This window comes from Typopeltis vanoorti, chromosome 24 (assembly GCF_054136105.1).
Source record: "Typopeltis vanoorti isolate ZY-2024b chromosome 24, IOZ_Tvanoo_1.0, whole genome shotgun sequence".
NCBI lineage: Eukaryota > Metazoa > Arthropoda > Arachnida > Uropygi > Thelyphonidae > Typopeltis > Typopeltis vanoorti.
In genome coordinates, this window is record NC_143572.1 from 18499327 (window position 1) to 18643505 (window position 144179).

Sequence of the window (144179 nt, forward strand, 5' to 3'; positions counted from 1 at the left end):
AATGGTCACTATCCATACCGGTTTCGACATTTATTGAAGTCTCGTCAGTGGGAGCCATACCTAAAAAATGCCAAGGGTGAAGTAATACGGAGCTTATAAATGTTTTGTCTAAACAAGTTGCCATAAGGTGCTTTGATCTCATTAAATAAAAATCTCAGGATGAAAGTAATATGTAGAAAGTTTTCTTACTTGTCTGTTTGCTTACTTGGGAAAAAGGATTAAAAAACCCAGCTTATAAAATTGCTTGGTATCTTTAACATAATATATATCCAAGGTAAAAAACCTCTCAGACGACAGCGATCTCTTCCTGACGGACTGTCCTAAGCTGTTAAGAAAGGGTTATTTTTGCACTGATTAAACACCCGGGATATCTCACGTTTTAGGAAACCAGTCCGCTGTGCTGTTCTGAAAATAGTGGCTCCAGCCAGATGGCCACCCACAATAAGCCCTTCATCGAACTCCGAAAGATCCTTTGTTATTCCCATTGGGATCAACACTGCTGACGATTACTGACCAGCGGCATGCACGTGATCAATCTTTGCAAATACACTTTGCCAATTTTCTTGACTTTCTGAAAGATGAAAAATCTTTTTTCGTCAGAACATCGAAATAGATAGCAGGCACGATTATTTTCTATCTTACTCGATCCCTTTCTTTTTTTTTTTTTTTCTGTTAATGCATAGCAGATGATTCTAATTTTCTGGTGTGAGGCAAAAGAACTGGATTATCTGATACTCATGTACTATAGGTTTACTTTCGTGGATAGGATTATCATTTAAAACACAAAAGTGCACTCTTTATATATACACGCTACGTTGCAACTTGTGAGGCCATCGGAGTTTTTGAAACCTCAATACACGTTAGCCCACCTTTGACTACCATTCCTCAAGCAAAACCGATTAGCAGTTCTTGCAGTGAATTTGGACGTGTTATCCTAGTTTTTCAAACATTCCAACTCTTCAAGACATTCTGTGGAACTGAGATCGGGACTGTTGGCCAATGGCTATAGATGTGAACGCCATGAACACCTGATTGCAATGAAAGTAACTGATGGTATTCAACCCTTTACTTCAGCAGTTCTTTCCTTTCAGTCGACTAATGTGGTCTGCCTGATTATTCATTTCCGGTAATGTGTGTGTATGTGTATGTGTGTGTGTGTGTGTGTGTGTGTGTGTTCTATTGGATTGGTGAATTAGGATACTCTGCCCTTGTTTCTTATAACTGTCAGAAAATTTTATTAGATTTTATTTTCTTTTGTTTACAAGAACTTTCTCTTCTTTACAAGTTAATTTTCACAGAAGCAGATATATCTGATATTTATGAACATGAGAATTTTTAATCATTCATTATTCGTTATGTTTTATAAATCAACAGACTTTCTTAGATTCTTTCAACAATTTGACGTCAAGTATGCAAAAAAGACGAAGCTCATTGGTCATTCTTCGGTAGTCTCACTTTCATTTACTGAATAAAAGAAATGGTGACCACTGAAATAATAATCTTCGTCACTAGAGATAGCAGCAGAGCGAATAATTAGCAGAAGACAGTCGCAAAAATATCCGATGTGTAGAAATATATGTTAGCACTGAGGCGAAAGGTAGAAGAAGAAATGGCACAAATGGAAGAGGTATCCGGAGAGTTCACCGAAAAGGCAATTAATTGAAAGACAATTCGTCGAAAATGCAATTCATAGAAAAACCAATTCGCCGAAAATTTTAACTTTTCGAAAATGTTCTGATAAAAGTGATCCGTTTAGAACAAAAACTGAACCGTGTAGAGTGAGAAAGCAATGCTACTTTAATAGGGAATAATTGTAGAACAATACGGTTTCTTATTGTCTTTCTTGTCCGATGACTGTTTCGTGTCTGTTCATGGGACTGATTTGCCTGTTTCCGGGAGGAAAAGCTCAGTCTACGCAAGCTCCATTATTCGTAACTCCATATAGTAGTAATAATAATAATAGTAGTAATATGCAACTTCTTCAATACAACAATTATCATGGGTTTTAAAAGTTTCAAATAGCGAATCTGATTCAGATTCGCTATTGAAAAATGTCGAACCGTTCAGTTTTCAGTTCAGCTATATTCGGGGCAACAAAGAAATCACGTGTCCAAATTATGTATTACAATAACTCTCTGACCTAGCGGAATTAGTAGAATTTGTCGGTACAAGAAGCTGTCTACACGGTTCAGTTTTTGTTCTCAATGGATGTCTTTTATCATAACATTATAGAAAAAAAAGTTTCGAAATGATATTAGCAATTCCTCTTTGGCTGGATCAATTTAATGAAATTTTAGTTAAAATCTTCGGTGAATTGTTTTTTCGATGAATTGTCGTTCGATAAATTGTTCATTCGATGAATTGTCTTTCGATTAACTGTTTTTTCGATGAATTTTCACGGAATCAGTGGAAGAACGTCAAGTGTTTGATATATTAAGTAAAGTTCATATAGACCTGGAAACTCCGTAGGTCAGCTAGTATAGACGAAGCTCCTTGGTCGTAAATAGACCTGGGTTCGATTCCCCTCCGTAACGGGAGGAACCTTTATCTGATCTCTTTCGACTAAAGGTGAGTTAACCGGTCTCATACGAAGTTGGGTTTTTTTTTTTCACCCGGCAAATCAGGTTTTTCGTCCCCTAGAACAGGTAAACCGGCCAGGTGAACACACATGAATTAATGTCATGAATACATCTCAGCCGTATGCCGGTCCTGAGTCCGGAAAAAATTGGGGACTTCGTGAAGTACCCTGTAAAAATCTCACCAGGAATACGTTGTGGGCAATGCCCACAGAGTCACGTATGGTCGGAAACGACTGAAAGGGAAAATCAGATATAAACCTGAGGGGAAAAAATATTACCGCTATTTCTTGTAATTGGTCAATAACATAAAAAATCCTCATGCTAATGCAATAGCGGTGCATGTGAGAGAAGAAGGGACCTTAGTAGAGTACCAATACTTAATAATAACAATTTATCATAGTTTGAAATGCAATTTTTTTTTTCGCTGTTGATATTTTATTGCTTTAATTTTGAACTTGAAGAAAATAATAAACAAAGGCTCAAAAAAAAGTTGCAAAACTTGAAATGCAACTAACAATTAGGGAACCAATAATCTGCTGTAACAAAATGCTGTATACAAAATTACATGTCCATTTATGTCATTTACATAAAGGACACGTAACACGTGTACAAAGTTACATGTTCTTTAAATTGACATGTCCTTATGTCAATTCAAAGTGAAATGTCTAGTAATTTGTTTGATAATTCTGATTGGTGTCAGCCGAGTGATTTTATGAAATACTATCTCGTTATACGTACTCTACAGAACTGGTCTGCATTTTTTTAACAACGTCTAGAAGAGGCTCCAGTAACCAGCATAGTGCCGATAGAATACCTATTGTTCCGAGCACTCGAAAAAGGTTGTCGTAGGAGCCGATAGTATCTCGAAAATGACCTGAAATTAAAATGAAAGTTATATTTGCATTTCAATCTTAATAATATTAATTATTACAGCTTTTTCTTTTCTCTCGCATGCACAATCAGAATAATAATAATAATAATAATAATAATAATAAGTTTAAAAAAATTAAACACATTTTTTATTCTCTAAATGGAATAAACAGTACTATTTTAATTTGTGATCACCCTTCACCTTTGCCATCGGTGGAGATGAGGGAGCTAGACAGCGTTAACAGGGGGATATAATAAAAGAGTGCGACAGACAATTGCTGCCATCTGGTGTTCTTAATCATCACTAATATTTACTGTCTATATCAGGAGTCGGCAACGCAGTGCTCGCGGACGCTATGGCGTCCGCAGTGAATTTTTAGTGCGCCCTCAGAGAAATTATTGTAAATTGCTTTGATGTTCACAGCGGTAATTTTGCAGCGTAGATCGCAGTATATCTGAGAGATATATTCATTACTAGTATGTGCTAAAATGCAACAAAACATAAATAAAAAACATTGCAAATATAATACATGATGGTACAAATTAAGGGAATATTGAATCCAACATTATTTCATAGCCGAATATAGAAACTACAAGAGTTTCCTGCCGAATATATAGAAACTAAAAGTTTCGGCGGATGCAAACATAAGTAGTGCCTTATGGGCAGCTTGTAGTAAAGGTGGAGCAAGCTCCAGATCTCTTTCCTTAGTATTTTCCACATAAAATACCATGAAAAATACAAATAAAAAATGAATACAAAAATATAAATTCAATATGTTTGAAACCTGGCCCTGTACGTCATCTGCTACTTTTTTTATAATCAAGCATATAGTTTCAGATCAGATGCGAGCCCCTTGCTTTATCAATCATAATGGCAAATGTATTTGTTTACTATACAATAGTGTGGCTATTTCTAAAAAACGTAATATAGAAAGACATTTCAAAACCATTCATGCCAATTGTAATTTTAAATTTAATTATTTAAATCAGGAGAGTCGGCAACGAAAGCGCCCGCGAGCGTCATGGCACCCGCAGTATTGCGCCCTTCATATTAAAAATGTTGCCGATCACTGGTCTATATTAACGTGAGTTATATGGTTATTTGTTCTAAAATGTGAGGTTAAAAATCCGAATTTCTTTTGTCAAAAAAAAAAAAAAAGTTAAATGAGCCAATAAGCAAGCATTTTCTACGTACTTCCAGAGTAGGAAAAAAGTTTCCAAACTTGGTACATAGATAAAACAAAGTAAATTAATGAAAAAGAGAGCTAAAAGGCTTCACTTCGGCGATGCAAAATTATTCAAATTAAGTGGATATTGAATCCAACATTATTTCAAAGCCGAATAGAGAAACTACAAGAGTTTCATGCCGAATATAGAAACTATAAAAGTTTCGGGGAATCCAAGCGTATGCAAACCTTTCATGACAGGTTTGCATACACAGACCCTTTTTTCACAAGGACAACTCGTAGTAAAGGTGGAGTAAGCCCTGATCACTATCCTTAGTATTTCCCATAATGTAAAACACACCTCCTAGCGGACATCCATGGATGTCCGCTAGGAGGTGTGTCTCCATGGATCCATCGAAACTTTTATAGTTTCTGTATTCGACATAAAACTCTTGTAGTTTCTCTACTCGGCTTTGAAATAATGTTGGATTCAATATCCACTTAATTTTGCATCGCCGAAGTGAAGCCTTTTCGCTCTCTTTTTCAGCAATTCTTGGTGCGTTTTGTGATTCGACACCTTTTTGGCAACTCGTATGGTAAAGTATAACTTCTGCATCACTTCAACCTGAGTATTTACATCTGGGTCTGGCTCCCACTGACGAGACCTCAACAAAGGTCGAAACCGGTTGGAAGCTTGGGTGATGGATGGCAATGCTGTAGCCCATGAAGTTTTAACTGAGGCTCGGCTGTTGCTGTCACCCAAGTCCTGGGTGGGAGGGGATAATGAATGGCAATGCTGTAGCCTGTGAAGTTAACTGAAGCACGGCTGTTGCTGTTCCCCTCGGATGAGATAAGACCAAATGAGCGGCTCTGCTCGGTGGTGGGGTGAGCTTGCCACGGTGTAGAGCCAACCGGTTCTGAGAGCTCTTCTCAGTGACAGGGTGAGCCTGTTACTGAGGGGAACAACGCTGAGTTTTTGGAGTTTGACCTGTACTTGAACATCCGACAAAGTTCGAAACCGGTCTGGCTCCGAGAGGCTTTGCTTGGGGGTAGATTTTTACCTTTCTCTGAGTGGGGCCACCGCTAAGATTATGGCTCTGCTTGGTGGTGGGGTGAGCCTGCCACTGGGTACAGCCAATACTGAAAAGTTCTTCTCGGTGACGGGGTGAGTCTGTCACCGAGTGGAACAACGCTGAGTCGGGGGATCTTTCGGGATCGTCTAATTTTTAGAGCCCAATTCACCTATACAAAGGTCGAAATCGGTCTAGGTTGTGACCCCCCCCCCCGTAATGTATAACATCATACATGACCGCTAGGAGATGTGTTTTACATTATGGAAAATACTGAGGATAGTGATCAGTGCTTACTCCAGCTTTACTAGGAGTTGTCCCTGTCATGAAAGGTTTGTATACGCTTGGATCCACCGAAACTTTTATAGTGTCTATCTATATTCGGCATGAAACTGTTGTCGTTTCTCTATTCGGCTTTGAAATAATATTGGATTCAATATCATATCCACTTAATTTGATAAAGGAAATTAATATTCCGAAAAATACTGAACTTCTGATAAATAGCCATGATAAGCACAGAATATTTGAGACATGAAACGCAATGTGCATATAAGAAACTTGATAACCATTTTTTTTTTTTTTTAGAAAATTGGTCTAAAAATTCTCAGTAGTCAGAAAATAGATAGTTCCCATGGAAAAGAAAGAGAGAGAATAATTGGTTCTAATTACAAAGAGAATGAATTCTTCGGATAAGTTGTTTTGATTCCTTTTAATATACTTTGAACATCGAAGGTGTTCCAGTAGAATTTGCACAGATTTCGCTCGTTCTTTTACGATTCCCAAGTGTGGATGCTACACAGAATAAACAGGAATGCTTGTCAGAAATGGCAATTATGTTGCAGAGAGGAATTTTTTTTTTTTTTTAAAGATAAATAGTCTTACTTTTCAGATTTTTTTTCAAAGAGTTGAGAATTGTATAAGAATCCAAAATCGTATATAATTAAGATAACTTATTTATATTTTCTTAAAGAATTACTTCCCCTATTACTAATTTTCTGTAAGGGGTAATTTTATAGTTATCCCCTTCGAACGAATATTCCATAATAAACCAACTTTGCACTTGACATTTCTCCGAGCGCAGAAAATAGGACACCTTTCCCCCACAAGGTGAAATAGATCGATTTGATTCACACATATCTATCCATCCGTCTGCCACACCTTTTTAGGACACTTCTTGGTGAAAATACAATCTGTAACTCAGATATACACAGTATAAAATATAGTAAGATAAAAAAAAATATTACAACCTCAAAAAGCAGCATGGAGTGAGTCCGTAATATACAAGGGTCCTCCAAATTTGAATAACATACAGTAAAAAAGATTGCATAAATGACACTCAAATAAATTTGTTTCCACTCCTATATTTATATGATTCGCATCTATCACAAAAAGTAATTAAGTTACGTTTTGGAACAAAGAATCGAAGAACCTCCGATGGGAAAGCCTAACATTTACAGCGTCAGATGGCTGGCTGATGGTTGTATACGAGTCTACTCCTACCAGCACAACTTCTCAAAAAAAAAAAATGAAATTTACTTTGATTATCTGAAGCGCGTGGGCGCGCGCATGCACGCACACAGAGTCTTAATTGAATCCAAAGAAAACGCCGACATAGACTCGCTACATAACGAAATCGCTAAAGAATGCAAAGATACGTTGGTAGCGGTAGCAAATCCCAGTAAGAAACATCTTCCAAGGCAAATTATGTATGATATTCCCAGTGAAATTGATACGAACAATGCAACTGACTCAATCCTCATGCAGAACGAAGAGCTCTTCAGTAGCGATACAAAGAGCTGCAATATATACACAGAAATTCACGATGACAGATAAAAAAACGAACAAGAGATACTTAATAATTGAAGTCGATCCAATGGTAAGGACCAAATTGTTGAAAACTGGTGTTAAAAATGGTATGGAGAATTTGCCATTTAGCAGATTAAGTGTTCTGAGGTGCTTTAACTGTAATAAATAATTCCACCATCATACACGTGACTGCAGGGGGAAAACTACCTGTTCATTCTGCTCTAAAGAACATAAGTTGAGCGAGTGCCCACGAAATAAGATGAACTGCATAAATTGCCAAAATCATAACAAGCATGCCAAAACCAAAAACGCCCGACATACAACTACTACCGACAGCTCAAAATATGAAACATAGATTATGGAGAGCAATAATATAGTTAGCAGAAACTTCCCTGGCGTGCCTTCAAAATATTCAACGTTCTATCAAGGCTGTAAATAACTTAACAGAACTCATAAATAGAAAAAATATAGGACTAGCATTGATACAAGAACCCTACAACACGAACAACAAAATATGTGGCTTTCCAACTAAGTATAAGATATTTTCCAAAGGATCAAAAAGAAAGAGAGCTGCAATACTCGTCAACCCTGAAGTCGAGGCAATATTAATTTTTCAGTACAACAACGAGGACTCGGTACTTATGGAAATTATGTACAGAGGAATTAAAACTTTTGCTGCGAGTTTGTATATCGACTATCACACTGACATAAAATACGACTTTGAAAAAAAATGGGCAACATTGTGGATTTTACCATCAATCACGGCTTAATTCTTTGGAATAGATGGTAACACCTCTTCAGTTTTAGTCCGCAAGGATTAAGTGGGGATTAGGCCAACGAGCGCTGAAAACACTATATATACCAGAGCTATACCACCATTGATATCTTATGCTGCATCTGACTAGAAACAAGCAATAAAATCAAAGAAAAACCGACAAAAAACTAAACAGGGTTCAACACAGTATAGCCATACGTATAATTAAAGAATACAGGACAAAATCTTTCGAGTCAGCTTGCGTTATTGCTGGTCTAACACCGATCTGCCTGAAAATTCAAGTATTCTCTCTCTTATATAGGAAGTCTCTTCTGAAGATATAACGAAAATTCCAACATTGATCTAAATTACTACAAACTCCAGCTTCACTACAGTAAGTGACCTCACCCATTAAAAGAACACATACATTAAAGAGAAGGAAAGCTCTGAAAGTGACGATTTCCATACATACACTGGAGGAAGCAAAACCGAAGGGAACGTAAGTTGTTCTTTCATTGCATATAACAGACAGTTCCTTATACAAGAACGCTGCTCTAGACTGCATCCTCTCTGTTCCAACAACCAAGCAGAACAACTTGCTATGGTTCATTCACTTACATATCTCCGAGAATTAGAACTCAACACCTCTCATCAAAAGACAGCAACAATTTACAGTGACAGTAGAAGCACTATAGACGGCATAAAAAATCAGAATCGTATAGCGTTAATAGAACAGACAAGAAATCTGGTTTGGAATCTCCCTCTAGAAAGATGGGAAATCAAGTTCTGCTGGGTGAACGCACATACTGAGATTGCAGGAAACGAGAGAGCGGATTAGTTGGCTAAAGAAGCAGCTAGAAATGAACGGCTAGAAACAAGTTATCAAAAATACTTGAAATCTGCCATAAAACACTTGAAGCTTAAACTTTTGGAAAGAAGAATGGAAAAACATCAAAAAACAGCTCAACAACAAAAGAATTCTTGCCAAGTATCAGAAGCAGACTCAGGCTGAACAAATGCGCCTACTCTCCAGGTTCAACCACGCTACTAATGGGACATAGAAAACTACGAACACTACTTACACAGGTTCCATATCCTGGAATCCCCATCATGCATTTGTTCTCCGGACTTTCAACAATAGATACCAGAGCTATACCACCATTCATATCTTATGCTGCACCTGACTGGAAACAAGCAATAAATTGAAAGAAAACCTTTACATCTCATATCACATACTTTACGACTGTCAACTACTGGACTCCATGCGGATGCACCTGATACAACACGTTATCACTTCAGGAGACAAGTGGCCAGTGTCAAAACAGACTTATAGAAAAGTATTACTCAGAATTAATTACTGATATCGTACGAATTATATAGTTTAAATATATGTATATATAAAAATATGGATGTAAAGGTCGTAATATGTACATATAAATCTCAAAACATAAATGTAAATATGAATATTGATACAAAAATATAATTGTAAATATGAATCGGTACTTATAAGTTACACGTAATATATGCATTGTATGCAATGGGGTAGGAATAAATTACCTCCTGGGATGGTTACTATTGAGAGGAAAACACAAAACACTCGCACAAATTCATAAAGCTATAAAATGACATGATCATCATCATGCTTGTCAAGGATTTAGGCCTAGAGTGGCCTGCTCCGGCCTTAGAAGTCATCGTTGAATCTCTCAAGAGGACGTCCTGGTTTTCTTTTTCCTAATGGTTTGAAATTTAAGGCTTGTTTTGGTAATCTTTCTGTTTCCATTTTTTCAACGTGTTCCATCCATTTATGTTTATATTTTTTAATTTTTTCTATTACTGTTTTCTATATATATTTTATAGAATATTTTCTATAAAATGACACGATGTAGAAATTAATTAATCTAAATAGCGTAGCAAATATAATAAACCACACAAAATCAGGAAGCTAATACATTTCGTGATTCTATCAGTTCTCCATTACGTGCATCCGCAAACTTGACTTACTTGTCTGTTTGCTTACTTGGGAAAAAGGATTGAAAACCTAGCTTATAAAATTGCTTGATATCTTTAACAAGTTCTCCATTTTCTTCATTTTCAAATAAAATTAAATTTTGTCGAAGAATATCTCTTCTCTTCGATATTTTTTTCCCTGGGGTATTGCATGTTATTGGTGTTATTATCCTATTATGCCAATGATATATAAAAGCCTGTTATGATATAACAACCTTATATCAACGATATAACGACCGATTATACCAATGATGTAATGAATGATCTACTCTATCAATGATATAACAGCCTATTATGTGATTAGCATAACAAGATAATAACATATATACCTAACAATGCAGTGCAAAAAAAAATCTTTCCACTATAGACGGCGATGATTCTGGCCCTGTCAAACTAGAAGACCGATGAAGATATATATATATATATATATATATCCTTCCTGCATTCTCTAAGTCCAGTATTTCTGACTGTAGTTCGTGTGTGTTCTGGGAAACGAAAAAAACCTACCTTCGTATGAGGCCGGCAAAATCACCTTTCGTTGAAAGAGACCAGATATAGGTTCCTAAGTATGTAGGCTTATAGTATTTCATGAGTGGGAGTATCAGAAATCATTTTTTGTGATACATTTTTTACGTGGTATTCATTACACCTTCTCTCTATCCCATCCCCACACACAAAGTTAAGAGTGTAATGGAAGTACGAGAATGTTACAAACTTGTGGTGAACAGGCTCGGGTATCCCGAGAAAATTTCATTAATCATTAATTAGTGAGTACGACAATTAAATCTCGAATCTTGTGTCAGAATTAAAAATAAGTTTTTTTATGTCAATCGCGCACACACACACACATCGACAATCCTGTTCATGTGTGTGTTCTACAATAAGGAAGAGCACATATAAGGACCAACAACTGATTGTGTTTGTAGTTCGGAAACACTTCAATAATTTCTGTTGGTGGTGCCGAAACATTACCTGGATCTCAAACGAACGCAGGAGTGTTTTCCTTTCGGAAACTGGGTGTTTCAACCCACAAATTAATAACGATACGCTGACGTCATAAGTCTTAATTTCAAACTAAATCAAATTAATCTTGGTGGAAATACAGGAATAGCCTAAAACGCAACAAACAGAATAGTTCTGCATCACTAAAGGTATTGAACCTGTATTGTCTTTACTGACTTCTATCAAAATCCTACTGACGATGAATTCGCACTGAATTCGTTCAGAGATCATAACCGATCTACGGAACAAAGTATGCTCTACGATTATAACCTTTTCTTTTTTTTTTTCTGGGAGGTTGAATTGACATAAAAAAGTTAGTCCCTAATATTTTCTATTTTCCATCATGAATATAGCTGCATTAAATAACAAGTCCCATTCGTATTATCATCTAGGAAAACTTGGATTAAATTCTCCTCTTCATTACGTAAAACTGAAAGAGTTAAGTAGTCTCGTAAAGAGATAGAGGTTTTGTCCTCCATTTATCCTCCACAAAACAACAAATTAGCCATGGGTCATTCGCGATTTACTTTCAGACTTACACTTAATGGTGGATTGTGTAGTATAATTTAATGTAGTGTGAAGCAACCCTCGTGATGAGTTCCGGGAATCCATGGAATGTCCAGTAATAATAATAACATCTAAACTAAACTTCATAGACTATCTCTGATAGAATAAAAATATTCAAGGACACAACTTTCATGAAAAAAGTTATTTCATATCGAAAGGATATAACATTCAGAAAATCAATCATTACATACGTTAAATACGATTCTCTAAACTGAATTCAAAATCACATATCAAAACATGAAATGAAAATTTAAAGTACCAGAATAATAATTTAAAGCAGTAAATTAAATAACAAACTATTTTTGTTGTTGTAATAACATTATAATAAAATAATAATTATTAGTACTAGTAATTTGTGATTCTCGCAGAGTCACAGGACTCATTGTGGGAGGTCCACGCTAGCCATCACAATTCCTATCATAACTGCTTTAGTGTAATGTGCCAATGGGGAGTGGATGTGTTTAAACATCCACTCCCCATTGGCACATTACACTATCCATCCAAACAATTTACTCTCCTTACTTCTTTATTCACAACATTCTTCTACACATTTACAACCTCTAAAAATGAGTTCTTGTTCTCCTTCCTGTTGTTATCCTGGGAAATCCCCCACGTATCTATTTGGTAGACTGCCCCGCAGGGTGTTCGGGATAAATTTGACATATTTATAATTAATTATATTTTTCCGTAAGTTACATGTATTAACACACTTCTCTTCATTTAAAAGTTTGGACCCTTCTTCATTCATATACAAGATGTCAGAAAGGATGGATAGCTGGAACCCACCTGAATCATGGAAGAGAATAACTTGTATCATGATGATTCGTGCTCGCCATCAAAATAAGGATATTACGACTGCTGCCCAATGCTCCCTGAATACAGTAAAAACAATCAAGCATGAACTAGAGACTTGCAATGGTGACTACGAGGATGTAGCAAGAAGAAAGATCCCTAGCAGACGATCTGATTGCGTTCGTACAGCAGAATTCCTCGCAAATCTGCAGGAACAGGTGTTGAAGAACCCTGGCATTGGAATTCGGGCTTTGTTCGTGGAGTTGCTAACTGTAGTCAAGCCCTGGATAACAAGGGTAGCCAATGGTAGGCCGTATGTATGGCAGCAGGATTCGGCCCCTTGCCACACCTCTGGGAAAAGTCAAAAATGGTTGTCTGAAAATTTCTACGACTTCACCAGTCCAAATGTTTGGCCTCCAAACTCCCCAGACCTTAACCCCATGGATTATTTTGTATGGGGCGCAGTTGAAAAAGACACCAATCGCACTTCCAGTAATACAAAAGCCCAGTTAATGGATAAAATTAAAACAGTTTTTGCGGCCCTTCCCAGGGAGACTGTAGCATCAGCTTGTTCGAGGTTCCGAAGCAGAATTGAAGCTGTGATCGATGCTAATGGTGGTTATTTTGAGTAAATCTTGTTGATAGTATTGTAATTAACTCTGCCTGTAATGTTTTTTTGTCAATTCATTAAATTTAATAGATACAAAGAAGATTTTCTTTTTCCTTACGAAACTCAAATTTATCCCGAACACCCTGTATATATATATATATATATATATATATATATATATATATATATAGATAGATAGATAGATAGATAGATAGATAGATTCATAACTAGGAGCTGCGTTTTACATTATGAGAAAATATTACGGATAGTGATGGAGCTTGCTCCATCTTTGCTCCGAGTTGCCTTAGTGTTGTACTACCAGGCGTTGACTTACGCTTGGACTCGCCGATAGTTCTTCGGCATGAAACTCTTAGATTTCGATCTCCGAGTTTTGTATCCGGCTTTAAAATAATGAGGGATTTTATTTATTTATTTATTTATTCATTTATTTATATTTATATATATTGAAAGAAATTTTGAGGTGTGTAGAGAACTGATCACTTAAACGACCACATCACGCCACCTAGGACTTGCATTTTTTTAAAATATTCTTTGACATTTAATTTTTCATAAAATTAAAATAAAAACTAGATATTAAAAATCATAAACTCATCTAAGCATGCCTCTAATGATAGGTAAAGATTATATGTATACTTACCAATAAAAGCTGGGCGAAAGAATGTAATTAAACCATATAAAAAGTAAGATACTCCAATAGACATACTAACGTTCTCCACGCCAAGATATTCGGAAAATATGATATGGATGGGAGATATTGTGGTCCCTATTATTAATCCCAAGATCAGGGTCATGGTAATAAATGCCATGTAAGTAGTGGCATGAGGAGTGATGAATAAGGCAAGACCGATCATTAAAATACTTATAATGACTAGAAATTTTCTTGTGATGAATTGTCGATCGGTAATCCATCCGGAACACAAACGGCCAACAAGATCGCCTGCGGAAAAGGCTGATATAACAAAAATAGCTTTACTTTCTTCGGTTCCACAGTCAACAGCATAGTCCACGATGACAGTCATATACGTGTAATAGCAAGTGAAGAAACCGCATTGGATGATATACAATAAATAGCATATTGGACGGCCAAAAATTGGGTATGCACTTTTGAGTACGTACAGGCGAAACCTATCGAATGTTGTTTTTTTCAGAGAGAGTTTTAGAGGATCTGAGTGGAATGAAGTATTTCCTCCATTACTTATCTCAAGATTGCATTTCTTATCACTATTTACTGTTTTGTTATGATCCGACGAACTACGTCTCTCACCTAATTTCATTAGACTTTGATTTTCTGTGGGTTCTGAGTGTTTGTTTTCAAGGGCCAAATCCACATTGTTTATTGGCCTCTCTTCCTGATCAGAAGATTCTTGCTGGTTGCTATGAGTCTCATTTTTAACGCAAGTTATCCAATGCGGAGATTTCAACAAGGCACAAGCTGCAATTGCATGCATTGATATTCCTCCCAGGAGTAGAAAACTTCCTCTAAGGCCATAATTTTCCGACATGTATTCCATCAAATATGGGAAGATAAAAGAACCCAAGCTGGAACCAGCAACAGAAATCCCTGCAGCCGTTGACTGATGAACCACAAAATACTGAGTATTGATTAAGAAAAGAAGTGGAACAGTCAGTCCACCCCCAAGTCCTGAAAGAAAAATATTTGCAATTAATACAAGTAATCTCTTCTTGGCTGTAAATAAATATAAATTATTTTATTTTCTCGATTTTTAAGCATTTATTTATTTCGTGGACACACATTATTATAAAATTCAGAGATTTGTTTTCTTTTTCTTTTTTGGCCTGTATGTTTGAACTGAAAAGATGTATAGTCATATATTCTACATCTTTCGAGTACAGAATCAATCAGCTGTTGAGAAGTTCAGTTTTTAAGACATTTCTTATTAAAATCTCAATCATTTAGTTCATCCGAAATACAGGATGATCATAATGTACAATATCAGATTACTATGAAATGGATTAAAAGTAATACTCACCATAAATAATACCTAAAAATACGGTGACGTTACTAATGGACGTGGCAAAGAAGCAAAGGATTATTCCTAATGATGCTATGGATGATCCCACAAGAAGAAGTTTCCGCACTGTGATCCACTGGTTCAGAAAGCCAGCCAATGGCCCTGTAGTTTATACGTTATAAATCATTTTTAATTTTATTATTTTTAACATTAACAGACACTATTGCTATATAAAACTGGAACTTTATATTGGTTTTATTAGTTGATTAGAGATTTTTGTAAAATATATACAATTGTCTACAAGTTTCACCAGCATTTCTGTCTGACTTCTTCAGGACATGTGTAACGGTACAAGGAATTAACGTTTGCTAGTAAAAAAGAAGAATAGAGTAACACAGTCAAATAATTTATTTGACTGTGTTACGTCAAATAAATTACATTATTTTACATTAATTACATTAAACGAGGCTTAAGCTCAGTGTCGTTTTATTACGATTGTTTATTTTAATACTTCAGCACCTCCTTCAGCTTGCATATCCAAAGAGATTATACTACGTGACAAAAAATGCACCAACCATTGCATATTCTCAGTTACCGCCGATTAATTCGCATATTTATGCTGCCTTCTACATATTGTTGTTAGTCCACTTGCACAGCCCTGACAGATGCATTGTCACGTGTTATGCAGTAGCGTAAGATGGGGTTATTTGCTGTTTTAGCTCAAAAGAATAAAATGCACAAATAAACAATAGTTTTAATATGGAGACTTTTATTTTGATCATTATGCCATTCCTCTGTATGATTGCAACTTTCTTCAGCAATAACTTCTCTGGCTTTGGAGTTATCAAAGCCATCCTTTTGGAATTTCATTTGTTTGCGCAATACTAGCCGCATCCCCGCTGTTCTGGCATCGAATAAATCGGTTTTTACCAAATCCGATTCTCACTTATTTCTTTATGCTAAAACACCTTATAATACATCCCACGATGTTTGTGGCACAATCATTAATACACATCACTGACATAAACTTCTACGTGAAAATGAACGTTTCTAACAAAACTATTTTCGTGTATGTACTAACAGAATAACAGAATATATATAGTAGAAAATGTAAACAAAAATATTCATTGAACATTAATGTTTATTCAAAGTCGATTGTAACAAAGCAAAACTGTTCAATAATAAATGAAATTAGATGCAACAGCAGACTCAAAACAATAACAAAAAAAAAAAAAATAGTCTATGAACAACGTATTACGCAATGCTTTTCGAAGAACACTGTATTACAGGAATAAACTTTGAAACAGTGCCAAAAAAAAAGTAGTTTCCTGTAAATGTTGCCAAATCCAGTTCATTCAGTACAAACTCTTTCTGAAGCATTTCCGTTTGTCACTGAGCCGAATACCCACAAATTTCGTGGTTCAATAAGGGCTTTGAAAATTATATAAAAATAAATTATTAAAAAGTTATATCTTTTTAGGCATTTGCAAGTTGGCATTCTTTTTTATGCGATTTATGAACTTATTCAATAATCTAGAGGTCTAAAGATTTTCAGAGGGAATAAGGGAACAGATTCTTTTATTGCTCTGAAACACATACCGTAATAGCGAATTAAAGTAGACTCTACTTAAAATTAAAGTTAATTAAATTAACTTTAATTAAAGTGTCTTTACTTTAATAAACGCTAATGAATAAAAGGTAATAATAAAAATAAATAATAAAAACTGCACTATCGTTTCCGCAGTTTAATGAAAATGAGGACAAATTATAACCGATACTCAGGGGTACCTGCTTAATCTTGTAATGACTTCCTTGAACGCCAGCTCTATAGAATGAAGTGTTGCTTTTTTTCAGCCGATTCCAGTCGATCTTTAGCTCAAGTAAAAAGTTTTAATCCAACAATTCATAAAAATCGAACATAATCAAATTACATATAATACTAGTTAGCATTAGGAACATGAGATGGCAGAAACGTGCATAAAAGTAAATAAATAATCACCTGGAGAAGATAAGCTAGGTTCAGAACTATATAAATACGCAGGAACAAGATTCAAAGGAAGACTCTTATTATTTTTAAATAAAATTTACTCAACTGGTATCCCCCCAATAGAATGGAAAAAAGCAATTGTTATTCCTATCTTTAAGAAAGGTAATAGAGATGACCCTAAAAACTATAGAGGTATCAATATACTAAATTCATGTTACAAAATATATAGCAGAATCTTAAATAACAAACTAATGAAATATTCCGAAAACTTTATTCTAGAGGTACAAAATGGATTTAGAAACGGACGATCATGTATAGACCCAGCCTTCTGCCTAAAATTAATAATAGAGAAAAGAAGAGAATATAATTTAGAAACACATATTGCATTTATTGACTTTGAAAAAGCATTTGACAAAGTTAAAAGAAACATATTATTTAACATATTAAAAGAAAGACAAATACCAAATAATATCCTAAAAGCTGTCACAAGTATATATGAAAATAATCAAATACAAATAAGATTAAATCATGAGCTATCATATACAAGAGAGATAAACCAAGGGGTCCGACAGGGATGTCCCCTCTCAGCAACTCTTTTTAATATCTACTTAAATGAAATAATAATAAAATGGAGTAAAAATTTACATCAAGGAATTAAACTTTCACCTACAGTTAACTTAAACACTCTCCTCTTTGCAGACGACCAAATAATAATTACAAATTCTGAAGATAACTTACAGAAAGCTATTTTAAATCTAAATGAGATATCCAAAGATTATGGTATGATAATATCAACGGAAAAACCAAAAACTATGGCCTTTAAAGGACAAGATCCAGCAAGAACTAAAATAGTATTAGATAACAAGATCTTAGAACAGGTGAATTCATTTAACTACCTAGGATGTATGATCACTTATGAAAATGAAAAAGATATAAACATAAAAATTGCAAAATATTTAAAAATAATAGGAGTAATTAACTCTATATTTAAACCAAACCTAGTTCAAAAACAAACCAGGCTAAAAGTATACAATACATTAGCCCTACCGGTCTTAATGTATGGAAGCGAAATCTGGACAATAAAACAAAAAGACAAACAAAGATTAACAACAGCAGAAATGAAGTTTATGAGAAAAACTGCAAAGTATACCTTATTTGATCACAAAAGAAACGAAGATATTATGAAAGAATTAAACCAAGAACCAGTAATTGAAAAAATTAAAAAATATAAACATAGATGGATGGAACACGTTCAAAGAATGAAAACAGAAAGATTACCAAAACAAGCCTTAAAGTACAAGCCATTAGGGAAAATAAAACCAGGACGTCCTCTTAAACGATTCAACGATGACTTCTAAGGCCGGAACAGGCCATACTAAGCCTAAATCCTTGATACGTATGATGATGATGATGAAATTAAAAATTCAAGATCGAAAATTAAAGTTTTCATAGAAACATTTTCTTAAATATATTGATATACACTAAGTAAAAGTATATTTTATTTTGTCCTGCCGTTTTCTTTTTTGCTTGAATAATGTTAATCATCGAAAATTGATCCGGGCTTATTCTTATCTTCACTTATTTTTATTTTCAAAGAAACTTGACAAACTTATCATTTTCAAAAGGTCTAACTTCGTGAAGAATGATGATGATACCAATAATAATTCATAATCATGTATCGCACAACAGTTAGTGACACCATTATATGTTTTCATCAAATATACAACTGAGAAACTATCTGTACATTCCGTCCATTTTTCTATCCACTAAGGAAAAAAAAAGTATTTGTTTATCTAGAAAGAAAAAAAAATAACAAGAACATCTTATTTCACATGAAAGCGACTGGAATGGTTTGCCTCTGAAGGTGGTGAGTACAAGTAGTGTGAATGAAATGGTTGATGAAGAAGATTGGTTATCATAAGAAGAAGGCGGTCCCATTTCCCCCCCCCCTCTCGTTCTGGATAATTTTTCCAATATTCTATCCCCCAATTCAAGTTCTATCTAGGAAGATTTAGGGCACCTAAAGCTGTTTCTGTCATGTACAATTGTGTTATGGTTTGATTTCCTTTCTTGTTCTAAGGCTGGTTTGTAAGCTTGCGGGATGAAAATTCAAATTATTCGGGGGAGAAAATAATCCTTCTACCTACATATGAGAGCGGCTAATTCGCCTTTGGTAGCAAAAAAAAAAAAAAAAAAAAAAAAGTATTTTTATTCACAAGAAATGTTCCTTATATCAACGACAAGGATCGAGTCAGGTATTTCCCATAGAAAAGATAGGTGTCGCGCCATTTATCCGACTGAGCAGTGGACCGTTATTCAGAGTACTACAATTTAACAAAAAAAAAAAAAAAGTTCTAAAATACTGAACACGAAAATGAAAAAAAAGAAGAAAAGAAAAAATATTTAAACTATAACACAATTGCGAATGCCTGTAAAGAATTTAGTGTTCACAGATATACACAGCCTTTGTAAGTGGTTTAAAATCTTAAATAATTAGCTAGTTATGTTAAATATTTTTTTTATCACTTTTGTATTTAACTATTTAGTAATAGCTAAATGCAAAGGTGGTTAACGATATTACTGATAGAAACTATCATCAGTCTCCTGTCTAATCATCAGTCTCCTGTAAGTAATTTAGCGATATCAACTCACCTATCAGACACATAACCGTGTCGCAAAGTGTCATTGGCCACGCTGCTTCTTCACGGGACACTCCATAAGTACGAATTAGCTCCACGTATATGACTCCGGATGATCGAAGCAGTCCGAACAAAGAGAAGAAAACTACGCTGGTTGCTGCTGAAATAACCCAGCACCACTTTGTGTCGGGACCACTTGGGTATAAGAATGACTCTTTACCCATGATGTTCCTGTAGAATAATGAAAGGACAAGTTAGTTCACATTCCCGGTGTAAGCATAGCCTGTGACGTGTGATATAAACAGCGTATCACTTCTGTTTAAAAAAAAAGTAGGTGCTTAAGAAAAATTTAGTTGAATGACCGAGTTTGATGAAATTTGGTATTTGGGATCTTTTCGAAAAGTTTCAATTTTTTGTTCACATTCGAAATTTTAAATTAAATTTGAACATTATCTACATCTATGTATCGTATCATGCATTTGTTATTACCTATTTTTGTTAATACTTCCATGAAAGGAAATCTCTCAAGCACTAGTACTGTGAGTGGATTAAGGATTAGAGAAATCGAAAATCTGTGCTCTAGGGATCAAAATTGGAACTTTCTTTCGGGCCACTTCAGGTCGCCAGTATGTAGGACGGTGAGCTTCATCTATCACTTTTAAAGATATTCATATAAAAAAATGCCATTCCATTGGGATACAAACCTACGAGAGAGGAAGGGTTATCCAGTCAGCCTGCCAAGCGGCATTTACGTGTAATTATTAAATACGAACAAACCATATTTTCGTAACAACAGTCCGGTGTGTTTCTATTCTTAGGTGAGCACATTAACGATTGTTTTACGATGAGATAAGAATTCATTACTTTGCAGTACTATTAAATTGATACTGATATATATCAGATAGATAACCCATCTGACCATTGACTGTAAGTTCAATATTAGCCAAATGTTGAATTGTGTGGGTGGAGTAATACGCACATATAAGAAAATATTGACATTATCAGCTCTTAATAAATAGGGTAGTACACTGATGTCAAAGATTACGGCTTGTCTTTTCCTCCCCCCCCCCCCCTGATTGAATTACACACCACTTTTGCCTGGATAAGACAAATCAGCTATTTCCTGTATAAACCCACCGAACCGGTTGAACAGTTGCAGACATAATTTCTCTTCTGGTGTCATTTAAGCATAGGTGTTTACGATACGACAAAAGTGTCAACGGTTCACAGCCAGGTGTTTGCCTCTGTAAACCAACATCGGTTTTGTTTTTATTTTGAATAAAATATTATTTTACATTTAGTCTTGACGCTTTTATCTATATTATGAACATCTCCCATCTTTCCTAAAAATCTCTCGGTTACGTCTTTAATAATCATCATTACTATGCACTAAAGCACAATATCGAAAATGCAAACAGCGCCCTCCAATGTCAATTTCAACAGAGAAGTTTTCAATGACCTGTTCATTCGCTAAGAGTTACAAACAACTTTCTTTTTTTTTTAAGAATTTATGTCTTCATGATAATTGTATTTTAATTAATTTTTTCATGTCATAAATAATTACATTTGTTGTGTAGAATAAATTTAAAAAGTAGCTTATTCTTGCTATCCAAAGTCATCTAATTTGGCATCCCACAGCCAAAATAGTCCGAAACATATGCAAATAAAAAAAAAAGGGCAGAAGTTTAAGTTTAGGGGTTTTAAGGCTGACAGCATCGTTCTTGTGCAGTGACTTCGTTACACGGGGCTACTATCAATTGATCCCAGAAAACCACATTAAGCCGAACTCGATACACCAACAAATAGTGGACGATGTCATCTTCCCCACCTTGAAAAACACAAAAAACCAAAATATATTCTCAAGAAGTGATACTGCTTCCGATATGGGGTCAATTTGAGACAAGGTCACGCACCTTTGTTGGAGTTTCAAGAACACAGTCCACTTTGAAATAGTTGCTGACCTCCATTCCATAACAATCCCAGTGAGTGCATCTGTTCAGCGAATTTAAAAAAAAAAAAAAAACTATCCGACATTGGTGAATCCAAACTGCTTGTTTCTGAACAAAGCTAGAGATGGCACAAAAACATTTACGAAATAAATAAAAAATTAAGAATGAGAAGAAGATGTAGAAGACGGAGTACTCCAGATTTGGCCCCATTGGTGAATCCCAACCCATCTGCTAATGACTTAATCCGATCGACTAAAACCTATATACAACGTGAAACCAGTCTTCAATCCTTCGCAGTGGCAGTTAAATATACCATAATGATGATATAAATTATTAATTTCGGAAATTCATGATTTTATGCAGTTGCCACACTAGATGGCCTCAAGTCTCCTGGTAGAACTTCAATAATAATAATAATATATTTATTTAATTATGTATTTATTTGTCTATTTATTTATTTCCTATTTGGACAGAATTTCCACGCCACTAAACGCTCCGTTTAGTGGCGTGGAAATCAATACCGAGTGTAGAGTTTTCCGACGCCACATACCTGAACTGGTATCATAGAGAGGTTCACATGCTTGCAGATGATCATTGTTCAAGGTTAGTTGCGGTAAACTGATATTTTTGTATTGTACGCCCACAGTTCATAGAACCGGGGCTGGCAGATTGCCAAGAATAGTCAATTCATGCTGAAGGAAAGAAAAAGATAAAGGGTGTACGAATTGGTCACCAAAAACGAAATCACGTGCTTTATACGTAAGATTTTCCAACTGTGATACAAGCAAAATAGTTACCACTTTAAAAACTACAATGATCATAAAACAGAAGTTAATTTTCCGACGTATAATAATAAACAACTCATCCCACAAGACAGATTGATTACCCTATTATCGGAATGGATTCTCTTTCTTCTGACATGCGCAGAAGTGTCTCGCATCTGTGGGCATACAGTATCATATACAGTAAAATATTAATAATTTCCTGTCTCCGTTTTTTATTTGTTAAAAACGTGACAATCATAATGTTTCCATGGCAACACTAGGTTCAGACTGCGTGATCGACAATAAAACACACTAGGATCAATTACAAAGTGCTAAAATACTCGCGTGCGTTTACGAGCATTCCAACTTAGTAACGCCACAAAGATTAATTTGAATTCATTATTCATTTATTATTATTATAATGATTAGAATACTCTCATTTAAGTGAAACTTCTCTCCTTTGTGGGATACCTAGAAATATCTATTCTGACTGCATATAGGTGTTTCGAGGGTAATATGGCAGTGCAACCAATAAAAAGAATTTTTATATTATAGCGTTGGTTTTTTCGTTTATCGCGCGAATTATACTCAATACGCGAACGAAAGTGTCCTTCAAACCTGGAACACTTCAAAATTTAACTCATAATAATAATAATTACCAAGAGTACATGAAATCAATTATTTTAAAATAAGATGTATTTTATTTTATATTTATTTACTTTATTTACTTCAATATATATATATATTTTTTTTGCAATATGTATTGCAAAAAAAAAAAAAAAACACCAATGGGAATGATGCGGAGGACACTGACTTGTAGAAGGATGTTATGGTTCCTTTGTATAAGGCCTTGATCGGGTCACATATGGATTACTGTGCACAGATTTGGTCACCTGGTTTTCAAAAAGATGAAGATGTGTTGGAAAAAGTTCAGAGACGATTGACTAAGGTGGTTTTTGGTCCCTGGAATGTAGAGTATGATGACAGATTGATAAAATGCAATTTACAGGAATTGGTGGATAGAAGGAGGAGGAGGAGGCAGATATGATCGAGACATATAAGCTGTTAAGAGGTTATTACCAGATTAATGTCGGGGAGGTTTTGCACAGAATGGGTGAAGATAACAGGAGAACAAGAGGTCATTCCTGGAAGCTGTATTAAGGAGGGTGTGAGCAAGGGAGTGAGGAACAGGTTTTTTGCATGGAGAGTGGTGAGTGATTGGAATGCATTGTCCAAGAGTGTGGTGAGCGCAGCGACAGTGAATATATTTAAGGCGATGTTTATGTGAATATATCCATGGAGGTTTTTATAATAATAATAATAATAATAATAATAATAATAATAATAATAATAATAATAATAATAATATTCATTAATCCTTTATAGAAGAGAAGGTATTAAAACTTCAGGGTCAGACAAAGAACTATACATCTACGGGGTTTGTGACAATTGTCTGGTAGAAGAATAATTTAAAATATCCTTAATCTTATAATCTTACCCAAATAAAAATGTACAACGTCTTAAATTCTATGTTAAAATGTATTGTACTACGAGTCACTCACAGTTAAAAAAATTAAATAATTAATTAAAAGCACTTACAGCGATAATCAAACCGGTCGGTCGTCCGTGATGTAATCACTGGGTAAATGAGATATTCAGTAGCATAAAAAAAATTACGAGTCTTGCTTTGTGCTTCTAATCCGATTGCTTTATTTTGCAGTCGTGTGAGCGTGTATGTACGGGATAACTCCAGAAATGCCACTTCTATAAGTTGTATTTCTGTTGTTATCGCGTACACCGTGGACTAATCTCTTACAAGTTTGTCAAAGCGGATAAAATTGGTTATATCCTAAACTAAAGACACATCTTCAGGATATCCATTTTAAAAAATCGAACAATATGAGAAAATGGTAACTTTTTTTTATAAATAAAATAAAATGGGAATCTCAAGTTGTCAAATCTGAACCAAAAGTAACTCTTGAGTTCACATATTAGTAAGAATCACATGCACCAAGATAGATTAATATCCATCAGGCTCTTTAATAGAGAAATTTGTAATAAGGCAGACAGATAGGGTTGTCACATACCACTCTTCTTTATCATTAGCTTTGCTAGAAAAGAACAGCTAAAAAAAAGCAGTTATGGTTCCAAAATTATTATTGATTAGCATTATTTGGATAATTTTTCTTGCAAAAAAAAAAGCAAATGAGGGGTATTAGCAATTATCAGACATATTTCTTATTGCTATTTACAAGGAAACAACATATAAGGCAAAAATATTAAAATAATTTTCGCTAAATAATTTTGAATAAATATCGCACTTAGCAAGACCGAGTTGTGGCATTTATCATAACATTACAAATATTTCCATAAAATAGTTAAAAGTGTCTTAATAAGATAAATTAATTCCTTTTCAAAAGCAGAGGGATAATTAGGAATAAATTTTGCACTAATAAGAACCTAGCCCCCCCCAAAAAAAAAGAAATAAACGCTGATAAAAGTATTTATTTATCATAACAAATTATTCATGCTGGCGACTGGAAGATGGCCAGGTTCGCCTGGGACAAGAGATCACTGACGCCACGATTCACTAACACCACCAAGTGTCCATTAATAAAAATGAATGTTGGTTCGATTAGTGTTTTTATTTTTATTTCTGTTTATATTGTAATCATTTTCCTTAAAAAGTGTCTTATTGTTCTTTCCTTTGATGAAATCAGTATGTTAGGGGAAAACATACTGATTTCATCAAAATTTGGATTTTTTTTTTTTTGGATATCTTTCTGAAAAACTTAGCCCAGTGAGGCTAAAATGAAGACGGAATAAAAGTACTGTAGTGAAATTTGCTTTTTTACTCTGTAGACATGCAAGTCATCGATCAAACATCTTCCGTGACATTTGCAATATGGTTGTTTCTTACGTTATTTAAGGTGCCCCCCCCCCCCCCACCCTTCCTATAGCTTCATCACGAGAAGCTAGAGGAAGGGTGGGGGGCACTGCATTTTACCAAAATGGTGGACGAGATTGCAACAGAGGAAGAAAGTAAAATGCAGCGAATACAATTACAAATCGCATCCCACAACCGATTCATACACATTACACTTTGCAGCTAAAAAAAATCAGTGAACACTGATATAAACACAAACCGCGACTTGTTTGGAAGATCTGTAGGGTCCCAGGATTTTAAAGAATTCAATAAAGAGAAAAACATAGTGTCACCGACTAGTCTTAAAAAAATCTGATCCTCATAGTCTTACCTAGTATATAAAAAAAAACTTACTATTTACATACCTTGGTTTCCTTGTACAGGATAGTAAACATCAAGTTATAAACTTCCTCATAAGCCACCATATAAAAATTAAGATTAAATTTTTACTGATATTATTCTGGCGCATGGTTACTCGTGAATTTTAATTAAAAAATAACTTCAATAGCAATGCTGTTACTGGGATTTTGACTTCTGCTCTCACACCAGGAGAATGTTCACGTGCGTGTTACGTCATGAACAGCTGGCAGTCGTCGCTACAGGAGGCAGACGAATTTGATCTGTATGATACAGCATGTTACATCTTTAGTCGAACTGATCATAATATCACTCTGAACCTAAAAATAATATGTATCAAATTTTATAGAGATATCTTTAAAATATTTTAAATGCATCTTTATATTTGACATAACGTTTCACCTTCCTCACAAAGATTACTGTAATACTTTAGCGTTAGTCATTCGGAATTATAACCACACTGCCATCTAGAGGATGTATCAAATGAAAAAAAAAAAAGTTCGATATCAGCATATACTGTATTTTAACTGTATTTTTATTCCTAATTATTAATATGTTAATTCTGCAACAATACTTTCAAAAAAACATTTTCTACGAATTGCGAACCAAATGTAAATTTTAAAACTAAATTTCACTTACGTACAAGCAATGCAATTGTGTGCTCGAAGAATAAAAGCCCGAATATTTTATATAGCAGTTAAATCAATATTATTTGTAGTAGAGCGAAGAATGAGTGTGGAAAATTACCAATCGATGCAGGAAAAAATTTTTGTTCAAACAAACGTAAACTGGATGTAATTAGGGTGGCGTTGGCAACTCGTTAATGTGAAAGAAGAAAGTGACATTCTTTTTTTTTTTTCCCCTATATATAACCACCTTCCCTAAGTATTCTGTAAGATCTCAACGGGCAGTAACACTTGTAATTCAGATTGTTGTGTGTGTGTGTGTGTGTGTGTGTGTGTGTGAAAAATTGAATGACTAGAACTGAGATTTAAGTAAAAAGGTTTTAATATAAAAACACTACTAGTTTCGGCCTGTCACACACACATATATATATATATATACACACACACACACAACAGCCTTAGTTTCAATCTCTCTGACGCACACGTTGCCTCTGTTTAGTACTGGCGTACTCGCGACAGCGCGTAGTATACGTTTGTTTGGAACTCAAGCTCGCATTTTGTTTTCAAACACGCTACTGTCTTTTTGTACTTGTTCTGTTATTACAATTTTAAGTCTCTGTAATTCTTTATATATTTCTTTGATTGTGATACCTGAAGATGTTGATCAATTCAACGAAACTAGTGTACTAGTAGTAGTGTCTTTTCAAATATATCATGTCATCTTTTTATCTCTCGGTATCAGTCATTAAAGCAAGCATGTTCATAATAATATACCGAATAAAATGAATTCTGAAAAAAATATATATATATATCTGCGTGTATGTACACACATACACACACACACACACACACACACACACACACGCAAATTGACGTGCTTTGTACAATTTTTAACCTTAAGAGAGTTCGTGGATACTGGATTTATAAGTACTGATTCACAATGATATTTATTTTTTTGCATCACTATTCATATTTACATTTATATTTTTACATCTATATCTATAAGTTTTAGACTATATAATTCATGCAATATCAGTAATTTATGTTACATTACAACGACTATAAGTTGATCTTATTTCCAAATGTAATTAATTCTGAGTAATATTTTTGATTTGTCTCCGGGAGGAGGAGGTGAGTTAGGTATGAGACCGGCTAACTCACTTTGGTAGGATGATGATAAGGCTAAGGATCTTGGAGTATTAATAGATAGGAAGTTGAAGTTGAGGGGCCATGTGGCAAAGATTGCAAATACAACTCAAAAGATAATTGCAATGCTGAAACGAACATTCACATGTAAAATTATGGACGTTATTTTGCCTCTTTGCAAGGCCTTGATAAGAACTCACTTGGACGATTGTGCGCAGGTCTGGTCTCCTGGTTTCCATTGTGATTCTGATATAGCGGAGAGAGAGTACAAAGGAAAGTATTAAAAACGATATCAAGATTGTGGATTACTGATTATGAAGACAGATTGAGAATTTGTAGACTGCAGACACTAGCAAACAGTGAAAAGGGGTGATATGATTGAGACTTACAAACTTCTGAAAGTGTTATACAGGATTTCAGTTCATGGAATTTTCAATTTATGGAGGGTGGGGGGGAAAGGACAAGTTGGCATCATTGGAAGTTGAGAATGAAGACGACGAAGAAAGGTGCGAGGGCTAGATTTTTCTCTCAGAGGGTGGTGCGTGATTGGAACGGATTGCCATTGGATGTTGTGAGTGCAAGCAGTGTGAATGAATTCAAGAATAAGTATGATAGCTGGTGTGAGTAGTAGTGGCCTCCCTCGATAAGTGACTGACTCCCTGGAGGTCTCTCTTAATAATAATAATAATAAAGTCTCTGTTTTAACACTAACCACTTCTCTGGAAGTGGCTAGTGTTAAAATGATCAGGATGCCCCCTAATGCAACACGTCATCACTCTCTGGAAGTGATGACGTGTTGTATTAGGGGCAACCGGATGGAGTCCAGTAGCTGACAGTAGTAAAGTACAGTATATGGTCAACAGTCTGTTGAAGGTGAGGACAACAAATGCATGATGGTGATTCCAGGATATGGAATCTGTGTAAGTAGTGTCTTAGTTTTCCATGTCCCGTTAGTAGCGTGATTAAACCTGAAGAAATGGGATGTCTTTTCAGTCTAAGTCTGCTTCTGATACTTGGCAAGAATTATTTTATTGTTGATCCGTTTTTGATGTTTTCCATTCTTCTTCCCAAAAGTTTAGGCTTCTTTCTTCTGCAAGTGTTTTTATAGCAGATTTCGAGTACTTTTGGTAACTTGTTTCTAGCCGTTCGTTTTTAGCCGCTTCTTTAGCCAGCTGATCTGCTCTCTCTTGTTTCCTGCTATCCTAATATGCGCGTTCACCCAACAGGACTTGATTTCCTATCCCTCTAAAGTGAAATTCCAAACCAGATTTCTTGTATGTTCTATTAATTCAATATGGTTGTTCTGGTTTTTATGTCGTCTATAGTTCTTTTACTATCACTGTAAATTGTTGCTATCTTTTGATGAGAGGTGTTGAGTTCTAATTCCCGGAGATATGTAAGTGTTAAATTGTGAATGAAGAATTTTATGATTATTAATACTTCATTCGTGATTTAACATAATTTGCATATCCTGAGCTAATTTTACTCCTAAGTAAACTCTAATTTAAATACTTACTGTTATAATTTTTATTGAAATAATAATTGCAATTTTTTTAGTTATTTATTCTGTATAAATTCATTATATAATTTGTAAATGTATCCTAAGTGGACTGTAATATGTGCATTTTATTTATTGTAAATGAAAGTGAAAGTAAATTTAAGAAATATTCTGCTAATGAGATTTGATTGGTCACTGTCAAGGAAACGGAGTTAATTTTAGATAGCGCATGCGTGGAGCGTGAGCTATGGTATTGGAAGGGAGAAGGAGTTGATATGAGCTGAACTGGTTAGAACCGGATTTGGGCGGGAAGAATGAAGGTATTTTATTGGAAAACGAAAGTAAACTGGAGAAGCGAAAAAGATGGCGGCTCGCATAGTAGTCTCGCATGATGGTTGTTGTTGCGAAGAATGTTTTTTTTTTTTATTTCCGTGGTGATTAGTGAGTTTTAGATATTGTGAATCTGCTTTGTTTGCGGAATAGAAGGCAAGAATTTAACTTTTGATACAATTTTCTGGCCCTAGCCCGTTCTATTCGCCATCATACCTATCCGAAATATATCTTAATATTTCGTACACAAGAATGGAGAATGTAAACGATATCAAGGACGCCATTCAACAGCTAAACAAAGATATGTCACTTGACATTCTCAAATTCATCCTTAAGAAATTTGATACAGACTATCCTGGTTGCTTGAATCTCTTCACTCAAGTAAATGACACTGAAGATGATGATTTGGACATAGAAGAGGACATTACACCTGTTCTACCTACAAAGATTCCCCGACAGTTCGATTGTTCTCATGAGGAACAATCTAATAAAAGACGCAGAACATCGGGAGGTGAATTGGAAAATAATGTGACAACTCAACAAAATCAGATCTCCCAAGACAGAAAAGAAAAGGTCCCTCCAGTTATCCTTCGAGATAAAGACAAATGGACCTCAGTCTCAAGATCCCTAGGAGAACAAAATATAAATTTTTCCTGGGCAAGAAATACTGAAGAGGGTGTAAAGATCCACCCTACCACTGTCACTGATTATCGCTTGATGACGAAAATGTTTGACAACTCCAAACTGCCCTTCCATACCTTTGCGCTAGCAAGCGAGAACTTAAAGGTAGTTCTAAGAGGAGTGGCTGAAGGCATCACAACTGTTGAGATCACAGCTGACCTCATCAATCAAGGACTGACTCCAACCAAAGTCAGTAGAATGTTGAGGTCAGATAAAACACCAATGCCACTGGTGTTGGTCGAAATCTCCAACACACAAAAAAGCATCTATGAAGTAACGGACATCTGTAAGCTTAAAATCACAAACGAACCTCTAAGAAAGAAGGCATCGGCAGGGCAGTGCCACAGATGCCAGAGGTTTGGGCATGCCCAAAAACTGTGCAGAGCTGCATATAGATGCCTAAAATGTGGTGAGGGTCATCAAACCAACTCCTGCACCAAACCCAGATCGACACCTGCCTGTTGTGCCAACTGTAGAGGACCACACCCCTCTAATTACAAGGGTTGCCTTTTCCATCCAAAAAACCGGGGATCATTAAGAAGTAACCACGCTCCTCCAAGAAATTACACAATGCACATCCAAGCAGTTCGCCCTCCAGATCATATTACTTCACATTCGACAACACAGGAAGGCACTCGACCCTCAACCATGTCCAAATCATATGCGGAAGCGGTAAGAACCCAGACGTCTTCATCGCAAGAGCGAACAAGCTCTAATCTCACATCAGCTTTAACCTCGTCACTTGCAACAATGCTGCATGAATTCAGCAAAGCAAGCACCTCACCATCTTCCAGAAAGAGATTCTATCTAGAAACCCAATCCATATTAATAGCTCTCTATAATGTTTAAAAAATTTAAACCAAATTCTCTCATGATAACAGCATGGAATGCCAATGGCTTAACAAACAAAATTCTCGAGCTGCAAGAATTTGCAAAAAGATACAATCCAAACATAATCTTGATCAGTGAATCCCACCTCAGACCATCAAACAATCCAAAACTAAGAGGTTATAGTTTATATAGGACAGACAGACTTAACTCTAGTGGAGGCGGAACAGCTATTTTTATCAAAAATTATTTAAGCCACAACTCGCTGACCAACCCCCAAACTCTAAATCTTGAGGTGACGGGTGTGGAGGTGCAAACTAATAACGCTGGCAAACTCAAAATCTACGCAGCGTACAATCCACCCAGTATTCCACTATTGACAGCAGACTTAGACTCCATCCTCGGCTCCACGGATTCCATAATTATAGCTGGAGATCTTAACTCCAAACATACGGCCTGGTTCAGTTCGTCAATCAACGCCAAAAGCCGTACCTTATACAACTACACATTACTCAACTCATCAATAGTAGCTGGACCCACTGAGCCCTCCCACTACAGCCCATCAGGAAGTTCTGATGTATTAGACATAGTTATCCTCAGAAACATCAAATATCAATACCAGCTGGAGACAGTAGAAGAGCTTAACTCAGATCATAATCCCATCCTACTCAGGTTAGGACTTCTGCTCTCTCCCCATCATTCTTTCATACCATGGGACAAGCTCTCTAAGGTTCTTCCAATCCACATCGGTCCTCCCCCTGTCATTCGTAAAAAAGAAGAAATAGATCAAGCTGTAAACAATTTAACTAGGCAAATCAACACAACAATAGCATCAGTCACTCAAACCACTGTCTTCCACGCTCCTAACTGGATCCCAGAAGAGATAATGGACCTGATTAGGGCCAAAAACAAGGCCAGAAAGCGATATCACAACACCAGAGCCCCACAGGACAAAGCAACCTTAAACACTTTGAACAGACAGGTTCGAGAAGCCCTCCAGGTCTACAGGAACTCCAAATGGGAAACCAAACTGAAGGAAATCAACCCAGAAAATAACTCCATGTGGAAGTTTATAAAATCTCTTCGTACCAAAAGACAACCACTTCCCCCTTTAAAGACCAATCTTGGAGTTGTACACACAGATGAAGAAAAAGTAGAAGTCCTAATTGACAATCTGGAAAATCAATGCAGCCCATCTTATGCAAACTTAAATATCAATCTTATTTACAAAGTTCATCGTAAAGTTAGAAATGCACTAAGTCAGCCTAAGGATGATTTGGAAACCATCACCCCCACATCTCCAACAGAAATAATAAATATCATTTCCCATCTGAAGAATAAAAAGGCCCCCGGCCCTGACGGCATTACCAATAGAATAATAAAGCTACTCCCACGGAAAGTCATAATTCATCTAGTTAATATTACCAATTCCATTTTAAGATTCCAATACTTTCCCTCTGATTGGAAAGTCGCGGACATTATACCTCTGAAAAAACCTGGTAATAACCCACAACTTCCCCAAAGCTACAGGCCCATCAGTCTTCTTTCCTGTCTTGGCAAAGTAATAGAAAAGGTCATCCTATCAAGACTACAATCAGCAATGGACCAACAGAAAATAATCCCAAATGAGCAATTTGGGTTTCGCAAAGCTCACAACACGGTGCAACAAATTCCGACTAACAGAACATATCACTCATGGCTTTAACTGGCACCTTCATACTGCTGCTGTATTTCTGGATGTTGCCAAGGCCTTTGATAAGGTCTGGCATCAAGGCCTTATCTTCAAACTAATTGAAAACAATATCCCAATTAAACTAGTGAAACTCATATATTCATATATCAATGAAAGATACATGCAAGTAAAACTCAACGGAATTGTTTCTTCAAGGCGCAAAATCCTGGCGGGAGTACCTCAAGGTTCTCTTCTGGCCTCAATACTTTTCACAACTTACATGGCAGATATTCCTCTCAACCCAAAAACAACTACTACGGCTCTTTATGCCGACGACACCGCTATTCTAGCTAGATCGCTCAGCCCTCACCTAGCAATCACTAGACTCCAAGGAAGTATCAATGAGCTAGCAAACTGGTTTACCAACTGGAGAATTCAAGTAAACCCCCTCAAAAGCTCAGCCATGATGTTTTCAAGAAGAAAGATCTGCAACAAAGAAGACATTCTGCTCTCTGGTCAAAAGATCCCATGGCAATCAGAGACCAAATATCTTGGGGTATTGATGGATAAGAAACTCCTTTTCAACAAACACATCAATCTCATTTGCTCCAAATCTTCCAAAGTCATAGCTCAGCTCTACCCATTGATCAACCGCAAGAGCAAATTGAACCTACATAATAAATTGCTTCCTTACCAGATCGTAATACGTCCAGTCATTACCTACGCCTCACCAGCATGGAGTCACACTTCAAGATCAAACATTTCAAAATTACAGAGAATCCAAAACAAATGCCTTAGGATGATCCTGGATGCACCGTGGTTCATCAGAAATTCACAAATTCACCGAGAAACCGGCACTCCATACATCTCCTCCCTTCTTCGTGATCTTGCAGAAAAATTCTTCGTGAAGTCAAGTTCACATTCAAACCCACTAATCGTGCAAGCTGTCAATTACAATGAGACTGATTACTACAAACACAAAAGACCGAAGGCTATTCTTCTCTCAACCGATCATAGCTAACACTACTGCCCTCAGAGGGCGAGCTTAATTGCTCACAAATCTCCCATTCCCAAATAACTCTCATTACAGATAAAGGGGAATATGAAAAGCACTTGTGCTTCACCCATCCTGTCAGTAAAAACTGGAGAAGCATTCAGGACAGCACGGAGTGAAGGAAAGGGGTGGCAGTAATGGGGATTTGGAAATGCCGTAAATAAATTAAGGGACCGGGAAATTAATAGGCAATTTCTAAGGATATTTCTAAGGAATTTTAAAATTACGACGAATTCCAGTTGTTTTGAAGAAGAACAGTGCAAGGCTGAATTTAATGCATAGTAATAAATAAGGAATAAGATTACCTAATACGAGTGCGTCATGACTTATGAAGCTCTATGTTTAACATTTCAGTTATTATAGTCAAGATTTCTTTTGAATAGTGTTGCTTCAGAGTGATAGTTAACTACAGTTTTAAGCCTATTGTGAATCCAATGTGTAAAAGATGTAACCCGGTAAGAGCAGTCCATTTCTTTTTATATTTCAGCGTGAAGATATGAGCTAGCTCCGCCTGATATATCTTAACATTAACTGTGGCGTTCTACTAAAAATAGCCGAAGTATGGAGCTTTGAAGTGTTTCCTCCTTGATAACTGCCTCATAATTAAATTAAGTGTTAGTTGACTAAGAGATAATTAGAGAATTTTACTTTAAGATTAATTACTGTGAGATTCTGTAACATTGAACTGTGTGAACCATTTTTAATTATTCGGTAGAATGTAAAATTGGCAGCTGGATGTCTGATGCCTAATGTTTTATGTTTGTTATGAGTATTTGAACTAAGTTGATTTGCATTATCTTGTTTTCAAAGTTATACTTTATGTACATGTTATGTAACCCTGCATTAAATGTTTATTTTATTGATTCCAGTTTGGTGTTTGCCTGATTCTCTTTCATTGCACCGCTCATAAAGTTTATCGGACCTCGCGGAAGCCTTAAATGATAATGTTAACCTCGGCCTGTAGAAAAGTGAGATTGCTGATGTTAGTTGATGATTGATTCCACTAAATTTTATAGACTAATCTGAATATAGGGTGGCGCAGGATAATATAAATTTATCTATATTTGGATTAGTAATCAACCAACAATTAAGATAATAAAAAACAGATAACTTAAATAAGAACTACGTTCTAACAAGATGGAGGATTCAGAGCCAGGATGTACGATCCAACAAAAGCAAGTTGTTCTGCTTGGTTGTTGGAACAGAGAGGATGCAGTCTAAAGCAGCGTTCTTGTATAATGGACTGTCTGCTATATGCAATTGCTTCCGTCAATGAATATATAGAAATCGTCGCTTTCAGAGCTTTCCTTCTCCTTAATATATGTTTTCTTTACTGGGTGAGGCCACCTACTGTAGTAAAGCGGACGTTCGTGGCAATTTAGATCAGGGTGTGTGTGTGTGTGTGTGTGTGAGAGAGAGAGAGAGAGTGAGAGAGCTCTAATATAATAAGTTGTTGCCACTTAAGTTTGAAATCTGACTCTCCTAAGATGCAACTCAAATCCAACAAAACTCTTTTAATGGCAACAGGAATGGGTTAATTTTAAGTAGATTTTGGTACAATGCTTTGATTGCCTTTTGCTTAAAAATACTGACAGATTGCCCTCAGAATTGCCACTGGTATAAAAAATATCACATTACTAGCATCAAGTTAGCGACTTTGTGTTTCTTAGGGTACCTCCTTTGTTTTCGTTGACGTTTTAACTGAATAGTGCTGCTTCAGTCAGCTAAATGGTCACTTTGTATATTTAGAGTTGTGAATTAAAATTCAGAAATAAAGTATTGCAATTCCATTTTTTAACTATGTTTCGTTTCTTTTTCTTTTCCTGGAAAACTTCGACATGAATTCTACTAACAGTAATGAAAATCTCAATACAGAACTATTGTATTTTTGACTAGTTCATCATGCCTGAGTTTGCTTTCTTGCCTAAATGGAACAGAACTACAAAAGTTAATCGTATCTAGATCGCTCTGATTAATAATGATGAATTAGTAATCATGGATTTTCTGGAGGTGGGATTTTCTGTTTATGGTAATGTTAAGATCTCTATATTTATTCTAAGGTTAGACAAAAGTCATCTGAAATGTGAAAACCTGTTTATGTATACCCCTGGAATGTGTATACATTCATAAATGTGTATACATTCAAAAAACATTTAAAATAATTATCTTTTAATTATTATTATTATTATTATATTCACATAACTGATACACAGTCAAAACAAGATATCGTTTAAACAAAAGTTTCACTGGTGATGCAGAATAATTCAGATCCTACCCACGAATTTAAGAATAGTCCTTGCGTCGTAAAATATGGACTGTTCTAAGCAATGCTGTTTTTTGTAGGTCATATGGGGTCACTTCGTTGATGTTTAATTGCTGTAAATAGTTCAATAGCTTCTTTGAAGTTGCACCAAGTGCACCGATAACTATTGGGATGCCTTTGGTGTGTTTAAGCCACAGCCGGCCAACTTCGATTGCCAGATCTCGATATTTAGTCATTTTTTCCAGTTCTTTGTTGTTAATGTTGTTATCACTGGGTGCTGCGATATCAGTAATCCAAACCTGTCGATGTTCGATTATTATTATTATTAGCAGTAGTAGTACTATACGAGTATTTTGGTAATGGGAGTATATACCAGTGATCCCGAAATATGTACTTTTCTTGATATTTTTTCCTCGACTTATACAGTTATTTCTCAAAATGATCATGTTTACACTCGTTCCATTTTCAGAGAGTTTCGTTAATCCATTGAGAACCGGACTGAGTTTCTTGTTGGAGACAAACCACATCTTCGTTCATAATCATGACTTAATGTGACAATGACGGGCTTAGCAGCTCACTCGATATCCACGATACACATTGGTAGAAAAGATGTGGATTCAAAGCTCAGTTCTTTGCTTATCGACGTTTATTGTGTGTTATCAACATCATGCGAATCAACTGGATTGCGATTTTGTTGTTAAAAACTGAATGGACTACAAAACTACAAATCTTTGCAAATCTAGAAGTAAAGATGCTTTGAAAATTTCCTTAAAATAAATTTTCCATTAAGAATTTTAAGTTTTCCGAAGTGAAGAATTTTTATTACGGCTTTTCAAATGAAAACGAATTAGTCCCTCCCTATTCAAGTGGATGGCAGGATTTTTCTTCTTGTTTTGCATCACATAACACAGACAAACTAGCCAGAAGAATAGACGCAATGAACAACGATAAAATCATAGTCTCTGTCGTAAGTATAAACAATAATAACCACTTGATGATTCTAGTTACATCCTCTCAAATGCTACTTCATTATCTGGACGAGATGAACATCAGTGAAACCAAATTTGGATATGGAGGGTGGCCCAAGTCAGTAAATGTAATCGTTCTTGTGATTGTATGGACACTCGTATTGTCGTGTTGGAAGAAAAGCTTCTTCATCGGCTTATTTTATATTTTATATCGGCCAGTTTCATAAAGGGAAATTGTAGATGTCTTCTTTCTTGAGATAGCAGAAAGAATGCACGATTTGCAGTCAGGGCTGACTAGACTAAACGTGCAAGTCTAAAACGTCGAAACACTTTTAGAACAGCACAATGATACGCTGAACTTCCTTAAATTCCATTCAGTTTTCAACCAAAAATTCTCTACCGCTAAATTCTGTTCACTTTAACTAACCTCTTAATAGACATTGATATATCTTCTAGACGTTAAATCGTTAACCAGAAAACCATCTGGGTTTGGATTCCCCCCCCCCTCCTCAGAGGTAACATCAAAGCACTATAGTAAATGAATTTCATTGCTCAGTCTAATACCAGCAGTTTGGTTACCGGAGACATTTTAAGTGATCAAAAATAATGTTTGAATTGTGGAGAGGTCTGTTTATTTTCCATCTGGAAATGTGGAAAAGCGGTTATTCCACAGACTGTTTATCATGGTATGGACGTGAGTTGTTCTCTAAAATAATAATTAGAATAATTATTAAATAAAGTAAATTTTATATGCCTCTTTATTTCCCAAACAAGACAAAAAAGTAAAGCTGTAGACTCTACCCTCAAAACGTTAATGAATATTTTTTTCCTGTTTTTATCCATATTTACTTGAGTTAAAGCAAAGAGAAGTATTGAAATTATATCAAGAAGATCATGTAATATTCACTGATAAATTCAAAGGGAACAAAAAAAAAAGGAAAACATTAAACTAAAACCCACCAAATGAACCCCCCCCCCCCCGCTCCCGTTCATTAAAGTGAATAAATGAAAAATGTCACACATTTATATTAGTAAATTTTTACATGTTTATTCATAAATTCCATCCATGAAGGCTTATAAACTTAAAGTCTAGAGGTACCGTGGGTGGGCGAGCTAAAGATTACATAAACTTTTAATGTCGTCTAATGGATAAACATGGACCTTCTTGAAGTTACATCATGCCTCAAATATATACCAGGTGGGTTGTTTCACTCTAACTGACGAAATACATTCACAAACATCATGCCACTACCTACTCGGGTAACACTGAGAAATTATTGCAATCAGTGTTAACTGAAAGAAAAATTTTGCACAAATAAAAGCGATACTCTCCTGCTATGAGATTTTTCAAAACACACTTGGTTATGTTCTGTTTCCATCCGGTACTACCATTTCACATTTTGCAAAGGGCGTGTCCAGAATAGCGCTACTTGTGTGAGATGTTATCTTAGCAGGAATATTTATTTTCTTTTCGCATTTCTAATCATCTGTGAATTTATCAACAAGTGTAGTTCCATTCGTAAGTCCTTTGGTCTCGTTGAAATTCTTCAGCCTTCCTGAGGAGACATATCAAGGTAGTTTGTTGCCATAGTAACATTCTGTATTAACACTTCCGTCTCTATCTGAAGTGAAGATAACAAGTGGATATAAATAACTTTCCTATCGTCCTGGATCGAAGGGACTCCTGCTACTAAATGATTGACAATTTTAATATCTAAGATCGTAGTTTCCAAAATGGAAACTACGATCTTAGATGGTAAAATATATTAGCTGAATTTCCACTTTCTTTAGTCTTCACATTGCAATACCCAAAAAAGGGAGGATCAACTTTATTAGTGATGTGGCAAAAAGAGTATTGCACAAATCTTTTACTACAATTGATGCTTCTTTTACTGCTATATTTGCATTTTTCGCATCTTCACAAAGAAAACAAATGCTTGGCGAATGTTGTGAAATATATAAGATTCCTTGCACTTTGTATATTTATTTTGCGATTTAAGTTACATTTTTTCTTTGATGGGTTTGGACATTTTAAAATCAAATAAATCTAAGACAGTTTCTCTTCTTATGCTTAAAATTAATAATATTAGTAACGGATTCATTTTTGAAATAAGATTGGTTTAGAATTAAAATTTTTATTACAAACATTTTACGACTTTTGCAAAATTATTTAGCAAAACTAGTTTGCATTTCATGGTGACGTTTTTGATAAACTGTTTTGAAGTTTTAACTGCCTAAAACGAATTGACTTTTTATTTCACTTCAGTTCTCAAATTTCAATCTAATTTCAAAATCGCTTCACAAATTTTAAAACGTAGAGGCTAAATTAGCAGAATAAAAATATCGAGAAGTACTTTTAGGTAAAAGCACTTCTTTTATCAAAAATGATAAATCTCATTTTCATCTGAAAAGAGAACTTTTTTTTTTTCCAATTTTCAATGGCTTAGTGACATCTCAGATGCAAACTGTGAACGTAGTCGTCGATTATTAGGCTTAGGCGTAAGTATGGCTACTTTGACTGGACAGCTGCTTCAGTGGCCTTTATGCGGATACGTGGTGGATACGTTGGTTATGGTCTGGGAAACACCGCCATACGTATTCCTAGGTTAAATTCGATGGTAATTTCGTCTATAGACAAGGCATGCAACCTACATTTATCATTAACACTTATATTGCAATATTCATTATATTTGCACATAATATAGGAAAGATACTAATATGTTATTTAAATTAAGGGGATATTAGATCCCACATTGTTTTAAACCGAATAAGAAACTCAAAGATTGGAATCAGAGAGTTTCATGCCGAATATAGTATAAAAAACTATAAAAGTATCGGCGAATACTAGCGTGAGCTAATGCAAGTAGTTCTAGAGCGTAGTACAATGTCGGGCAACTCGTTGCAAAGGTGGGTAAAGTTCTGATCGCTATTCTTGGTATTTTCCATAATGTAAAAACACACTTCCTAGGAAATGTATGCTGTTATTACATTATGGTGGGAGGTCACTACCCAGACCGGTTTCAGCCTTTTTTGAGGCTTCATCAGTGAGTAGCTAGACCAAATTAATACCAAAGGGTATAGCGAAAAGAACTTGTATACTCTGCCCACCTTACAACGAGTTGCCTGTGTTTGTACTAGGACTACTTGCATTAGCTCACGCTAGTATTCGCCGATACTTTTATAGTTTTTTATACTATATTCGGCATGAAACTCTCTGATTCCAATCTTTGAGTTTCTTATTCGGTTTTAAAACAATGTGGGATTTAATATCCCCTTAATTTAAATAATGTTTATATCGCCGAAATGAAGCCTGTTGGCTCTTTATATTTAAGTATATTAATATGTATTTATATTTCAAAAATAACTAAAAAGATATTTATTGAATTATTGATAAGATGAAAAAGCCTTTATCTTCCTTAGCAATGTTTAACAATATCAGTATTACATGGGTGAAGGTTCGTCAACCACAATCAAATAGCTATATTTTTAACAATATGGAAGTCAACTAAACGACGAGAGATCTTTGTTTATCATATATGTTGAGTCTACTCTTCGTTGGTAGAGTAGCATGGATATCTGAATACTGCAATGAAATTACTTTAGAATACCTAATATGCAGCTACACGTGAGTCAACTGCATAAATCATGAAATATTTAATTCATTAAAATGAATTCGTGGAGTTGGTACCGTTTTAATCTTAGATGAACTTTAAGCATAGTTCTAGAATAATAATAATAATTCTGCTGCAGTTTAGTGATTTGTGAAGTGTATATAATGCTATATCAACTATACTATCTAGTTAATGTTATATTAATTATGTTGGTATAGCTTCTACAATTCATGTTTTTGTGTTCTGTTTGAGAAATAGTTCCTGAACCAGGTATGCAGTGTTCCTCTTATTCCGATTGAGTATAGTTTGGTCAGCAGTATGTCCTGTTCAAGTGTATCAAGAGCTTTGGTTAAGTCAGCGATATCTTCTAATAAGGTGATGGTGTTTTTTGTTTTCTGGAGGCCATATTGGTTTTGTGAGATAATTTTGTAATTCTGTAAATAGTTCTGTAGTCTAGTGTATGTTATTTTTTCAGGAATGTTGGAGGTGACTGGCTGGTTACCTAATGGTCTGTAGGTCGGTGTATAATTTCTTTTGTCATGTTTGTAAACTGGTGTAATAATCGGTTTTTAGTTGTTGTGTAAAAATACCAGTGTGGAATATCATGTTCACGAATCTCAGAAGTATAAGATTTATTTGTTAAAATGTATTCTGGGAGTTTTATTTTGTCTGTCCCAATAGTGGTCTTTGGTTTTAGCTGGAGCTCTTCCTTCAGTTCCTGTTTTGTTACGGGTGGAAAATATATGGTTTGCTGTTGCCTTTGTGATAGTAATATTTTGTGGATTGTTGGTAGATTATTATTATTTTATTTTATTTTTGAGTAGTGCAATATTATTTGCGAAGACGTATTATTGATTACTACTAATAATAATAATAACACCCCACGCGTTGGGTGTGAATATTTCTACTCAATTTATTAAAATAAAGAGCCAAAAGGCTTCACTTCAGCGATGCAAATTTATAAAAATTAAGTGCATATTAAATCCAGCATTATTTCAAAATTATTATTACAAATAAATAAAGCTGGATTTAATATCCACTTAACTTTTATAAATTTCTACTCAATATTTCAACTATTTACAAATTTGAGAAACATTCAGAAAATGTTTTAAATCCCTTTGCAATCAACCAAACTTGCAACATTGATTTTTTTTAATGCGAATCAAGAGGTGATTGCAGCTGCTGTAGAGGGGTATTTTGCAGATCTTACTGAGAACCACTACAGGGATGGAATAATGGCGCTGGAATAAATGTATTAGTCTTAAGGGAGATTATGTTGAAAATAAATATAATTTTGAAATTATAAATTCATTTTTTCATTGTTAGACCGAGAACTTTTGAGAACCACCCTCGTAATGGCAACATAGTTTTATGGTTTCCCCAAGGTGAAGCGTTTAGAATAGAATTCTTTCTAGATATTTCTTTCAACGAAGCGAATGTATCTTGTAGAGAATTCGGAAAAGAAGCCAACTGGAATAATACAAAAAGAAGCCAACAAACCGTTTTGTAATATATTTCATTTGACGGCCTTCCACAATTAGTGGCGTTGGTGAAGCCTTTCTTTGTTTACTTGTAGCGGCAAAGTTGATTTTAAAAAAACAAGCGATTCGATTTGCATCATCGATGCCATGGAAAAGACGCCATGCTTATTAGCTCATAGATGATTGTTTTCGGCAAGTACGGTATAAAGTTAATTTTTTAAACATTTAGAAATGAATTAAGTTAAAAAAATGACTTCGTGGAAATGGTCTGTGACATTCTTTGAACATGGTCATGCGCTAAAACACACACACACATAAACTAACACTTTTAATAGACATTGATGGGATATAACATGTATTTATTATGATAAATACATCTAACATCCAATACCTTCATAGTCCAATTTTAGTGATTCATTTAAATATTCTGATTATGGTATTACAGACAGTGTCTTAAAAGTGTTCAGAATAGTTTAAATGGATTATAGTTGGGGTTCAACATAGTCACTGCAAAATTATTTATTCTCTCAGAGAAAATTCATAGTAATCATAACTGTGAAGAGAAATAGTTTGCGTTTTCAATAGAATCACGTGACACCGAATCCAAGGTAGGTAACTTATGCGATTGCTGACGCATGGGAGATATTGAGTCTGTAAGATTTAAGGTGATCAATGATGTATCACAGGGATCGGTCCTTGGTGCATTGTTATTCCATACTGTATTAATGACATAAGGAAGGATTTGACAGATGCTTGCTGATGATGATAATCAGGAATGCTTGGTTTGTTTTATTTGAATTTACAGCGGCAGGAACTCAGACTGTGAGACCTAGTGCTATTATGTCTGCTAATTGCGTGTTCTAATGGCCAGTTTGCTTGCTTTGCGGGGTAACTTTCTGCAAGCACTGCTTGCAGAATGTGTGTGTGTGTGTGTGTGTGTGTGTGTGTGTGTGTGTGTGTGTGTGTGTGTGTGTGTGTGTGTGTGTGTGTGTGCGCGCGCGCGCGCGCGATTTCATTACTCAGAATGACCAACTGTTTCGATCGTTTTTTAAAGCGTTGCTGTGGCAATATTTCGATCTTGAAAACAAACAGGTGCTTAACGATCATGCACTTCGAGTCTCCGATCCTTAATGTAAATAAATGATTTAATATCCAGTGTGTGTGTGTTGTGTGTGTGTGTGTGTGTGTGTGTGTGTGTGTGTGTGTGTGTGTGTGTGTGTGTGTGTGTGTGTGTGTGTGTGTGTGTGTGTGTGTGTGTGTGTGTGTGTGTGTGTGTGTGTGTGTGTGTGTGTGTCGATTGTTTAATAACTGGCAATTCAATAACAGGATGTTTTCGATTTAATAGTTTCTAATAAAGTTTTTAATTTTTAAGTTAATAACATAAGTTAGGCGACTAAAGTCAGAAGGAAACGACAACAGAATACACTGATATATTTACATAATTACTAGTTCTGCCCTAATTGTAAAAACATTGCATAATTTTACAAAAAAAAAAAAATAATAATAATAATCAATTTATAGAAGACAGAAATAACGCTAGTGTTACCAGGTACAATTTTAAACAGAATTCTGACAAAATAATTTTGTGCATAGAAAACTGTGGTGCAACAGAATTTCCTTTGATGAATAAACATCGTGATAAGTTCAACGAATTAGGGCAAATTTAAACTCACAAGGTGGACATACATTCAGGAAAGATCAACAGGAACACTGTCACGTAGCCCTGGAGTGGAATTCGCAAGGGAAGAGAAACCCGGATGTACATAGAGGTAATCGGTTTGAATGGAATGCAAGAAGATAACTAAACCAATATAGGAAGGATCTAACCGATGGAAAGTTACACACTGCCAATATTCCCGATGGAATTTTAGAAAGAAGAAACTAATAAGGAGGTTTAATGCTTTAAAAGAAAAATGTTTAAGAAACATGAAGAATAAATTTACGTCATGTCATTCAATCAGAAGGAAACAGCAACAGAAGACACTGATGTACATTTACATAAACATTAGTTCTGTTCTTATTGCAAAAATACTTCAGTTGCATAATTTTACACAACTAAGCTCACTGTAGAAGTCGGAAATAATGCTAGTGTCAGAAAATCACTTTACCGCTACCTAAAATTGTAGTTAATATTAATTATTAATCTAAATACGTGTTATCCTGAGAACAGAAGAATGTTCTTTGCAAAAGTCAACTTCGCGGCTTTTCCCTAGCAAAATTCCTAAAGAACTCATATTAACAAAAAGTAGAAAGAGTGGACATTGGCTCAGGGAGTGGACATTGGCTCAGGAAGCTATACTTAAATCAGCTCATATAAAACGAACCCTTCTAAAGACTCATGACATTACCGGAAAAGTATGCGCTCGAGACTACAGAATGACTCCAAAATGGTTATTTTTCCAGTCAATACAAGGAAGACCTTAGTGTTTCAACAAGTATGTGATTCACAACTCGAAGAAGGAATGATCCAACAAGTAATCGAAGACACATTCTCCATTCTAAATGACAATCCAACAAGAAAATCATAAAACAATCTCTCAGAATAATATATGACGTCCTTAAAGACAACATTAGCTCTTAGATTATTTCATTCTTTTGTTTCTCGTTTTCATGGGGTTCTCAAACTTCACACAGAGAATATCCCTCATGATCGAAAGAAATTAATTCTCGAATTGCAATCTTTCTAAACATTTCGCAAAGTTATTAAAAAGACTAACAAGACGGACATCATCATCGGTCATAAAAGCTATGATTACTTCGTATCCATCATTAATAACATCCACCTCGAAGAAAATACATCATGGCACATATAAATGTCATATATAAGCAGAATTCAGGATAATTCATAGGAAGTCTCCATCTACAGTTCTGGATAGCATATGCAGTTGAAAAGAATGCATTTCTTAAATTATGGGAAGTTTTATTGATGATGTCTTCTAGAAACATGGTTAGCAACTCCTTAAACCGCTTCAAACACCAATAAACTCTCCACCATAAAATTTAACCCTTTATGTTAATTCACACCACTATAAATCTCAGAAATTAGGCATCACTAGAGCTTACAGATTACTAAAAATTACAGGATATATTTATTCTCCCGTGTATTAGCTATATTACAATCACTATGTCCAGACTCCTCAGGGAGCCTGAGTAAAATGAAAACACAACTCTCTCTTGATCAAATTACAGTTATTTCGGTCCGCGAAGTCTAAATGTGATCTATTAAAATACCCTGGAGTTCATCGCTTCAGAGACTTGAGTAACACACTGGAACACAATAAATAGTTCGGAATGCTTTTGAATTTCTAGACTTTTCAAGAAGCCTACAAAGATTATGATAAATCCAAGGTATTTAAATATGCATCCAAACCTTAACCTGTGTGACTGTTACAAATTGATGATTCAACTACTTTTTCAAATAAGACCATGTGACCATGCATGACTATACATATACAGAAAGATGGTTGGCAATTCCAAGATTTCTTATCAAAGTCCTTTCTAATACTGTATTTGGGGGGGGGGGGGGAGGCGATGTTACTTATATATTTTGTAAACAGCTTATTTTGTAACTGTATATTCGAAGAAGTCCTTTGTAATAAGAATGATGCTTCCGGTTTTAGTCAAACCTCCTTAGTGTAGTTGGTATCAATGAAGTTCTTTGGCTGGAAAGAACAGAGTTCTAATACCGTTTACGATGCGAAGAACCTTCATAATGACTTTCCAACTGAAGATAAGTAAGCCCGAAGGTGTTTGTTCTCCCTTCACAGAAATTTGGATTTTTCAGTCCGCAAAACAACCAAACCGACCAGAAGAAGGATTGTATTGTTACAATTCACAACCATAATCCACAGACTTCATAGTCTTCGTTGCTTCAGCCGTAGTTCAAACAGTCTAAACCCAATCCGGTTTGGAATGGAACCGTATGTATGTGTGAACAGTTTTATAATAAACTGAGATGATCAGACAAATTACTCTATTTTTAATGAAGATATTTGACTGCAAATGTTTTGCAATGCATGTGCACGGAAATAAAAAAAAAATGGAGAATATGGTTTCGCATGAACGTAGGCATGATTTCGAAATCGGATGTTAGACCTAATGCAAATAACAGATTGTCATTTTTGTAATTGTCACGATGGTTTTAAGCAGTTAAGTAACAGGTTGGTGTTAGTTAGTCCTCTCGTTACGTGAGTTGCTAGGACTACATGAGAAGCATAATTTTCGTTTATTTTATTTGTGTACTCCCACTTGCGTGTGCATCTGCATGATGCACACCCAAGTAGGATGTACAAAAGTACTCTGTTTTAGAGAAACCGTGTAAGAAATATGTTGTGGAATACTGAACAAGTACGTTTTTCAAGCCAATTAAGCTTCAATTTCTGTGATATTACAGTAGAAATGGTAGAGCCAATAATCATTCGAAATTCAATCATAAAAGTAGAGTACAGTTTTAGCCTGTTCAACAAAGGAATAATAAAAAATAAACTAAGGAATAAATAAACTAATAATGACTAACTAATATTAAGTTTGAGTTTTTAAATATAGATTGTTTTTATTTGATAAGTTTTCGTTTAGTTGCGAATGATCAACAGTTAATCTAATTATGAATCTGACTCTTAAATCTGATTTAAATTTCATAATCAGGGAAGAAGCCACAAGCCATTTCTTATAAACTATCTTCGAAAATTCAACAAGCTGTTGCCACTAACACATTTAAACTATTGTGGGTCAATACTTTGTCAATTAGGAAGCATTTTATGGCCAATTATCGTTATTTTTACGCATATGATATTAAAACTGTAAACAACTAGAGCTCTTATAATTTTTATTGATATTTTTATATAAAAATAGGATTATTATAATGATCATTTAAATGCCTTCATTCGTTTGGTGCTTGAGTGGCTTTATGCTTTCGTCAACATCGTAATTTCTGGGCTTAGTCTGCAGTTTTTCAGTCCCCCCAAGAAAAGGCTCTATAACCCAGCATAAGGCAGCAAAAATGCTAATGGCTCCTAAAATTCGGAACAAATCATCATAGGATCCTATTGTGTCTCGGAAATGACCTGCAATTAAAACAAAGCAGAATATCATTTAGCTCTAAAAGAGAACACACACACACACACACACACACACACACACACACACACACACACACACACACACACACACACACACACACACACACACACACACACACACACACACACACACACACACACACACACACACACAGAGAGAGAGAGAGAGATTTCTTACTATAATAATCAAATATAATCATTTCCTTAATGCCGAAGATGTATTTCTTGCAATTTCAGTTGATTTAGGAAGGCAAAAGACTAAGTTTTATCACATCGTAAGGATAAGCTGAAAATGAGTTTAGTGCCGTCCTAAATGTTATACTCAATTCTTATTACAAACTTTTTGAAACCATATTTTTTAAGCCTTTTATGATGGCTAAAAGGCTGAAAAAATTTGCAAATTCCGTATGTAGTAAGAATCCAAAACTCGTGTTGAATAAGTCAAATTCAAAATATTTTTCCGAAATATCTAGTGTATTTAAAATATCTAATGAATCTAAACATGTGTAATATTATAAACATTTAACACAAAAACATGGGTAAATTATGCTTAAATAAATAAAAATTTACTCATTTAAAGAGATAGCATGAATCTTCTTATTTCGATCAAGTTTTTCTTGACTAGATTATCTTAGATTCTTGATTGGTTGGAAGAGGGCAGACGGCAGAGAAAGTTCATCTTGTTACCGATGGATTTCCAAAGAAGAGGATATACTCTACTGATTACATTACACAAGTATTAGAAAAATTATTACAACTACATGTTACGAGGCTTAAACTTTATTGTGGTTTGTAGAAGACTAATCTTCCAGGAAAAGATAAGAAGCTTTTCCTTAATCACAATGCAACATTCTCAAAAATCTATCTAGAAAAATACTTAATTTTCAACAGTTATGCAAAGTATAAATATACTTACCGATAAAAGCAGGTCTACAGAATGTAATGAGACCATAAATAAAGTAAGCTACTCCAATGGACAAGCTAAAATTCTCCACTCCAAGATATTCGGAAGATATTATATGAACGGGCGATATTGCTGTTCCTATTATTAACCCCAAGATAAGAGTCATAGAAATAAGTCCAATGAAGGTAGTGGCATGAGGGGTAATAAATAAGGCAAGGCCGATCGTTGAAAGGCTTATAATGACCAAAAGTTTTCTTGTGATGAATTGGAGATCGGTAATCCATCCGGAACACAAACGACCCACAAAATCGGTTGCAGAGAAAGCTGAGAGCATAAAAATTGCTTTACTTTCTTCGGTTCCACAGTCGACAGCATAGTCCACTATAACAGTTGTGTAAGTGTAATAACAAGTAAAATAACTACATTGAGTGATATACAATAAGTAGCAAATTGGATGGCCAAATATTGGATAAATTAATTTGCACACGAACCTACAAAATCTATGAAATATTGTTACTGGTACTTCTTGCAACGATGAATGATGTTTCGTGTTCAACGACTTGTCCATGTTCGTTATCTTCCGATGGTATTTCTTTTCACATACTCCACTAATATCTGGGGAATCTGTGTCACAGTTCAGCAGTCCATGCTCTTCACCAGGCTCTGGCAAGGAGATAAGGTTATTTTCATCCATCGGATTGGCATTACTTAATAATGTATCTTCTTGTTGAACAGTTAGCTCTTTGGCATGGGGTTGAGTCTCTTTTTTATCACAGCTCATCCAGTGTGGAGACTTCAATAAGGCACTAGCGGCAATTGCATGCATTGATATTCCTCCCAAGAGTAGAAAACTTCCTCTAAGGCCATACTTTTCAGTCATGTGTTCCATCAAATAGGGGAAAATGAAAGAACCCAAGCTGGCACCGGCAACAGAAATTCCTGCGGCGGTGGACTGGTGAATCACGAAGTATTGGTTGACGATTAAGAAGAGAAGCGGAATGATCAATCCACCTCCGACTCCTGAAAAACAAATATTTCGACTAAGTGCATTCAATTATCTGAAACCATAAATATGTTTAATTAGGTACGTTATTAAGAATATCTGTATTTACAGACATAAAATAATGACAAAACTCAATTAGTTCAAAATCTGCTATTTATATGCTGTGATAAGAAGATGCAAGATAGTTCGGATCTTCACAATAAATTATAATAAAATCCTTACATTATTAATGTGAAATCACCTAGAAGCTTCAACCAACATTCTTTGGATGGGGGTAAGGGTTACATAATCGGGGGAACCTTGCTCTAGAGATCAAACATGGTTTTCTTTTTCACTTCAGGCCTCCAATAAGCAGAATGGTGTTTTTGTAACGGGCAACAAAAATCGTTCTAGCAGTCATGTCATGGGATTTAAACCCAAGGAATGTTGGTTGGAGAGCGGTACGCTATCCTCTACGCTAACTAGGCCTGCTGCCTTTAAGTAATCACAGGCAAAGTTATTCTGAGACCACAAATAATTTCTAAATCTCAGCATGATTTCATTAAGTTGTTACTTAAAGGCAGTGAAGAGCCGACGTGCAGGACACTCTGGGACAGGCAATATTTCGTGGCGCACTGTTCGGCTAGCATTGGTATTACACTACTGACAAATTATTTCATCTTAATATTTTACTAGGAAGGGTTTAGTTTGTAATATTAGCAACAATGTTTAGAATGGTTTCATTTAATCTAGTATACGCTAGTTCAAAAGAAACTGTATTATTTATCAGAGATCACAGGTGGCAATTCAACTGTGATCTTTAAATCTTATTCAACTTTAAATCTTCCTACCACATCCACTTATCAAAATATTTTTGCTCAACCAAGACTGTTATATCAGAGAACACTTTATTTGTTCAGATTGTCAGAGAGCCTTTATTACCGGTCATGCTAAATATCCCAATTCTGTTAATGCTGAAGTTTATGAACTGGAAAAAGCACGGTGGACTACTGAAGAGGAACATTCTGCAACTTCCAATGTTCCTACAACATCCAACTATCAAAATATCTTAGTCCAATCAGGAACATCATCTCAAACACACTTGTCTGCCCAGAATGTCAGCGAGACTTTGCCACTTCTATCGGTCTTGGTTTTCACTGTCGTGCAAAACATCCCGTTGGTGTTAATGCTGAAATTTGTACTGAACGTGCAAAGACATGATGGACTGTTGAAGAGGAATATCGCTTTGCCTTCGGTGAGGTCTCGTTAGCTACAGAACATATAGCTCATATCAATGAAGTGTAGGCAGAGATTCTGTCTAGGAAAACAATAGCTGCAATCATATCGCATGTAAATTGCCATCGTACAGAGAACTAGTGATGCGACTGTGGACATCTCTGTTAGAAGATCCCACAAGAGCAGGAAATACCCCATACCTGCTGCTCTATCACTATCATCTCAAGAGAGAAGGGACCAATGCAGTTCCATCTCTTCTTCAAATACGCCTTACAAAATCTCGGGATCAGCCTCCTCTCCCTCAGTATAGTCACAGAATTTTAAAGAATATTATTCGACTGTCACTGAACGAAGTATTTATTACAGTAAAGGTGAATCATTATTTCGAGACTGAATTTTCCAGGCAAATCCTCCTTTCCGGTTAGTTGAGTATTATTCAACATCATCTGTTCGATCCAAGCGAAAAGAAAGAAAGCGTCGTTTGTGCTAGAACAACAGTGGAATGGAAAATCTCTTCCCCCCCCCCACAAGTGAACATTTTCCCTCATTTTTGGGGATGTCCTCTTTTGGAAGGATATCTTTCATTCCGCCCCCATACTGACTTAGGCCTTCCTTCTATTTCAAGGTCATTCTAGAAGTCTAATTTTCCGTCTATCTTCCTTTAATTTACTGCTCCGGAGCTTAGACGGATTCCTTTGCCTATCTTGTAAGATTTAATTGATCTATCCTCTGACTACTTTCGAATTACAGTTGCTCCTGTTCTGTTACGTTTCTTTCATAAAATTATCTAAACATCTGCATTCAATACATCCAATGTGCTATTAGGTAGAGAGCCTTCATCCCTGCCGATGACGGTGCTGAGAATATCTTCATTCTTTCATCTCTTCTGTCTGAATCCCGACGCCAACTTCGGCCTCTTTCTTTATAGAGTTTATGGACCTCCAAAAGGCCTTTGACAGCGTCGCTTTCAAGTTATACTTCGAGTTCTGTCTATTGCCGGATGTATGTCTGGATCCTTTCCTCACCTACATATCAGAGATTTACTCTGCAAATTTCCTTACCGTCACCCTCAGCTCCAGATCAACATCCATCCCATCACTTATGAGTGTACATCAAGAATACCCTCTCTCTCTCTCTCTCTCCTATTTTCTTCAATTGTGCCATTGACGAGTTTCTTCGCTTTCTTCCAAACTCTCTTAACACAACCACTGTTAATGCTAGTGCTTTTATATTCATATCCTCTACTAGAGAAGGCTTGCAGGAACTCTTCAACCCAGCAGTCGACTTCTTTTATATTCGTGGCTTAAACATCACAAGAAATTGAAGGTTGAAAACTGAGTTTTCTCTGCATGTCATGTCCTTGCATTCTATCTCCGTTCTGGAGGAGTGAAGATACCTTGGTGTTCTCTTCTCTCCGACAGGCCGTTCCTCTTTGCCATTCCCACTAGAGTGTTTTCTTTCTTCTCTCCGTTAAGCTTCACTTAAATATCAACAGAGGCTATTCAATCTGAATTATTTCCTTCTTCCTAGACTCTGTCACAGGTTAGTCTTAAGTAAAATCTCTCTCTCTCAGTACTATCCTGGATAGATGTAACAGGCAGTCCGTACATGGTTACGGCTTCCTCACGATGTGCCACTAGCGGTTTTCCATGCCACTGTAAACCATGGAGGTCTTGGTATCCCTCGTTAGTGCATAGATTACGTCTCTCCAGATTACAGAAATTTTCTATTTCCACTTCAGAAGTAAATCATGCTGCCTCTAGGAATTCATATATTGAAGATGATTATAGACGTACCTTTGGATGGGTGCTTGATGGAAGGGCACCGATGACTACTACCTTGCTGAACAAAGGTTTTAATGTTGCACCATTCAGTCGATGGAGCTGTATTACAAGAATCTAAACACGATCCTTCTCAGCATCAATGAATCAAGGATGGGACTCGCTTCCTGTCTAGTTTTGAATATATATAGATTTAATTAAGAATTTAATTTAAAATACTTTGCTGGCTCGAGCTCGCACAGCTCGGGGAAGAAGTGATGACAAGAAATGCAGAGCAGGCTAACGGAGTATAGAAACTTTGGCTCATGTTGCTCAATGTTTGTTAACCAAATAGGGAGTGCGTGTCAGAAGGCACAATGGTTGGCGATAAGATAGGTTGGATAACAGGCAGTACAACCCCACTATAAAACTAACATTGGATTAAATAAGCCACAACCTGAAGTAAAAACAGGAGATGAGTTAATCGTTATTGACGTAGAAGTTGTGCATTCTTGGCGACCACTCCCTACCCCTGATCATAAGAATGTTGAAACCATGATAAGACACTGCTACTTCAGAAAGAGCATCACATCGTATCAAAATTTACCTCTGCAACAAAAATTATTTTGCCATTATAGCCATTCTTTCTTCAGTGTGTTTGATTTTATTGCGAGATTACTATGTTGACTGTAACTGCAGTTCGCTTTGAAATACAGCATTTATGGTTGTGAATTCACTCCTTTCAGTTCATCACCAGCAGCAATCTTTCCCTTTTCCATATTTAATTCACCTTCTCTTTTAATTCTTAAGTCACAATAAAACATTTTCGTCCATTTGTACACTTGCTGCATTTATGATGTTTAAACTCTCGTTATATGTGACAACTTAAGAACGCGGAGCTTCAACTTTTTGAATAGCATGCATGGCCTTAATTAAGTATCCGTTTTGGTACAAGGTTAAGTCGTTAACGTAGTGAATTTCTTCTGCGAAGGAGTGTCGTTTGACTTTCTCCAGAAGATCTAGGAAAACGCCTAAAGCTATACGAGACAGAAGATGTTCCTAGAAGTGATCCTAGACATACCGAAAAACAAGGGTCATTAATGTTGTATTAATTGACAGAGAAACAAATGGTGTTGCTCACCTTGACAGTGTGCGTTTTAGACCTACACAAATATTCTGTACCATAAAATAAAAAGAAAACAGTTTGTGTTTTCTTTTTATTTTATTTTATTTTCACACACACACACACACACACACACACACACACACACACACACACACACACACACACACACACACACACACACACACACACACACACACACAAAGATGATACAAGGTCTTTCTTTTACTGAATTCTTGCTAAGGTTACCAAATGCAAGGCTGTTTCTGTTTTTGCAGAAACGTACGATAACTAGATGTGTACGAACGATAGAACATCATTAGAACTTTCGGTGTAAGTATTTGACCTCTAATATTTTAGAGGCCAAACAAAGTCTCTGAAAAGAAAGACGATGTGAATTTGTTATGAGCTCAAATGCCTTCTAAAATATAATTTCAGTGACTAATTCTCGTAACTAATAATAGCTAATGACATGCACAGTGGGAAGTAAGTCATAATAAGATGGGGGGGGGGGGAAATAAGTAGCAAAACAAATACAATTAAGAAATCTAAAGATCGCCTGAATTGCAATTTCAGGGACCAGTGAATAGAAATAGATTAATGCAATGAATCATTTTAGGGCTTAGCTATGTAATTTAACATCCAGCATTTTAATTACAAATATTTATCGGAAAAATTAAGATGCAACTTAACGAACTTTGCGAATGACGATTCAGAATGTAAAGTTTATTATTATTATTATTTGTGGTAAGCAAGTTTGGTGTCGGCTCTGTGTGTGGTACCTGGTTTCAGCTCTACCGTGTGTCCTTCAACGTTCCCTACGCAACTGTAGATACAACGTCTCATTTAACTCTTACAGTAAAGCCATTTTTAAGGTGCACACTTTATCTTATCACATAATTTAAGAATAATACTCACCATAAATAATGCCAAAAAATATTGTGATGTGGTGGATGGAGGTGGCAAAGAAACAAAGGATAATTCCAGTTGAGCCTATGATAGTTCCGAGAAGTAACAGCATCCGTACTGAAATCCAGTTGTTCAGGAAGCCAGCCAAAGGTCCTACAGTATTATAATAATAATCAGATTGAAACAAAGCAAGATGATATTAACAGTTACGTGAATGTTTCTGTTGTGATGTTAAGGAAAACACTATGAAATAGATTTATGGTAGACTTAACACAATAATGAAATAAATTATATGAATTCATTTTTTGCATTGTTTCAATACAAGATCAATAATATTGCTACACAACTTCTGTCCTTCCATGTTTCATCTCTCTCTCTCTCTCTCTCTCTCTCTCTCTCTCTCACATCCAGATGGCACAATTGTAATATCGTCATTATTTCCTACAAAAAAAAATAATTTGTTTCCAGTATTATCCCGTGGAACACCCAATTCTCTTAAGAAGATGTTTCTTTCTCTCTTCTTGGAATCACCCTGACATTAAGCCTCTCCTGGCATAAACCGATGACAACCATTGCCTCCTCATTTTCCCCAAAACTAGGATTTTTCTCTTTGGCTGAAGACGTTATTTCCGAACAGTTAACCTTATACAAATTAAAAATAAGCCCCCTATTGAATATTGCTCTCACATTTGGGGTGGGGGCCCCTAAACGTTCCCTAAAATACTTGACTCAATACAGAAAAGGGCAATGATTAATAATAAAGAGAGTGATTAATAATATTTCCATGGCAAATAATCATATGAAAGATCAATAATTCCTCTACTCTGTATTAAATCCATTGGAACACGTGCAACTGCCACCTAACCTCTCTTCACAGTACAACTCGAAACCTAAAGAATAAGTTGTTTCCCTCCTCTCTCATCCCTGTTCCTGCTGTATTGAACAGTCTTCACCCTGACGTATTTCCCAAGGAATACAATATACAGGCTTTTAAATCAAATGTAAATGAGTTTCACCTTTTCCAATCCACTACCTATACACGGTGGTAATGTACACCCCTGTCCAAAAAGAAACCGAACTTTTCGAAAATAGAAAGGATTAGTGGCGCCACCTGTTGTAGCTTTTTGTTGTCGAAAGCGGCAACCCTCCGTTGTGTTGTGTCAACTCTTTATGACATTTGTTTAATTAGAAGCCGAGTTATAGTGCCAAGAGTGACCGTGTGTTTTGACGAACGGTCGGAAAATGCGTTTTAAACAGAGAGCTGCGATTGACTTTTGTGTTAAAATTGGTAAAAATTTTACCGAAACGCACCAAATGCTTCAAAAAGCATATGGTGATGAATGCTTATCCCGTAGTCAAGTTTACGAGTGGTTTAAGCCATTTTAAAGTGGTCGCGAGACGCTTGAGGACGATGAAATGCTGGGCCGTCCAAAAACTGGACTGAGCGAAGTTAACATCCAAAAAGTGATTGATTTCATCAACGAAAACCCGAAATCGTCCGTGAGATTGATTGAAGATGAATTGGCGATTCCAAAATCAACTGTGCACAACATTTTGACCGAGAGTTTTGTTCCCCACAAGTTGACCGACGACCAAAAAATGTATCGAATTGAACACTGCAAGGACCTCATTAAAACCGCTTGTAAGGACTCAAACTTATTTGAAACGATCATTACTGGTGACGAAACGTTGTGTTTTGAGTATGAGTACGAAACAAAACGCCAGAGTGCTGAGTGGAGACCACCAGAAGAGGAGCATCCGAAAAAAAGTCACTTGGAGAAGTCAAAAGTAAAGACAATGCTGATTTGTTTCTACGATTCCAAGGACATTATCCACAAAGAATTCGTTCCGCGTGGGCTGATGGTCAATGGTGAGTTTTATCTCGAAGTTTTGAAGCGATTGATAGCGAGAATCCGTCGTGTACGGCATGAATATCGCGACTACCGACCGTTCGTCAAAACACACTGTCCCTCTTGGCACTATAACTCGGCTTCTAATGAAACAAATGTCATAAACAGTTGACACAACACTAATGAAGGTTGTCGCTTTCGACAACAAAAAAATACAACAGGTGGCGCCATAGTTTCTTCTATGTTCGAAAAGTTCGGTTTCTTTTTGAACAGAGGGTGTACACAGGTTGATTAACCTTAACCAACCCCTCGTGTATCAACATTTATATAGAGTGTAGATTTTTAAACTGCTTTTAAACTACTCAGTAATATTAGGTCTCATTTTTATCGCTTGCCAGTTGTTGAAATAAAACTCAATGCGATACTGCGTAAAATGCTCTCTATCGAGACAAGAAAAAAGTTGGCAAAGTGAGATAAAGTTCTTTTATGCTGTCCTGCAAGTAATAAAATGAGCAGGAAGTTCAGTAATGCGTGTTTAATTATAGATGGCCTTCAAGGTAGAAAAATGACAATGTCAAAAGTGCATGATTTTAAATATTAGGTACTAAGTATATGCACGAAGGCTAAGGAATTTGGCCTTCCCTATCAGAAAAATATCAGTCGGGAATAAATTCATTCAACGGGTCCACTAATATTCCTTCTACCAGCGCGATTTTATTTATTTATTTATTTATTTTTTTGATGAATTTTCATGTAACCGTCTTTGTTATACTAACGAATATCACTTTATTTTAATATCTCTTTTAATAATCCGTTTTTCTTTCATCAGAACTTACAGAAAGCGGTGAAGATTAATTCCAGTTCACTATGACTTACACGTGGGTATAGAAAGCGGAGTTAGTCTGAGCATCTAAGCGATAAAATTAGTCGTTTCCTACAACTGTCATGACGCAGAATTCTAATTTTGTGTAGCGCCATTGCAAACGCGTAAAAATAAGAAAAAGACAATACCAGCTATTAAGAAGTTGACCTTGATGCGACAAAAGATTAAGCTTGAAGTACAAAAATAAATAAATAAATAGTTGCAATCGTTGTGGACGAGATATAAAGACCACTTTTTGTACATAGATGTTATTTGATCATAACCCTTACACATAGGATGCTAATTTTTGCTACAGAAAACAATAAAACAAGGAGGGGATGAATGATGTTATATGCTTTGCTTGTAGTAAAACAATAAATTTAATTTTCTATTATAAACAACCGAATTGAAGGGATAAAAGGGTTACTCGCTCCAAAGAGGTTTTTTTGGAAACAACCTCTCTCTGAAACGACCACATCTGATCCCACCATTTTTTGACGGACCGGTTTCGTGCTGCACTCATTTGACAACACGCAAAAAATCCTAAATGAAATCAAATTTCAATTTTATTCATAATTGGTCCAAGTAGTGAAGTACCCAGAGTGTTGCATTTTTGCATGCGTATTGTAGCGTTCGAGAAGCCTTCACGCACCGATGAGTACTACAGTTTAACCCGTATGCACATTTGGACATTGTTATTAAAGCTAAGACTGATATCGAAACTCGATATCAGTCTTAGCCCATGAGTGCTGTTCTAATTTTTCCAAATATATTTTAGATAATAGCCCGCCTCTGCCTTTACAGAAATGTCACAGGAAAATGATGATCCTACAGTTGACAGCAGTACACATTATATGTACAATCCCAGATTGCCAGCAACAAATGGTGGTGTCGCTACTTCCTTTTCCTCAACTTTCAATGAGATCCTTGCAGTTTATGCCTGCGAGTAAATGATCTATGAAGTCCACAGGCTGATGTCAGAGTGAAGAAAGAATACACTTTGTAAACATGTTATTATTACTGTTTTGCTTCGTTAACGGTCCGTTTCATGCGTATTCGGTCTGATGATGACGTAATGAGATACTCATGACGAAGTAAATTTTATGTTAAATGCTTTTTAGTTATGATCATAATCTAAGTTGTCTTCATCGCGTCTTTTAATTACTTAGTAAAAATAATCCAATTCAATCGGTATTTTGCAGAGGAATAAAGTTAATATATTTAAGTCTGGGGGAGAGTTGTTTGAACTGCAAACAATTTGTTGAGAGGTCCGATTTCTTACCTTAGAAATGAGGAGTCCGCGAGACTTCTACACTAACCACATCGTGCTATGTGGAATATCATAATTTAAATAGAAACAAAAACGCGCCTCTAAATGCTGTTTTGAATTACAGCCTAAGCAAGTTAGGGGCGCGTTTTTGTTTGCATTTAACTGGCCATTAGAACACCCGCAATTAACAGAAATAATACAATGTCCTCATAGCCTCAGCTGCTTCGGCCGTAAATACAAATCAACCAATCCGACCAAAGACTGTAGAAACCTACTGAGTTAACCGCTTAGTCGGTTTCGAAGGCTCTTCATTGCCATAGAAAAACAATTATATTAATACTAAATAAATATTATATTAATTACTATGTCGAAGTGCATATTAAGGCTCCTAGAAATGATCACCTAATAATAACAACACCAAGAGACTTCGTTTTCCAATCTATCCACAAAACTCTAAGCTTCAACAAGAAACTTCACACCAGCACGTAGTCATTTTTATTAACAAGTCCTTAAGGAAATCAATAAATAGGAGACATTTGAAATCAGCTGCGATTGATACAAAATGCGAATGCATGGATTCTTCACTGAACTAACCTATGTAATATGGCCTTCAGTTCAATCGACAACACAAGAATTCTTGCACAGTAATGGCATTCCTTATAGCAACAGTTAGAGATTAGATTATCAGCGTATTATATAAATTCTCATTATTTTGCGTCAATTATGTACTCACCTATCAAACACATCACCGTGTCGCATAATGTTATTGGCCACGCTGCGTCCTCACGAGATACTCCATATATACGAATCAATTCCACGTATATGACTCCTGAAGATCGATGCACTCCAAGCAGAGAAAAGAAAACTACGCTCGTTGCTACAGAAATTACCCAACACCATTTCGTATCTGGGCCCCTAGGGTATAAGAATGACTCTTTACCCATGATACTCCTGCGTAAATAAAGAAAGCACGTATTATTTATTTTCAACTACAATTCAATTATATATAAAAAAAAATGACTGGAAGCAATCATCTTCGGATTATGGCATATAAAATATCAGGCCTTACAAAATTTAGCAGAATCAAATTTCAATCCAATTAATATACACAAACTTACCAACACAGTTGCCACTTCTTTTGATTACATAAAAGGATAGCGATATTTCGATTTTGTTTGCACTGAGTGTCACATGTTGACTGTCGCGTGTATTTCTGTCTCTACTTGCATGTAAATGACACGATAGGTGATGGACTGATCGAAACTGACGTCTCTTAAAATGGAGGATTTCTGCGAGTCACTGCGGACTCATTGAGGAAGGGTATTCTACAACTTCCGTTTCCACCACTTTATCGACCAACTACACATAACGTCATCATTTACACACAACGCTATCTACTGCCCACCACCAATACCACTAGTATTTTTGTTAGTAAATTGCGTGTATTCTTATGGCTGATTTGTCTGTATGCGGGATGAAAAACTCAAGTTTCCGTGAAGAAAAAACCTGATACTTCGGTATGAGGCGGCTAACTCACCTTCAATTAAGAAAATTCATATAAAGATTCCTCTCGTCGCTACGAGAATCGAACTTGGGCGTTTTTCAATCGAAGGGTGTAAAGTACTGTTTCTTCGGTCCAGCAAAGCCAAAAACACGAAGTTATGAAATAACTCACCGCTTGTTGGGTTGAAGAAGTTGCATAGAGCAATTATAGATTCACAAATTTACAATGACATCATTAGACAGTTAGTGGAAATTTTTGGAAATTAAATACTGTATATGAAAATTCTGGGAATAACACAGGTCCTCCATGGACAAGCATTGCAGACACACGGTGAACCGTGAATGTAATATTAGTAAGAAGATAATACGAACTTTGTCACATCTATCCAGCACCTTTATTTATTTTTTTTTTATCTGGACACAAATAAATCTACAGTCGAAATACACTAGAGCAGTCTCTTTTACAAAAAATTATCTCGAGTACAAGTCCAAAATACAAAAGAGGTAAATGACTAAGCGTTTCAATACAGAATAACCGTCCTTTGTAAAGCTAGATCGAGCAGTGAAGAAATCGGAAGTAAAAATTCATTATGCAAAAGTCTCCCACATTCATACTGCAAAAAATCGCCTCATGACTGCTTAACTGTTATTATGATTGCGTACATCAAGTTCTAGTTTCAAACAAATAAATTTAACGTGGTCATTTTTTATATTAAATTACAGAAAATGTGAATAAACACAGAAATTACCAATCTTATTACGGTTTTAATTTAAATTTCACGATAGCATTTATTAAATAGATGTCATCTTTTTAAAGTTCTTAACAGAACTGGGAGATGGACTGAGTCCTTGACTCTTTATCCCGTCATCTGAATGAAGAAAATCTGTGTGGATGAGGTGTTATTGAGCTAAAAGCTCTAGCCATGGCTGGGTAACGGCAATAGCCGAGCGCCGTTAAAACTTCATTGGCTACAGCATTGCCATTTGTTACCCTGGAAGGACTTCTTTTTTTTTTTTTTTTCTCTAGATGTGATCTATTTAATCTGTTGCTTTATAAAATACGCTTCAATATCTTACATACTCGCCTCTGTGCGCGTGCATGTGTTTACCAAAAACAAATGTATACAGATGTGACGTCATCAGAGCATATTAGTGTTACTAAATGACTATTTAACATGTCTCGTTCATTTCCAATTTAACATGTCTCATTTATTTTCGTTTTGTAAATATATTAACATATTTTAAAAAATCTTAAAAGTCACAAAATATATCGAAACGAATAACCAATGATTAATATAATAATAAAGACACTATTATGTATAATAAATGATGCAAGTTATTAAATGAAATTACTTTTTTTTTTTCATTGCTTATAAAATGTCTTTTAAAATTATAAATTTTTTGCTCGTTTTAAATTATAAAATTTCAAATTTGCAGCGTAAAACGACTCAAATTAAACCAACGCGAATGTCAAAATATAAAATAATAATAATTAAATTAAGGGGATATATAGATCCCACATTGTTTTAAAACCGAATAAGAAATCGGTTTTAAAACAATGTGGGATCTATATATTGATCCTCAAAGATAGGAATCAGAGAGTTTCATGCCGAAATAGTATAAAAAACTATAAAAGTATCGGCGAATACTAGCGTGAGCTAAATGCAAGGAGTCCTAGAACGTAGTACAAACACGGGCAACTTGTTGCAAAGGTGGGGAAAGTTCTGATCGTTTTCTTGGTATTTTCCATAATGTAAAAACACAATGTGGGATCTATATATCCCCTTAATTTCATTAATGTTTATATATCGCCGAAATGAAGCCTGTTGGCTCTTTATATTTAAGTAAAATAATAATAATAATTTTTGCTTGGACTAAACAAGTCTTGAAAGGAAATAGCCTTACGACTCAGGGTTAGAATTGGGCATTTACCTAAATGTACTCACCTAAAGGAACTGTGCAATCAAGTAATAAACTTCACCAAAAGACATTGAATTTCGAAGTCAGAATTTTTAGCTCAGGAATGCACACGGAAAGAGAGAGCGAGGGAGAGCTTTCACCACGCTTGCAATCGTTTTAAGCGGGTGGCATTTCTTTATACAACACGTTATACTCTGAAAGATAATAAGCGTATAACTACTAATATAGAGACGCGTTGAAAATAATTGAAATGCATCGTTACTGAATTATACCGTATACCGTAAGTAACTTCCCAAACAATTCCGTTACCTGGTGAAATATAAATTTGCAACTAGTTTTGGCTGTAATCCATGGAATAACAGTGCCATCTAGAGTTTTATAATCACATTATAATTCGTGTATATAAGATATATCTTGGGGTATTATTCATTTATTTCCTTGAATTATAATGCGTTTTGAGTTGGTATTTATAATTTTGCTATAATTTTCAGATTGCATAATTATGATGGTAGCTAAATTTGTCTATAGTCCATGTTAATATTCTCATGTAGTGATTGTTTCAGAAGACTTTTTTTGCTAAAACTGAATTATTTCTTCGAAAGACAAAAAGAAGAGGGAGCAAAATTATATTATTATTATTATTATTATTATTATTATTATTATTATTATTATTATTATTATTATTATTATTATTATTATTATTATTATTATTATATTCATTTAATCTGAAGACTCATCGCTAGAGGCCCATATTGATGATTTTTCACAAAATCAACTATTGCAGAAAGTCGGGCCTACCAGTATAGTTAAAATGTTGTCTGATTTATTTCATTAAAATTTTTAACGATGTAATCTCTTGGAGGATTACATCGTTAAGATTTCAAAGAATGCAACGGCGTATGACTTGATAGAAGACAAAAGCTTTAATAAAGATGTCATGAAAGCAACGAAGTGTTGCGACAGGAACGATCGACCTTAAGTCATGGGGGAGGGGGGGGATAAATAAATAAAAAAATTTTAAAAAATCGCAAGTTCTCCAGAAGCGTAAGAAAAGTAGTTAATTTTACAATGAACTCATATACCAGGTATGCTATTTAGCTCATAATAAAAACATTAGTGGCGGTAGGTGGCGCTATATTTTATATACTGACTGAGATCCGAGAATTGGAATAAATAATGAAATTTATTATGTAGCTCAGTGGATGTGGCGTTTGCACACCACCGCGCTAGGCCGCACGAAGGAAGTCTTGGTTTCGAGTCTAGTCGGCGACTAGAGGAAATTTTTCTAAGCCTTTTTTCGACCGGTTCCCGAGTTAGTCGATCTCTGGCACGGGCAAGCAGGTTTTTCCTCCCGGAAACTCGGGTTTTTCGTCCTGTAAATTCAAGAAAATCGACCGTAGAACCCACATTATTTCAGACATTAAATATATTGTGTTAGGGTTAGAGACCACGAGATGGCGGCACATTTGAGCCGTCTCTCTTCACTGCGTACCGCTTAATTAGTGATAGCCTTGGGCCATCTGTCTCTGATTGGGTACCAGTGGAGATTGAACTGCCCACTCAGTCTCCAAAAGTTAGATAGGGCTAAATGGCCTCGCCTACTCCCGTATATACGGGAATAAAAAGGCGTTAGCTGATTTTTTTTTTGATTATTATTATTATTATTATTATTATTATTATTATTATTATTATTATTATTCCTGATACCTCCAAGGAGTCCGAAGACTCATCGCGGGAGGACACCTACAACTAAAATACGCAACATGTTTCATCGAAGTGGCCGACTTCTTCAGGCGTGATAGACCATAGAAAGCCAATAAAAAACACTGTAAAGAACATTGAGTCACTATAAAACCATAAATTATAAAAATATAAAATCGACTATAAACTACAGTTATTTTGAACTGGAGCTACAGTCCCTGTTAAAGTTCTATTGCTAGCAACCTGTGCGCGTGTGATTTCACGAGTGCGCCGATATCTGACAGCAGAGCTAAAAGAGTCAGGCAAATTATAGCTGGGGTTACTGTTTATATGAAGAGGGTCCATGACAATCTCTTTAGACTCGATTATGTGGCGTTCTATTTCGTCGTGGCGTATGTGCAGGTTTGAAGTTGTAGTCCAGTTTATCTCATGTTAGCGGCATTCCTTATTTGTGTTAACTGAAAACAGGACACGGCTTGAGGGGGCACTAGCTCTAGTTCGTTTGTAAGCGATGGCGCTTTGGTGTTCCTCGAGACGTAGGAGGATGGACTTTACCGTTTGGCCATAGTATGGTTTTCCGCAGTCACATTTGATTTTGTACACATCTGGGAATTGTAGATAGTTGTGAGCTTGTTTGTGATTGCTTAAACTTGATCTTAATTTGGGAAGAGTAGAGAAGCACGTTTTTATGTTAACTTTCTTATAATTCTACTCAGTTTCTTGGAGAGCGTGTTGATGTATGGCTAGGAGATATAGCCTTTGGAGTCGTCCTGTATTTCTACGTTGTTTTGTTGACGGACATCCTGCGTTACTACGTTGTTTTGTTGGCGGTGGTATAGTTGTTTATTGATACTTTTTGAAGAGTAGCCATTGTTTTTGAAGGTCCTTTTAAGATGTTGTAGCTCATTTTTTAGTTCCTCTTCATCTGACAGTACAGAGCTAGCACGATGCGCTAGAGTTGAGATGATACGAATCTTCTGTGCCGGATAGTGATGTGAGGACGCATGCAGGTATCTGTCTGTGTGTGTGTGTTTTCTAAAGATGGAGATTTTTATGGACTCAGGAGTTTTAGTAAGTTTAACGTCCAGGAAACATAGATATCCAATTTCTTCCATCGCCATGGTTAATTTGATGCCTTGATGGAAGTGGTGATTGAGAAAGGTGTGAAGATTCTCAATACCGTGTTCCCAGATGTGGAATATGTCATCCACATATCTAAGCCGAATGTTTGGCTTAAAAGTAGAATTGGAGATTGCCTTTTGTTCAAAGTCTTCAAAAAAGATATTCGCTAGTATTGGAGAGAGGGAGCTGCCCATTGCTACTCCTTTATCCTGCTTGTAAAGTTTACCTTCAAATTCAAAGTAGCCAGAGTTAACACAATGAGATAGCAGAGAGAACATCTTCTTTGAAATCTTGTTACTTAAAATATGGAGAAGTTCTTGCGTTGGAATGTTTGTAAAGAGGGCTACTACGTCAAAGTTCACCATAATGTCAATAGACTTGAGTTCATATTCTTAATTTTAGAAACAAAGTCTGTTGAGTTTTTTATATGAGAAGAATTTTCCCTGCAAAAGCTTTTAAGGATGATGCCAGATATTTTGATAACCTATAGGTGGGTGAGTCAACGCTATCTACTATAGGTCTCAGTGGGTAGTTTTCTTGATGTACCTTTCGGAGACCATATAACCTAGGAATGAGTGGATGTAATGAACGAATAGAAAGGCGTATGTTTCTTCTCTCGTTGGGTCTCTATCAATTTCCGAATAAGTATCCGACTCTAACAACGTTAAGATTTTTTCGGTAGTCTATTTTATTTAGAACTACAGTTGCATTCCCCTTGTCAGCTTGTAAGATTACGATGTCTTTATTTTTCTTTAGATTTTTTTTTTTTTTGCAAGCCTTTCACTAGAGGAGATATTATCAGAAGGAGGTTTCGCATTATTGATCGTAAAAATTGCTTCCATGCAGTAAACTCGCGTCAGTGGTAGAAAGTAGTGAAGCTGCTTTTTCGATCTTTGTTAGAAAAAGTTCTTTAGGAATGCTTTTAGGTGCAGAGACAAAATTGAGACCTTTTCGGAGAATTTGTTCTTCATCGTGATTTTAGACGTATGACGATTGTTGATCACTAATTTTTTAGTATGGCATGAATATTATTAAGAGTTGGCTGTTCTTGTGTTGACTTGAGTGAGTTGAACTTTCTTATGAGCTTGTATTTATATATATATATATATATATATATATATATATATATATATGTAGAAAGTATTTTACCTTGGGTATAATAAATGTTAAAAATACCAAGCTATTTTAAACCTGGTTTTACTCCATTTCCCAAGTAAGCAAACAGACAAACAAGTCAAGTTTGCGCCCCTGCAAGTGTTGCAAGGCTAGCTGACCCTGCACGTAGTACAAGACCAAGGCAACTCGTGGTAGAGGTGGAACAAGCTCCGATCACTAATCTTAATATTTACCCTTAATGCAAAGCACATCTCCTGGAGGAGATGTATGATGCTTTTGTATTAAAGGTAAGAGGCCACTACCCAGACCGGTTTCGACCTTTATTGAGGTCTCGTCAGTGGGAGCCAGGCTAGAAATACCAAGATTTTAGTAATACAGAACTTATAAGTATTTTACTAGAACAAGTTACCATAAGACCTTATTAACCTTATTAAATTTATTATACCCAAGGTAAAATACTTTCTACATTTATATCTCCTTCTGTGATTTTTATTTAATAAGGTTAAAACACCTTATGGTAACTTGTTCTGGTAAAATACTTATAAGCTCTGTATTACTAAAATCTTGGTATTTCTAGCCTGGCTCCCACTGATGAGACCTCAATAAAGGTCGAAACCGGTCTGGGTAGTGGTCTCTTAACTTTAATACAAAAGCATCATACATCTCCTCCAGGAGATGTGCTTTGCATTAAGGGTAAACATTAAGGGTAAATATTAAGATTAGTGATCAGAGCTTATTCTACTTTTAACATGAGTTGCCTTGGTCTTGCACTACGTGCAGGGTCAGCTAGACTTGCAACACTTGCAGGAGCAAACTTGACTATATATATATAAGGATATCGGCCTCGACCGTAGATGACAACGCTATCGGCAAGATTCTGTTTCTAAGTTGGTGCATCTATTAAGCATCCATGTGAAATTGCAAGTCATTCTATCAAGTAGTTTGTTTTATACAGCTGTCTGAAAATTGAGTATTGTATGGTTATAAAATTCTTTGTAAAAGAAGGTTTAACACCAGAAGAAATTCATTCGAAGTCCATAAAAGTTTATGGGCACTCTTCTCCTTCGTTTTCGACAATTAAGAAATGGGCTGTCGAGTTTAAATATGGCCATGCCAGACTTGAAGATGATCCACGTGAAGAACGTCCAAAAAGTGGAACAACAACAGAACTAATTGATCAGGTGCCGATATGATATCGGATGGCCGGCGAGTCAAAGTGAGTGAAATTGCTGAGACTATAGGCATTTCAAAAGAATGCGTAGGATCTATTTTGCATGAAGAATTGCAAATGAAAAAGCTTTGCGCAAGATCGGTGCAACTTGCTCGCAGGAGATCAAAAACGCACTCGCATGAAAATCTCTGAACAGTGCTTGGAGCGTTTTAACAAGAATAAAACTGATTTTGTGCATCGACTTCTTACTATGAATGAGACTTGGATTCACCATTACACACCAGAATCCAAAACAGTGGACAGAAGCCGGTTGTTCAGCGCCAAAGAAGACGAATTCGATTCCATCAGCAGGAAAGGTCATATCATCAGTGTTTTTGAATGCTAAAGGCATTTTGTTTATAAATTTTCTTGAAAAGGATAAAACACTAACTGGGGAATATTATTCCGATCTTTCAACAGACTAGACGAAGAAATTCGTGAGTAAAGATTTGGTTTGCAGAAGGAAAAAATTATCTTTCATCGGGACAATGCACCTGCCCACAAAGGTGTTTTGGCAATGGGAAAATTAAAGCATCTGCACTGTGAATTGTTGGAACATTCACTCTATTCCCCGGATTTGGCTCCCTCTGACTTCTATCTCTTCCCAAAACTAAAATTATTCCTCGCTGGTCAACGTTTTTCTTTGAATCAAGAGATGCTTGCAGCTGTAGAGGGGTATTTTGCAGATCTTACTGAGAACTACTGCAGGGACGAGATAATGGCGCTGAAACATCGCTGAAATAAATGTATTAGTCTTAAGGGAGATTATGTTGCAAAAATAAAAATATTTTTGAAATTATAAATTCGTTTTTTCATTGTTAGGCCGAGACATTTTCAGACCGCCCTCGTATATATTATTTTTTTTTTTTGTAAAATTTTTATTTTTATTCTATTTTCGAGTTAAAATAAGTAGGGTTTTACTAAAGAGGAAACTCTGGTTTTTAACCACATAACTGGAAATAATACTATAAAACACACAATACATATATGCACACAACAATAGAAGGATTAGAAACAAGAAATGGTGTAGAAGCCCCCGTTTTAGGTATTAAACGAAATAAAGTTTTACTAACTATGCAGGATTACAATGAGTGAATATACTTGTATTAAAAAAAAAAATTCATATTAAAAGAATGATGCGAACTTCATATATTCGTTCATCCTTTACTTCCAAACACAGAAAAATACTGAAGTTATTCGGTTATAAACAGTATATTGTTCATAGTTTCAGCTGCCACCAATAAGGATAATTTACGTAAAAAAATAAAATAACTATTCATTAGCATAAAACGTTTGCCCATGCTTCCTAGTCATCTTCAGTTTAAAATGAATAGAACAGAATCACATGAAAGAAAAAAAAACAATGCGATAAATTATATATTTAGTTTAATCCTATATCTAAGTGTAAGCAAACAAAATTTGCGCCTGAAGTGTCTTCAGGACTGTGGCAACTCGTGGCAAAGGTGGAGTAAGTTCTTATCACTTTCCTTAGTATCCCATAATGCCAAGCACGGGCATATGGAAATATAAGTTCTGCATTGCTTCAACGTTGGTATCACCTCTGGATCTGGCTCCCACTGAAGAGACCTTAATAAAGGTCGAAACCGGTCTGGATAGTGATCCTTCCCACAATGCATAGCAGTATACATGTCCACGAGGAGATGTGCTTTGCATTATGGGATACTAGTGGCAAAGGTGGACACCTTTGTCGCGAGTTGTCACAGTCCTGAAGATACTTCAGGCACAAACTTTGTTTGTTTACACTTGGATAAAGGATTAAAGTAAATATATAATTTATAGTCTAACCAAGTGGAAAAAACTTTCAACAACAATGCGATACTGTAAGACAAAAACGGTGAAGAATTACTGTCGTCCAAAATATAACGACATTACGTCGAACAGAGTTGAGAAGTACCATTTCCTTTAAAGGGATAAAAGTAGACAATCGACCATTTGAGAATAGGAAGATTTACTAACGCTGGTAATTGCTTAGAGTCCTTTATGAACAAAGCAGTCAGTAGTTAGAGGCCTTAATTTTCTCTCTCTCAAGAAAAAAATTAATCGTCTTTCCATCTGTTCAAAGGTATATCTGAAGATATATTTCTAAATTTCTCCATTTTCTTAATATTCAAGTAGTGTTTCGTCATGTCCGCAAATTTTTCTCTTTCTTATACCAGAAAAGAAAAAGAAATCTACCTTACTCCCTGGGTATCCCATGTATCTGTCAGATTCCTTCCTCTTGTGATCTTTTATTTTGGTTAATCCGAAGATTTGCCTCTATTCGTTATGAAGAACATAAAAATTATATTAAGTACTGGGTAGTTTGGTCTTGTAGAACATGCTATCTCTTCTAAATACGGAGTCCTTTGAAAGAAAACTGAAGTCTTGCACAAGAGCAGATTTAGGATGGTAAGGAGTTGAGACGTTGTGAGAATTGTGAGAATCTATTACATTGTGCAGTACATTCCCAACAGTCTGATAATCAACTTTTATCTCTCTTATGAAAAATATCGTTGGATGGCTTTTACTTGTCATTACTCTTTTTTTTTTTTCTTATTATCCATTCTTGTCTTGCTAAAAGAATTGTGCGCAATGTTAATTCATCTGTTTTATATATTATTATTATGTGACACCTCCAGGGAGGGCCAAACACTCATTGAGGGAGAGTGTGCCAACAGCATCGAACGATAACTCCTTCGAACTACTAACCGCGCTCAAAGTTGCTTAACTTTTTGGAGGCATTAGTAACAGAGGCTCTACCAATCGACGAACCTTTGCTGGCTAATGACTAATGATATCAGTCACTATAGACAGGAAATGAAATGCTTTGCTAAGAAACATGATAGTTTTTTTTTTTTTTTTTTAGTTCTGTAGTACAAAAATCAGCAATATATCATATAAATGATTGTAATCTTCAATTTTGATAAATTTAGACAGAATAAACATCGATATTTCTTAGTCGACTAGAAGCAAACGATAGCTTCTGCACTATAAAATAACTGGCGAAAAGAAGAATAAATATCGCTATAGCTAAGTAAATACAAACAAGAGACGATATATAAATCAGATTACATTCCATTAGAAATGTAATCTGATTTATATTTTCTTTTTTAAAGAAAAAAGCTAGGAATTGGTTTAAGGAGCCATGTTTTTTTTTTAATCGACAATATGATTTTTCTGTTATTTACACATTTAATGTTGTTTCTGTCCACTACATTTTGTTTCTGTATATGTAGGGTATACACTGTATACATACGGTTAGAAATGTGAAATCCATAACTAAATATCAGCTTTATATTGCACTAATTTAACTTCGTTTGAAAGGATGAAATTAAAAAAAAAGTCTAGAAAAAATTCTTTTAATTAGGCAACTAGAACGAAATCTGTGATGCAACAGCCCTTCTTATGACTGTTGCATTACAGAATTGAAAACGTCCCCAGAATAATATTTAAAAAAATAATAATTTACAAATAATATTAATTTAAAAATATCCTAAGGAAAAAATCAATCGACATTTTTCATTCTCTACGGGAGTAGGCAACATTCTCAACACTCTTTAGCCGTAGCTTTTATTAACGGTCGCTGCTTCTCACCATTTGTACCGTTTCATCATCTCTACTATCTCTCATCATTTGCACATGTTCATGAGTTCTACGTGATGCTTACCGAGTTACCGGATTAAGAAGAGCGAGAGAGAGTGAAGTTTGTGAGTCTGCTGCCACAATATATATCGATTATAGAGGCAAACTGTGGAGAGCGATGATAGCTAATGAATCAATACTCAGGTTGTGCAGAAGAAATTGTGTAGAGTTTGTGAACCTATGACCTGCATTTGATGGACGAAAGATTTGCATTATGCTGATGGATTGCACTTAAATGGATTCGAAATTAAGTGTATGGAGAGAGCTTTGTTCACTGACAGTGCGAATGCCTGTAATATTCGCAAAAGTCTGTTACCGGCATTAGTCAGATTTGGCAAACAACAGATAACATAATTACAGGGATGGAATGTGATGGATTCAGTATTTTTTAAGCCAGAGATTTGGGAACAGTAGTAGATAGAGAGCGAAAGTTTACAGGGCATATTGCTAACCTAGTCCAGCTAGCTCACAGGATTCCTTGTTTATTGAAGAACACACTAATAAGCAGAGATAAGGGAGGTATCGCTTCTCTTTAGAAAGCCTTGATACGACCACATCTGGATGCTTCTGCTCAGGTTGGGTCACTTGGGATTCTTGGGGATGAGGATTTGGTGCAGATTATCCAGGGATGAATTACCAAGATAGTGAGTGTTCTGTAGAATGCTCCCAATGAAAATATATTGAGGGTCTGTGGATTGCAGAAGTTGATTGGTAGGCGAAAAAGGAAGGATCTGATAGAAACATTTAAGTTGCGGGATTTCATAAGGTTGATGCAGAGGAAATATTTCAAAACTTGGCTAGTGGGAGCAGAACAAGAGGTCATCCCTGGAAGTTGGGTAAGAACGAGGTTAGCAGTGCGTGAGGAGTAGATTTTTTGGTTTGGTGAATGAATGAAATGGATTGCCTGATTCAGTTGTAAGTGTTTCGTCTGTTAATCGTTTCAAGGAGAGGTACAACAGATATTGTGTTGATAGTTTGAGTCTCCAATATGAGGCTTAAGACATCATGGAGGTGCTCGTGAAATAATGATAACAATTTTTTCCCGATGAAATTTTTTTTCTTATTATTGTTATTTCTGCATTTTATCCTTAACATTTTATATTTCAATTTATATTTTATTTTAACTTACATTAACACTACAATTCAATAATAATAATAATAATAATAAACCCAGTTTCTTTCAGAAAGGTAAATTGCACTTTCAAACATCGACTGAATCTTGCATAAGCCGAAAAAATGCCTAGAAAAACTTCTAGTCGGTGATCTGGGGGAAGTATATAGTGATCTCTCTCTCTCTCTCTCTCTCTCTCTCTCTCTCTCTCTCTCTCTCTCTCTCTCTCTCTCTCTCTCTCTCTCTCTCTCTCTTCTGTAGATGACAGTGTTGTCGTTCAGTATTACTGTCAAAGCAGCTGATCTTGTGGAGTATACTATGTCTGTTAATCATGTGTGTTCTACTGGTCAACTTGTACTCGTAGGTTTTACGGAAAAAAATTCCCTTGAGAAAAAAAAAAGTTCAGCTAACTCACTTTCAACTCAAAAGACCTAAAAAAAAAAAGCTCTTTACATCCTAGACGGAATTTGAACTGAGATCCTTACAAATATAGAACATTGTTATTACCAATAGAACAACAGACTCCTCTTCTTCATCTTATCACGAAGTTCGTTGGTCTTCGAAAATATTACTTTATATTATAAGCGGCTGTTTAGCCCTGTGAAAATGGTGTTTGCTTCCCAGTGCCAGGCCGTCAAAAAAGAAATGACCGTTATAGGTTCTATTCTAGTCAAGGACTAGAGGAATGTATCTGTCTTTTCTTTCTTTGGTCAGTTTCTGAATAGTTGATCGTTGTAAATTAGTGTTTCAGACTTACCTTGGTTTTCATGTATAAATTAAAAAACAGAGAAAAATCACAATATCTCAAAAATAGAATGATGAATTTGTATGCAATTCAGTGAAAAGAAATAAGTTTAATTCAGTAATAGATGGGTACATGAAGACAATGTCGAAAACAAAAGATCAAAATGGGATTGACAAAGTGCTTCGGTAAGGAATATAGTTACCCTTCACGGCAATACGTTGCTCACAACGATGTGTCATAACATTTATAGTGGTATCCCGGGGCTCAGCTGATAATAACAATCATTGCTCATGAAAAGCTCTACCAAGTCCCTCAAGGTTTTGGCAAGTGGAGGGGGGGTTGAGAGCAGTAACACAACCCAGAGCTCCACAGACATACTCGATAAGATTAAGATTAAGGGCAATATTCATTCTTCCTACTAGCAAAACCATGAATGCTGCAACTTATGCAGAAGAGATCCTGGATCTGCTATGAAGCACATGTACACTTGCCTCCACCGAACGAAACGTCTGCGCAAACGATCGCACTACCTTCACCATAAGTTTCCCTTTAACAGATATTAGTGGCATGATAACGATTCCCTGGTTCTCTTCAGATCAGAACTTGCCTGGTGTCCTTTTGTAGAAAAACTCAGGCTTCTCTGTAAATAATACCAATCCGCATTGTTCTTGGGTCCAGTTGACGTGAAGCTTATCTATTTCAACTATTGTCTCCTTTGGAGTGGGGATAGGGACACGTAGACTACCGGGTGCTTAGCATACATATCACGTTCATGAAGCCCTCTATGCAGAGTGGAAGTACATATTCCTCTAGCCGACGCGAGACCAGGTCGTAGCAGATTCGAAGTAATACTCCAGACAATCGCAGATATCAGTCATTTACTGCAGTTTGTAGCAGGTGCCATTATTATTATTATCATTATGATTATTATTATTATTATTATTATTATTATTATTATTATTATTCGTGACACCTCTAAGGAGTCCGAGACTCATCGTAGGAGGACACCCATTGTACAACTCCCCGTCTTCACTACTATACCGAACTTCTACTAGCAAGCATCTACACCAACGTCATCTACCGCCCACAACCACCACTACAGCTAGTATTTTTTGTCTGTAAATTGCGTGTGTTCTGAAGGGTCTATTTGTCTGTATGCGGGATAAAAAACCCGAGTTTCCGGGATAAAAAACCCTGCTACCTCCGTATGAGATCGGCTAACTCACCTTCAATTGAAAAAGTCCATATAAAGATTCCTCCCGTCAATACAGGAATCGAACTTAGGCCTTTCCTAATTGAAGGGCTTAACGTACCATTGTTCTTCCAATTGCCCTACGGAGGCGCTCATTCCATCACTGTATTTCCGGGAGGCTGTTTGTGACTGCCGGAATTAGTTTCACACTCTGTGAACCACTGAATGACTCACATGCAACCATCTAGCTACTTCTGCTTGACTTCGGCTGTCTTCTATTCAGCGTGAATTCATTAAACCAATTTTGAATTCATTCGTTTAATGATGTCTTGCAGCCATATCCAAGAATTCTGCTATCACAAAATGTTTTGTTCTCACTCCAGACACGAAATGGAAATCCACTCCAAAGTGCACACTTTATGCTTTGGCTAATTTGTTTATACCTATGACAACGTGCCGCTCATTTGTATGAGATAACCACACTCAGCATCAGTTTTATATACCTGACTTTCATATGGCTTCCCTCCAAGTTACAGTGGTGGATGGAGTCACCTGGGGACCCTGTCGGTAAAATTTACGGGGCCCCTAAAAATTTCCACATTTGGGAAAAATTGACTACATTTTTCTTGCAGCCTGGTATTCAAGAATTCAATACTTGTATGGCAGTATTGAATTCTTCTTTATCTTATTTTTAAAATAGTAGAAACTGTTCCATTTCATCATCAAAATGTGGAATATCTACAGTATATCATTGTTATAGATCTCTTTTAATTTTTCCACATAGCTCGGGGCTTCTGGCGGCAGTCAGGTCCGATCCCCGCTTGATCCTCCTTTGCGAGTTATGCAATTTTTTTTCCTCTTTGTTCCTTAATTTATGGAAACCAGCGTAATATATCTTGTTGCTAACACAGCATATACGTAATATGTATATCTGCTAGGATTATGGACTATATAAATAGCAGCGTTTGGTTCAAACTCGCTGATAGTGATCTTGAGGCATGTGATAGCTTCTACCTCACTATCATGGGTGAAGGGTGGACACGAGCTTCCCACAAGTCTTCAAAAAACTTTAGAGCTAAAGGAACTCCATCTGTTCCCTTTGGAAATAAAAGACAGAGCCGTTTTTTTTTTTAATTCATTAACATTATATTACAAAATCTCAAATCAGGAAACCCGTGAGATCTCCTAGTTGACAAAAAGTGTATTGGAAAACCCTAATAAACTCAGTCGAACGCTCACTACCATTACAAGCAATGTATTCCATGCAACAACCGTTCTTCAAGCAAAACACCCCAGTAATTTTCAGGATCTTCTTGCCCTTGTTACTCACTTTTCCCCTTGTTCAACCTTTTAGAGAATCTTCTTGCCATCCATGAAGTTATTCGTATACCTACGTTATATGAGACCAGTGCAGGATGTGAGAGAATGAGGGGCCATCCCTGGAGATTGTGTAAGGGTGTGGTTAACAAGGGTGTTAGGACTAGATTTTTTACTTGGAGGGTTGTGAATGAGTGGAATGCTTTGCCAGAGGTGCTTGTGAATGCTTCAACTGTGAAGGAATTTAAGGAGAGGTATGACAGGTATTGTGTAAATAATGGTTAGTGTGTCAATCTTGGGTCTCCCGCGATGAGTCTCTTGACTCCATAGAGACACCGTTAAAATAATAATAATAATAATAATAATAATAATAATAATAATAATAATAATAATAATAATAATATCTTTTACTCATATCATGCCTATTATTTTTATTTTCATTTATTTTCTCTTGAAAATTTAATTCCAAAATCAGCTAATGCCTTTTATAGGGAGTAGGCGAGGCCGTTTTATCCCTATCTAACTTTTGGAGACTGAGTTGGTAGTTCAATCTCCAGTGGTAGCCAATCAGAGATAGCTGGCCCAAGGTTATCACTGATTAAGGGGAACGCAGTGAAAAGACGGCTAACAAGTTCCACCATCTCGTGGTCCCTAACCCTAACGTAATTTTTTTAATGTATGAAAATAGCGTGGGTCCGACGGTCGATTTTTTTTTAGTTTACAGGACGAAAAACTCGAGTTTCTGGGAGAAAAAAACCCACTTACCTGTGCCAGAGATCGACAAACTCTGAAACCGGTCGAAAAGAGGCTAGAAAAAGTTCCTCTAGGCGGGAACTAGATTTGAACCTCAGTCATTTTTTATGCGGTCCAGCGTCGTAGATTGCAAACCCCACTTCTACTGGACTACACAAATGGAACATTTTGTTTTCCATTTGTTATTATTCTTCCATGGAGTCTGAGGGCTCAACATACACCAGTGCTGTGGGAGTAAGTGCTGGATTAATTTCCCCAGTTTGTAGCGTTTTCAGCGTTTGTAGCGTTTCTGCTTTCCAAAAAAGTTTCTGATACTTTCTAAAATGAGAAATACGATCAGTTTATGTTGAATACCTAAAGTCAGATTTCACAGTAAGGATGTGGGTGTGAGGCAGAACTGCATTACTAATTGCTTCCCAACATCTTGACTAAAACAAAGTAAATTTATAACAACATGAATTTATTAGTCGTTACAATATGTAAAATACACCTACTAATTTGAGATCAGATCAGCTACTAAGTAATCCGCGTAAATGGATGATCGAGACGTATTCCTTCAGAAGTCGGAATAAAAAGTCTGCATTGGTGGAACTGTACTCTAGGAAATTGACGAAGCCAGACACTTGGGAGCATTAGTGGATAGGAAGTTAAAGTTTAGTGGCACATAGCAAAAGTGGCTAAAGCAGCTCATCAGATCACTTGGTTACTGTAGAATACTTTGACGAGCAGAGAAAAGCAGGTTATTGTTCCTCTTTATGGAGCCTTGATTGGATTCCATTTTGATTACTGCCCGCGGATCTGGGCACCAGGTTTTCTTGGCAATGAGGAAGAGGTGGAAAGGATCCAGAAGTGAGGGACCAAGATGCTAGCAGGTCTGTGGAATGTACCTTACAAGAACAGATTGACGATTCTGTTACTGATTGCTGATTGATAGGCGGAAAAGAGGGTGATATGATTGCGACATACAAATTACTGAGGGTTTTTACAATATTAATTCAGAGGGTATTTTTCAGAACAGGTCTGGTAGTAAGAGAACTTCGGCCCCAAATACTTTGCAGCTGAGTACTTGTCTCAGCAAGTTTTAAAGGGAATTTTAAATGGAAACTCCTTGCAGGCTTCATTGTTGACGTTTAGTTATGACGTGTAGTCGTGAAGGATAAAATACATCCATGTTTTTGCTCCTCGATTAAGTATTAAATATCAGACGGAATTGAACTCAGGACTTTCAAGAAAAATGCCCATCACATTACGTGAAGAGCACATTGGAGCTTTCTAACTCAGTTTTATTTCAGTTCAGTTCAGTTACGTGAAGAAAATGATTGGAGTTTCTCAACTCAATTGAGATATCCAGTCCTGCTACTATCTAGCATCAGTGTTTCATATCCGGAACTGCGAGCATTTATTTTATCCTGCATACTTGCCATAACTGATGCATTTTACAGACAAAATTACTCTCACCATGGATTGGTTGCTTCATAATCCAAACAATCTTTCCATAGAAATCATAAGACTTAAAAAAAAATTTTAATTAAATTTTTGTTAGAGTAAATTTTCCAGTTTGCTAATTTAATATTTTTGATGGCAATCAAAACATCACATTGTCGACGAGGCTGTATTTGGAAAACGTGTTTGCTAAAGCGAAATGTGATAAATAAGAAAATGGTGTGTTGAGTGCTTTATAAATGTAGGTGAAATAAAAATGTTTTAGGATATTTTTCGTGCATGAAATAGGGATATACAATAGTCAATTTATTCATTTGTCTCAGTTACATCCGTATCTGGAACCATCACTACACAAATTTTACTGAAATTGAACGATATCCGTTTAGAAGCGGTGAACAATCAGTGCATAATGCATTTAAGCTAGCTGTTTTATAAAACTTAGTCATCAAGGGGTGAATAAATGTGGATTAGCTCATTTGTGTCCCCTGTATTGTTTTTTTTTTTTCCCTGCCTCACAAAGAGGGGGGGGGAGATCTTTACTGCTAGAATATTATATCATTACAATCAAGTTATTATATCTGGAAGAGATTGGCACTTAACGATATGCTAAATGTGCACAATATTTTTTGCATAATTTAGTATGTTTTTGAGGTTAAGGGATATCATCTTTTCCTCTTTCTTCACTCCATTAAGAGTTTTGGCGTTTTCCTATACATGATCTTTTTGAATGTACTGAAGCTCTTAGTCTCCCAGTTTTGGGAGGTAAATTTGCCGAATATCCACGTGTAATTCATGTTTCTTTTTTATTTTATTATTCTTTTTATTTGTTTATCCTTGTTATTCTTCTGGATTCTAATGGTGACGTTTACCAAGCTATTCTCATGCTGTGCAACGGCATATTGTAACATTTGTGTTATTCTGCTGCACTTCTATGTCTCCTTTTATCATTATGACACTAGTAATTACATACAAAAAACTTGGCTAAGAATGCACTTCTTACAAAAATATAAGTATGTGTTCCAACTCTATTCCTTCTTTACTCAATCACAGTCATCAAGAAATTCAGGTAACCAGATTGATGCACAAATAATCCAGAGGAGATATCCTGAAAGTCTTGTTTAATGGAATAATAGCTTTATCTCTATTAATGAATAATCTCATTGCAGCAGCCCTTTATGTTGTTGATGTCATTTGTCTGAACAGTTTTTTTTTCACTGTCTGTTCTCTGTATTGTGGTCTCAGCACTATAGCAACTGACATACTACTGCTTTTATTCAAAGCATGCAGATTATATGATGCCAACATCATATAATCAGCAAGATATGACATTGCAAACAAAGTATTTACCATGAAATTTCAGTCTTCTCTGCATTATCAAACTATAATTAAAAACAAAATGAAAAGAAGTTTTTGAGGTTAAGGGATATCATCTTTTTCTCTTTCTTCACTCCATTAAGAGTTTTGGCGTTTTCCTATACATGATCTTTTTGAATGTACTGAAGCTCTTAGTCTCCCAGTTTTGGGAGGTAAATTTGCCGAATATCCACGTGTAATTCATGTTTCTTTTTTATTTTATTATTCTTTTTATTTGTTTATCCTTGTTATTCTTCTGGATTCTAATGGTGACGTTTACCAAGCTATTCTCATGCTGTGCAACGGCATATTGTAACATTTGTGTTATTCTGCTGCACTTCTATGTCTCCTTTTATCATTATGACACTAGTAATTACATACAAAAAACTTGGCTAAGAATGCACTTCTTAGAAAAATATAAGTATGTGTTCCAACTCTATTCCTTCTTTACTCAATCACAGTCATCAAGAAATTCAGGTAACCAGATTGATGCACAAATAATCCAGAGGAGATATCCTGAAAGTCTTGTTTAATGGAATAATAGCTTTATCTCTATTAATGAATAATCTCATTGCAGCAGCCCTTTATGTTGTTGATGTCATTTGTCTGAACAGTTTTTTTTTCACTGTCTGTTCTCTGTATTGTGGTCTCAGCACTATAGCAACTGACATACTACTGCTTTTATTCAAAGCATGCAGATTATATGATGCCAACATCATATAATCAGCAAGATATGACATTGCAAACAAAGTATTTACCATGAAATTTCAGTCTTCTCTGCATTATCAAACTATAATTAAAAACAAAATGAAAAGAAGTTCTGTGGAGTTTTTTAAATTAATAACAATAACAGCTTCAATAACATCAGTATAAAAATTAATATAGGATAATAACTTGCCAGGTTCAGTTATTATTATTATTGTTATTATCAATGCAGGTACTCCATGGAGTCAAAAGACTCATTGTGGGAGACGTTCACTATCCATTAACACAATACCTATCATGCATCTCCTTAAACTTATTCATTGTTGAGGTGTCCACAACCACTTCTGGCAATCCATTCCACTCATTCACCACTCTCAATTTTTTTTTCTTGACATTTGTGAGCAGCTTCCTTCATTTCTTTTCAGTTGTTGGTGTTGTTCTTAAACAGTTGCAAACTTTAAATTAATAACAGTCACTGCCAGTTTAATATTTTCAATTTATTTTTTCTTATTAATTTTAGGTAATTTCACACTTTCAGGAACTAACTGTAGAAACATTTCTGATAATATTTCACCTCTGCATATACCAATAACTGAGGCTATACTGAGCAAGTTTGGTCAAAAAATAAACTATATGAACTAGTACACATGGCCAAAGAAAATTAAGTTTCTTTGACATTTTATACTGTATAGCAAAATATCTATTTTATGTTTTAATTATTAGTATATTACATGTTGGTTTTATTTTTTATGACTTCAGAAGAATATATTGCTTTTGGTATTCTTTTATTTTTATGACATTTTAAAATTAAACTAAATTTAGAAATAATAGGAAATATACATTACTGAATTTCCTTTTATTTTAATGCGGATTGGTAATATAATAGGAAATTGAAAGCATGAAACCACGGTAATCAGGATCAATTAATTTCTATGTAGAATTTGTTCATTATCACTGTGCACCTTTTTAAGTGATCGGGCAACTTGTCAGAGATTATTAGCTGATGAGTTGATTCAGCAAAAGATGACATTGCAAACAAAGAGTTATTTATCATGAAATTTCAGTCTTCTCTGCATTATCAAACTATAATTAAAAACAAAATGAAAAGAAGTTTTGTGGAATTTTTAAATTAAAAAATTTTCATTTCTATCTCCAAACTGGGATAATTTTTATTTAAAATATCTTGAAATAAGAAAGAAAGAATCTTAAGTTTCAGTCCTAAACCTTCTTTCTCAGGCTACACTATGTAGATATTTTCATTATTTAGGAGTCACACTGAACCAGAGCTTCTGTTCTAACATAAAATTAATAATTTATACTGCAGAATCAAATTTACTTTGGAAAAGCAATTTCAGAAGTAATTTATTTATTTTTTTATTATTATTACTAGGGGGTTCCATCCCCCTGTGTTCTGGACTGGTAGGCCGGTTCTCCTTGAATTCTGATGACTCAACACTCAGGGTAGCCCCTGAGTTTCAAAACGTTTCAAAAAATGTGACATACAAACATAAAAAAGGCTTATCATTTTATATATATATAGGGTAGATTTTTAAATGATATATTCATCAAAAATTAATTTCATGGCTAATTTTCCTCTTCTGTCTACTGCAAACGAAATTTTATGAGTCACCATATACCTATCTCATATGTACACCATCCATCTCAAAAATATAGAATTATAAAAGTTGCTATTCCAAAGTGTCTGTTCAATATGAATCGGAAATTAAGTACATTGCTCTTTTAAATGGTTATAACCCAAGAATTGCACATAAAATCATTGGCAGTTTCTCTCAGCATTCTCCTGTGGTAGAAGAAGTCTATAGAACTTCTCCCATTCCATATAGGCATTTCTGAATATTGCAAACAGTTTGAAGAAATTCCAACTCACTGCCACCTTCAAACCTTTCAACCAATCCACAGTCTTTTATCTTCTCCAAAAATGATGATAATTATCATTATTGCTATCTGGTGTTTATCAGGTTCTGTGTTCTAGAAATATATCATTTTGGTCAAATGGGACAAGCAGTTAAAAACAAATTTCACAACCTGAGCAATATCCAACTTATGAAAAACCTCATAATTCTGGTGTGGCTCAACATAGTAGCCTAAGGATACTCTGGGATAATACAAAACTCCTGCATAACTGTCATTATATATTTGAACATTTATTCCAAGAAAGTGCTCAAGCCTGGTCAGAGGGTTTAATTCCAAATGATTGGAGTAGAGTTTTCATAGTACCTGTCTATAAAAAGGAAAATAAAACAATGCGAGAATTACAGAGGTGTTTCCCTACTGAGGGTTCCTGGTAAGATTATTATGTGACACCTCCAAGGAGTCCAAAGACTCATCGAGGGAGGGCACCTGCTCTGCAACTCTGTCTCTACCACTCATTCCACCAACTACAACGAACTGCAACTACGCCAACACCATCTACTGCCCACAACCACCACCACTAGTATTATCACAATCACAAACATCTCTGCCCGCTGCGGGATTCGAACCTGCAGCCTTTTGGCTGGAGAGCAGATGCACTAACCACTCAGCCAACCAGGCTGGCAATTTAAAATCTTGGGAATATAACAAGTGTATTTAAGTTACTTAGATCTAGAAAAAGCATATGACAAGATGTCAAGAAGAAATCTCTTCAAAATGCTACAGTTATATGGTGTAAATTGGACATTATATCGATGTGTGATAAGAGCACACGCTTGACGATAACATTATTTTCACTTAAATATAAAATATATATAAATATATAAAATAAACAATGTGGATTTTATATCCCCTTAATTTAAAATATTATTTTCACTGTTATTCATTATCTATGTGGATCGCATTATGAAGGAAGGTGGTATTAAATCAGATATCAAAATTGGCAATGTTAATCTTAACTTTTTACTTTATATAGATGATGTTTGTTATACTTCTGAATAAATCTAAATCTACTACAAGTCTGCAAGATTCTCTGACTAAATTGAATAACTGTTGTAATAAATTTAGTATGAAAATCAACAATTAAATGACAAAGACAATAAAAATAGTTAAAAATTGAAAATTTAGTGAAGTAAAGTAGAGTGCCATCCCACAATGATTCCTTGGACTCCCTGGAGGTGTCACATAATAATAATAATAATAATAATAATAATATCAACTGTATCCTGAATGGTGAACCTATAGAACAAGTAAAACATTTCAACTATTTAGGCACAATTTCTAGTGAAGATGGCAAATGAAATTAAATTAAATGGAAATAGACAACAGAATTAGTAAAGCTGGTATGGCAGGAATAAAGAAATTAGTCAAAACATTAAATTAGCTGTATAGAAATGGAGTTCAAACTAGTTTTAACCTATGGATCTGAAAGCTGGGTTAGAAATAAAACACTTGATCAAAGACTGGAAACCACAGATATAATCGTTCTGAGAAAGATTAGTGAAGGGAACAGGTGATATCATGGCAGAATCATATTAAAAATGAGGATATTATTAGGAAAGAACTTGCCATTGTTAGCATTCAGGAATGTGTTAATAACTAAATCTCAGATGTTATTCATAAACAGAATAGGAGAGGAAAGATTGGCAAAACAAGTGTTCTTGCCAGGCTGAGAGGAAGAAGACCCAGAGGAAGAACAAAATGTAGGGGATCAATACAGTAAAAATTGCCTTAGAAAACATAAATATAAGATCTGATAATGTTAGTGTCTTGAGAGATAACAGATTAGTTTGGAGGAAAATGTTGATCGGAAGTTAGTAATGGTGTAACTTTTTCATGTAGTACTGCAGGTATATATATCAGGAATTTGATGATGTGCTGAAGACTTACTACATTGGCCTAGTTAAATCAAAACATGTAACTTTCTTCCAAAAGTATGGGAAATTATTATCCTTAATTCTATTAAATAATTTTTTTAATATATTCCAATAATGTTTTATCCTAGCTACTATATGACTGAATGGGTTGCACTGTAATACACATGATTCACCGGTTTGTTTGTTTATCAAATTTCTATTATTGTTGTTTTGAGATTTTGTGAGATCATAATGAAAGATATATATACGGCATGCATTTGCTCATACATTGCACTAATCTACTATGGGTCTTGTGATCTTTCGTGTATGTGGGGGGGGGGGGTCAGATACATAAAAAAAATGTATTGTGTAAATGTTGAAGTCTCTTAGGTGTTTTTATGCAATAAGATAATACTGCATTGCCATTGCACTGAACACAATTAGCACACTCACATTGAATACATTTAAAGGAAAATTTGACTGTACACATAGCATCTACATTAGTCATATTGTCCAGTGATATTTGTGACTATAACTGCAGTATTTCATTGGTCTAAAACATTTACAAAGCTAGGATTTTAGATCAAGATTAAGGTTACATGAGTTGCAGCATGCAACCTTTTATAACTTCCATTGCAGAGTCTGTGATGAGGAGAGATTGCTACATGGAACTGTACTTGGTGAGCAAAAGTCTTTAATATCTGTCATAACAGTGTGCTAGATATATCCCGTTGCATCTGATCACCCTGCATTGAGGAATTGAAAGCACAAATTTATGCCTCCCTGCTGGAAATTAACCAAACCAGATAAGTCATTGCATAGATCTGGAAGTTGAGACAGATAAGCAAATTGTTATATGATCTCTGTTGTACATTACTGACAAAGGAAATAGTTTAAGGGTAAATATCCAGTTTGTTGATAATGCAAAACTGTGACGAGTAGTATTCAAGTGAACATGATATAGATATCCTACAGGAATGACTTAAATAGATTGGCAGTGTGGATTACTGCTGCTAGGCTGCGGGAAACTGATTTTCCTGCCAAGAATTTGTAGATGATTCTGAACAAGAAGTTGACATTTAGAATGCATGTTGGGCAGAATAGTGAATCAGATTACTTGAATGTTACTTGAATAGTGAATCAAATTACTTGAAGAACACACTGACAAGCAAGGATAGGAAAGTTCTTATTCTCCTTTATAAGGCTTTAATAAAGCCACATTCTGGACTACTGTACACAAATCTGGCCACCTTGAATTCCTTGGGATGAGGAAGTAGTGGTGAGGATCTAGAGGCAAATAACTAAGATTGATAGATCAGTGAAATACTTCATATGAGGATAGATTGAAGTTTGTGAGTTCCAGAAAACTTTTTTTTTTTAATTTTTCAGCACATGGCATGGAAATTGTGGTTAGCAAGAGTGGTGAAGATAATATTTTTATGGGTTTAACCTGTGAATAACTAAATAACCAAATTTTATGTGTTAATATGTTTTGTCCAGTTACCACCTTGCTTAATGGAAGCCTGAAATAGAATGAAAAATTTCCTGTTTGGTGTCTTGAGCAGGATTTCCAGACTGTCAACGTTAGCTCACCCTCCATACTAAATATGATAGGTTCCAAACTTTTTTTGTGGGTGGGATTTCCCCACTTGTGTAGTAAAGTTCAGGTTTGGTTCAGTTTGGCTTAAGCCATAGGCAACAATTATGTGGCATGCAGAGAATTTACAAGTTTCTAAAATTTATTATTAATACAAATTTATCTTTCTATAACTATGTGCACAAAAACAACCAAACAGTACTGAACTGTGCATGCAGTACAAAAGCTATAATTAATAAAGAAAATGTACATTTGCAAATCTCATTGGGTAATTTAAAATAAGACTGGTGCATATCTTGTAATGCTAGATAAGGTTAACAGTATATGTTGTAAGAAATTGATATTTTTTATAAGCATAATGTTACTGAAATTGTAAATGAATATAACTGAACCAAACCAGTTCTAAAGTTATTCACATTTTTTCTCCTCATCTAAAGATAGTGTCCTGCTCTCATTCCCAGGAGTTTACCATTACCCTGTTCATGCAGACTTTCTTACCATTACCAGACCTTGCAGAGCTGTGAATCCAAGAACATAAGGACAATATCAAATATCTTCAAAAAATCAGAACTTTCTTCCCATGCCATCTCTACTAGGCACAAGGTCCAGTGAAACCAAACTAAGGTATCACATAGAAGTCAATTTTAAATTGACAGACTTTTTATGTAAACTTGTAAAACACCCCACTAAAGACCAAACCTGAACTATTATTATAGTATTCCAGTCTCCAAGATATCAAGATATGGGAGGTAATTGTCTTGAACTGCCTGTTAGCTTTTATGATGTTACTATATTTTTTAATTTATTATTATTATTAATATTATCACAAGATCCCATGGAGTCAAAGACTCATCTAAGAGGTCCTTTTTTCATACACACAGCTCATCATACTGTGCTTTAAACACACTCAAATTCTCTGCACACTCTCAAGCAAGGCATTCCAATCATTCACAACTCTGCATTTAAAAAACCTGCCTCTCACTCCTTGTACAGTTTTCAGGGATTACCTCTGGTTTTGGGTCAACCTCATTGGCAGTCAGATATCTTCTGTATCTTTATAACAGTTCTTCAACCTATTGGTTCTGTCCACTGCTGGACGAAGGTCTCCCCCATGATTTTCCAGACCACTCGGTTTTCTGCCTCTTTCATCCATCTCACTCCTGCAATTTGTTCCAGTTCATCCCTCCACCTTCTCGGTCTTCCTCTTTGTCTTGCTTCATCCATTGGTCTCCACTCTGTTGTTTTTCCAGTCTATCTCCAGTCACTGCATGTGGCAATATGGCCAGCCCCTCTCCACTTAGCCTGTTTAATGTATTTTACAATATCCATGACATCTGTTTGAGATCTTATCCAGATATTTGTCTTCCTATCTCTTAATGTTATTTTTAGCATACTTCTCTCCATGCGATGTTGTGTTGTTCTCAGTTTTTTGTTTAGGGCTTCTGTTAAAGTCCATGTTTCTCCTCCATATGTTAGGACAGGAAGTATGCACTGGTCAAAAGCTTTTCTTTTTAGACTCATAGGGATGTCACTTCTGAATATGTCTCTCATTTTCCCATAACCCATCCATACGAGGTGAATTCTTCGTTCAATCTCTCTTTTCTTTGGCACAAAGGATAACAATTGGCCCAAATATACATATGAAGTAACTTGTTCTATTTCATGGGTTTCAACTTTGACAATTCTATGGTTTATGCATTTATTCATCATTATTTTTGTTTTTTCTCTATTTATTTTTAATCCAATTACTTTGGAGGCTTCATTTAGCTGATTTAGCCTTTCTTCCAGATCTTCAAGATTATCTGCTATTAGGACAGTATCACCTGCAAATTTCAGATGATGCGGCCTTTCTCCATTTATGTTAATTCCTTTTGTTTCCCAATCAAGGCTTCTAAAAACTTCCTCTAGTGCAGCTGTAAATAATTTGGGTGATATGGTGTCGCCTTGCTGGATGCCTTTTTATATTGGGAACTTTTCATTGTTTTTATATGATTTAATTACAGAAGTTGCATTATTGTAAATATGTTTTAGTGTTTCAATATATGGTTTCTCAGTTACCTGGGTTTCAAGAGCTTTTAGTGTTGCAGATGTTTTAACTGAATCAAATGCTTTTTCGTAGTGTATATAGGTTTAAGGGTTTATTGTATTCAATTTATTTTTCAATGAGCTGTCTTAATGTGTGAATACAGTCCAAAGTATTGTAATTCTTTCTAAATCCAGGCAGGTTTATTGTATTCAATTTATTTTTCAATGAGCTGTCTTAATGTGTGAATACAGTCCAAAGTATTGTAATTCTTTCTAAATCCAGCTTGTTCACAGAATTGCATTCCCTCTAGTTTATATTTTATTCTATTATTTATAATTTTTGTGAAGACTTTATATATAGTTTGGGAGTAGGCTTATAGGTCTGTAGTTTTTAATTTCTTCCTTATTGCCCTATTTAAAAATTAACATTAAGAAGTGAATTGTTCTAATTTTTTGGAATTTTTCTCTGCTTTAGGCATTTCAAGAGTTTAGTCAGCTGTTTGATGACAGGGCTTCCTCCCAGTTTTAAGAAGTCTACCATAATTCCATCTTTTCCTGAGGCCTTTCCATTCTTCATTTCCATTGCACCTTGTAAGATCTCAGAGGCATCATGCTCTTCTTTACTCGAGTTATCCATAGATGATTCTTGGATGTCTCGGTCTTTGTCTTCATAGAGTTCAGTATAAAATTCCTGAATTCTTTTGATTATTGCATCTCTATTTTTTATAAGTTCACCATTTTTTCCTCTTACAGCAACTATTTCCTTTGTTCCAACCGATAATGTTCATCTAGGATCTTCATATTACTATTGTTTTTTATTGTTTCTTTAATTTTCCTAGTATTATACGATCTAATTTCATGTTTCATCCTTTTACATATAGTTTTACAAATTTCCTCATATTCTATTTTATTGGTGTCATTCAAATCTCTTTTCATATCTCTTCTTTTCTTCATCAGATCTAAGGTTTCCTGTCTTAGTTTTATCTCTCTCTTTGGTGCCTTTTTACACCTCCTATTTCTAGTGCACAATTCAAGATAGATTTTGTTAAGATTTCATTAGCATCATCGATGGTAGTAGCTGTATTTAACTTTTTTAGTTCATTTTTGAGTGATTCTCTATAACAGCTTTTATTGTTGAAGAGGTTTTGTAGAGGGTGTCCCAAAATTCACGCAAGAAGTAATTTTGATAGAAAACACAGGTTTTTAATTAAAAATTGTAATTTCTTATTGATTCATAAAGTATACAGTATAGGGTTATACATGGAATAGCATATCGGGTAAATGGCCTCCGCGGCTTTGCTGGCACATACGCACTCTTTTGTCGAAATTTTCCTTGACCGTTTTGCATAAATGTGGCTGAATTTCGTTGGTACAGCGCTCCATTTCCTCCTTCAAGGCATGGGTGGTCATGGGCTTGTTGGCATAAACCTTAGACTTCAAAAAACTCCAAAGAAAAAAGTCCAACGCCGTTAAGTCGCATGATCTGGGCGGCCAATTCTGATCACCGAAACGGGAAATTACACGACCAGGAAATGACTCGTGCAGTAATTGAATTGTTTCTTGGGCTGTATGGCATGTGGCACCGTCTTGTTGAAACCACATGTCGTCCACATCCATATCTTGCAATTTAGGCACAAAAAACTGGATTATCATGTCGCGATAGCCAGCACCATTAACTGTTATTGCCTTACCAGCCGCATTTTCGAAGAAGAATGGACTGCTGATGCCTCCAACCCAAAATCCACACCAATCAGTGACACGTTGTGGATGCATTTGTTTCTCAACAATCACTCGTGGATTTTCTGAATTTATCTTCGTTAATCGACAAAATTGTCGATTAACGAAGCCATCAAGATGAAAATGAACCTCATCGCTGAAGATGATTTTGTTCGAAAAATAAGCATCCACTTGTTGTTGTTTCATAATCCATTCAACGAACTCTCTTCGCTGTATGTGGTCCATTTTTAATAACCATGAACTGTCAGCTGTCACGCTGTCGTTTTTTTCTTGTTGGCAACACTTTACCACGCAAATGGCGCTAAATTTAAATCTTGCGTGAATTTTGGGACACCCTGTAGATTCATTAAATTGGACTTTTATCTTATGAGCTTATTCTGTTCCCATTTTTTTTTAGCCATACTTTTGCCCTTACTAGTCTGTGGTCACTTCCTGTATTAAATCTATTAAGCACTTCAGTATTATTTATATATTTATAACAATTAATAGTCTACAAACATCCTAATGATCCCGTGTTTTTAGCATGTTGAAAATAACAGGTGGCTGCATTCCAACCTTGTGAGGTGGTATTACAGCTACATGGTTCTCATAATCTCTCCACAGCATGTTAACCCACACAGCTAGATAATACTCTCTTTACTAATAACTACACAAATGTTGATTGTACACAGTCCAATAACTGAACCAGGTTCGCATAATTTTGGGTAGCCCAGGGGTGTGCTGAAGTTGTCAAGTATTTATGGCAAGACTGTGTATAGGATAATCCAAATGGAAACTAATTTTCATCACAAAGAAAACTACTGCAAGTCATGCCATTTATTGAACTTTTTCTGATCAGAGAATTCAGTATTATCAGTTTTATTCACAAGTTCAGATTAATGAAAGTCATTTACTTTGTAAGATATATATATATATATATATATATATTATTATTTTATTTTTTTTTTTGACATTAATTTCACTCTAGTTGTATCAGTAATGTTTACATGTTTTGGCTGAGATTAATTTCCTTCAGCAATTAACCACCTACTCAGCCATGATGAATGAAATATATCATTCTTCTTAAACTTTGTATCCATGTTATTTCAATGGTATTTCAATTTCATTAGTACACTTTGCATCCATGTAACAGGTTTGCTGTAGTCTTGTGTAATAGGTAATGGATAGGAGCTGTCGGTTCCAGTGACAATGCTCTTACTACTGAACTCACTTACTTGCATCACACTTTCTTAGCCAGTGGCTATAATCTCCATAGAATAGAAAAAATATTAAATGCTCCCCAGAAATCATTTCCATTGCTTAGTATAAATATTAATAATATTATTTTATCATTCTGTGTTGTGAATTGATACCATTAAATAAACCAGCATGTACTGCCAACACATAAGTCTTTCTACATTATAAGATTGGATCAGGGACTTCCACACATTGTGTAGAAATCATTCCCTGGGTCCAGTTACATGATAAGAGTATCATGTAAGCAGATCACTGTGGTAGATTCTGTAAAATATTAAGATAAATTTTCTTCCAAGTACGGTGATGTAGTTGTGTTCCATTCCATGTCATGGTCTTGAAAGTTATGTGTGGAGCATAGTATGTTATTATTACATGACATTCCCATGGATATCTGGGGCTCATCATAGGAGGCTGCTCTATCCAATATAATTCTGTATGATCTATCATTGACACTTCTCAATACACTGCAATGCATCAGCTATTACACACTACAGTATTCTTGCCTGTTGATTGCATGTATTCTCTGGCCAGTTTGCCAAACAGTACAAGAAAGCTGATAGAAAACACGTTATTTACAAGTGGCTTGTTGAAGATAGCATTATAATGATTTTGAATTTCTGCATTTTATATTGTTAATCATTTTTTATCATTCTGCTATCTTCTGTGCATTACGTAAATCAGTATCTTAACACAGATGAAGTTACCGGGTTTTAAGGTTGTCAGTTATTTTCTTAGTGTTAGTATTTATGAACAATAAAATTCAGTTATTACTATTTGGTAATCTTATTACTCATTTAATGTTCTAAAACAATAAATGTTAATTTTCAAACAGATACCTAGAAAATTCAGAATACCAAAATGAACTCCAAAAATATGCTGCATGCAGCAAAAAAGGCACTTCGTAAAGAATTAAAGCAAAAGCTTTTTGCTTTATCTAGTGATGAAAAAGCTCGTCAGTCAGAAATTGTAACTGCTAAAGTTAGTAACTTGGTGTTTATTTTTTGTTTTTTAAAAAACTTGTTTGTTTTAAATAATTTGAACGATTTCTAATTGTGGTACATTAGGCTTTATTAAATATGGTTATATTGCTGATAATTAATCATTCTTGTACAGCCTAAGTTATAAGTTGTATCTTTTCTAATTTATTGTAATTGAAGAAATAGTTTTCAAAATCAGTTAATGTGTAAAAAGAATGAGAAGGTGGGGAGGATGAAGATGAGAGAGAGGGGTGAAATTAACAAATACAAGAGGTCCTTAATATTTAAATTATCTGTAGATCATTCCTATTTGAAAAAGGCACACATAATCATAGTAGATGATTGAAAGTTTAGTTTTTATAAAAACTGTAAATAAGCATGTAAGTATCTTTTTGTCTGCAAAAGAAACAGACAACACTTCTTTTTTGGAAATCAGTAGGCAGCTATTCTATTTCTTGCCTTAACTGCTGCACCAACAAAGGTGAAAAGTAATTTTTAATTGTGACTAGTACTTATTTGTATGCTCACATGTGTTCTTCATTGATTTTGCTGGATTGTGGGTTAAAAACTTAAGTTTCTTTCAGGAGATAAACTCCCTGCTTACACCAGAGATCACTGACTTTTCATTTGGCAAAAAAAAAAAAAAAAAGATCTTGAAAAACTTCTGATTAGTGACAAAGTTTTTCTTCATCATTGAAGTTATTGTGATGCTGTGCAGGTATCTGATTTAGTTTTACTAACTAAATTACATACAGTGCATATATTTCGTTATATGTATTGTACACCATCCTCAGTATGAACTAAGAAAAAGAGGATTGCAATTCAAACATTAATGGCATATAATTGCATCCAACGATTAGCCCTTGATGCCAACACATGTATGTTAGGGACTAAAACATAATAACTTAAGTGTACTTGGGAAAGTGGTTACTATGTTGCCTAGGTGATGTACTGAACTGAGGAGGAGAGCAAAGAATACAAATAACATGCTGGCAGAGTTGATGTGTGAAGGGAAAAGATGTGCAATTTTCTAAATGTATGGAGTGACTTTGAAAGGAAGCTAAAGTAGTTTTTGATATATGTGGACTGTATTTGAATGAATTTGATGGTGTTGGAAGAGAGAGAGAGAGAGAGAGAGAGAAAAAAAGCATAGAGGCAAAGTAAAGTTAGCACAGATAAGGAAGGAAGGGAGACTTAACAGCATACAAGACATGTTTGGGGGAAAAAATACAATGAGGCGAAAACAAGGATGGGAGAGTGATTTTACATCAGAACAGAGCTAAAGCATAAGAGAGAGCGAGAGAGTGAGTGAGAAAGTGAATTGGCAAAGCATAGTGAAACTAATACTGTTAGGAGATATGAGAATTAGCAAGCAAATGTAGTAAAATTGAGAGCGGGGGATCTCAAACTGAGTAAACTCATATCAGGGGAAGTGTAGAATGTAGCAAATGGAGGAAAGAAAATTTGGTAAGGTCAGAGATGCTGAGACAGCACAAGAGTATTGATAATAAGCATGGCTTATAGTCTTCAGGTGTACTATTGGCTACTCATATGAGAAGTATTTGGAATAAAAGTATCGAGTTTGTGGTATTATTCGAATCAGTTTGCCTAAGAATAATTGGTGTTTACATAGCTGATTAATTGATGATTAGTTGAGGATGATTTACACACATGCACACTGAATTAAAGACAATAGAATTGATTCACAGAAGAATTAGAGAAGTACCAATCTGATGTGATTGGTGTTGCCACACAAAGAATGCAAAAACAGGTGATATATTGCTGAACATTTAATAATTCTAAGATATTATATTTAGGCAATAGTGATAAGAGAAAAAAATGATCAGTCTTTGCATTTAACACTAAATCCAAAGGTATCTTGAATAAATGGTAATTTCAAGTGGAGTGAAATAGGAAAATTTTCAAACAAGGAATTGGGCATTGAGACTTATTTGTGCCTGTGATCCCATAAACAATCTCAGTAGGAAAGAAGAAGTTAGTTTTTGTTAGTGATCTAAACAGAAAGAAATGAATTTTAGATATATAGAAAAGTTGTCAGAAAATCTTGAGTAAAGAGAAAGACTAATAATGTTAAGTATCTAAATTCCTCTTTAGGACATGGACGTCATTAATAACTCCGTGTTCCAACATAAAAATGCATGCATCCATGTAGAGAGGATACATGATGGGACATACATCCTTTGATAGAAAATAGACTGGGTTTGATTTTCATCATAACTCAAGGAATGTTTATACTTTTTTTTCAATTGAATGTGAAGCTAGATCTCATATGAAGATAACAGGGTTTTTCATTCTGCGAAATGGATAAATCAGCCAGAGAAGAGACATAATTAATAAGCAGAAATATTACATAGTGAGTGGTAGATTGTGCATTATTAATATTGGATTGTGTTTGATATTAATAATTTCAAGGCATCATGTAATAATAATAGTAATCTTATTATTGATGGTGATACCCACATGCTGGTTTGTAGTTTAGCACAAGAATATACTTAGCATTTGTAATAGGAAGTGGTGACCATTTGGCTTTCGGCAGGATAAAAAATATCATATTGAAAAGAAAAACATGGAAGAAACTTTTAAAAAGAATCAAGCAGTCAGCTTTCAGAGGTAAACTGTAAACTCAAATATATAAATGTTATTGTAGAAAAAAAATTAGAGTTTGAAAACAAAAAACAAACCATGAATTACCAGTAGGAGATGGTGGCGATGGGAGAAACATTGGTTCAGCAATGGAAGCATTTAGGGAAGTTGTTCACAACAGAAAAAAAATTTCACTGCTAGTCAAGAAGTTAAAGATGTAGTCTGGAAAAGAAGAAGAAATGGTATCAAAAGTGTCTGACAAGTCAATGAGTAAGTGCCCTAAGAGAATGTTGAGAGAACTAGGCTGTGAAAAGTAGCTAAAAAAATGGGAAAACTTTTGTAAGAATATAGAAGATAAATATCACGATAGCAAATTGTTCAAGAGGCTATTAAAATGTTTGCAAATTGATTAAGGTGACTAATTGGAAACTTATTGGCATATATATCAAAAAATTCATGCAGATCTATACATTATAGGTATTTATATACTGTTTAACTTTTATATCTTTATATGCTATTATTTTGCAGTTATTGAACAGTGAGAAATATAAATCAAGTCAAAGGATATCTGTGTATTTACATAGAGACATTGAAGTAAATACATTTGCAATTTTAGAGCATATCTTTGAAAATTCAAAAGAATGTTTTATTCCCAGATATGAGTAAGTCTGATGTTGTACTGTTCTTAAAAAAATCATTTATTTATTTATTTTTATTATTTTTTAAACGGTTTACTTGGAATTTCCTTGAAATTGGAATGTTTCAAGAAAAGTTTTTATTATTATTATTATTACACGACACCTCCAGGGAGTCCTAAGACTCATCGAGGGAGGGCACTTACTCTGCATCTCTCCGTCTCCATCATCATCTACACCAGCGACATCTACTGCCTGCCACCACCACTAGTATTTTCACAAACAATCACAAACATCTATGCCCATGGTGGGATTCAAACCCACAGCCTTTTGGCTGGATACTGGAGAGCGGATACTCCAACCACTCGGCCAACCAGGCCGAAAAAGTTCAAGTGTGAATGAGTATATAATACTGCTGCTTAAGAATCATGAATTTATAGTAAATGAAATCCAAATGTATGCAAGTCAGTAAGGCATCAATTCCATGAATTTTATAAGAAATTCCTTCCAAAGATAAAGATATGACTTAAATGTGTTAAGGATAGTCTTTGATAAGAAATATTAAGTTACAGCTAGCAGCTGATAATTTCATTGATTATAGTAAAACAACTACAGCATCATTTTGATATGAATGCAAATATACCATTCAGCATATCTGTCATGTTCTTTGAACAAATTTTGGACAATAATCTGGAAAAAACTTTGAATGCAGTATAGAAAACAGAACTATGTCATGCAAACAATACTTTTAATTGGTTGCTAGTGGAAATATTAAGCTGATTTATATTTTTGAAGCAAAATAGAAACCATAATTTGCTTTTGGCTTAATATGCCAAATGCAAAGTATGCAACCCAAGATATGTATATTGCCTTACATTTTCTCACCTTTGGAAATTGGAAATACTGCAGTTAACTTGATAGCACATGATATACTAGTACTCATATACAAGTAGTCCAGTGGTGTATTGCAATCAATTTACTACACTCTGGAGGTAGCCATAAGTTTTTTCACCAGGTTAATAATAGCTTCTAAAATTACATCAGTTGCCATGATTAGGGACAGACTACAGTTGGCCCTTGAACAACGCGAGAGTTAGACTCCCCCCCCCCACGTTCTTTGAAAATCCACATATAACTTTTTACTCCCCAAAAACTTAACTACTAATAGCCTACTGTTGATCAGAAGCCTTACCGATAATATAAACAGTTGATTAACACATATTTTGTATGTTATATGTATTATATACTGTATTCTTGCAATAAAGTAAGCTAGAGAAAAGAAAATCATAAGGAAGAGAAAATACATTTACAGTACTGTACTGTATTTATTGATATCGTAAGTTTACGATATCAATATATCGTTTTATGTCGTTAATATCTGTTTACAAGATGAATCGTATGTCTGTCAGTACCTACATCAATACTGTCTTATATGATACAAAACACTGTAGATGTTATATGTATTACTAACACTAGATTTCAAAAATGAAAAGATAATGTGAAAAAAAAATGATTCATATTTATTTAGAGTATAATGATTCATGCATTTGATAACAAAGCACATGATTATAGTGCAATCGGTAGCCTTATCGGTAGCCTACCCTATACACTAATGAATGAATCATTATCAAATTTTTATTTTATTCTAAGTAATTAATTTAACTAATTAATAACAGTTAATTTATGCAGTTATAATTTAATACTGCATCTTTATGTTTGTTTACATTTCTTTTGACTGCAAATGTCCATGTATGGTAAGTGTTTGTGTATGTATGTTTTGATAAATTGTAACTTTTTTTATAATACATCTATGCATTCATGATATACCTAACTTTATCTTAATTTTTTTGATATTTCTAAGCTACATGGTTCGTCTGCGAGTTTTTTCAAATTGTCACAAATCTTCAAAAAAGTGTCCAATATATTTATTTAAAAACAAATGCGTATAAATGGATCTTTGCAGTTCAAACCTGCATTCTTCCAGGGTCAATTGTAATTCTTAGTAGTCTAGTTCAGTAGTTATCAGTTATTTCAGAATTATTATCCAGAAAGAAACTGAAATAATTGTTATGATCAATTCCCTCAAGAGATGTACAGGATACTATGATTGGCCAGCAGGATTGTTTTCTTTATTACTTCTTATCGACAGTTTTCTTTCTTGTTAATTTTGTTGTCAGGTCTCCAGTATTACCAGATCTTATATTTAAATATGCTAAAATACTGCTAACTGACTGCTTCAATCGACCCTTTTTGGTTTTTCTACAATTCTTTATCCTGCAATTTTTATATGAAACATCTCTTATCTTTTCTCTCCCATTCTGTTTAAATGATCACTACCATAGAGGATTCATATTGTATCATCCATTATTTCATGCTAATAATGTTGGGTTCCTTTCTTAATATTGTCATTTTTAATATGGTCTACCATTGATGTCTATTCACCTCCTTCAATTTTTCTCAGAATATCTGCCCCTTCCTCACCTTCCTAGTCTTCATTCAACTTTTATTTTAACCCAACTCTCAGATCCATATATTAAAATAGACTCATTTGCATTTTTCTGATATTTTTCCATCTTGTTCCATACAAATTTATTCATAGCTTCTCATCTTACCAGCCGTACTTATTCTATTCTATTTCAGTATTGAGTTTGCCATCTCCTCTAAAAATTATTATATATGTTATAATATTAGATACTATTATTATTGCAAATAGCTAAGATGTATTATCAGTTGTCTAGGTTCACCGCTCAGAAAAGTTGATATTTTCTGTTTTCCTGCCTTTCGTTTAATGTTACTTGGTGATCAACATTCATTTTGGTAAAATTATGGAATCTCTTACCATGTGAGGAGTAATAACGTTCATTTTCTAATGTTTTGACCTTCATATGAAAGTAGGCTAACCACTCGGCCAACCAGCTGGCCTGGTTGGCCGAGTGGGTAGCGTATCGGCTCTCCAGCCAAAAGGCTGCAAAATCCTGCTGTGAGCATGGATGTTTGTGATTGTCTGTGAAAATCTAGTGGTGGTAGTAGTGGGCGGTAGATGGCATTGGTGTAGATGATGATGGTAGTTGTGGTTGGTGGAGACAGAGAGTTATAGAGTAGGTGCCCTCCCTCAATGAAGTCTTTGAACTCCCTGACTCCTTGGAGGTATCATGTAATAATAATAATATTTAGGTCATCATCTGGAGTATACACAAAAATAAGTTTGTGTGTGTGTGTAGTATAATGTAGGTGATGGCCTTAATGCAAAACATTGGGAAATTCTCCATAATTTTACCAAAATTAATGTTTTTCTGCCTATTTTCATAGTTTTGTTATTTTTATTGCTGATATTCTAGCCAAATTTGTTACAGGAGTTATTCGGTTTAGAAGTACAGGGTGACCCAAAAGTCACATACATCATAAAATAAACTTGAATTTTCAGTATTAGTGACAAACTTCATCATTATCAAATTCCTGACATGTACCCTCAAGGGGTGTACAGGATATGATAGTACTACATGAAAAATTTACATCATTACTAACTTCCTATCTACAATTTTCCTCCAAATCAGTCTGTTACTTGTCAAGACTCCAACATTATCAGATCTTATATTTCTGTCATCTAAGGCACTTTGAACCATATCAATCCACCTATATCTTGGTCTTCCTCTGGGTTGTTTTCCTGCCCACCTGGCAGATAACACTTGTCCATTTCCTCGCCCATTCTGTTTAAGTGACCATACCACCTGAGATTAGCTCCGTTAACGCATTCCTGGATGCTGACAATGTCAAGTTCTTTCCTAATATCCTCATTTTTAATATGATATTACCATTGATGCCATCTGTTCACACCTCTAATCTTTCTCAGGACTCTCACATCTGCAGTCTCTAGTCTTTGGTCAAGTGTTTTACTTCTGATCCACCTCTCAGATCCATAAGTTAAAACTGGTTTGAACACTGTCTTGTATACACCTAATTTAGTGTTCCGACTAATTTCTCTCTTATTCCATATGAATTTATTCAATTGACTGCCCAAACCATACCAGCTTTGTTGATTCTGTTGTCTATTTCCATATTTAATTTGCCATCTTCAGTAAAAATCGTGACGAAGTACACTTAAATGTTTTACTTGTTCCACAGGTTCTCCGTTCACAATGCAGTTGACATTTTCAGCGATTCTGCCTATTTTCATTGTCTTTGTCTTTTTATTGCTGACCTTCATACCATATCTAGTACAACAGCTATTCAATTTAGTCAGGGAATCTTGCAAACTTGTAGCGAATTTATTTAGAAGTATAACATCGTCCGCATAAAGCAAAGAGCTGACATTAACATCTCTAATTCTGATATCGTGTTTAATACCACTTTCCTTCATAATGTGATCCATATAGATAATGAATAACAGAGGGGGTAATGTACATCCTTGTGTCACATCAGATTTAACATTAAACCATCTTCCTGTACTTCCTTCAATTCTAACTGCTGACTTACAACTCAAATAAAGACTAAGTATTGCTTGATATAATGCCCCATTGACATATATAACTGTAGCGTATTGAATAGTTTCTCTCTTGGCACCTTGTCATACCTTTTCCAGATCAACAAAATTTAAATACAGATCTTTGTTATAATCCCATGCTTTCTCAACTATTTGTTGTAAAGTGAAGATCTGATCTTGACAGTCGCTATTTGGCCTGAATCCAGCTTGTTCTTCACCAAGCTTTGCTTCGACAATTCTTCTCAACCGTTTCTCAAGTATACTTGCATAGATCTTGCCAGGAACACTCAGTAGAGAAATACCTCTGTAATTCTCACATTTAGTTTTATTTCCCTTTTTATATATGGGTACTATTAGAGCTCTACTCCAATCATCAGGAATTCGTCCCTCTCTCTCTAGGCTTTCTGGACGATGCAGTGCAGCCACTGTAACACTTTTATACCACCATACTTCAACATTTCTGGTCGATCATATCTCTACTCCAATTCTGAATAATCACTATCCAATCACTTCCAATTTCAAATCCTTTCCACATTTCAAGCCTTTGATGGCTTTTTCTACTTCAAGTATGGATATGTATTCCTGACTGTATGCCTGCTGAATGTTTTTTACCACTGTGCTATCACTGCTTGTTTCGTTTAGCAATTTTTGAAGTAATTACTCCATACTTCAAGGATATCTTTTCCCTCCACTTTCATGTCACCTTTATCATCTCTAACTCCTTTTACAGCATAATGTAAAATCTTTCCTCCATTTCTAAGCTTCTTCAACAACCTCCAAAATATCTTACCACCTTCTTGATATTTATTTTCTATGTTTGCCAAAGTCCTCTGACTTTTGTTTAGCTAGTTTTACACACTGTTTAGCTTTCTTACATTTGTCTCTGTATTTTCTAAGAGCACAAGCTGACTTATTTGGCAGGAACTGTTGATATGCTTTCTTCTTTTCCTTCACTGCCTCTTTAACTTCCTGTGTCCACCATGGAGTTCTGATTTTTCTATCCTTGCAGACTACCTCACCACATGCCTCTCTGAATCAATCAAGGTTTTCTTCAAGGCTTGCCACTGAATCTCCAAGGTTTAGTTCCTGTTCTCAAACTCTTTCATTTTTTCTTCAATAATCTTTATATATTTTAGTCTACAGTTCACATCTGAGAGCTGCTCAACTTTTATTCGCTTTCAAACTATCTTACATGTTATTCTTTTCAATATGAAATTCAGTTTTATCCTGCTCAAGACTAAATAGTGATCGCTTCCAATTTCAAATCCTCTGTACACTCTGGTGTCCTGCACCAGGGAGAAAGCATCACTATCAACAATAACATAGTCAATGAGAGTTTTCTTATTCCTAGCCTCTTCTCTCCATATGAATTTGTGTACATTTTTATGTTGGAACATGGTGTTAGTAATAATCAGTCCATGTCCTGAGCAGAAATCCAATAGGCGACAAACTTTATAGAACTAAATTGCTCCAAACAAAGCTTATAACCATATCTTTTCAAAGCAAATATGCAAATATTCAAAATGGTCACCTTGTTCTTGAATGCTTGATCTTTTTACCGAATTGGAGGCAACTCTTTGAAGTAGGAATTTCTGACTGCTCTGATTGCTTCAGTGATGTTCATCTTCATTTCAATTGTGTGAGTATTATTTTGATACACCTTATCTTTCAGATAATCTCATAAGAAGAAATCTGGAGGTGACCTTGAGGGCCAAAGTCCTTTAGAAATCAATCTGTCACCAATATACTCCTTCAAAAATCGCATTGTTTCTGATGTATAGCCAGTGGCACCATCCTGCTGAAAATAGCAATCATGTTCTTCAATCTCAAGGAAAGCCACGAACTGGATGATGACGTCTTGGTACAGTGCACTGTTCAATGTTTTCTCAAAGAAAATGGGTCGATCAGTGTGACAGGTTGATGTTGTACACCACACTCCGATTTTCAGAGATTGCAAAGGCATTACATGGAAAACACAAGGATTTTCTGGTGACCAATTCTGCTATTTTGACTATTGATTTGGCTACACAATGGATCCTCAATACCCAACACATGGCAGATAGTTACACAATAGTGGCCAATAGTCCTAGAGTGCCATCCATAAGCAAAACCAATAATTAGAATTGAAATTATTAGAATTGAAACATGGCTCAGCTTCAATTTTCGGATCACACTTTTAGAACATTATCTTCATAAAGAACTGAATTTAATATCTCAAATTTTGATTTGAGATATTAAATTCATTACTATATTTATCGTTACTATAATTCTTATGTATTGTTGGGGGGGGGGGGGATTGCAGAATATTATAATAGTAATGATGCAAATTTTTTAATATCATGCTGACTTCCTATTGACAATTTTCCTCCAAATCTGTCATCTCTCAAGACTCGAATATTATCATATCTGTCTTCTAAGGCATCTCCTACTGTATCAATCTGCCTAGATATTGGTCTTCTCTGGATCTTTTTCCTGCCATCCTGGCAAAAATCTTGTTTCTATTTACATTTGTTTAAATGACTATACCACCTGAGATTCTCTGCTTTCAAATTCCTGAATGGAAACAGCAGAGGCGTAGTGAGGCTATGGCCAATGTGGCCCCGGCCATCAGCACAAAAATTGAGATTTTTAAAGTTTTTTTTTAGAACAGCACAATTTTCTTTCCTGGCCATAGGTGCCTAAATTGCCATAGGCATAATTTTCTTTCCTGGCCATAGGCACCAAAATTCCTCACGACGTCTCTGGGAAACAGTGTCAAGTTATATCCTAATATCTTTGTATACTGCGGTTGATGCCATCTGTTCACTCTCTTAATCTTACTCAGAACTCTCATACTCTGATCTCCAGTTCTTGATCCAATGTTTTATTTCCAGCTTTCAGATCCATATACTAAAATTAGTTTGAACATTGTCTTGTATACAGCTAGTTTAGTGTTTTGACTAATTTCTCTCTTATTCCATATAAATTTATTCTGTTGACTTCCTGCCACACTGGCTTTGCTAATGCCATTGTCTGTTTCCAAATTTAATTTGCCATCTTCACAAAAAATTGAAATGTGTTATTTGTTTTGTAGGTTCTGCAGAACAAATAACATGTTCTGCCTCTTTCAGGATGCAGCTGATGCTTTCACTGCTTCTGAATTCAAACTTGTACTGAATTTACTTAGGAGTATTTCATCATCTGCATTAAAATAAAGAGCTGAGATTAATATCTCCAATTTTGATATCAGGTTTAATGCGACTTTCCTTCATGATGTGATCTGTATTGATGATGAATAACAGTGGAAATCTCTTACACCTGATTTAACATCAAACCATTGTCCTGTGCCTCCTTCAATTCTAACTGTTCACTTACAGCTCAATTATAGACTATATGTTAATCAACATAATGTTCCATTTACACCATGTAAGTGTAGCATGTTGAACAACTTTTCTCTTGGCATCTTGTCATATGCCTTTTCCTCATCTACAAAACTCAAGATCCTTGTTATGTTCCATCTGTTTGGCCTGATAATTTGGTTCTTCTCCAAGCTTCACTTCCTCTTCTTAGCCTTTTTCTAAGAATGCTTACATAAATCATACCAGAAGTGCTCAGTAGAAAATTCCTCTGTAGCCAGTTTGCCTGTTTTGATGTAAGAAAACACCTTAGTTTCTGAGAAAAAGAAATCTTCCAATTATCTATGACACCAGCTAACTCGCATTCAATTTTATTTCCCTTTTAGACTTTTGCTTAGCTAGTAGCACATTAGTTTAACACAGTGCTTTGCATTCTTACATTTTTCTCTGTATTCTCTAAGAGCACAAGCTGACTTACTTACCACGAACTTTTGATATGCTTTCTTCTTTTCCTTCACTGCCTCTTTAACTTCCTGAGTCTGCAGTGGAGTCCTGATTTTTCTATCCATGCATACAAGATCACCATGTGCCTTTCTTGCTGAATCAGTGTTTTCTTCAAGGTCTGTCACTGAATTTTCAATATTTGGTTCTTGTTTTCAAATTCTTTCATTTTTTTCTTGAATAATATTTGTGTATTTGAGTCTACAGTTGACCTCTGAAAGCTGCTCAACTTTGATTCATTTGAAAACTTCTTACTTTTCTTTTCAGTATTGTATTCAATTTTATCCTGCTCAAAATCAGATAGTGATCACTTCTGATTTCAGTTCTCTGTATATTCTTGTGTCCTGAAGAAGTGTGAAGATATCACTGCTAACAATAACATATCCAGTGTGACTTCTTATTTGATGCTCTTTTCTCCATGTGATTTGTTCAAATTTTTATATTGGAGCATAGTCTTTGCAATAACTACTCCATGTCCTGAACAGAAATCAAGCTGCTGCTTACTATTATTATTAGCTTTGCTCTTTTTCTCCAAATTTTCCCTAGACATTTCAATATGTCTGGTAATCATTTCCAACTCTTCTGTTTAGATCTTTAACAAGGACCAACTTTTCATTTTTCTTTGTATCTTCTGCTTTCTCTAATGCCTCAAAAAATCCTCCACTTCTTCCTTAGTAAAACCATCTGTGGGACCATAGGCATAAATAAGTTTTATTGTCCAGTTCTCTATTCTGATATTTTCCCACATCACTTTACTTGATATTGCCTGCCATTCGAGAAGTTTATCCTCATATTTAGTGTTGAATATTATACTTACTCCTTTTTCCTGATGCTATTGCCTGAATATAACATTTTTTACTCAGAAAAATCTCATTTGTTTTTATCTTCTTTGTTTTAGTAATGCCTATTATATTGATCTGGTGCTTATCCAGTTTTTCTGCTAGTTTCATTGATACTTATGTTAATGGTGCTAATCTTGAGCTCTGCTGTGTTCAGTTGCTATTTGTTCCAGTAGCTGACCTTTGGCTGTTGTTCTGGTTCCCTACGAAAACAATAGGGAAAACAGGAAAGCAACATTCTGTCATGATGTTGCAACATGGTGACAGAATCTAATGCTGACTGGGAGCAGTTACACAAATGACATGAAATTCTGTCATGTTGCACCATTGTTAAATTGTGAATGAAGAATTTTATGATTTATTAATACTTCGTTCATGATTTATTAATACTTTGTTCATGATTTAACATGTATTGTATTTCCTGAGCTAAGTTTGCTCCTATGGAAATTGTAAATTAAACACTTACTGTTAAATTTTTATTGAAATAATAATTGTAATTTTTTTTAGTTATTTATTCTGTATAAATTTTTTCTATAACTTGTAAATATATCCTAAGTGAACTTTAATATATGCATTTTATTTGTTGTTATGGAAAGTGAAAGTATTTCTAATGGACTCTGCTAATGTGATTTGATTGGCTGCTGTCAGTAAACCAAGTTATTTTTAGATAGCGCATGCCTTGGCTTATGGAGAACTATGCAACGATCATGTGAAAATTGCATGTTTTGGGCGGGAAAAAGGAGAGAGGATTTATGAAATAGAGGAAGAAGGAACCAGAAGGAAAATGGAGTGAGTGAATGGAGTGAGACATGACCTAACCTGAGATCGAACGTCACAACAAAGATTTTGAAGCTTGTTCCGATTTTAATGAATCTTACTTCGAACTCATAATTATTTATAGTTTCCTGTCACCTTGTAAAGGAATTTACCTGAGTGAATGGATAATAATAATATGATTGAGATTTATCATAAGACAAGTTATTACAAGCAAGAAAATATCTTTTACAGTCTTGGCAAATAAGTTGTTGAACTCAGGGATACTACAAGTTTTGTGCCATCTATAGTGGAAGATTATCGAGTGCCTAGAAGTGATGTAAGAATTTTCCATAATGTGCAAGCTATGATGATCATACCGGTAAGAATATCTATTATATAACTAACATGTGATAGTGTTGCTTGTGTCCGGAGAACTTGGTAAAAGTTCGTGTTGCTGATGCCAGCTAGTCCAGCTTGATTGAGTGATATAAAACATTTCCTTGTGAAACAAAATGTGAGAAACTTCATTAAAGAAATAGTTCATGTTTGAATGTGTTATCTCACAATGCATATGTATATTTAAGACTGAACCTTTTAAGAACTATTTTAATCTCTGATAGATATTGAAGTTGCCAGTTAAGTGTTGATAAAATGGAAGTTTATGATTATTCTATGAGACTGAAAAGAATTACATTTCAAGAGTTTAGTTGAATATTGATGTTCTTTAAAGTGAAACTAAGTTGAAATCATAACAGATGAGAATTGTGAAACCCTTATAAGTTCTAGCAGTAAATGATATACTCAGCTGAGTAGAATCTAATTTCTTTATAGAATGCATAAATTGTTTTCTAATTGTATTGATCTTAATTGAGTTCTTGTTTCTTATGTAAGAATAATTTTGTGAGAGAATTAAATATCATGTTCAACTTGATTCTTATGCTTGCCTAATTTCAGTTTCATTGCACTGCTCATTAAAATACAAATCTTGCTGGAAACCCTATATATAAGTACGACAATTTCGGCCTGTAGTAAGTTCTCATAGCTGTAGTGCTAATTGGCGCTTGATTCCCTCACAAAAATTGTGTGATTTCAAACATAGAGTGGTGCAGTATAATAAAAATTTTCTTTATGTTTGAAAGTGGGGTCAAACAACAACTAGCAGATATAAGGTTGGACAAAAGACAGACACAACACCATCATGTTATTTTGGTTTAAGCTGATAAGAATCCAGTTTGGACAGCTAAATCTCGAATTGCCACCCCTTCCTTGTTCATTTAGTATCCAGGTAGATGCTTACAAACAGGGTACACCACAAGAAGGTTAGGACTGGACATAAGTCATGAGCTCTGGTTAATTATCTGCTTTCCTTAAGGCTTTGTGGAGGTTTCTTCCTAGTTATCCAACTTTGACTCTTAAGCATCTCCTCCAGTTTTGATATCAGGCTTAATTACACTTTCCTTCATGATGTGAATTCATGTAGCTTATAATTGACAGCGGAAATATTGCAGGTATATCCTTTTCTTATGTTTCTGATTTTGTGTAAAACAAATTTATAGCAGATAACATGCTTTATAATGAATCATTTCTTTTTTCAGTTATTGACAAATTTCTTTATAGTTCAGATAAACCTCATATGGATATGGTTAAACTTTCATCACTGGAAGACTTTTCCCTTCTTCCTTATACAAAGTGGAACATAAAACAGCCAGCAGATGATGAGATAAGAGAAGAAGCTATTGAAACAGGTGACTGTTATGTATAATTGTATAAAATTCTATTGTTCTTAGATTTTAAGAAATTGTTTTAATTGCTTATTTAATTAAAATGCTTCTCATTTTTAAATTGTAATTCAAGGAATTGAATGCAGAACCTGTAACACAACAGTGCTGTGTGCAGGCAAGTGATTAGCAAGAAAGTAAGAATCTGTTAATATATTCCTCAAAAAGCTGGAGGTTGTATTTCTTTGGCGAAAATAGTGGGAGAGGCTGTTCCAAAGAAACAGAGGTAGGTGGAATAAAGAGTATGATGAGAAGTTACCGTAATCAGTTTGGAGCTGAATTGTGTATGAATGTTGAACCGCAGCTCATGATCTTACATGTTTAAAGAATGGTGGTGGTCAGTTTGATCAGTGCCTATTAAATAATAAATACAAAGACAATGAAAAAGTAGACTATCTGTGAGAAAGCAGCTGAAGGATGTGTGTGTGTGGGGGGGCATTAAGTGCATTCCCCATTTCTGTATAGCATTGTGCATTCTTAGGAAGATTTTGTGCCACTAAGATGTAAGGATATTATTTTTACTCGTATTCCTTTTTTTAACAGTATTCCTTTACTTCCTTTCTCAGGAAGTAAAAGTCAATTCATGTCTCTCATCAGATCATTCAACACTGCTTTGATTATCAAATGATGCAGTAGCCGAAATCTAGATCTGATTCATGAGAACATGAATCAGATCTAGTATTTCGGTATTTCATTTTCAGCTCAACCAGTAGTTTTCTTCATCCATTAAGAAATGGCAATGCATTATCATAATGTATTGGTCTCATGGCTAATAGAAAATTTGGATATTTATTACATGTTTTGATTTTGCAGAAAAGCTGGAGATCTTTGTTAACTACGCTACTGGCCAAGACGTCTATAGACGTCAAGTTTATCATGGATGTGAAGTGTATATTAAAATTGTAATACCATTGATATTACATTGAAATATATGATGGATACAAAGCGTATGAGGATGCATATTTTATCCATTATGGCCAGTTAGGTGATTAAACAGAAGTAGCAGTCACTTGCATAGTCTCCAGACTCATGTTTTTATAGCAAATTACATTGATGAAAATATATCCTTTAACTATCATCTTAAATACCATGCTCATCTACTTCATCATGTGCACGTAGTCATATTGAGTCTTGAGTTATCAAGCATAACTCATACTTTTTTGATCAGTGAGTGAATGCTCATTTTGTAGATTTTAATATCACTTTTGTCACATATAGCAAAAATAGTCCTGCTTAACAGGATATCATGCAAATACAACTTCACAGTGAACAAATTGTAGTTTGCGCTTTATGCAAAACAAATGAGCAGACCTACATAATCTAAATGAATGACCATATCATTATGTGTTTCCTTTAATTTAATGCAGGTTTGATTTAAATGCTTCCATAGCACAGTTGGAAGAGCAACGGTACATTGTGTCTTTCGATTGTTAAAGGCCCTTAGTTCGCTTCTTGTCATGACAAGAGGAATTTTTATGTGGGTTTTTTTTTTTTTTTTTTCAATTGAAGGTGAGTTAGCTGATCTCATATGGAGATAGCAGGTCCCCCCCCCCCAAAAAAAAAAAAAAAAACTCAGGTTTTTCACCCAGCATACAGACAAATCAGCCTTCAGAACACACAGTTTACAGACAAAAAATACTAATGCTAGTAGTGGACAGTGGATGATGATGATGGTAGTGGTAGTTTGGTGTAGTTGGTGGATTTAAGTGATGGAAACAGAGTTGTAGAGTAGGTGCCCTTCCCTTGATGAGCCTTTGGATTCTTTGGAGGTGTCATGAAAATAATAAAATTATAAACAATAAATAAATTTAATAGCTGTTAATAATTACTTAATGAATATACTGTTTTTAGGGGGATTGGATATGATTATAGTCCCAGGAATTGGTTTCACAAAGGATGGATATCGCATAGGAAATGGAAAAGGCTACTATGATCACTACTTAAAAAGAATACAGATGAGTTCTCTAAAGGTTCCATTTACAGTTGCACTTGCATTTAAAGAGCAGATAGTTCCTGATATTCCAGTGGATGAACATGATGTAAAAATTGATGTAGTTTTTTATCCTGATAAGTGAGGGGAAAAAAAAGTTAACCTGGATGAGATAGTAATAGTGTCTAATTCTTTAAATTGTTGGTATTGAAACTTTATATTATAAAAACATTACCCTTTCTACATTTCCATGTTTAATATATTCCCCGGATAATTTCAGTTTCCGGGATAAATTTTTTCATAATAAGATTTTACATTTGTTTTGTGTTTGTAGTACTTTGACATTTTAAAAATACATTCCAAAAAAACTTAACAGGAAAGTACTGCGTTTATCAAAAACATTCTTTAAAAGCTGTATTTTGGTAGTGACATATCTGTTATGTTATTAAAATTGTATAATAGGTTTCCATTAGCGTACTATGCTTTTGAAAACCTTCTACACAATTTCAGCCTAACAAAAGCTTTGGCAATGAAGGCAACCTAGTTTATATTCAGTGATTCTAGAACACAGTGTTATCTTTTTACTTGCAAAAAATAATAGCCTAGTTATTAATAGATTATTTTACTGGTTTTGATACTTATATTTTCATATTTAAATGATCAATATATTTCAAGAAGAATAAATCAATTTTTAGGAACAACTACTAAAAGCAAGACTGGCTCTAGAATTTTTTTGGTTTCACTAAGCAAAAAATTTGTCTCATCTTCCCTTCAACATTTAAAATGATGAAAAGAGAATGTATGTATTTCATGACCAAAATAAATATCAGTATCTAGGCAGATTGATAGAGAAAAAAGTGCCTTAGAAAATAGAAGTATAAGATTAATAATATTGGAGTCTTGATAGATAACAGATTAATATGGAGGAAAATTGTTGATAAGAAGTTATTAATGTTGTAATTTTTTCATGTAGTACTATCAAAATATGCTGTACACCTCCCCCTCCGAAGGTACATGTCAGGAATTTGACTATGATGATTTATTTCATGAAATAAAAATGTTTATTACTGATGTAATTATTTTTATTTTATTACAGTCACAATTACAAAATTGCAATATTGATGATTTTGTAAAAAATTATAAATATAAAAAATTGTATATTGATTGGAATGTTACCCGTATAAACGTGTTACCCAAGCAAGTGTTTATTTTGTTGTTTCCTAGAGCTGTCTCTGATTATAATGTAGTGTAAACAAAATAAGAACATGTAGCAATCAGCCAGCCTTCCAAGAGTGTCACAGGCAAGAGATGACTTATAAAACAAACAGGAATCTGTTAGATGAAAACTGGACAGATTGAAGCATGGCACATGAAAACTTGTTTTAAAAAAGTGTAGGTGATTCTACTTAGGCTCAGAATCTTCTACACTTTCAACATGAACAGACCATTCTTTCAATTCAAATTAGGGTGATATAATAGTATATTACATCAATATACATGCAAATATTGTATATTTGCATGTATATTTACTCAAAACATAAAGTTGAATGACCTTACTGTTGACAGTAGTAAGTGATTTTGCACAAGGAAACTCAAATTGTTTACTTTAGGTTTGGTTTCACATGGTTAGTTATCATTATTGTTCAGATAACTCTCTTTACATTCATCTGTTGATGTACTTTCCTCAACTCTCTTCCTTTGACAATCTGCCCATTCATTCGCTATGAGAAAGCTCTAGCTCCCACACTTTTATGGGACTTAATTGAAGGAATTTATTTTAATCATACAGCTGGGTTTTATAGACAGGATATATCATGAGAAGAATTCAAAAGAATGTTTTTTTGATTTATTTGAACTCTTATCTTTATTCTGTGGAAGAAATTATGAAGTTCTTCACAGCAAACAAGTGTGCCAATATATGAATAAGTTTCAAACGTGTTATTCTCCATGCCTCCTCTGCCATACACACACCAAAGAAAAGCAGCTGAGTTTACAAAAGGGAGAAAAAGTCACATTGGCTATATCACATACAAAATTATAATTATCTGTGGTAAACTCCACTTCAGTAAAAGAAATTAGACATCTAAAAGCATTTCCCATATGTCTGTTACAAACTCTAAGGTATAAAGACAGTTCAGGCAATTGGTGTTTACTTTTGACCTTGGGGTTTGACCCCCTAAGCCATATTCATAACTAAACCTGTTACATTGATTAATAAATGACTGTGAATGCAAACAGAAGTCAGAGGAAAGAAGGTGAACTTAGAAGTAAACTTTGTAAGCATTAAAATCGTATTCCCAAAGAAATTTGCCAAGAAAATCATATATTCTATACTAATTTAGCATAAATGCAGCTATATAGTTAACAGAAAGCTAAGTATATTGGTATATGAATACCAAGATTGTATCTCTTGATAAAATGGTATTATATGCTTATCATGAATCAGTTTATTTGTATGTGGTTATATAGTTCATTAATACTGTTTGTTATGAAGTTGTATTTCTATTCTGAATCTTCACAATTCATTGTGAAGTTTCAGAATAATTGCATTCTTTAATTTTAATATTACTTACAAAGCACTCTGTGTCTGTAATATTTATATGGCTTATGCATTATAATTAACAAATTTACCTTTCTTTGTTTGGCATAAAGCCATCAACCAAGAGATGAACATATCATAAATAATTTGCTTACAAAATCTATGTTGTGTAAATTCATATTAATAGAAAGGAGAAAAAAATCGTGTGTTTTACAATCAACATACACAGTATCAAAATCCTTTCACATTTGCAGTTGAATTCTGTGTTATATGTATATAAGAGAGTTATTTTGTATAACTGGGAAGATTAAAATGTATAACTTTGTCTTTATAAAAAGTCCCATATATTTTGTGAACTGTTTGCTAATTCTGTTTATGGCTGTAATGTTAATGTCCCTTTTATAATCTTTAAATATTTTATACCTTGCAAAAACTGTGGATTCAAATTCCCATTTATAATAGCACTTTGGTTTACTATGCAAACCATAAACATGAATTATTCCCTTTCGAAATGGTGCAATACTTACTCACAATGGTAGCATTGCCATCTTGTAAAAATGTCTACAAATAAAATTAAAGTGTTTGTTATGGAAATGGTTTTTATTTCATGTAATAATGAATTCTAGTGCTATTTTAGTAGTAGGCATTTATAAAATATCTTCTTCTTTTTTTAGTTTTTGAATTTTTTTGTCACAATTATGTAATGATTTAAATTTCTAAATTGATATTATTTCTATAATATCTAAAGGTTTATGTTGACACTTCACATTCATATAATTATGGATATATATATATATATATATATATATATATATATATATAAAATAAGTTTAATGACTATTACCGAGAGAAAAGATGGCAAGATATATTTAACAAGATACTACTAGTTTACTAGTTTCGTTACAAGAACATCATCAGGTATCATACTCAAAGAAATATATAAAAAATTACAGAGACTTAAAATTGTATTAACAGAACAAGTAAAAAACAGTAGCATGTTTGAAAAAATGCAAGTATGAGTTCCATACAAACGAATACTACGCGCTGTCGCGAGTGCGCCAGTACTGAACAGAAGCAACGTGTGCGTCCGAGAGATTGTAACTCATGCTGTTGTTGATATGAGAGGAATCTAGAGAAATTTCTCTTGATTCAACAATCTTTCTTTCGAGTTCATCGTAACACACATGGATATTAGCAGTTTGAGTCCAGTTTACAATGTGCTGGCGGCCTTCGTCTGAGTTAGCAGAAAAGAGAACGTGGCTAGAGAGAGCGCTAGCTCTAGTCCTGTTATAGGAGATATCTCTACGGTGTTCATCCAAACGTAGAAGGATGGATTTGGCAGTCTGTCCATAATAAGGCTTTCCGCAATCACACAAAATCTTGTAGACTCCTGGAAACTGAGTAGGAAGATGTTTCTGTTTATGTTTGCAAAGTAATGAACGAAGTTTTGGAAGCGTAGTGTAGCACGTTTTGAAGTTAAATTTCTTGAGAATCTTTGCCAGTTTTGGTGAAAGAGAGCTGATGTAAGGCAAGGAGATGAAGGCTCTTGGGGGAGGGGGATCTTCAGCAGTAGTTGAGTGCCTGGGGGAAAGAAATTTGTCAATCTTCTTTGGAGAGAAGCCATTGTTAATAAACGTTTTTTTAAGAAAACTGAGTTCATTTATAATTTCTGTTTCTTCGGTAAGAAACAGAAATTATAAATGAATTATAATTTCATTTATAATTTATAATAATTTATAATTATAATTATAAATGATCTCCTATAAGCATGGGAATATAACAAAGATCTGATATATATATATATATATAAATATATATATAAATAAGTTTTTTACCTTGGGAATAATATATTAGGGTTACGGGGGGGGGGGGTGCTTAAGGGTTAAAGCCATGTAACTGAGAGGAGACCTCCACATAGCCTTTAAAGGAATGTGGACCACCGACCAGGGCTTCTGACCTAATGTCCAATCCTCACCTTCTTGTGGTGCACACTGTTGGGTATCTACTTGGATACTGAACAAACGAGGATGGACTGGCAATTTGGGATTTAGCCGACCAAATTGTATTCTTATTGGTTAAACCAAAATAAAAAATGATGGTACAACATGACAAAATTTCATGCCGGCTGAAACAAGGCCCCCGTTGTTTTTGCCAGGGAACCAGGGCGAACAGCGAAAAGTCAGCTACTGGAACAAATCTGAAAACAAACCCCAACTCAACATCACCACAGTTAAAGATTGGTACTATCAACGTAAGAAGCCTGAATGGCAAAGAAATGGAGCTAGCTGAGGAATTAGATAAGTACCGGATCGACATAATAGGGGTGACTGAAACAAAAAAGACCAAAACTGGTGAGATCTTTCTGAGCAATAAATACAAAATGTTATATTCAGGCAATGACAATCAAGGAAAAGAAGGAGTAGCCATAGTATTCAACACAAAATACGAGGTAATCTTGAATGGCAGTCAGTCTCAAGTAGAGTAATGTGGGCAAATATGAGAATGGGAAACTGGACAATGAGACTTATTTGTGCCTATGGTCCCACAGAAGGTTCTACTAAGGTAGAAGTGGAGGAATTTTTTGAGGCTTTAGAAAAAGCAACAGACAATGAAAAAGGAAAAGTTGGTTCTTGTTGAGGGGGGGGGGGGATCTAAATAGCAGAGGAGGAAATGATTGTGAGACATACAAAAATATTTTGGGAAAATTTGGAGAAAAGAGCAAAGCTAATAATAATGGCAAATATCTGTTGGATTTCTGCTCAGGACATGGACTGGTTATTACTAATATTCTAATTAATTAAGTTGGAACATGGTAATTGGTTATTACCTTGTTCCAACATAAAAATGTGCACAAATTCACATGGAGAGAAGAGGCTAGGAATAAGAAAAGTCTCATTGACTATGTTATTGTTGATAGTGATGTTTTCTCCCTGGTGCAGGACACCAGAGTGTACAGAGGATTTGAAATTGGAAGTGATCACTATTTAGTCTTGAGCAGGATAAAATTGAATTTCATATTGAAAAGAATAACATGTAAGAAAGTTTGAAAGCGAATAAAAGTTGAGCAGCTCTCAGATGTGAACTGTAGACTAAAATACACAAAAATTATTGAAGAAAAAATGAAAGAGTTTGAGAACAGGAACCAAACCTTGGAGATTCAGTGGCAAACTCTGAAGAAAACATTGATTGATTCTGCCAGAGAGGCATGTGGTGAGGTTGTCTGTAAGGATAAAAAAATCAGAACTCCCTGGTGGACACAGGAAGTTAAAGAGGCAGTGAAGGAAAAGAAGAAAGCATATCAAAAGTTCCTCAAATAAGTCAGCTTGAGCTCTTAGAGAATATAGAGACAAATGCAAGAATGCTAAACACTGTGTAAAACTAGCTAAACAAAAGTCATGTGAGGACTTTGGCAAGAATATAGAAAATAAATATCAAGAAGGTGGCAAAATATTCTGGAGGTTGTTAAAGAAGCTTAGGAATGGAGGAAAGAGTGCTGTAAAAGGAGTTAGAGATGATAAAGGTGACATGAAAACGAGAGAAAAAGATATACTTGAGGTATGGAGTAATTACTTTGAAAAACTGCTAAATGAAACAAGCAGTGATGACAGCACAGTGGTAAAAAACAATGACCAGGCATGCAGTCAGGAATACATATCCATACTTGAAGTAGAAAAAACCATCAAAGGCTTGAAATGTGGAAAGGCAGCAGGAGTAGATGATATTCGACCAGAAATTCTGAAGAATGGTGGTATAAGAGTCTTACAGTGGCTGCACTGCATAGTTCAGAAAGCCTGGACAGAGGGACGAATTTCCAATGATTGGAGTAGAGCTCTCATAGTACCCATATATAAAAAGGGAAATAAATCTGAATGTGAGAATTACAGAGGTATTTCTCTACTGAGTGTTCCTGGCAAGATCTATGCAAGTATACTTGAGAAATGGTTGAGAAGAATTGTGGAAGAAAAGCTTGGTGAAGAACAAGCTTGATTCAGGCCAAATAGAGGCTGTAAGGATCAGATCTTCACTTTATGACAAATAGTCGAGAAAGCATGGGAATATAACAAAGATCTGAATTTAAGTTTTGTCGATTTGTCAAAGACATATGACAAGGTGCCAAGAGAGAAGCTATTCAATACGCTGCAGTTATATGGTGTCAATGGGGCATTGTATCAAGCAATACTTAGTCTTTATTTGAGTTGTAAGTCAGCAGTTAGAATTGAATGGAGTACAGGAAGATGGTTTAATGTTAAATCTGGTGTGAGACAAGGATGTACATTATCCCCTATGTTATTCATTATCTATATGGATCACATTATGAAGGAAAGTGGTATTAAACATGATATCAAAATTGGAGATGTTAATGTCAGCTCTTTGCTTTATGCGGATGATGTTATACTTCTAAATAAATCAGCTACAAGTCTGCAAGATTCTCTGACTAAATTGAATAGCTGTTGTACTAGATATGGTATGAAGGTCAGCAATAAAAAGACAAAGACAATGAAAATAAGCAGAATCATTTAAAATGTCAACTGTGTTGTGAACGGAGAACCTGTGGAACAAGTAAAACATTTCAGCTACTTAGGCATGATTTTTACTGAAGATGGTAAATTAAATATAGAAATAGACAACAGAATCAGCAAAGCTGGTATGGTGGGAAGTTAACTGAATAAATTCATATGGAATAAGAGAGAAATTAGTCGGAACACTAAATTAGCTGTATACAAGACACTGTTCAAACCAGTTTTAACTTATGGATCTGAGAGCTGGGTCAGAAGTAAAACACTTGACCAAAGACTAGAGACTGCAGATATGAGAGTCCTGAGAAAGATTATAGGCCTGAACAGATGGCATCAATGGCAATATCATATTAAAAACGATATTAGGAAAGAACTTGACATTGTCATCATCCAGAATGCGTTAGCAGAGCTAAGCTCAGGTGGTCTGGTCACTTAAACAGAATGGGCGAGGAAAGATTAGCAAAACAAGTGTTCTCTGCCAGGTTGGCAGCAAAACGACCCAGAGGAAGACCAAGATATAGGTATATTGATACGGTACAAAGTGCCTTAGACGATAGAAATATAAGATCTGATAATGTTGGAGTCTTGACAAGTAACAGACTGATTTGGAGGAAAATTGCAGATAGGAAGTTAGTAATGATGTAATTTTTTTTTTATGTAGTACTATCATATCCTGTACACCCATTGAGGGTACATGGCAGGAATTTGGTGATGATGGTTACCGAGTAATTTTATAAACTTGGTTATTTTACTCCTAATTCCAAGTAAGCAAACAGTTAAGTTTGCACCTGAACGTAGTTCAATTCTAAAGGTGATGCAACACCAGTGCAACTCATTGTAAAGTTGGGTAAAACTCTGATCACTATCCTTAGTATTTTCCATAATGTCAAGCACATCTCACTAAGAGATGTATACTGCAATAAATTATGGGTGGGGTCACTTGAAAGAGGTAAAAGGACTTCCTTATCTTTACATGTCATGGTTTATTTCAACACTGCAGTTATTCTGTGAGTTGTATTGATAATATTTACTATATGGCCCTTGAACTTCAACTTCTTGTCTACTAAAACTTCAAAATTCCTAGCCTGATCAATTTCTTCTAGTATAATCCAACCAATATAATACAACAGCAGATCTCTAATCATACAAAGTGATTAGATATCTGATGTGTTCAGCTGAACATATGACCTTACATTTATTGACATTGAAATGACAGCCATTTTCACATACCCACAATTCCAGCCTATTCAAATTATTCTGCAAGTACTGCATATCAGCAGCACTCCTAATTATCTTGCCTATCTTTGCATCATCAGCAAATAGCTGTATGTTCCATGTCAAATCCTTTCCAATGTCATTAATGGATAAAGTGAAACAAATTGAATAACAACAATGGACCAAGGACTATTCCTTGAAGCGACCTTGAATTTTCCAGATTCCTTCCCCCATACATGATTTTGATATGTCAGTCAGCCATCCTCTTATCCATGCCAATAGTTTATAGTCCAATCCCATATTCTCCAATTTATGCGACAGTTTTCCATGCTGTATTTTGTCAAAAGCCTTAGCAAAATCCAAAAGTGTCAATTACACTTGTCTAGCTCAGTGGTAACATTATTGTAGAATATGAGGAAGTTGCCAAAACATGACCTTTCTTTAGTAAACCCATGCTGTTCATTCTAAAGTAGAGATTCTCTATCAGCCCATTTCAGAACATGAGCCCTAACCAAGTTTTGCAAAATCTTCACCACTACTCCTGAGATACCAATAGGCCGATGGGTGAATACATCAGTCTTTGCACCACCCTTGTGCAATGGGATTACCATACATTCTTTCCACACCAACGGATTCTTCCCTGTTTGGCGACTTCAAGTATATAGCCTGGTTAAAGGAATAGCATAACAATAGAATTCTTTGGAATTATCTTTGGCTTGCAGAGACATTTTCTTTTCATACTCAGACTTAGCTTTCTATACAACAATTGTGACTCTTTTGGCCTGCTGCTTATAGTTTTCATAACAGTCATCATCCTCATGAACACAGTATTCCTCCCCCATCCTTTTCTGAAGAATCACTTGCTTGATTAGATTACATCCGTTTGACTCCTACCCTATTTATTCTTCAAACTCTAGGGACACATTCTGATATTGCATAATTTAAGTATTTTTTAAATGCTTCCCATGCACTGTCAATATTCTTCCCATCCAGTAACTGATATCATTGTGTCGAACCTGGTATATTCCTCAGTTGGTCATAATTTCTTGTTTGTAGTTCAGCATGTAAACTTTTCTGAAAGGAACATTCATTAACTTAGCCACTTCTCATGTGAGTACTGCAGGTCTGGTATCATTAACTGGAGACCTGACACTATGATGAAATCTAACATCCTTTGACCTCGAGTTCATTCTGTCATACGCTGCTTGAGGAAGTTGTCTCACAACAGCTCAATAAATTCAGATTCATTCTTCTCATGAGATTTTACTGGTACCCAATCAACGTTTGCAAAATTAAAGTCCTACATTATGATTACTCTTTTTTTGCACTAATTGTCTTTATATTTAGTGATGCATTTCTTCGTCGACCAGGAACACTGACAAAACCAATAAAAGTTAGTAAAACAACAACAAAAAATACAAATTAATTAAAAATTTTAAATATGTCATCGCATCTTTCGAAAATTGTATAGATCTGGCATCAGTGAACAGACCGTTGAATCGTATCGGCCTTTCGGAAACATTGCCGATTTCATCACGGGAAGTCTCGAATGTTCTGGAAATGTTTCTGCGAGTATAAACAAGGCTTGAAACGGCAGTAACAGTGGCCAACAGTGAGAAGTCAATGATCGACATTATTTTACTTTTATTCGCAACAACTTTGATACAAGGCATTAAAACAGTATTTTCTAGTGTAGAAAAACTGATAATTTTTTAATTGGACATTGTTTGGAGCGTCGACGTCAATAAATTCAAGTTCACAGAATATCACTCCGAGAGAAATCAAGAAAGTATGCAGCAGAATATTTAGATTTCGGTTTTACAAAGACTGACGTAAAGGATGAAGAAAGACCATTGTGTGTTGTTTGTTCGAAATTTTTGGCGGCTGACAACATGAACCCGAATAAACTTAAAGACATTTGGAAACACTTCATAAGGAATATGCTAACATTGAGAAGTCTTTGCTGCCAAACTGAAATGTTTTGAAAAGCAAAAATCTAGCATTAAAAAGCTTTACTAGCTTCTTACAAAGTTGCGTATAAAATAGCTAAGTGCAAAAAAGCCCCACACAATCGGAGAAGACCTAATTCTGCCAGCTGCGATTCATATTGGGGAAACTATGCTTGGAGAAAGTTTTTGCTAAACCAATTATTCTCGATCCAGAGAGCAACGAGGATTGTCATTTAATTGCTTATGTTCGATTTTACGGTAGATTATCAGCAGTTGAAGAGTTATTGTTTTATAAACCAATAGAAAGAAGAGCCACAGCACTTGAATTGTTTAAAATATTGGACGATTTTATATGCAAGGCAAACATACAGTGGAAAACTTGTTTTGGAATTTGCGCTGATGGTGCTCGAGTTATGTCTGGAGGGTTTTAAAGTTTACACGCTCTTGTGAGGATTTGGACACATCGCATGATTCATAGAGAAGCTCTTGCTGCAAAGGAAATGAGTCCTGATCTAAACGTGTTGATAATGCCCTTAAAATCAAGACTGTTTTCTGAAACTTTGTAATAAAGACGGCTCGAGCGGAACATTCAGCATTACTATTTTACTGCGAGACAAGATAGTTATCACAGGGAAAATGTTTACAACGTGTTTACAAATTATGAGACGAAATAGCAATCTTCTTCGAAGAGTTAAATCACGAAGATACAAGAAGTTCCGATTGTGATGTTCAGATTCATATTCGAGAAACTAAATACATTAAACTTCCAACTGCAAGAAAAAAAATACACATATCTTAGAGATGAACGATAAAGTTAATGCTTTTTGTAAAAAAAAAAACTACAGCTATGGAATAAAAAGGTAAAGCAACAAAAATTAGAAACGTTTGCAAACATGGATGAATTTATCAAAACCTACAAGGCAGAAGAGCAACACATCAATGTTTTATTTGCAGCTATTGAAAATCATTTAATGTTGACGAAGAATTTTAGAAACTATTTTATAACCGACGACAACATAATGGCAATGTACGAGTGGGTTAGAAACTCATTTCAAATTACCCCTGAAAGTTTCTCAATTGAAGAAGAGGAACAATTTATAGACTTCACGTCAAGCAGCGAAATCAAAAGACAATTTGCATCTAAATCGCTGTTTGAATTTTGGGCCGTTGTTGTTGATGAATTTTCTGCACTAAAGTCGAGAGCTTTTCGTGCACTTTTGCCATTCCCAAGATCTTATCTTTTTGAAATCGGGTTTTCTGCAGTGTCTGCCTTAAAAACAAAATATAGATCTCAGTTAAATATAGAAAGAGAACTAAGAGTGTCAATTTACAATATATCACCATCATATGAAAAGCTTTGTTCCGCAACAAAGGTCCGAGGAAGCCATTAATTTTTAGACTCGTTGTTATTGTTGAGTTTTAATTAGTTGCTCGGTATATTTTGCAATATTGATATATTTCGTAAGCGTAACTAATTTATTCAATACAGTGGATTTTATACATTTTATTTTAATTATTTTTTCATAGTGTATGTATTTTATGTTTTTGTTTTTATATTGTTTTTGTGTCAATAAATAGTTTTATTAAATGTATTTGTTTCAGTAAAGTAGTTCTACAGTTTTTCCTTTGATTTCCACTTTCATCCCCCCCCTTAAAAACTGCATCTTTCTAAAGAATTTCGCACGCCCATAGGTTGAGAATTACTGCTATAAAGGAATAAAAGGCGTTAGCTTATTATTTTTATTATTATTATTATTTTAATATATCCTCGTGTATTTTAATTAACTGCGATATATTTTGTAGTAAATTTAACTTCTCAAAAATATTTCATGTATGATATTGAGAACGTCCTCTTCTGTATTGTAATGTGACACTGCGAAACCATATCTTGAAATATGATTCGTTTTGTACTACATTTTGATTAACAACTCTGTTTATCAAACCATAAGATTCAGTTCTTTCCTATATTTTGTTCATTTTCATTAAGACTATCGTTTCATTACTAATGGCTTTTTAATTTCTTAGTGGTGTTTATTTTACTGTAATATTTAACATAAATATTGCTCTTTGCAGGCTATTTTACCTACTTGATAATATCACCTGATTACAAGGAATTTCTCTACTTTGATGGTTGTTTAGAATTATCTAAACTGGGGTTTCCCAAACTGTGTTCCGCGAGAAGTTCTCCTAGAATTTGTGATTTTAGTTTTCTAAGCATTTTTCACGAATAAATATTTTATAGTGGAAATATTCTGAGGAGAATAATATTAGTGACTATGTCGAAAAGTTCAGACCCAGAACACCTAATGACATCTGTGTATCGTTAATTTTCACACATCGAAACCTTTCAACATTTGGGAAAGGGAATACCGCTGTTTATAACCGGTCATAAAAATTGCTTGCAAGCGGATTATAACAATGGGCGGCGTATCCTCTGTTCTCAAAAGTGAAAGAAATAACATCTGTGTTGCAAATGTCAGTGACCAATCAGCAAGGAAGTATAAAGAAAATTTTTTCCACTGAAATTGAAGATCAAGGTAGTCTGTATCTTGTTCTCAAATCTAGTAATACTGAATACTTTCTTCACAAGTTTGTATTGTAGGATGAAAGTTTCGAAACCATAGTGCCGTGGTTTTTTTTAAAAGTAATAGGCCTGCAGATTTAAATTTTAATATGAATAAGAGACAAGGGACTTTGTTTAATTTTGGTATTAAGAAATCTCTTATTGAAGGTGTTTGTGACGCAACAGATAGTGAGTCATCCATCACCAGCCTACAAAGCGATCTCCAGGATATACAAAAGAAGGGGAAAACTGCCAGCTCACAGTAGAAAAAGTCTGCAATCACTCGTATGTACTTATAATAATATTATAAATTTTTGGTGATCAGAATGGGATATGTCAATGAAAATCAGCATAAATTAATTTAATTATGTTTATATTTAATTAATTAATAATTAATGATCAATTAATAATAAAAATTAGCTAAATCAAAAATTAATTATTAATTAATACATTACAAAATAACCAAGGTGTTCCGTGAAAATTTCAGGATTTGTTAAGTGTTCAGTCGTAGGAAAAGTTTGGGAAACGCTGAAACGCATGGGCACATACTCCACAGGATTGGCGTTTCTCAGTTTACTAAACATGTACAGTATAATCGAAGTGTTCATGATATGTATACTTCGATTTTACCCCAGAAACTCGGATATTTCATCGGTCCTACAGGAAAATCGCTCACGAGAACACACGCAATTTACAGGGAAAAAAAAAACACTGGTGTTGGTGGCGATGGACTGTAGATAGTATTAATGGTAGTAGTATAGTTCTAGGTAGTTGAAGAATTAAGTACAGTAGTAGGGAAGACAGTGAGATGTGTGTAGCACAGTAGAATACAGTTCTTTCTGAGATCACACAATGCACAAGGGTGGTATACAAAGACTGATGTGTCTGATAATCGACATATTAGTATATCTGGAACGGTGGGGAAATTTTGAAAAAAAAAAAAGTTGATAAGGACCACATACAGAATCGTGTTTTCAGAGATTTTGTTCTTTGCGATGAACGGCATAGGTTTACTAAGGGAAGATTGCTTGGGTAATTTGCTTACATTACATAACAATATTACGGTTGAGTTAGACCAGGCGAATGGTTACACTGTGAGAATTTTGGACTTGGTAAAAAGTGTTGACAGGATTAAGCATTGATGGCTGTTTGCATAAGTGGACGATATGGAATTAGAATATAAATTACCATTTTGGATAAGAGGACGGTTATGTGACAATATCAAAAAGAGGTGTGTGTGGTGGTGGTTGGAGGAAAATGTGAGTCTCCAAGATTTAAGGTGAGTAGCATTGTTACCCAAGGATCAGTCTTAGGTCCATTGTTAATCAGTCTTTATATTAATAATATAATTTTTTCTTCTTGATATGAAAAATGATATGCATCTCTTTTGACAGAAAATAAAGTTATCCACTACTACTACCAAATTGTGGATTAGGCCTATTGGGGTATCACGTTAAAAAAAAAAGCTCGCCTGATACTCTACCTCTGAGGTGGTGTGGAAAAGAGTGCACCTTTATCTCTTTTCTTTTCTATCGATTCTCATTGAAACAGAGAAGTCAACAACATTATTCAGAGACGCTTTTCTGGTTGCGTGTTTTTTTTTTTTAATTTTTTTTATGCGTATATGTTCATCAAACTAGTTACGCGTAACTATCTACCTTTGCTGTAATTAACAGCTCATAATCTTCTTTTCCAAGTCGATATACTTCAGAGTTCCTACGATTTCTAAATCTCAGAATAATGATAGTACTTCAAAAAAAATTTTGCATCTTTCTAACTGCGAAAAGTACTTCGTTTAGAAAAAGCACGTGATTACATTCACATGAGTCTTCATTGAGATATTGTTGTCTTTTGACGAAACTATTTAACGTTGAGTAGTTTCATTTGTTAAAAGATGTTTGAAACGATGCTACCTATCGATGGTCGATGAAATACATCGACCCAATTATAAGGTAAGTAAAATAGAAAGTTACTTGACGTTTTAAATTTTTTAAAATATTTTAAAATTATATTCACATACCTTTTTTTGTTTCATATAATACTTTTAAATTTTAATTTCATTATTAAAATTGCTTAAATACCTAACGCACGTGCAACCTCCCGTATACTTTTGACTGGCTGTTGTTTGGAATACTTTCGACTAGTCATTAGTACAAATATATCGGTCAAAACCATAAACATGTTTGTTACTTTTATTCAAAGGACTGTCTTGTAAAAAATGGTCTAATTAGTTAACGGGCACACTGTGTAACACTGAATTAATGTCTGCACGGCTAGCCTAGTGGCTGTGCGCTTCACAACCATATGCCTGGGGAAGGAGTGTCCTAGGTTATTCCCGTCGACGACGAGAGGAGCTTAAGGATCATCCTCAGCCATACCCAAGTTAGCCGGTCTTGGGCGTACAGTAGGGTTTTTCTCCCCAGTTTAGCTGGGGTTTTTCATCCCGCAAACCGGTCCCGTGAACACACACACGGATACAGTCAAGAATACCTAAGACGATCCCTCCAGCCACAGGTCTGAATTGTCAGCTATGCCGGTCCCGAGCCAGGATAAAAATAGGGGGCATTGAAGTGGTGTCGTACCTCCCCGTAAAAGGGGCTCACGGCCGTTGAATCACCATACGAAATAAATAAATAACTGAATTAATGATACTGATCAGTGATCACGTATAAAAATATCAATATTTAATTCAACGATAAGTAGTGGTTTAAAATCAAAAAGTAAATATTAGAATTAAACTCAATCTTGTTAAATAGAGAATACATAGAAACCGATAGAAATATATCAAACATTTTGCTGTGTACTTTTCATCCGTATGTAGTTCATACGTAAGCAATTTGTTGCGAAAGTACAAGAAGGCGAAGTTCACATGGTGGAACTTTTGTTTATTATAAAGAAGTCATTAAAGAAGCAGTTAATACTAAGAAAAAAAAAGAAATCGTTTTTGCTGAACATCTAAACAGTAGAGTAGAAAATTATTACAAAATATATACGAAGGTGTTGGGAAATTTTTGATAAAAGAATAAAGCTAATTGATGTTAAAGAAAAAAGTATTTGTCGGATTTTTGTTCAGTAGTATTATTCATTACTAACACTATGTTGCAATACGAAGATGTGCGCAATTTCACATGAAGAGAATACATTAATAAGAAGTCTCATTGGCTGTGTTATTGGTAACAGCATGTCTTCATGCTAGTTCAAGGGCATAAGAGTATCCAGAGGATTTGAAATACGAAGAAATCGCTATTTAGTTTGAGCAGGATAAAATAGAACTGAAAAGAAGAATGTGTATGGTTTTTCAAAAAACGTTGAGCAGCTTTCATTGGTGCTGTAGACATATAAGCAAACATTATTCAAGAAAAAAATGAGAGTTTGAAAACAAGAGCCCATACTTGGAGATTCATCGCGGATTCTGTAAAAAAACATTGACTGATTCAACAAGAGAGGCATGTAGTGGAAGTAACTATCTTGGATAGGAAAATCAGAACGTGGTGGACTCAGGAAGTTAAAGATGTGTTCAAGGAGAGAAAGAAAACGTATCGATAGCCAGCTTGTTATCTATGAGAATATAGAAACATAAGATATAAAATTACCAAAAAGAAACTTATTGGAAGTCTCTTGAGAATGAAGAAAATAAACATCAGGAAAATAAAGAAAAGGATAAAGGTGATAAAGATGACATGATCGCTGAAGATAAATATACTTTAAATGATTGGAGTAAACATTCAAGAAAGAAAAAAAAAACTCAGTACATTTCAGTATCTGAAATGTACTGAGTTGGAAAAAGACCGAAATGTAGAAAGAGACAGCCTGTATAGAGGTTGTCATGATAAGATTTTTATTTTATGATAAATAGGTGGGAATTCTTTATTTTCTCAAGAGTTCTCAAAAAGTGAGATCTCTTCAGAATATAAAAAATTTATATTTAAGTTTTATAGATCTGGAAAAGGTGTATGACAAGATGTCAAAAGAAAAGCTGTTCAAAATCCTACAGTTACATGATATAAATGAGACGTGATATCGAGCAATACATAGTCCATATTTTAGTTGTAAGTCAGCAGTTAAAACTGAGCAATTACTCATTTTTAACGCTTAGGATGTCGGTGCATTGCATAGTTGGACAAATGAATAGGATGATTGTAAAGCACTGGCTTCTGCTCAGCTGTGAATAAGATTAGTGATAACTGGGAGAAGCCATTTATGTGTTGGAGAAAGAGAGAAGATGATAGGACAGAATGATTTAGCCCTGAGTTACTTCTGATTAGTGGTAAGACTCGAAGAGAACAGGTCGTTCAACTTGACAAGTAGTGAAGGATCAGAGAGAAAGCTGGCAACCGAATTATAGATGGGAACGGTAGAACAAAGGATGGCAATTTATTTAGAAGACCTCGATCGAAAAGTTCTGGAACAGTCAAGGGCGACGGCATAAGTTTCTCTGAACCTTTCATAGCCCATGTCAAGTAGTCGATGATGTGAGCGAGGAGATTAGCTGGGAATGCTGAGTGGCGGAATCCGTACTAATGATCAGTGGTTAATTAGTAGGGCTCTAAGTACTGGAGAAATTGTCTATTGGTGAATTTTTCTATTATTTTGGAGAAGGGTGACAAGATAGCGATTGGACAACAATTTGACCGTAGACTTTCTCTCTCTCTCTTGGAATAGGATGGATATGTGATTGTTGTTTCCATGGAATGGGATAAATATCACCCTACGTATAAGATTGTAGAGACGATACAGGAGATGTGCTGAAGAGGAACGTTTGATAATAATTGGAGCGATGCATCAAGACAAGAAGAGGTTTAGGATTCAGATTATTTAGTTACGGTTCTCATAATTCTGTATGTTATTGTGTCAACCAATCCAATTGAACATTGTCAGTTGTCATGAGTTGCTGTTTTTGTTTTCTGAGTTTCATCTGTCTTGCGTGCATGAAGTGTGAACTGACGGGGTAAGCAAATTTTTATATGTAATATAGAAAAGTTTTTAATATATAATTTTTAATAAATGTAAAAAAGTTTCGATAAACTTTTTTGCCCATATTTACAATAGGAAACAGTATTGTAGTTGAAGGAGGTAAGCCTCGTCTTCCATTTTACACCTTTAAGTAATTCAAATATACCAACCAAATATAGCATTCTCTTTCATTATTATTTTCTAATGTACCTTAAAACAAACACATTTTCCTCACTCTGCGCAGATTTGGTTACAATTAGTTGAAAAAGTATTCAAAGTAATCCTATAATTAATTGCATTAGACCAATTAGGATGAGCACTGATGTGCTATGCACTCTTAAAACTTTCATACATCGAAAAAAAATGCAAGTTTCTCAGTGTCAAACTGACGTGAATTTTGTAGCGTGGGTTGCATAAGCTACGACAGCACACCCAACCTAAATGAGCACGTTCTCTCGTGGACAAGTTAGAACAAAACTTCGTTTCATAAAAATAAATTTAAAAAAAAAGAAAGAAAAGAATTCTGTTTATGGGTTTCCTTTTTTATCTGCTAAAGTGTGTTCGGTTTACTTGAATTGTGAGGCTCAAGGGAGAGGACCTTATAAATATTCAAATGTCGAGGAACATGTATGGATAAAAGCCTTTGCATGTGGTGTAACAGCACTGAGGTCCTGTGCTGGAGTAAGATAGCTAGAATCTATTAAGATACGTGCGCACATTAGAAACTTATTTACTATACATAGACGATCAACATGATTTCTGTAACACACTTTCTTATTCTTTATGTGTCTGAACTTTTATATCAGTTCTGACTGGTAATCTGAAAACTGGATTTCAGTTTTATACATGAAAAAAACTGATAGATGAAACTTTATGGAGAAAATGGGGGGTATTCCTGAAAGAAAAGTTTGAAGTGTATTGTTAATGATATATGGTATTCTTATTCTCTCGTGGACAAGTTAGAAATGGTTAATTTTTTTATACATATCAAGGTTGTAGAACTATTTAAAGCAATATCCTAGATCGCGATATTAATAAACGTAGTATTTCCTCTTCTGTTATTAACTATTACTGAGAAGATATTGATTTTTTATGGACACTATCCTTGAGTTTTTCCTTGATCTACTTTCAAAGTATTGGCTTAACAGTTATCAAAATTGCTGAGCAATTGTTTCGTTTTGATAAGTGTTCAGCCCTCGTCTTATAAAGCCGGTGTTTCTCTCTCTCTCTCTCGTTGTTTTATTTTAAGCATGACTTCTACTTCTGTTTCGCTAAATGCATTATTTTTTCATCTAATATTAAACATCCTGATTTTTTTTTTCTTAAGTTCCAAATAGTTTTACAAATCGAGTATGGTGGTTTAATTCTGTTCAATAATTACACTGTTTTGTCTTTGTTCCTTTGATAATGATTTTGAACATTTCGTTTCCGTGTTTCATTGCATTCACAGTATAGATTGATGAATTGATAATCTGCTACATGCTTTATCCATTCCTTTCATTATTCATTTTCAAGCTATTAAAATCTCTTTATGCTTCACACTTCATGGTGATATTTTTATCAGCGATGACATTGTGTATTTACCTTTCTAGTACACGTTTTCTTTGAAATTCACACATTCAGAAAGAAATATATGAAAATTGTGAAGTATTTTGACAATCTCTAGCAATCTGTGGATATCTTATAGCTTCAAAATCGGCAACTTTTTCTTTCATATTCACCAAACTTTTTTAACTTCAAATACCGACTACAAACAAACCTTATTAAATTTGAAGGTGTTTAATTCCATCTCTATCGTTTGCTCTGGACAAGTGTGAGTATCTCATGGATACCCACATTATGATATTTTATTTAAAATAACATAATGTGGGTATCCATGAGATACCCACATTAATGTTATTTTATTTAAACAAACAAATAAAATACTGCGTGAACTGTATAATCATGGGAATAGAGTTTCATTCATAGTGCTAAGTTTCCCGGAGAAAGACGTTCAAACAGACAAGCGCCTGCGTGTAGTGCAAGGCAGGGCGACTCCACACGTAGTGAGTCCGGGCAACGTGGTAAAGGTGGCATAAGCTTTGATCACTATCCTTGGTATTTGCCCTTAATACAAAGCACAGCCCCTAGCGGAGATGTATGATGCTATACATCAAAGGCAAGGGCCACTACCTAGACCAGTTTCGACCTATATTGAGGTCTCATCAGTGGGAGCCAGGTTTAAGTAATACAGAACTTATAAATTTTACCTAAACAAGTTGCCACAAGGTGCTTTGACCTTATTAATTAAAAATCTCAGGATGAGAGATAGATGTGGAAAGTTTTTACCTTGGGTATGTTATATATTAAAGATACCAAGCAATTTAAAATAAAACTTGGTTTTAATCCTACTCACTTGTCTGTTTGCTTACTTGGGAAATAGGATTAAAACCAAGTTTTATATATATATACATGTATTATATATGTTTTATATATGTATATAGTCTTGGGCTAGCTATCTCTGATTGGCTGACGATGGCTATTGACTTCCCCTCGATCTCCAAGAGTTAGAAAGGACTAAACGCCTCGTCTGCTCCATATAAGGAAATCAACAGCGTCAGCTGATTTTTTTCTTTCATTTTGAAGATTGATGCTTTTTTCTGACATATTTTTACATGTTGTTGTTGCACATATTCAGACGAATAGTACTGGCCCGTCTGTGTACTCAAAACATGAACCATCAATCTGCAGACGTACGATTTTTGCTTTGTGATGAGAATCACTGTTGTTTTAAAATGACTATCATGAAATAAATATTTTTTGATGTTCAGGTTCGAGCAACCTTAATACAAATATATCATTCATTTCAAAAGTGACGCAGATGCCTGCATAACTTGAAACTCCTATCTCGTTCTTTTGTTTTGCTTTCCTGATTCCTTGGTGACAATTGTATGGGTTCACAATTAACTCCAACAAGTGCATTTCACCTAAAATATTTTTCCCTCAAACTAAGTACAATGAGTGCCTCTGTAGGTTGAAACAGGACAGAAATTTGCACAATAATTAACTTTATTCTCATTGTACATTTTGTAAATTGCTTCCGTAATGTTGTTTTTACAATGTTGCACATGAATAATAATAATAATAAATCTGTAAAGCTTATACTGCTTTTTTTAGTATGATTGGATAATATACAGTATTTTGATCGAAACTGCATGCACCAAGAACAAGAAAAAATAACTGTCATATTTTAACTGTATTTGAATATAGTATTAGCTGCTTTATAAAATTAGAAATGTACAGGTATTGTCATATATACGCATACAGTAGAAAGTTACAGTCTTTCGCAGCATGCTTTAAGATATTTTCGGTTATGTAACGTATTCACAGATAATAATTCAATCCAATGACTGTCCCGCCATAACATGTCATTTTTTACATTTATTTATTGGCTATTATTATGCCTAAACAGCACGATTAATTACGTATGAATAATGAAAATATTCTACTGAAAATCAAGACACCACAAGAGGGCGTAGTGAAAAATACACATTATTTAGTATATTTTTACGGAGTGATGCTATAGAAACTACGTCTGCTATTTAAACGTAAGTCGAACTTATTATTGTATTCTTTATATATATATATATATATATATATATTAAATAAATACACGTTTATATACGAGTATATTAAATATATACTGTACATTGAATGATAAATCTAGCGCTTTTAAAAATATGGAATGGACTTTTTTTTTTTCCCTATTTTCTGGCATTCTTTGTTCCATAAAACACAAGTTATGTCAGTGAATTTTGTTTATGCTTCTCGAAATATAGCCATATGATTAAGATGATTTTATGCTATTAACTAATTCAGCGGGAAACTTTACACTTATATTTGTGAATCAATAGATTATATTTCTAAATATATTTTCACATAATCGTATATCAAACCAATCCAGATCTTATTGCATCGTGCTTATGCTCTGTGTTCCACAGAGGGCTTATTAATTTTTAAAATGTATATAATTTAAAATTAAAGAAAGATTGAGGAAAAGTCGAAACTAAAGAAATATAAATAGCTCTGAAATACGTAAGCATGTATAAGCAAACCGATATCTTTATTCTTTTATTTGTAATAAGTCTGTTTTCTTCCATGGAATGCGAAAATGCGAAACATATGTATATAGTAATAGAAACAAATTTATTATAGTGAATTTTGTGCAATATTATTATTATTATTATTTTATTTATTTATTTTTTTTTTGTCATATGCCCTTCAAAGTTCGGGTTCTCTCTCTCTCTCCGTCTGCCGACACCGCATGTCCTTCACTAGATTAACACTTTCATTACCAAGCTGAAAATTGGAATTTCGTGTGGTGGCCAAATTTTTTTTATTTTTTTTTTAGTTAGTTAGCGATAACGCGTGATCGGCCGTTTGGTGAGAACTCGCATCGCGCTATATCGCGTGATTGGCAATGAACATGTTAAAAGAGATTACATAGAAAATGCCAAGTCAATATTTTAATTTTCAATTTTTATTCAGTAAATATTTTCCCAAACCTGCGTGACTGATTGGGGATCTCCATGACATTAGACTTGCAAAGAACTGTATAGATTTTATTCTAGTTACCGACTAAAATTTCTTTCTAGGCTATTTCCTGAATACAACGCAAGAGTGCACACAAATAAGCACTACAGTAGTTAGGATCAGGAACATCGGGTCTAGTTTATCACGCTATTAGGAATACATTCGATGTCGGCGATAGTGCAAGATGGGATCCAGCTGCCTACAGATTTTTGGAACGTTTTGACTTTTTAAAAGTGCCCTACTTGGGAAATGAAAAGACGTACATCAGAGGCTTTATATTATGTTATTTTATTTAATTCATTAATGTGTTCATTTTGGTGATAAAATACATCAATATGATTCACATTTAATATTATTACAAGTTCTTATGTCGTTTTTAATAAGATATGTTGTTGTTTGCCTCCATCTTTTTCTCTTGCTAATTGTAATGATCAATGGATGACTTTCTGACTGTTAGAGAATATAATCTCCAATGATTCTGTTGGAATTGGAGTTGGAATAGCGTTTGTTTCGAATAGAGGTAGCAGTTGCAGGAAGAAGAGTGTTTAGAAAGAGGAAGCACTGCAGTTGAGCTCACCTTAATGCTTCATCGAATATATATTAATTTAATCGAAGAGTTATTGTAGAAGTTCTCTCTCTCTCTCTCTTTCTGAATTTTCTGGCTGATTTATAAATGTGTTCAGGGAAACAGGTTTTCCTGAACACATTTATAGATTCATAACCCGTTCGTTTATTACAGCAACAGAGATGCTGATAATGAATTTAAAAAATTAAATACCACTAGACACGAAGGTTTTGTTTGATATGACACTATGCGTGTTATTCCGAATTTCTGCTCCAGTGACAAGTTCATTTCGGCGAATTGCCAATTCATAAGTGCACAACATTCAAGGATTGCTACTGAAACGAATGCCAGGTAAATTCAAAATATGGTTTTTTTTTTTCCTACGAATTTTCAAATTACGGAAAAATTATTTTATTTAGGTGAAATTATGTAAATGACAAAGATATTGCCAAACAGCAATCCTTTTTTTTTCTTTCTTGCGTCTTGCTATACTTCGCCGATTAAAAAAAATGATCAAAATGTGTGGGATCGAAATATAAACGCTTATCTTGAAACGCATGTTGATCAGTTGAACTATAAGCCTAGGAAAACATTTCGGTTTTAAGATCGCTATCATTAAGTGAAATTGTATTCAGGAATGTGGAAAATACGTAAAAGTGTAGCTATTTGCTTAAGGTAAATCAACTTATTTCGGATAACAGAGTTGTATTTAGGGGGGAAATATTGATAAGAGATCAATATTCCCCCCCCCCCCTTGTTGCCAGTACCACTTCGCAGCAACTAAAGTTATGAAAGGAATATATCTTGACTGCTAATTATGTTTATTCCCCTGATCGTTTTGTACCCTTTTGGAGACAGACACACACAGAGAGAGAGAGAGAGAGAGAGAGAGAGGTGAATTTCTGGGATCAACCTTTGTATAAGACTGGATACCTCCCTGAAGTTGAACCAGCAAATAATTTTACTCTCATTGCTGGAAGCAATGCTAATTTTGTATCCCCTTCCAAGTGTAGATTTGGTTCTCAGTTTTTATTCATAGACCGTCTATAAACAGTAATCATTAATACTTGAAATATTTTTTTGAAAAAGTGCCGAAGAAAGAAGCTGAAAGGACATCAGAAAAGAATAATAAAAATCTTTTATTATTAATCTGTTGTTGTTGATGTTATTGTTTGTTCATTTAAATAGTAATTTCTCGACCAATTATGAAACTTTCAGAGCTTCCAAACTAAAATTCAAAGGAAGCATCCTTTGCTAACTTAGCTATAAAATAATAATAAATATATTATAATTTCATTTATTAGTAAAAAAAAACTTTAAATTTAAATTTTATTTATTTATTATTTTTATTTAGTTATTTATATTTTATTTTTATTTGCCTTTACAAAAATATGATGTATTGGAAAAGGTCCAAAGACGACTGACTAAGGTCGTTTCTGGTCTCTGGAGCGTTGAGTAGGAAGACATATTGAGAAAATGCAATTTGCAGAAATTGATTGATAAGAGGAGAGGGGATATAATCGAGACATATAAGCTGTTAAGAGGTTATTACCAGATTAATGTAAATGATATTTAGCATAGAATAGTCGAAGACAGGAAGAGAACAAGAGGTCATCTCTGGAAGCTGTATAAAGAGAGTGTGCACGAGAGGGCGAGGAGCACGTTTTCTGCATGGGAAGTGGTGAGTGATTGGAATGTATTGTCGAAGAGTGTGGTGGGTGCAGAGAACAGTGAAAATTATATAAAAAAAAACATTTCATAATTTAAACATTTCTTATTTTTATGCTTTTAATATTTTCACAGTAGCTTCAAAATGAAACCAAATCAATCCGATGTTTGGAAATACTTTTAAAAAAATGTGAAAACATGTAAGGGATCGAACAACAGTAGTGGGCTGATAAGGCATTTAAAACGTATACTTGAATCGTAGTTAAAACAAGGGCTGAGGAAAATACGGAACTCTCAAATAGCTCAAAATAATAATAATAATAATAATAATAATAATAATAATAATAATAATAATAATAATAATAATAATAAAATAAATAAATAAATAAGACGATAAAGTTAATTTTAAATATTTGTAAAACTAGAAAATGCAATGAGATTATATCTAGGATGGCTCCCGAGATGTATGTATATATATAATATAATATAATTGAAAATATAATAAATAATAAATATACTTTAAAAATAATTTTCATGAGCAAAATTCTATATATTCCCATGAATTCTTGGTGCTTGAAAAAAAAAATAATAAAAATAAAAAATAAAGAAAATCTCGGGTCCCAGGAACAAAAAAAAAAAAAAATAATAATAATAATAAATAAATAAAAATAGCCGAGACTCAGAAACCCTAGGACGAAACGTTGACTGTTTACGGCTTGGGTTTTTGGCCACAGAAAAGTTTCAAGTGCGGCCTATTTCAGCGAATTTTTATTATTCATTTCGCAGCACAGTTACGAAATGTCAGTGTTATAAAATTTTGTAACAATACTCTACACCAGTGGTCTCCAAACTTTTTTGATCGCGTACCCCCCAAGACAGAAAAAATAAATAGCGCGTACTCCTAATTGATTGAGCAAAAATCTATTGTAATAAGTATTATAAAGAGGAAATATGCCTTGTATCATCATATAATAATTAAAAACGCTAGATAGTTTTACACATTATTTTTATTATCAACAGCTTACCAACATATTTATTACAATATTTAATGTGAACAATGGCCTTGCATTTCTTTCATAATTTCTTGAAATTCTGGTTTGATGGCTTCTGATACTGCGATACGAAGGTCTGGTTCCAAGTTTAATTTATTTCGATATTTGGTTTTAATACCTGTCATTGCAGGAAATGATACCTCACATAAATAAGTAGAACCAAACGGTAGGAGTGCATCATTTGCTGTGTTTACTAAATTGCTATACTCGGACTTCAGTCCCATCCACCAATTCTGAAGAGATTTCTGTTGAAATTCGTTTTTCAAAGTTGTTGTATCTAATGTCAAGATTTACTCCCTAGTTTTAAAAAACATGACAGCTTTGCCACGGACACAGTCGCCCAATGTGTGCTACTCGGAAATTTAAGTTTACATGATCTTTATAACGTCTTTGTCTATATTAGATATATGTTTAATTGATGAAAGAAAGTAATATTCTTTATCTTTAATTAATTACTTAATTTTTTTCTTATCAATATAAAACTTTTTTGACGTACCCCCACGTATCGACTCACGTACCCCCTGGGGTATACGCGTACCACACTTTGGAGGAGCCCACTGCTCTACACGACGTTTAGAGAGAAGGGAAAATGTGATCGCTCAAAAGTACAACTAATAGACGATAGATGGCGACACCATATGTAAATAAATTCCTTCTGCTCAAAGAAAATTTAACTGAAATGCACATTTCTTCTATGGTTAGTGACTTTATGTAAATCACTGTTTATAGTCAGGGCAATCTGTTTATATACACTTAATAAATTTTTATGTTTTTGAAAAATAAAAGATATTTCAGAAATTAAGAGATTTTTTAATAAATTTATACCATTGTCTTCTAGAGTACGCTAAAGCTAACAATAGGAAGAACAGTGTCTCTGGAGATTTGCCACTCACTTCATTTTGACGACCTTTAACTTAGATTTGTGCCACTAGAATTCAGCTGTACGTATTGTTAACCCATTTCTGTATTTACTTTTCAGTGTATAAATTATTTCACATGTTCAATGAAATTATATATATATATAATTTCTTGTACTGTCAAGATCGGATTCAACTTGTAGAATTTTAAAAATATTGAAATTTCATTTTTAATTATATAAAAGTAGGTAAAATTTTTTTTACCTGATAGCTTTCAAAGAGAAACACCCTCGTTTTTTTTTTGTTTTTTTTTTTGTAATCCAGTATAAAAATATATATTGTGGACGTGTGTGTCACACGCACACACAGACTCTTGGCGCACATTTGTTATCAACTGTCAGAAACTACTTGAAGCCAAAGCAAAAAAAGAAACAACGCAAGATCCTCAAGTACTAATATGATTCAAATAAGGAACTATCCGAAATACTAATCTCCAAATACACAGTTATTCGTTGTCCAAGAAAATGCTTTCAAAGGAAAATTGTCTTCACTTATTATATGCAAAGAACAGTTCCTTTCAAAGATTTGGCAGCATTCAAGCTTTCCACCATTTAGATTTTATCAGTGTTGTTCTTTTAACACTGATAAAGAGAGCAGCAGAAAGACACACCCACTTATCCACTAGTTAACCTGAATATGAAAAACAAAAAAAAAAAAAAAAAAAAAAGGAACTAAAATTTGAGGTTGTTATGAATTTCAAACAAGATGTTACTTTCTGTCTTTTACTTGAATCCGGAAACTTTAGGCACTATTGGAGGCCAACGAAATTATCTTACCTTGACTAAGTGTCCTTGTAGAGTCGAATCCTGAAGAGGAAAAAAACCTCGTGTATGCAACAGTCACAAAGAAACTTCAGGTATGAAAACAAGAGGATTGATTTAGAAACTTTATTATTAGTAGTAATACTAGTGGTAGTTATAGTAATATATCTAAGCAGTCTTTCAGAAATTTTCATTCTAAAATTTGCATCTAATTACAGCCAAATAAGAAGTAAATGTTTGCTAATACAGTTATGTCCTTCGAATTATTTTGCACACAGTATAAATATAGTTTATCTTAGGTCAGTCTATACATTTTAAGAATTTGTTTCTTTCTTTATTATCTGAAAGAGTTGTAAAATCATGATATTTAATTTATAAAAGTAGCAATTTATAAAGCACGCAATGGAACCTACGAAGGCTAACATCATACCACGACTTTAACAGAGTCAAGGCTTGGACCATTGCTAATATATGACATATGTACATAATGCCTTATCTGAGTCAAGTAAGAATATTTATTGCTTCCTGAGAACATATTCAAGATTTCAAGGGATTTCCAACAAACTGAACCCTCTCTGTCATTCGTAAGTGAAATGGATCAAACTGTAGCGCATTTTATTCCACAGTCGAATCTTTGTTTATTTATTATTATAATGATATTGTAATATGCTGTGTTTAGTGACAACATCGGATATTTATCTCTGCGATTAGTGTAATTGCAAACTAGATCACCAAAACTGTTATTTTGTCCTAACTTTCGTCATAGTTGGTTGGGTCTCATGAGCAGACAAATGGTGTCTTGTCATTAGCGACTGACGACTCTGCACTCCACCAAGAAATTCCACGTCATATTCAGGCTATTTGTGATTTTTTTTTTTTAAGGTTGAACTTAGGTTAGGACAAATTAACTTTACCCTGGTGGCCTCAAAACCTGTGTTACGGTAAAATGTGCAAAGGGCAAAACCCGCTTTGTATTCATGTAAATAAGCAACAGGACCAACCCTTACTGACTATTATTATTCCCGCAGTTCTATCTCCTCATGCATAGTTCTAAATTGTAAACGCAGCGATTGTATTAAGATAAATGAAACAGAAGATATAGCCTTGTCCAACTTAGCTTTATTTGAATAAAATATGTAATGGGATGGATCATCAATAAAAAGAATCGAAAAAAGAAAAGCGAAAACGAAACAACTGCTAAAATAAAATAAAAATAAAACTGATTTCCATTTAGCACACACACACACTCACACGAGTTGAAATTCAAGTGAATCACACGCTCTCATTCTATCATTACTGATATGCGGGGGTGGTTAAGATTTATCCGAAAAGTAACACTCAGGAAACTAATGTAGTACAACGCTCCCAAATGTATAAGTTATCCTTTATATGATCTTTCGTGTTTTTTTTTTTTTTTTTTTTTAATTTTAAATTTTCCTATTCGATGCATTATGATACATATGCGTATCTAAATAAAAACTTGAATAATATTAAAATCGTAGTTCATATTAAAACAAGAATTTTCGCTAATTCGTGTTAATGCTGATAAAATGTTCGTTAACGTTATTCATATTTGTATTGAAGACTTAGATGTGGAAATTATAAATATAATAATTTAGCCTTGGTAGCGCAATTGGGAGAACCGCCGCTGTTATGTCCGAGTTCGATTTTTGTCATGACAGGAGGAATCTTTCTATGTTTTTTTTTTTTTTTTTTTTTTTTTTCCATTTGATGGTGAGTTAACCGATCTCACACGGAGGTAGCAAGGCTTTTTGCGCTTGGAAATCATTCCATATACAGACAAATCGGCCAAGAGAACACACGCAACTTACAGACAAAATATACTATTGTTGGCGGTAGATGGCATTGTGTGTTGATGGTGGTGGTAGTAATGTCGTGTAGTTGGAGGATTAAGTAAAGGAGACGTTGGAGCAGAGTGCCCTCCCATGATGAATCCTTGGAGATGTTGCGTAATAATAATAATAGTAATAAAATAGCTCCGAAAAGTTTACTGAATCATAAACAATATGTACCCTCAGCGGTATAACAACTGCTAATTGTTTATAAAACATTCCGACGTGATCTTTAGAAAGAACCATACGATGCGTTTTGTATTATTTCAATGAAGGAAACAAAAAATCTTTTATTTTTCATGTTGGTTATAAAATGCAACCCTCCGTAAACAAGAGGTTGTTGGCTTGAATCTCACTGTGGTATCAATCTTTGTGAAAATTTTTAGCTGACAGGTTCGCTGCCTTGTCCATTGGCATCTTGAAGTGGCTTATGAAAAGGTCTGTGCTTAATCAAGAGCAGGGTTTCCGACTTATCCAATCACTAGCTTATACGTTAATAAAACGAATTCAGTTAATATTTCAGCAAGATTTATAGAATTTCTTCGAGCGAGCTAGGTTAAGAGTCGAGTCAACTGACTGGGTCCCACCGACTGCCGTTAACCACTAGCTGTCATGTACTCATGAACTCCGATAACCTGAATCGAAAGCGAATATTCGGAAAGGTCAAATCTCTCTCTCTTTCTCCCTTCCACCGACGAAAAACAACAGATGGGTGAGGGAAGAGAATGGAATGATAGTATACGTAAACAGTCCTCAGGAAGCATTTCTCAGTGGACTCGAAGAAATATACAAATAGTCCAGTCTTCACGACTGTTCTACTTGTACATAGAGGCTAATGATTTACATCAATTGCCTTAGTATCCCATAATGCAAAGCACACCTCTTTTTGGACTGTAAAATGCTATGTTATGGAAAGGGCTACTACCCAAACCAGTTTCGATCTTCATTGAGGTTTCATCAAATTTAATTTCTTAATAATAATAATAGTCATAAGGTGAGTTAGCCGGTCTCATACAGAGGTAGAGTTTTTCACCCGAAAACTCGGATTTCACCCGAAACTCAGAAGACAAACCACCCCCGTGAACTCGCGCATCTACAGACATATCGACACACCGGGAGGCAGAAGGCTAGCCACCTAATCCTCGAGTACGGTTGCGGTGGCAAGAATACATTCCTCCACACCATAAAAAAGGTAGAAGAGGGGAGGATTAAGAAGAAGAATTAAGGTGGTAGACCTTTTCACTACCTGTGTATGGGAAATATATGATATCTGCATTATTTAAACCTTGGTATCTCTTCTGGGTATGGCTCCCACCCATGTTAATAATGTTCGCCTATGGGTTTGCTTTATTCCTGGGGAGTAGAGAGGCTCTTCTCTGTGATAGGTTTTTGCCTGTCGCTGAGTGAAGCCACTGCTGGGTTTCCTGTTCCTGGAATGATTTTGTTCAGGAGTGATGAGTTTAGTAGTGATCCTTCAGGGTCACTCAACGAGATTTAGGGTTATCTTAGAGTGATTTAGTTGGCCAAGTAGATAGCATACCCACTCCCTAATCTATAGGTCGTGGAGGCGTGAATGTCTTTAGGTTTCTGATAAATATCGTGTATGTGTGTATGTGAGATCCACGTCCTTCTACTGAAGACACTTTTTTCCAGTGGCTCGAAAGAGTTCCATAGTCTACCTATAGCACATTAGTAAGATAAGTGTACTATGAGTTAAATAAAAAAAAATACAATGTTCTAATATAAATCTATGTAATCTCATGCGGCTATCATTATAACTCATCCTTCATGGAATAAAATCACGTGGATGGAAGTGATTCGTGCATATAATCAAGAAAGCAAGTAACAAAATCCCCCGTTTGAATGTTTTAACCCCCCCCCCCCCTTTAGTACATTAATGTTGTGAGTAGGCCAAGTTTCATAATCCGGAAGCTTCTACCGAGTATTCTCCCCCCCCCCCCCCCAAATACTATATCGTCTTATTTATGAAAGATGATGATAGATGCATTTTTACGGAAGTATGAAAATAATCTGCCACCTAAACACTTTCACAAGCATCCATACACTAGTAGGATTCGCAACTCCGGCCTTTTCATTCTAAATTGATTGGAAACACTTTCCACTTGTCCAGCTGGACTAGCGTCCTTAAAAAGTTAGCTTAGGGGAGGGTGTGTGAGACATGATTTTGAACGATTTATTTTCTCCCTACCATACAGTGGAGGGATCTCTAGATGTATAGTTGTCACATGTAAGAAAAAAATATATTGATATCAAAATTGCTTGTGTTTTTTGTCAGAGTAAATTTATCCAATTGTAAGTATATGTCATTTGCGTCCCCATGCATCTCCCTCTTGATTTATTTGCTGTGTGTGTGTGTGTGTGTGTGTGTGCGCGTGCGTGCGCGCGTGCGTGCGCGTGTGTGTGTTTACACTAATGAATCCTTCATCTGCACACTACACCATCGCCCGTCCACTATCATACCTTTCATTGTATTTTTATCTGTTTAATCCGTGTTCTCTGACCGATTTGCCTGTATTTTGAAAAACTACAACCTCCGTGTGGGATCAGCTAGCTCACTTTCAATTGAAAAATCTGATATAAAGATTCCTGTCATCATGACGAGAATCAAACTCAGGTCCTTGCCTGTCGAAGGGCACAGCGTCTCCCGACTGATAGATGAAGCATGTCCCGATTCACCCTGAAACCAAAACAACAGACTTAATAGTTGGGAATGATTCGAGTACGTAAATTGTAATTACGGACAGACTGTATGTTGCTATTATTTAACAAATAAGTTATTCGAGCATGCAACTACTTTCATGCCATGGGAGTTATTGACAGTACTTTTTTGCTGGATCTAGTTCTTAGGAAGGGGGGGGGGGAGAATTCTGATTATTAAACAATAAACGAAATAATATAACAGGAAACACTATGCAAATTAGCACCTCATAAAAAGCGGTGTGTACATCACCTGAAGTTATAGTTACAAATAATTGTCATAAAAGATGGATACGCTCTTCGAGAGTTCTTGAAGAAACAGAATCGTTTCTATTAAATTACGTCTCAAAATAGTTTATTTGGCATTTAGATTGTCTATTTTTAGTGGAACTTTTTTTTTTTTACATACACTAGTAATTATGAGTTCCTAGTGTCATGTATGTAGTGACCAGTCAATCACCCTTCTCGAATTTTGAAGCTACTGAGCAACAATGACAAAACACACCAGTTGCGCCATCACACGGTCATGTCTACAGGTTTATTTCTTGACCATGTCGCCAGAAACCAGGCGTGGCTCTTCCTGTGACAAATACCCTGTATTTAAGTTTTTTTTTTTTCTTGGACCTGTTTTTAATAGGGAGTTTACCTTTATTAAAGCAATAACACTTTCCTTGTAATATTTTCCTTTTTTGATGCACGCGATAGAGTGTAATGATCAGCGCTGACGTCTCAACATTAGAAAAGTAACAGTAATAGCAACTCCTACTACAATTATAATTCCAATTGCCATTCCAATCATGTGCAATGCCCTCTTTCGGCGTTTACGAACAACTTTTCTCCTTAACATTGTTTCCCATTCTTGTATATCGACAGGATAGGTACGATACATGTCGTCCATCTGTAAAAAAATAAAAAAATAAAAAAAATAAAAAATAAAATAATAATAATAATAATAATAATATAATATAATATAATATAATATAATATAATATAAAAAATAACATAAATAAATAAATATAAATAATACAAAAAATAACATAAATAAATAAATATAAATAATACAAAAAATCACCATTTATCGCAAAGATATCTTAGTATAAATGGATAAGAAAATTAATGTAAACTAAATCAGTAAACATTTAAATCAGTTACTATTGAAACATTAAGAAAGATATCTCGAACTTTAATACATTTTGCAACGTGGAAAATCATCGTGATCCATTTGAAATGTATACCTTTTCGACATGGCCGTTCTTTACTTATAAGCTTTTTCTGGACATCTTGCAAAGTGTAAATCGAGTACTCAAAAGCCTTCACTGATATCCTATGAACTGTCGAACCCTCTGCACTGCTAGGCTTCTAAGTACGTCAGTTAAGCCTTTCATCCTGATTATTTGCATCAGGCTTCTCATTAAAACGGAAATACAACGAAAATCCAACGCTTTATAAATATAACGTAGGATCTCTAGTCAGTCAATTTATTTGTTCCAATTGTTGGGATTATTCCAAGACTATCTTTGAAAACAGAGTAGTACATTTAGTCAGTCGCTTTGTTTGCTCATTTGACCTGAGATCACTTTGATAATAGGATTAGCTTCTCCCCTTTCATCCTCTTAGATGAGTGTCCTTTTCGTTCCCCGATTTTAAGAAGCCATAAAAGACATCCACTATACAAGTTGTTACAATATAGGTAATGGATATCGCCCATGAATAGTCCAATAAAAGACCTGACGGTGTGATGAGAGATGGAAACTAATCATTAGATCGGAAACCTTAAGAATGAGAAGGTAGAGTTCTACAGTAGCGCTCAGAAAGTCTTCGGTTTTTTGGAAGCAATATACTTAATGAGCTATGAAGAGCCTAAAGAGTCTGAACTAGCATTTAAAATAACAAAGAAGATAACCCCTACATATGGGGAAGCAATAATACCATTCTTGTGGCCTATTGATTGTGTGCTAGGCCATAGTACACGTGCAGTTTTCAGAAAACTGAACTAAAAGCATATTGAGTTTTTATGGCTTCCTATTATAAAAATAAAAAGTACCTAAGAAGAGGAAATACTAGTTGAAAGGGTAGAGATGGTGGTATTGTTAATAATAAAATGGGCGTAAGTCTTAAGAGAACGAGGTTGAAATAATCTAATTTTAAGGTTAAGTATCCGTTTCAAAACGCATTCTTAGTGAGTTCATTAGGGAATTTAGTGCCGTTTTTTCTATATATATATATATATATATATATATATAGGAGTAGCCCATTACTCGGTCTGTAGCCATATTCTATTCTTTTCATGTTTTAATAAAATATTCTAGCAACTATGCTATGAGGAACGAAGTGACCGACATTGGTACGCCACACAGGCACAGTCTGTATTTTAAATTAATTTAACGAAATGCTGTAGAATTACCAAAAAGTCACGTTTTTCCTATATCGGGTCACGATGAAGGATCTGACAAGAAAACAAAGTATTCTCCTTATTAATATTTAGCATTTTCTTTTCTGCAGGCTACAGCAAAGGCCACATCACTGCATCTTGTAGTTCATATAGCAAAGGTTAGGATTCAAACAGGGGTCATTTAAACACTGGGTATTACCTAGTTTTTTTCTTCGCATCCAACCGACATTATGGAATTCCATTCGTAACAAAGGTGATGTTATCAGTTTTGTTTCAAAACAGGAATCGTGTTGTTCCGTCTTGGAATGAATATCGTGTTACAATGTTGCATTCTGGGGGGGGGGGCTAGGTGGTGAAGGATAATAGCAAATATTTTTGTAATATTAACGACACCTCGAACAACCAGCTCAATAAATTTAACAACATCGCATCGACTTCCTAAAAATTCAACTGAATGTATTCATAAAAATACCAATAAGCTGTTTAACTTTTTATCACACTTAGTGGAACTGACTGAGGTATTTTTAATCAAGTTCTCCGTTGATTACATATAGATATGTTCTTTTTCAACATTAGAAGGTCAATTATTTATGTTATTAAGTACATATCTAATTAGACACTCGTTATATTAAATTACGGTCCAGTTTCAGATTTTGAATTTGATCTAGATTGTACATATTTTAGCGATAATTTTCATCGAGCTAATATGGCCTGCCTTAGCCAAATCTTGGCGTTTACAAATTTCTAGTTGATCAATATTGCGCTTTCGATAAATCATACAAAAGATGCTCAGGAAGAAGACATCGCTCTGAAATTAAAAAAGTTTTATTTTGCTGCTATTCTGTTCTTTATTTCAATTACAAAGATAAACAAATAATAATTTGTAATTGAAACCGCGTCAAGTCTTGCACGGTATTTCTGTTAATTTCTCAAATAATTTTGCATACCACGAAATAATTTCAGTTTCTAAAATCATAATTGTAGGAATGATGAAACATGAAATCCAGCAGGTGGGGATCTTTCAAGTTATTATATACAGTGCAACCACTAACCATGGGTCAGGAAATATGTTCATTGTAACATAGTAATGAATACTTATTAGGTCCCAAACTGCATCATAGATAAGAAACTGTACAAAGTTTTAAGCGGTGGAAGTCATGTGGTAAAGAATAAACTACTACTGTTCATTGGTGGACATTGTAATGACAATATTCACCGAAGAACTGCGTTAACTTGGTGAGATGGAATATGATTTTCTTTTCCAAAGGGAGTTCGCGAGGTCGTTTTAGCCCTAACTAATTTTATAATAAATTTAGTTTAATCCTTTACCCAAGTGAGCAAACAAAGTTTACGCCTGAAAATATCTTCAGGACTGGGGTAAGTTGGTACAACACCGGGCAACTCGTAGCAAAGGTGGACCAAGCTAACATCACTCCTATCTCAGTATCAGTATCTCCCATAATGCAAAACACATCTCCTTGCGAATATGTCTAATGTTATGCATTAAGGGAAGGGCCACTACCCAGACTAGTTTCGACCTTTATTGAGGTCTCTTCGGTGGGAGCCAGGCCTAGAGGTGGAGATACCAGGCAGAAGCAATGGCAGGTCATCTTTACCTATAGGAGTTGCCAAACGGTGTGCCTGGCTCCCACTGAAGAGACGTCAATAAAGGTCGAAACTAGTCTGGGTAGTGGCCCTTCCCTTAATGCATAACATTAGACATATCCGCAAGGAGATGTGTTTTGCATTATGGGAGATACTGAGAGAGGAGTGTTGGTAACTTGCTCCACCTTTGCAACGAGTTTCCCGGTGTTGTACCACCTTACCCCAGTCCTGAAGATATTTTCAGGCGCAAACTTTGTTTGCTCACACTTGGATAAAAGATTAAGTTAAATTTATTATAGTCTAACCAAGTGAAAAATAAACTTCCTAACTAATTTTATTTGAAGATCGAGGGACAGTCAGTAAGTGCCTACCATTCCGTCACTGATAGCTGGCCAAAGACTATCAACGATCCACTAGCATCCGAGGAGAGTATCGCAGACAGCTGCTGCCATCTCGTGGTTCCTAATCCTAGCGAGTTTCTTGCCTTGGCAGGATAGTTCCAATGATAATGCTTGACATTCTTGTGTGAGTCTTTCAAATTTCCGTCATTTTAAAATATTAAATAATAAAACAAAGATTTCCTTCTCCTTACAAAAGTATATGTATAAAATCCAATAACATATCTATTTCTTTAATTTAAAATATCTTCTTAGTGCGACTTTTGCTGTTGAACTTCTTCGGACAGTTTCTCAATATGCGGCGAAGACGTCGTAATTTTCATTTTCAAACATGACGAAAGACTCACGTTGTTTAGTTGGTTTCTCAACTTACTTTTAATAAAATTCATATTAGAAAATATTTGCTCACACAAATATGTCGATACAAAAATCGATAGAAGTCCAAATGCGTATGTTTTTAACTGAATGTAAGTGTCCGGTAAACAATTCCACGTGTCAAATACAATCTGATCTTGCTTTTTAAGGTCTTCTATTTCAGACCATTTGTGTTGTATTGCAAGGGTAGATTTTTGTCTTTCCAACTCCTCCAGGTCAGCTTTAAGATTTCTAAATTTTGAATTCCACAAATCCGTGGTTTTCAGGTCCTCTAACTCAAGTTGAAATGCAGCCTCAATTCCAGCAAAAGGTGAAAAATTTAATTCAGCAGGATTAATTTCAAGTGGTCGCAATAAAAATGACATAGTTGCCTTGTTCTTTCTAAACTCCTCAAATCTCCCATTAAATTCAGATCGCATATTTACCACAGTTTCTTTGAAAAAGGTTAAATTTATGGAATTATCAGCTTGTTCTTGTTGATATTTCTTCAACGTAGGAAAACGTAATAATGTGTCTTCCTCTAAGTCTGTCGCAAAGAAATATAA

General features: G+C 34.9%; 2 protein-coding genes across 5 annotated transcripts; one reads left to right on the top strand and one right to left on the bottom strand.

Annotated features, from left to right (window-relative positions):
* Window positions 1-1237: 1237 nt before the first annotated feature.
* On the bottom strand, window positions 1238-61671 carry LOC150092966 (uncharacterized). Its single transcript, XM_090414116.1, has 9 exons — window positions 61421-61671; window positions 58705-58922; window positions 53999-54142; window positions 47992-48999; window positions 46892-47060; window positions 19857-20074; window positions 15236-15379; window positions 13882-14886; window positions 1238-3453 (listed from the first exon to the last, which is right to left on the bottom strand). The coding sequence occupies exons 2-9, from the start codon at window positions 58913-58915 to the stop codon at window positions 3308-3310; spliced, it is 3045 nt and encodes a 1014-aa protein (XP_090270242.1). The 5' UTR covers window positions 58916-58922; window positions 61421-61671; the 3' UTR covers window positions 1238-3307.
* A 15247-nt stretch (window positions 61672-76918) lies between these two features.
* LOC150092967 (5-formyltetrahydrofolate cyclo-ligase-like) lies at window positions 76919-110149 on the top strand. Of its 4 annotated transcripts, none has more exons than XM_090413332.1 (6): window positions 76919-76987; window positions 84627-84938; window positions 90020-90165; window positions 93297-93430; window positions 104932-105059; window positions 106944-110149. In XM_090413332.1, the coding sequence occupies exons 3-6, from the start codon at window positions 90046-90048 to the stop codon at window positions 107165-107167; spliced, it is 606 nt and encodes a 201-aa protein (XP_090269458.1). In that variant the 5' UTR covers window positions 76919-76987; window positions 84627-84938; window positions 90020-90045; the 3' UTR covers window positions 107168-110149. The 4 variants fall into 4 exon arrangements, with proteins under 4 accessions (XP_090269458.1, XP_090269460.1, XP_090269462.1 ...); XM_090413334.1 differs by having other exon boundaries at window positions 84627-84813; XM_090413333.1 differs by having other exon boundaries at window positions 76972-76987; window positions 84631-84938.
* The last annotated feature ends 34030 nt before the right edge of the window (window positions 110150-144179 follow it).

Bases quoted from the DNA above. Each gene is read 5' to 3' on its own strand.
- LOC150092967 (XM_090413332.1), top strand. From the start codon at position 90,046: ATGAACTCCAAAAATATGCTGCATGCAGCAAAAAAGGCACTTCGTAAA. The intron at 90,166-93,296 runs GTTAGTAACTTG...ATTATTTTGCAG, and splicing joins CAGAAATTGTAACTGCTAAA to TTATTGAACAGTGAGAAATA. The intron at 105,060-106,943 runs GTGACTGTTATG...TACTGTTTTTAG, and splicing joins AGAAGAAGCTATTGAAACAG to GGGGATTGGATATGATTATA.
- LOC150092966 (XM_090414116.1), bottom strand. From the start codon at position 58,915: ATGGGTAAAGAGTCATTCTTATACCCTAGGGGCCCAGATACGAAATGG. The intron at 54,143-58,704 runs GTGAGTACATAA...ATAATACTGTAG, and splicing joins CACGGTGATGTGTTTGATAG to GACCTTTGGCTGGCTTCCTG. The intron at 14,887-15,235 runs GTGAGTATTACT...TTTTTCTTTCAG, and splicing joins ATTTTTAGGTATTATTTATG to GACTTGGGGGTGGACTGACT.